We start from the raw sequence: 104563 nt of genomic DNA on the forward strand, positions 1-104563 counted from the left end.
GTTAGTACAATCAGGTTTTCCAAAGAAGGCGATAGTTCTTCGTCGGCTTCAGGTACTTCTCCGTGGTGATGAATATTGCCACCGGCACGAAGCATATTGTCTTCAATAAAACTAGCCAATCGCTGAAATAAGTCCTCAGGACGCTCATCTGGTTCCAAAAAGATGCTATTAAAATCAAGAAAGTGTCCACCAGTAGACTGAAATCCGTAGTGTAGACGAATTGACTGCCAAATAGAATTAATGGATGTCCCAAGCATAAGGTCCAAATGTGTGCACTTTTGGGCTGCTGTTCGTCGGTTAGCTTCGGCAACCGCCTCGCCATCGTCAACAATGCCACGTAAAGGATTGGCGTTGGTTTTCTTCAGCCATGTAAATCCATCTACAAGGAACGCTGCGAAGTTTTGATCAAGGGACAAGGTATATTGTAAGTTTTGTCTCCATGCTTCAAATGATGTTATTGTTTCAACTTTTGAGAGTGACCATTGTTTTGGAGCACGTGTGCCTGCCATTTTGTAAAGATCAGATAAGTCCAACAATAGAAAATGTTGTCGTGTTAGTCAGAATAAATGACAAATTTTCCTGCTCACCTTTTGCTTCTAGAGTGGAATAATGTTCAAATTGTTGAGTTATTTGAGATGTGGGTTTCTTAAACCGCTAGTAAGCAGAGAAAACATAACACATGTGATCGTTAATGAGGCACATTTAATAATGATCGTGAGGCGGTAAACAGTAAAGGGAAATAACCCATCAATCATACATGTATAATCATGACACATGGAGTAAGGGAGATAATACAGATTAATACATGTGACAATCAATACAATACATTGGCGTTGTTATGTTTCAATCAATCAACGTTTCCAACTGAGTGCAGAACAAACCACAAGCCGAGAGTGGTTATGGCCTCCAAATGCAAATTGGTTTAGGTATTTTGTCTTATGAAAAGTCTGACTGTATGTCGTGAAAATTCCCAAATGAAAACACACTTAAAAGAAAACCACACACATTTCTATCTCTGATATGATCTTTTTACTACGATTTTCATTATGAAAGATAAAATTTCGTATCAGGCCAAAACAGAGTGACTTACGTGGGGGTGGGGTGGGGGGGGGGGTGATTTCTAATTAAGATGTAGTATGGTTCCAAATGGGATTATTAGAAAATATTCCAAATATTTCTTTTGAATCAATATTTTGCGTGTTTGTTTTTGCTTGTATCTGCCTAGTGTGTGGCTACGAGATTTGTCCAATAAAGTGTCAATAGTAATAAACACTGGTTCATAAGATAAAATGTTCTTTTTTCAAGTATCAACTTTTTATCTTGTTTTAAGTTTTTAATTTAAAAAAAAAAAGGAAATATTCCATTCATTATGGACCCCATTTTCGACAATTAACATTTTTGCTTGTTTTGGTTTTGTTTGTTTGTCTGTTTCCATCGGTTTTTCCGTAGTTTTTTTAAATCATGACAAAATATCGTGATTAAACGTTTGATCAATAAAGTCATATTAACAACCAAACATAAATAGGCCATTCGGACTTTAATTCGTGATATCTATAAATAGTGATAAGCAATCAACAACACAAATATTGCTAAATATTTACAACGATTTTTGAGAAGCTATTTTTAGTTTTAAACAATTCTAAGTTATTAAGTACTGATAAATAAACTTTTCAAATTATCTAAACTAAAACATTGACTTGGTACAAAGACATTATGAATACCCCCGGTATAACAATGACAGACAGACAGACATGCTATTGTCTTTTCATTTCAAATTTTTTGCTTTTACTTGCATTTATGTAAAATTTATTTTTCATTGCCAATAAAGCAAAAAATAATAAAAATTAATCGAATGAAACTTACTAGATATGAGCAGCACGACAGCTGCAAATTTAATGCAGGACCTGATTACCTTTCCGGGACACCTAACATTCGCAGGAAACGCGGTATAATTGCATATGAATTAGCTATAAACTCGAATCAAAAAGACAATAATGCGATACATATTGAATTTAAGACAACTTAAAAACAACGTTTTATATGTTTATGAAGTGAGTTTTATTTCTAATCAAAATATAATCCACCAAAAGCAATGACTGACTTCGTAAATAGTTGTAATCATGAGATCACTGTGTGTTGCTTGAACGAAAAAAAAATCGTATCAAATAAGACGGTTATTATGATAAATTTAAAGATAAAGCAAACTTAATAAGAGGGAAGTACTTGATAAAAATCAATACTTGTTTTATCATTTAGTTCAATGTAACAAGGTGAATTCGAATTCATTTGTGTTTTTTTTTATTTGTAATACATTATGTCTTTACTCTATTAGAAAGTTAATATAAACATCTATAAAATTTATCGTTATTGTTTCTTTCTTTTTTTGGAAAAAAAATATAGATTAAACAGATCGCAATTTAAAAAAATCCCTTTTTGTGCCCAATAAGGACAATATCAGATTTTTGTAAATTTCATTATCTGATATTTTGTTTACTCCATTAACCAGACTCTGGTCAAGGGAATACAATGCTTGTAATTCTAGTCTCTGTGAGTATTTATTTTGAGTCGGAAATCTTTAAGCATGTTATTTGTCTGTAAAATGTGTACGTTGAATTAAAATAACAAAAAAATATATGTTGAGATGTTATTTCTTTTCTATGAAGTCGAAATTTCCATTTTTGTTACATTTTGGACACTATAACAGCCTACTGAAATATGCAAAGGATCGTATCAACCAATAAATCAGAAACGAACAATTAAAACGATGGCATGCGATGTTACAAGATTTCAGCATATATTGATAAACATTCCGACAAATTGAAATGTGTAATATGATGTCAATTATATAAACAACTTAAAGTCATATGAAACTTCAAATGAAAACTAATTATTGCATATGTTTTATTTCATAACTTAATGGTTAGTTCGCATTATTAAACTTATGTTCATATACTATTTTTAAAGAAAATTCTATAATTTGTAAAATTTTTACGAAATTTACTTATTGTAAGTTGACGTATGCTTCAAGTAAACAATTCACTGATATGTTTTCCGAATGCAGTGTACTCAGCGTGACCTTTCTTGTAAACTCATAAATAAACTATTATCTTATTGTTATTCACGTGGTCAATGTCCATGCTTGTCTATTGATTGTTTACTATAAAGTTTACAATCGGTAACCTATGGGCTTCAAAACACGACAATTATTAAGCAGCCATATTTTCACATCATAACTTGCCGATGGAATTGTTTTGCGTAAACAATGATTGAATCGTGCACGGAAGACTAAGTTAATGATATGAAGAATTGAATAAACTTTATTTTTTCGCAAGTCACTCGTTTCATGTGACTTTCAGACAATACACAAATAATACAATTGTATTGTACAAATAATACGTTGTGAAACATAACGAAAGTAGTAATTTATAAATAGATATGGATGAATCTGACAGATACCATATATATATATATATATATATATATATATATATATATATATATATATATATATATATATATATATATATATATATATATATATATATATATATATATATGGTATATAAATACATTGTAGTGGAAATAACTACTTTTGGAGTGTCAAAAGTTCTTTGAAAGTACTTGATAGATTGCATGATCATATCGTTGATTTCAAATATTTTCAAAGTTTAGATTTTTCTACTCTATATGTACCTACTTGTATCCTAATTATGATAATCTCATTAAGAAAGCATTCACACACCTAATGAAATGACATCTAAAAAGTCTAAACGAAAAGTACGTGCTCAAACTCACTTAGGTCAATTTCTAGTTACAACAAACAATAGGTATATGTTAATTTGGTTTGATACGATAATTGTATTTGAATTTTTATTCCGTTTATCGTTAAGCTATCGGAATTCCCATTGGAACTTACTGTGCACCACTTATTGCAGACATGTTTCTGTATTGGTATGGGTTACTAACATTTGCAAAACAACATCTGATACAAAAATTTAATAACACTTTCTGATATATGGATAAATTTTGGCACTCAATAATGACGTCTTCTGTATGTACACGAACGATATTTATCCTGCTGAACTAACTTTAAATAAAGCTATTATTAACAACGGAGACTGCCCTTTCTTGGATCTTCACATCTATATCATTTAACGGGAAGCTTAAAAGACCAAAATTTACGATAAAACAGATGATTTTACATTTCCATATTTTTAAGTAGTGACGTTCCCTTGTCACCATCTTGTTTTACATATCTTAACTTATATGATTCGCTCGTGTATGTAATAACGTATGTGGTTTTAGAGAAGGAAACCAATGTATTATTAAAAATTATTACATGTACACTAGGGTTTTCGATATCACAAACTAGTCAAAACATTTACTAAATTTCATCACCAGATCATCTAAAACCAGTTGTTGGTATGATACGTGTTATGTTCTTCTCTTGTATTTTATGATGGTAAGATACTCAACCCATAACGAGAGGGATTATACTTGGTATTCATTTCATGCAGACATAATCTTTCAATCAATTTAATTGAGGTCTGGAACTGGTATGTTAGTAACTGATAGTAGTCCTTAATTTGTTAATTTATGTATTATTGTCATTTTGTTTAGTTTCTTTTGTTACATATCCTGACATCGGACTGATAATTCTTTTAAAATGAGTTTTACTGTGGGTATTGCTGGCTTTTTTTCTACATTGGCTCAAAAGTTAGGGTGAGGGTTGATATATCAAAAACATGTTTAACATTTTATTTATTTCCTTTTGTTACATCTTCTGACATCGGACTCGGACTTCTCTTGAACTGCATTTTATGTGCGTTTTGTTTTGCGTTTACCTTTCTACATTGTCTAGAGGTATAGGGGGAGGGGGAATCTCATAAACATGTTTAACCCTGCCGCAATTTTGCGCCTGTCCCAAGTCAGGAGCCTCTGGCCTTTGTTAGTCTTGTATGATTTTTAATTTTAGTTTCTTGTGTATAATTCGGAGTTTAGTATGACGTCCATTATCAGTGTACTAGTATACATATTTTTAAGGGGCAAGCTGAAGGACACCTACGGGTGCGGGAGTTTCTCGCTACATTGAAGACCCGTTGGTGGCCTTCGGCTGTTGTCTGCTTTAAGGTCGGGTTGTTGTCTCTTTGACACATTCCCAATTCCCTTCTCAATTTTATTTGTATCTTAGTTTCTTATATATATTTCGGAGTTTACTATGACTTCCATTAACACTGACCTAGTAAATATTTGTGTTAAGGAGAAAGCTGAAGCACGCCTCCTGGTGCGGGATATTCTCTCTGCATTAAAGACCCATTGTTAGCCTTCGACTGTTTTGCGCTCTTTAGACGGGTTGTTGTCTTTTCGACACATTCCCTTTTTTCATTCTTAATTCTTCATTTATTAAAAAAAAAGTTGTTGACATGATACCTGTTTTATGTAGACGAAACGCAAAAGCGCGTCTGGCATATTAAATTATAATCCTGGTACCTTTGATAACTATTTACACCACTGGGTCGATGCCACTGCTGCTGGACGTTTCGTCCCCGAGGGTATCACCAGCCAAGTATTCAAAACTTCGGTGTTGACATGAATGTCAATAATGTGGTAATTTTTATAAATTTCCTGATTACAAAACTTTGAAATTTTTGATGAACTATGGATTTTCATATCCCAAGCATAGATTACCTAAACCGTATTTGGCACAACTTTTTTGAATTTTGGATGCTCAATGCTCTTCAACTTTGTACTTGTTTTGCTTTATAAATATTTTGATAATTGCGTCACTGATGAGTCTTATGTAGACGAAACGCGCGTCTGGCGTACTAAATAATAACCCTGGTACCTTTGATAACTATTTACACCACTGGGTCGATGCCACTGCTGGTGGACGTGTCTTTCCCGAAGGTATCACCAGCCTAGTATTCAGCACTTCGGTGTAACATGAATATCAATAATGTGGTCATTTTTATAATTTTCCTGTTTACAAAACTTTGAAAATTTCGAAAAACTAAGGATTTGCTCATCTCAGACATTGATTAATTTAGCCGTATTTGGCACAACTTTTTTGAATTTTGGATCCTCAATGCTCTTTAACTTTGTACTTGTTTGGCTTTATAAATATTTTGATATGAGCGTCACAGATGAGTCTTATATAGACGAAACGCGAGTCTGGCGTAGTAAATTATTATCTTGGTTACTTTGATAACTATTTCTTCTGTTACCTATTCATCAGAATCGGAATTCGTTTAAGCTAAGTTTCACTGTGCGTATTGCCGTGTGTTTGTGCCTGTCACAAGTCAGAAGCATTTAGACTGCATTAATGTCTATTTCTTAAATTTTGGTTCATTTATTTGTTTCGAAGTTGAATGTGGTGTACATTTTCACTGTACACATTTGTTCAGGTGCCAATCATCTGAAATATGATTTTCACGCTGTGTGAAAGACACATTGGCCTTGTGTTGGTTTCTGGTTTCTGCTCTATGGTCTACTTGTTGTCTCTTTGACACATTTCCAATTTCAACTTAAACTATTTTAATGAACAAACGAATCTTTTTGTATAGTACAGTAAAATCATAGGGTGTAAAACTTCAAATTTGAGAGTGTGTTTTTTTTTTTTAGATCTGTAATATATAGATATTGTATGTATATCTTAATGATTTAATTCTTATATCTACAGATGAGTTGCGTCTTTCTGAACGTAATATCTGCATTTTGGTTTTTTGATAATGGTAAGTAAGAATAACCTTCTAAGTAGATCGTAAAACACTTAATTTACAGGAATTACAATAACAATTATTTGCTTTGTTAACTCAGTTTTTAGAATTCATTTCAATATAAAAATCAGAAATGTATGGTTGCCATACTGGGCACTAACCACAGAGCGGAAGGTATGTGAGTATGAGCATTTTAACCATATCCGTTTGTTTCTGTTTATGGTAGAAAGCTTTTAAAGAGAGACAAAAAATATCAAAAGAATATTTAATCTCATGTCGAGAATATTATACTAACAACGCCACGGCTAACAAATAAGAAGACAAAGAACAACTCTTCTAAAGACTGAGCGACATGATTACAACCAGGTGCTCTCATATACTCCGAAAGAGTAAGCAGATTATGCTCCAAATGTGGCATCCGTCATGTTGCTTTAAGATGAACACTTATTGAGTATCATGAAAAGATTAAGGTATCTTTTAAGAGTTGTGTGTGTAGCTCAATTTGAAGCGCTGTTGACGTTTTGGAGGACATGTTTTGCTACATTTTATTTATTTGTTTATCTATTTGCCAAAATGTTATTGAATAGTGATTAAAACATGAATGAACTGAGGGTTGACCTGGTAAATTAAGCCATTTATGGAGCAAACCTGAATTGGAAAGCTTCCGAATTGCATCTTGGTGGAGTCTTGAAACACATAAACAAGCAGATATATCGCTTCGAATGTGCCCAAACTATAACTCTCAAAGCACTTTCTATTTGTATTGGAGTTTCTGTAGATTTGATTAAAATTTATTCCGAGTTAATATGGGGACGAAGTCCCCTATTACAGTAGAAAATTCAATAAAAAGAAAAAAAAAAAAAAAATCGGGAAAATTTCCCGAATTTTTCATTGTACTAATGAACTCAAAATCGTTCAATTTTTTTTTTGTCGCGTTTTTTAATTTCCGGATCTGCGCAGAACACATAACTCTACTTCCTTCTTCCGGTCTTGTTGTCGTGAGACTTTGATTAGTCTAGTAAAATATAGGAACTCAAGGAACACAATACCAATATTTCATTTTTAATCATTCTTTGTCTTTGGTATGAATAAACGTTACCTGATGCCTTGCGTTTCTTTGTTTACTTTGAACATGACGTCATAACTTAAATAACGTCACAAGTAAAATCCCTAACAACAGAACCAAAATCGGAAACGTTACGGTATTTCCGTTTCTTTTTTTTAACAAATATTTAAGTTACAAAAAAAATAATTTAAACAAACTTCGTCCCCATTCACAGGTAATGCCTGCCTCATATTATTTTTGGTATAGTGAATCTCAAAATTGAATTTTTTGTTTAAGGTATACGTATCTCTACTGAAGATCCATCAGAAATATCTACAGGTAAGTGATATCATGATTTTCATATCGATATTAAAATGTATCTATTTCCATTCTATACATGTATCCATCTACCAAAGTTTTTACTGTAAAATCTAATTAGTGTCACCGGAAGGAAACCATTTGTAGAATGTTATCCGCTTCTGCTTTTTGTTAGATAATTTCGCTCTTTGTTTGACACTTTTGTTTTTGTCCGTTGCTTTCGGTCTGTTTTGTTTTTTGTCCGATAACTTTGCTTTCGTCCGACATTTTTGCTTTTCGTCCAACAGTTTTGCTTTCTGTCTGTTGGGTTTGGTCCGTTTTGCTTTTTGTCCGATTATTTTGATTAGTTGATTAGCTTTCAATTAAAACAGGTTGAATTAATAAAATGATTTAAAAAATTAGATTAAATAAGCTTGTTTTGAGGGGAAACAACACTGTAAACATCCTGTTTTTGGCAGTGAAAATTAAAAATATATTTGCAGTCACTGTAGCTTTTTTCAGGAAACCGTACCCTGAAGCGTAATTTGTTAAAAAGGTCAGGTAAAACCTATGAATTTTATACAGTTTGGATTATGGGAAATGTGCCTATATCATGTCTATGGGTATGCATATGACCTGATTTCAGGTTTATTATGGTCAAATTAGGCAATTCCCCCCATTTTCTCTGTATAGAACTTTTTTTATTATATTAAAGTACACTATATTTGTATTTCATTATTATTAAGAGAACATTCTGATTCCAATGACAACTAGTTTGATGCAAATATCTTTATTGACCATTCCACCTCTAAGTGACTCTTAGGCATCCATAAACATATGACGTCATAGAAAGAAAAAAACACTGTTGATTGTACCCTATCAATTTTCATATCACTGACCGTATTTCGCCTTGTTATGACGTTGACAATGCGTTTCCGTAGAGTTTAAGTTATGACGTCAATAAAAGTACAGTTCCTCAGACTTTTCACGTCATTCACTACAAAAAGATGGTTTAACCCTAAATATTTGATTTGGAATACCTGTAGGAGTTGCAGTATATAAAGAATAACCAACATTCTCTCGGCAAAGTTTGGTTTTCTACCTGTATCTAAGCCTTGTACAAATAAATTTTTATTTTCCGAAACAATGTATAATGCTTATTCCACATGTATGTGTTTCCTAGAATAAGTTCAGCGAAATAATTTTTAAGTTCATAATTGCAACACATCATTAAAAATCCGGTAATGACATGCTTTATAACAAACCTTTCTTAAATTGTCTGTTCATTGATTGTAAAATTAAAAAGAAATTAGGATTGCATCTTCCTCAGGCAAAGCTAATCTTCTTTATGCATTTCCCTTTTGAATGGTTTTACACTTATAACTTTTAGGGTCCTATATCGCTTGCTGTTCGGTGTGAGCCTAGGCTCCGTGTCGAAGACCGTTCCTAGACCCTAAATAGTTTACTTTTTTAAATTGTGACTTGGATGGAGAGTTGTCTCATTGGCACTCATACCACATATTCCGATATCTATTTGACTATCTTTAGGTACTTTTTGGTTATGTAGCTCTTCAAATGTTTCGGTTGTTATGCATCCTCAATTTTCAAAATCCGTCTTTGAGCTTTTCTGATGCAGGTTAATCCAAAAATGTGCGTAGGATGCACGAATTCAACAAAGTATTGTTTTCATTTTTCCTTTGTTTTTTGATAATGTTGCCCATCATAGTGATGTTATTAGTAATTATAATTTAGATTGTTGACTACATTCCGTATAGTTATCAAAAGTACCAGGATTATAATTTTATACGCCAGACGCGCGTTTCGTCTACATAAGACTCATCAGTGACGCTCGGATCAAAACAGTTAAAAAGCCAAACAAATACAAAGTTGAAGAGCATTGAGGACCCAAAATTCCAAAAAGTTGTGCCAAATACGGCTAAGGTAATCTACTCCTGGGGTAAGAAAATCCTTAGTTTTTCGAAAAATTCAAAGTTTTGTAAACAGAAATTTATAAAAATGACCACATAATTGATATTCATGTCAACACCGAAGTGCTGACTACCGGGCTGGTGATACCCTCGGGGACGAAACGTCCACCAGCAGTGGCATCGACCCAGTGGTGTAAATAGTTATCAAAAGTACCGAATTCATGTCCTATCTTAACGGTAAAGCAAATATGTCCATTATTATTTGATTTGCCCATGTTTGTTATGTAATTTAAAATTTTAATTAAATCAATTTAGCAATGCACAACTAATATATCATTTAAGCACGGGGGCTATGGTAGCCGAGTGGTATAAGTAGTCCTGCTAATGTATCACTAACCTAGCTGTGAGTACTGAGGATGTGAGTTCGAATCGTATAAAAAGTTATCAAACACTGTAGTAAGATCTTTGAATATTTCATTTCTCGATACTTAGATTAATATTGTTTTTCAAGGGGCATTAGCTGTCAACTTCATGTTCACTGATTTGACTCAAATTCTCATATTCAAATTATAACATGCTAAAACGTATATTCAAATTACAAAAAGTCTAAAATAAACAATAAACAATACATAGACACGATGACATGTATCAACATTTTAATTTTGTCTAGATGCAATCTTACATTCGAGGTGTCCTCCGAAGACTACCGACAGTCATATAACCCGATATAAACATAAAATCAAATATAAAAAGATAGAGACAATTGGATTTTGCAAAGTCTGTTTGATTTCCTATTGTAGGTAAAAAGGTATGTTTATCATCGTGCGTGCCTGTATCTTGTGGATCGAATCAGTCAACCAAATGGTTCACCTTTTTTTCACTTATAATGTTGACATTCTTTTCTATAGCTGAATACATGTGCAATCCATGTACAACTTAAGGGTTAAATCAAAGTTCACACGAATTAGGATTCACTGAGGTCGAATAATTCACTTACAAATGAATAATTCATCAGCGATGTTTCTTAGCTTATTTGGACAGACCAAATTTGACGCTAAATGCGAATTATTATTCCACTTGTCATTTTCATTATAATAGAACAGAAGAAAAAAAAAAATAATATTTAATAGTTTTTGTCATTTCTCCTAGCTAACACCAATTCATGAGATTAGTATTTTTTGATACATTGTATTAAAGTCTAAGAAAATATCATATATTTGTAAGATTGCGATGTCAGGAATTGGTAACTATTTTTCGTTTGATGTTAATTGTTGTTTGTCGGTCCTCCTCTTCATTATTTTCCTAAGTGCTGTCTGATTTCTGAATATCAATTATATGATATCCCATCTGTATTATAACTATGTTCTTGTTCTCTTTCTCTGCGAAAAACAAATTTTGAAATTTATTTTTAGATTCTGAGACTACGACTTACGAAATTACGACGTTAGGGTATGTTACAGTTGGACAATATGGTATGTACAGTTTAATTATAGCGCTTTTCGACTCTCTTCTTTCTTTTTTTTTATTCCGTAAAGTTTAATTATCTATTTATGGTCACATTATTTTAAAGAACACTATTGTTTCAGAACCTACTAAAATACTATAAAAATCTATTTAAATATTGCATGTTACTATCATAATTTGCATTGCCTTATTTTCAATATGATGTATCGTGTTTTAAAACGAAAGCAAACTTTTCAACGTAAATCTCACGTCAAAAAATTCACATGAATTTCAACTCAAACAAGACATGGAAAATTTTATGTGAATTTCACGTGAATTATGATTCACATGAATCTGAAGTAAAACAAATTCATGTGTATTTCATTTGAACGTTTCAGAAAAAAGCTTTGTGCTTTTCATGATTTTGATTAGATTTTACAATTTAGAGTTTTTTTTAACTACAGTTAAATTCATGTGAATTTCACTTTAAGATAAGTCACGTGAATTTCACTTTAAAAAAAGTCACGTGAATTTCACTTTAAAAAAGTCATGTGATTTTCACGTGAAATTCCCATGAGTTTCACATGTAATTCATGTGAAACTCACATGAACTGATTGCACGTATTAGCTTGTTTGAGGTGACATTCGCATAAATTTCACGTAAGATTCACATTAATTCATGAGTATGAAATCTCGCTATGTATGTACAACAGAAGATTAGAAATAGAGGAACGTGTTTCATTTGACTTGAGAAGACAGGATCTTACAACAGAAATCTACTGAAACTATCTTACAAAATATCACAAGATTATATATAATTAATCGTTTTGCGATTTACAGAATCAGTATATTCTACTGATAAAACTCTATTTTGAATAAACTAACAGATATAAAATGATAAACAATTAAATGTGTTAGTCCAGATGTATGGATATATAAAAAAGAAGATGTGGTATGATTGCCAATGAGACAACTATCCACAAGAGACCAAAATGACACAGACATTAACAACTATAGGACACAGTAAGGCCTTCAACAATGAGCAAAACCCATACCGCAAAGTCAGAAATAAAATGACCCGACATGACAATGTAAAACAATTCAAACGAGTAAACTAACGTCCTTATTTGTACGACAACCACTGAATTACAGGCTCCTGGTTATTTAGATATAAGCACACGACATGCAAAACAAATTGGAAATAAAAAATTAAGACACAATTACAAACATCGAATGGGTGAATAATTTTAACGATTTTAGTTATATATATGTCTTTAATATATACTTCATCTCTATATAAATCCACAAATAGGAGTTCATTTGAATAAGGAAAGTTAAAAACATTTAATGGATTTCCGTAAGTTTAGAGGTTTTAGATACTTAAGTTTTAAATTGCTTTGTTCTGCTATTTTACCATTTAACCAGTAACTTATCAAACCAAGTCACATGGTAATTTGTTGATACAGGTCATATTCCGATACGCTTAACCGGGGGAAACCGAGGATCACTTATGCTTTACATTAACGGAAGATGGGGATATGTCTGTTACAACTCTAATCAATATGCATACCAGTTCAACTCAGTCTGTCGCTATCTTGGATACTCATCGTACGTATTGATACTTTTAGACTGCTTATACAACAGGCATTTGTCTTATAGATCTAACGATCATGATTATAAGAATTTTTATCAGATACATTTATACGCAAGAGCTAATATTAATCAATAGCAATTTATGTGAAAGTATATTCGTATACGTGTTTTTCAACTTGTATTATTTCTGTCCCATATTGCCAAACAATATTTTCCAAGTTTAAATCTAAAAATTAAAAAAAAAGCGAATGTGATATGATTGCCAATTAGACAACTCTTAACAAAAGACCAAAATGACACAGAAATTAACAACTATTAATTACCGTACAGCCTTTAACAAAGTCCAAACCGCATAGTCTGCCATTACAGACTCTGAAATGACAAATGTAAAACAAATAAAACAAGAAAACTAACGGCCTAATTTATGTACAAAATAATAAATGCAAAACAAATATGTAACACAGCAGAAAACGATTACCATTGAATTACAGCCTCCTGTCTTTGGACAGGCGCATTCAAAAAGTGACGGTGTTAAAGTTGGTTGAACGCACGCCTACCCTCCCCTAACCTGGTTTAGTGGTGTAACAGTACAACATAAAAAACAAACTATACAAATCAGTTAGTACTCACAGTAACAGACAGCTAGTTCAATGCTAACAGCAATAACTAATAAACTAATAATCAAAATCATTCATGTAAGACTGCAATTTATCAATCAGTACACATCCAGCATCCAATATAGTCCATTCTTTTTTAGAGCATATAGCGTATCCCAATACTATAAAAGTCAACCAGCTATAGTTAAAGATTTTCTTTGTCCTGGATATTTCAATAGTAATGGCGTAGACGATTGTACTGGACGCAACTTCGGAAGCAACACTTACTGCAGTTACAAGTTATATATTGAATGTGGTATGTTAGTGAAATATTTAATGTACTGTTTGTTTCGGTGGTTTCATAAATTTAAATTGAAGTAAAATAACGTGCCTTTTAACGCAAATTGCATAAACTTCATTACATGTTTTGTCTATAGAATGATTATGTGTCATTATGTGTTTCCTTGTTTACATAGGTATTTGTTTTTATAGTTATAGTAAGATTATATCACAATGTTGACTGGTGTACATGTACCAGTATGTATTGCAAGTAGTGAGACTTTAATAAAATATTGAATCTGAATCTGTACCCTAATTTTGGACACCTTTACCTATTATGTCTGTTTTGTATTGTAAGAGATTAATTTACCTATACAAGCAGGTTTACATCACCATTTTTGTCGGAATATGGCTGTACCAATCATTAACATTACAGTCGTTTTCTATTCGCTCAGGTGGTTGGTATAGTCAAACATTTGATTTTGTCAGGTTTAAAGGACTTCCACTTTTTGTTTTTTTATTTTCTTATATCAGAAAATGCCTCTACCAAGACAGGAATATGGCAGGTGCATTGCGTTCGTCTAATATGTTTAAATTTTTTAGTATGCAACGTTATAAAGAGCATTCCATTTTGAATTGGTCTTAGAGTATTTTTGTTATTTTACTTTTTCCTTTGCGATTAAAATTGTGTCATCTGTATTAATCCATCGTGTTTGCATTTTATTAAATTTTTCTTTCTAGAAACAACGAATATTTATTATCTAGAAATATCATGTGATTTGCATTTACAGATTAAGATAATTTAAATGACTTTTATTTTAGTAAGTGAATTTTTTATTCATGAAAAAGAAGGTTAATTTTTTTTGCTCGATAGTTTATCTATAAGTCGAAATACATTATCGACAGTTGCTGATTATAAACCATATCATATAGAACATGTTTCGACATAGCACAGTTTCTCGTTTCGATGAAAATGGTAAAATAAAAATGATAACGATTATCTTTTCTTTTAAAACTAGAGGCTCTTAAGAGCCTGTGTCGCTCACCTTGGTCTATGTGCATATTAATCAAAGGACAGAAGGATTCATGACAAAATTGTGTTTTGGTGATGGTGATTTGTATGTAGATCCTTCTTAACTGAACATTCTTGCTTCTTACAATTATCTCAATTTATAATGAACTTGGCCCATTAGTTACAGAGGAAAATATTTTGTTAAAATTTACCAAAATTTACAAAATTAAAAAAAATATTAAAAATTAACTATAAAGGGCAATAACTCTTTAAGGGGTCTACTGACCTTTTTGGTCATGTTGACTTATTTGTGGATCTTACTTTGCTGAACATTATTGCTGTTTACAGTTTATCTCTATCAATAAAATATTCAAGATAATAACCAAAAACAGCAAAATTTCCTTAACAAAAATTTCCAATTCAGGGGCAGCAACCCAACAACCAGTTGTTGGATTTTAGGGCAGATATATCTTGACTTGCAAAACAAATTAACCCCATGTCTGAATTGCTCTTAATGCTTTGGTTTCAGAGTTATAAGCCAAAATCTACATTTTACCCATATGTTCTATTTTTAGCCATTGCGGCCATCTTGTTTGGTTTGCAGGGTCACCGCACACATTTTTTAAACTAGATACCTCAATGATGATTATGACCAAGTATGGTTAAATTTGGACCAGTAGTTTTAGAGGAGAAGATTTTTGTAAAAGATTGGTAAAAATTAGGAAAAATTGGTAAAAAATGACTATAAAGTGCAATAACTCCTTAAGGGGCAACTAACCATTTTAGTCATATTAACTTATTTGTAGAACTTACTTTGCTGAACATTATTGCTGTTTGCAGTTTATCTCTATCTATAATAATATTCAAGATTGTAGCCAATAAACGGTATAATTTCCTCAAAATTGAAAATTCAGGGGCAGCAACCCAACAACCAGTTGTCAGATTCGTCTGAAAATTACAGGGCAGATAGATCTTTACCTGATAAACAATTTTTACCCCCATGTCAGATTTGCTCTAAATGCTTTGGTTTCAGAGTTATAAGCTAAAATCACATTTTACCCCTATGTTCTATTTTTAGCCATGGCGGCCATCTTGATTGATTGGCCGGGTCACGCCACACGTTTTTTAAAACTAAATACTCCAATGGTGATTGTGGCCTAGTTTGGTTTAATTTGGCACAGTAGTTTCAGAGGAGAAGATTTTTGTAAAAGCTAACGACGGACGACGACGACGGACGCAAAGTGATGAGAAAAGCTCACTTGGCCCTTTGGGCCAGGTGAGCTAATAAATTTTTGTATAAGATAACATGTTGATATTCCTACTATTATAATTAAATTAAAGAAATCAGGTGTATGCTTTGACTTTGGTTTTAAACTATACATAATGCAAACAATACTTAACTAAACATATTTGCTTCCAATAGATAAAGCACATTTCGAGTGTCCGGTTTCTGATAAAATTAAAAGGAAACAAAAACAAAATCTGAACATATCGACATCAAGTTTAGTATGCAAATAATGTCCGTGTCCTCTTATTTTCTATGTCAGACTCCAGCTCAATAACCACTGAGGAATCAGTCACAACGTCTTTCTATTCCGGTAAGTATTTCAATATAAGGTAATTGTTTTTTCTTTACTTGTTATATCTAGGTTTAATAATTGTCCTGCAAAAGTAGGAGTAATAAAATATTCTTCAACATTATTATACATTTAGATAAATTTATATCGAAAACTGTGTTAAGAAATTGATCATATAGCATTCCAAAAATATGTCAGTGTGGTTCACGAGTTGTGGAACAATAGTCACAACATCAAAAGATGTGTTTGGTCTATATTATCGCCTCTAATTAATCTATTCAATGTGTAATAAAGGATCGGCATAGCTTAACGTATTTATATACTTGTCTTAGATGCATGATTTTTCTATTAGTTGTAAGTGGCTTTGAACTAGTTGTCTCTCAGATCTGTTCCTAGTATCTTTTTGTTATCGGGATGAACAAGTACCCGGCCACGTCCGCTTGTATTTTTTGTCCATCTGATTTTTATAGTTCGTTCTTATGTTGCACTGTTATACCAATGTCCCATGTTAGTGTAAGGGTTGAGATCCCACTTACATGTTAAACCCCGCCACATTATGTTTGTATGTGCCTGTCCCAAGTCAGGAGCCTGTAATTCAGTGGTTGTCTATTGTTTATGTGTTACATATTTTTTTCGTTGAATTTTTTATATAAATAAGGCTGTTACTCTTCTCGTTTAAATTGTTTTACATTGTCATTTCGGGGCCTTTTATGGCTGACTATGCGGTATTGGATTTGCTCATTGTTAAAGGTCGTACGGTGACCTATAATTGTTAATTTCTGTGTCATTTTGGTCTCGTGTGGACTGTTGTTTCATTGGCAATCATACCACATCTTTTTTTTTTATATTTGTACCTACTTCACCTGTTTATGGAATTTACCTTTCCCAACTCATACGAGTTTCAGAAGCTTGCAGCTAGTTCCCAGACTTTTTTTATACGCAATCAGTGTCTGAGCAGAAAGTTGATGAACCAGCGTTATATGAAAGAACGCCTCGTTCTTTTTCAATGTTCGTCGGAAGATACCAAGACCTTGTTGATCAATATTTCGTATCAATTTTACAAAAAATACACGATGGCCTAGAAGTTTAGATTCTAGTCACTGACATTGGTTATCATCTTAATTACGTGTTATAGAGTTCTTTAATTTGTCTTTATAAACTATTACTTTTTCTGTTTCGTCCATGTCTAGGTAACACCCATTTCACGCGGCTCGGTACATAAACATCCCGTCGTTGTGTTATTGTGCTATGCTAAATTTTTATATTCCTGTCTTCTGTTTACCTATGTCCTTTCACTTTTCTTTGTTAACATGTATTCAGGTTTTTTTTTACAGAGATTATTACACTGACTGCCGTTTTTCACAATTTTACCTATTATTTCTGTCTGTTTTGTTCAATGTTGTCAACTTAATTGAATTTTATGTGACTGCCATACTATTGAGCAGTTTAGCAAGCTTAAAAAAATGCCAGTAAGGATTTTTTGTTATTTTACTCTTAACGGGTGCTGTTTAAATAGCATTTATAGTAAAGGCGTCCTTGGAACGTGATTCCTTATCGTAAGATAAGCATAACAAATAGCAGATTCATAGACATTGTGCCTGCTTGAATAACCCTTAATTCGCCATTTCAGAATCTAATGCATTCTGGGTAAAATTTTCAAAAGTGTTCACAAAAACGTCCTGATTGGTTGAAAATGTCATAAACAATGGAAATTTAACCAATGACATGACATTATTTTCAATTTTGGCTACGAACAATGAAATTGCCCATGATGCTTTAGATTTTGATACGGTCCATTGGCACCTCTATTTATAAACTATTGGTACACAATTCCTTTAATTTATGACATGACCGAGTGTAAAACATCTATCTGAAGCCGATTCAAAAGACCAGACTGTTTAAAAAAAACCAACATAATCACAAACAATGTACAAAAATGCCCCAAAAAGAGCAGTAAAAGACATTGTAGATATAAACGTTGAAATATATTTTGTAATCAAATCTTTAAGTTTTGAATATATCAGAACAACACATGTATTTACAATCTTTATGTTTTATTTTGTTTTTCAGTAGATACTAGTGGCTCATATACAAGTAAGTTTATACTTGCATATCGAAGTCAAATCTAGCGTTTAGAAAATGTCTTGTAAGTTCATGTAAGCGTGGTCAGCAATTAATACCTAAGTGTACACATTTTCATGATGCATGCAAAAAAAAAAAAATCTTCTTTTTTTTATTTTTTTTATTTGTCTGTACTCAAGCCAAATGATTTCATATCGAAATGTATAAAGAAAAGAAACTGTCTTTTTCATGCCCTGTACAAAAGTTTGATTCGTGTCAAAGAAGGCATATATCATACGTTTAATTACCATAATATTAATTTTTTAGATGTAAGGCTAGTTGGTGGTAATTATTATTGGGAAGGACGTGTTGAGATATACCATAATGGAGCCTGGGGAACTATTTGTGATGACGACTTTGACAAAAACGAAGCTAAAGTAATATGTGCAATGTTGGGGTACAACAGATATGGGTAATTCAGTTCAGCTTCTCATAAATGTTTTATTAACTACGATTCAAACTCCATTAAACACATGCACAGTCGGGTATAATTGGTTTGTTGTTACCCTTTTTCAATATGATGTACTACGCTCTTTAGCATGTCTAGGTTGCACTTTGTAAATACAGCTGTTTCTCAAAACACGCCTCTTTTGAGGAGATCTTGAATATTCATAGAAACTTAATTTTGTCTACATACTGGTTTCCAATCATGCTCTCTGTGTTCCATCTCACAGAGACATAACTTGGGAATGTTACCAGTAAATAAAAAGGGTCGGTTGAAAACAAAACTTTACTACAAAAGAGATGATTTCAGCTTTCCAATTGTGAACTTTTCATTTCTAAGTAGCAACATTTCAGCAGCACCTGCATACGAGGTATATATCTCCCAATTGATACGATATTCCCGTGCTTGCATTTCCTATCATGGTTTTCTTGATGGAGGGTTGCTGCTCACAAGGAAGCTATTAAACCAAGAGTTCCAAATAGTGAAGTTGAAATCATCCTTCGTAAATTTTACGGACGCCATTACGAGTTGGTTGACCGTTATGGAATAACCGTTTCACAAATGATATCGGATATGTTCCTTACGTCGTGACTACAATCCCCTTCCCTTTCATGAATGTGACCTACCGAATTAGAGTATTTACGGGATTTGTTATCACATAAGCAACACGACAGGTACCACATGTGGAGCAGGATCTGCTAACCCTTCCGGAGCACCTGAGATAACCCCTAGTTTTTTGTGGGTTTCGTGTTGTTTATTCTTTAGTTTTCTATGTTGTGTCATGTGTACTATTGTTTTTCTGTTTGTCTTTTTCATTTTTAGCCATGGCGTTGTCAGTTTGTTTTAGATTTGTGAGTTTGATTGTCCCTTTGGTATCTTTCGTCCCTCTTTTGTTTACATTTTTTGAATCTGTGGTAACCTTTCATTCGAGGTAGGGGTAGTTAAGAAAATTAGTGTTAGTTTAAACTCTGGGCATACCAGCGTTGAAAATATGCCGCACAGCCCTGTATTTTGACCTTTGAAAAAAATTGTGGTGCATATGAACTTTCAATTCTAGGATAAGATTTTTGCCAAAACTTCATAGTAAAAATGGTACAGTTTTAGCCGTAAAAGGAGTTCCTAAGGGAAACTGCATTGTCAATATTTACAGAAATACAACATTTAAGACCCATAGTTGATTTCATAGTTTTGATGGTTTTTGTATTAAAAAATGTTAAAATCACGCTAAGCAAATTTCAAATGTTTCTGTTATATTATAAACAATATTATACTATTCACTCGAAGATAAGCTTTACAAGCAAACTATGCAGGCGTTGCATAGCATAATACAACCAAAATGCTTAACTAGAACAGCCAACTATGTATGAGGAGTTGAAACCTCTGACTTAGCAGAAATATTATAATATATTTTGTTCAACATCAGTTCGATAGATTCATTATTTGTGAGATGTTGTATTGTTCGTGGTCGTGAGAAATAATATTATATGTTTTGTTCAAACATATAATCGATAGATTCATAATTATTTGTGAGATGTTGTATTGTTCGTGGTCGTGATAAATTTCAAAATGCAAGTTTTTATGTTCATGGAGGAGAAGAAATAACAAGAATTTTGTCAATCAACGTTTGTTGAAACCACGAAAATTGATAGAGATAAACACAATAATGCATCCTCACTTAAAATCATAAATAATTTGCTATCACATAAGCAACACGACGGGTGCCACATGTGGAGCAGGATCTGCTTACCCTTCCGGAGCACCTGAGATCATCCCTAGTTTTTTGGTGGGGTTCGTGTTTCTTTTTGTGGGGTGGGGGGGGGGTCGTGTTGTTTATTCTTTAGTTTTCTATGTTGTGTCATGTGTGCTGTTGTTTGTTTGTCTTTTTCATTTTTAGCCATGGCGTTGTCAGTTTGTTTTAGATTTATGAGTTTGACTGTCCCTTTGGTATCTTTCGTCCCTCCTTTTTACACACTTAAAGTAATGCTTTTATGCAAGAAAGTTATATTTTTGGTTATATAGCCGCAACATGTCATGCATTGTATTATTCCTCAGTATAACAGCAGTATATTCTAAAGAAATGTGTTTAGTCGTATTGCTTATACTTTATAACATATTATACGACGGTTTTTTTAAATGACGGATTTGCTAAAGTCGTTGGTACTAAGTACTTTTAATATTGATCATATCGATGCCGTTTTAACTGACTATGAGGTACGTGTTTTGCTGATGTGTGCAGGTCGAATGGTGACCTTCAGTAACTTAAATCTTCGTCATTTTTTCTCTGCTGAAAGTTTGTCTCTTATGCTATTATACAAGCTATTATCTTCTTATGTTTTTATATATAGCTTTAATAAGTCATTTAAAATCTGTCCATGACATTTAAAATGTATGTTACTCGCACTACTAGTATTTTAATGACGGCTGTTTTAAAGGACGTTTCCTGTTGATTTATACTACTTGTTAGGATTCTGGATACAAGGTGATAATCAAATGGAAATACACTTCTAATAAATATGTTGAAGGCAAGTATTTTTTGGATGGTTGAATTGGTTTAGGAACAACTGTTGTATTTGTTAGTTAAGATGTTGACGCTAGTGAAAAACGTCTTGACGTATCACTTTTGTAATTTCGCGATGTTCTGAATTGATAAGCAATATTCAATAAAATCACCACCAATTAGAATTATCAGATTATCTTTCATTATTATTTGAACAATTTTAGAAGCGTAACAGCATATGGAAATGCGGCATTTGGTGAGGGGTATGGATCAATTATGTTAGATGACTTAAACTGTAATGGATATGAGAACGACATATCTCAGTGTTCACCAAGAAGATGGAACCACCATAATTGTAGACATAGTGAAGACGCAAGTGTTTCTTGTCGTTAGTACATATACATTAGACGTTATGTTATTTTATTGATCAATATTTTAAACTATATTTCTAATCCTGTGAATGATTCAAGCGCACAAGTCAGTGAACTTGTAAGTTGTTTTCTTGTGTTTTTTCTGAACACGTTTTTTTTTTTAAATTTATGTAAATAGCTTAATTTTTTTAGTGTTTGTTTTATTTGTTGATAACTATACTTATGCAAATTTCATACTCCTAGTTGTTGAAAGCATTCTGTAATAGACAGCTATCTATTTATCTATAGTGGACAACAAAGTATATGTTTTTCTTTCATTCAAACGTCAACGAACCTGGCTCGGTGCTATTTTAGTAAACCTTAGCAAAAGAGCAAGTGTGATATTTTTCTATCAATTTGCGTCCGTCGTTTGTCGGCTGTCATCAGTTGTTGTTGTTGACATACTTGCCTATTATCACAAACATTATAACAGATAGACAGATTTTCAGATACGTTGATATGATCAAAATTATCAGTCGACACCTTATTGAAGTTATTGGCTATTAAAGACTTGTATCTAGAGAACTATAATCGATGCATTGAATTTAAAACTGTCAAATGAAAATATAGGCACACTTTGATTTAATTTGTAACTTAAATAGCACATATCATGTAAAATTACGTTAAGCGATTTTTTGTTTAATTGCAGGTTATCCTAAATCAGGAGGTAGTAAGTACATACAATCTTATGGATGTGTTTTAAACTTGTATGTATATTTGTTTAAACGTCATGTCAACAATGGACTCGCATGCAAGTTACTTCAAAATCTTTTTCAATGACAACTGTATTTGTAAAACATGCTAGTGTAATTGTTTCATGTGAATCTTTATTTATTGTTGCTTTTAATTGTTTCAAAACTAAAAATTGAAGTTTAAGTGATGTAAGACGTATTCTTGAAATGTTAATATTAATTTTTGTTTGTACTTTTACCTGAACTTGTCTTAAAGTTTGATATTAAACTATGCAAACTTGTATACGTTTAAAATCCACATAAGGAGAATGAAAAACAATAAAATCACACACTAATTTTGCTTAATCTCTTGTGCACATTAATTGGTTATATTCATTACATTTTTAAATAAAACTGTTAGATTTCAGACAAACCTATTGTCAAATTTAAGAAACATTTATCTTTTAATTTGAAAGTTATCATGTTTTAAATTCTTGTCTTTCATTGTCTTTCATTTTTTGTCTCTAGAATGTCTATACGCCATTTTGTGTTTCCTTTTTTTCTTGTTTACATAGTTGGTTTTTTTTGTTTTTTTTTTATAGTTATTAAGATTATAAAACAGTGTTAAAAGATGTACCCAATTTTAAACACTTTTATTTATGTATTCATGTTATTATGTCTGTTTTGTTTTATGAGAGATTAAGCCACCTATAAAAGTAGGTTTACGACACCATTTTTGTCGGACTATGTCTGAACCAATTTAGTACTATGACAATCGTTTTCTATTCGTTCGGGTGGTTTATATATTCAAAAGTTTGAGTACATGTATGTCAGGTTTCATGGACTTACCCTATTTTGAACTTATTTTGGAGTTCGATGTTTTTGTGTTTTATTTTTTGTGCTTTTTTATTTTTTTATATAAGAAAATGCCAATACCATGTCCGTAATATGACATTTGTATTGCGTTCGTCTGATGTGTTTAAGCTTTTGATTTTGCCATTTCATTAATGAGTTTCCCTTTTTTGAATTGGTTTAAGAGTTTGATATTTTTGTTATTTTACTTTCACCTTGGCGATTGAAATCATGTGATCTGTATTATTCCATCGTATTTGCATTTTATCAAATTTCACTTTCTTATTATAATAAAGCATATTTATCTAGAAATATAATGTAATTTGCATTTACAGTGTCAGATAACATAAATAACTTTTATATCCATGATATCAGTAAATGAAGTTTTTTTTCATAAAAAAGGACAGTTTGTATTTGTTGGTCGATAGTTGATCTTTAAGTCGAAATACATTATGGACAGTTATTAATATCATATAGAATATATTTCGATAGTGGAGGTTCTCGTTTTGATGAAAATGATAACGATTATCTTTTCTTTTAAGATAAATGTTTAAATAAAAATACATGTTAAATATTCTGTGATCATAGTTAAATTAATTAAACAAAACTGAATGCTTTGACTTCGGTTTCAAACTGGAATGCAACAAATACGTTGATAAAAATATTTGGCTTCCAAGAGATAAGCATACTGGCAACTGATAAGTTGAAGGGAAACAAAAACTAAATCTAAACATATCGACATCCAGTTCAGTATGCATTTATTTCAATTTCCTCTTTACTTTGTATTTCAGACTCGATAACCACTGACTCAGTTACCACGGAGGAATCAGTCACTACGCGCCTCTATTCCGGTATGAATTTCGTTATAAGTTTTTTATTCACTCGTTATTTAAAAAAAATATTTTCCTTTAAAAGAAAAATAGATATTGACATTCTAATATATTTAGATGAATACATGAAAACTGTTTAAATAATGAAATGATGAGATGGCATCCAAAGTATGTCGGTCGGGGAGGGAAAACTCTTAACATCAAAAGATGCGATCGCTCAACATTATCTCCTCTAAAAATCTGGATTCAGTGTAAAACGAAGGATAAACAGTGCTTCACGTTGTAATATACAAACTTCATATTAAATTATAACTTATACCGTTAAGTCTACTTTTGATAATATCCATTTGATGTGGCTCGGTACTTAAACATCTCGACATGGGTTAATGTGCCAGGGTAAATTCTTATACACTTGCCTTTCGATTTTTCTTGTGTACTTTGTCTATATGCCTTTTTGTTTTTTTGTTGTTGACATATATATGTGTTTGGTTATATAGGGATTAAGATTATAAAACAATGTTCACTGCCGTGCCCGTATTTTTGACAATGTTACATATTATGTCTGTTTGTTATGTTCACATATTGTTTGAATATAATAGAACTTATGTGACTGTCATACTGGTGCAAAGTTTAGCTAGATATTAAACCAGATTCCATCTACCATTTTTAACATAAGAAAATGCCTGTACCAAATCAGGAAAATGACAGTTGGTATTCATTTGTTTGATGTGGTTTAGCAAAGATCTTATTCGATTTAGGACTTTTCGTTGAAGTTTTCCCCGGAGTTTGGTATTTTTTAATTTTGCTTTTTAAAGGTGACATTTACAAAAGTACCTTAGTTAAGGCTTCATTCAAACGTGATTCCCAATCACAAGCTAGGCATAACACATATCAAATTTATAGATATTGTACGTACTTGGATTACCCTTAATTGTCACCTTTTATAAACAATTGGCACATTAAAAGTCCTTACAATCATGATACGACGAAGTGTAAAACGTTAAGCTGAAACAGATTCAAAAACGTGCTGAAACAAGACTGTTTTAAAGAAATAACACCAAAGTACAAACGTTGAAAAAAATGCTCCAAATAGAGCATTAAAATATATTCAAACGGTGGAATATTTTTGTTATCAAATCCTTAAGTTTTTAAAATGTGTGTGGTTCATAAATTTTTCTTGTTTCTTGTTTTTCATATAGGTTGGTTTTCTCGTTAAAATGGTTTGACACCAGTAATTTTTGGCCCTTTATAGCTTGCTGTTCGGTGTCAGTTAACGCGTCGTGTTGAAAACCGTACTTTGACCGTAATGGTTTACTTTAACTTATGACTTCGATGGAGAGTTTACTCATTGGCACACAAACCACATTTTCTTATATCTATGTATTTACAATCGCTGTTTTATTTTATTTTGTTTTTCAGAAGAAACTAGTGGTGCATATACAAGTAAGTTTAAACTTACATATCGAAGTTAAATCTAACGTTTAGAGAATGTCTTCAAAATCGTTAGAGCGTGTTTACCAATTAATGTCTAAGCATGACCATTTTCATTTTGCATTAATAACACTCCTTAGAATAGTTTTTTTTTAATTTTCTTGACTAAAGTCACATTTTTTGATATTGAAATATACAAGAGAAAAGAAATTATATTTTTATACCCTTGTACAATGGTGTATAAACAATGAAAAGAGAATATATAATATATTTTAATACTATTATATATTAATTTTGCAGATGTAAGGCTAGTTGGAGGTAATTATAATTGGGAAGGACGTGTTGAGATATACCATAATGGAGCCTGGGGAACTATTTGTGATGACGGCTTTGACACAAACGAAGCTAAAGTAATATGTGCAATGTTGGGATACAATAGATATGGGTAATTCAGTCCACCTTCTCATAAATTAACTACCGTTCCAATAGATATAAGAAGATGTAGCATGTGTGCCAATGAGACAACTCTCCATCCAAGTCATAATTTGCAAAAATAAACCATTATAGATTTTCGACACGAAGCCTTCAAGTTGGCTCACACCGAACAGCAAGCTATAAAGGGCCTCATTAACCACATGTACAGTCGTGTATGATTGATTTGTTGTAACCCTTTATCAGTACGGTGTTCTAAATACGATCTTAAATCATTTTGAAGATCATAGTTGATCACAAAGTTCTGGTAGTATTTCATTTAAAAAAAATTGTAAAAATCACACTAAGCAAATGTTAAATGTTTTTGTTATGTGATAAACCATATGATAGTATTCACTCAAGGATAAGATTTACTTAGCCCAATATATAGGCGTTGCATAGCATAATACAACGAAAATGCTTAACTAGAATAGCCAACTATGTATGAGGAGTTGAAACCTCTGACTTAGCAGAAATATTAGAATATATGTAGTTCAGCATCAGTTCGATAGATTCATAATTATTTGTGTGATGTTATTTTGTTCGTGGTCGTGATCAATTTCAAAATGCAAGTTTGTATCTTCATGGAGGGGAAGAAATAACAAGACAAGAAACACGAATTTGACAATCAACATTTATTGAACCACGAAAATTGATAGCGATAAACAAAATAATGCATCCTCATTTAAATAAACTACACACTTAAAGTAATGCTTTTACGCTAGATTAGATAGTTATATACATGGTTATATAGCGCAACATGGCATGAATTGAAGTATTATTTCTCAGTAAAACAGCAGTACATTCTAAAGAAATGTTGTTAGTCGTATTGCTTATACATATTATACAAGGGCTTTTTTAAATGACGGATTTGCTCAAGTAGTTGGTACTAAGTACTTTTAATTTTGATCATATCGGTGCCGTTTTGACTGACTATGATGTACGTGTTTTGCTGATCAAAAGGAAATTCATTTTTCATATAGATGTTAATTTTTTTTCTGGATGGTTGTATTGATTTAGGAACAACTGTTGTATTTATTCGTTAATGTTTTGACGCTATAACCTTTGTAATGTCGCGATGCTCTGAATTGATTAGCAATATGCAATCAAATCACTACTAACTAGAATTATCAGATTATCTTGTTTTAACATTTTAATTATTTAAGAAGCGTAACAGCATATGGAAATGCGGCATTTGGTGAGGGGTATGGATCAATTATGTTGGATGACTTAAACTGTAACGGATATGAAAGTGACATATCTCAGTGTTCACCAAGAAGATGGAACCACCATAATTGTGGTCATAGTGAAGACGCAAGTGTTTCCTGTCGTAAGTAAATTTGATTTAGACGTGTAAATTTTGTTTGGTTCACTGTTTATATCTGAAACTATATGTTGAATATTGTCAAAGATTCACATGTCAGTAGTCAATGACGTGGTAAGTCGTCACCTGCTGTAACGCATTTTCATTTAGATTAATATATGTTGAAGACAGATCCTTTTTTATATATTTATTAATAATTCTTAATGCCTTTCTACACTATTGTTATGATACATCTTTGTCGAGCCGTCGACTTTAGTTGAGACATAGCGATCCTTATTCCGCCGCCGTCGTCATCGCACATGGGACCCCTCTGCCGCGTTTTGTAAAAAACACACCATGAAATACAACCTCAATAGGTCACTATTATTAGTAAACGTGATTCCATAAACCCCAAATGAAATCTACTGACCCCATACAGATCTATAAAAGGTCACCACAAGACGGTGTTTATATATAATTTGTCCGAGTTGTGATAGTATATGTCCGATATATCCCTTCGAAAATTAATGTAGCAGTTTTTACCAATGTGTACAGTTCAATAAAATTGAGAATGAAAATGGTGAATGTGTCAAAGACACAACAACCCGACCATATAACAGACAACAGCAGAGGGTCACCACTAGGTCTTCAATGCAGCGAGAAATTCCCTCACCCGGAGGTGTCCTTTAGCTTAAGTTCACTTTATTAGTGTATGTTATATGTAAGTGATGCCCCATTCATAGACGAATATTGCAGTTTCAATCAAATGTTGTTCAAATAGACTTCATCGGTGTATGTTATATGTCAGGTACAAGACATGCGCCTTCAATATTAACGAGTGTAGCAGATTTTATCAAAAATGCAAAATATATTATTCAAAGTGTCCGAAATACAGTGAGCATACATCTATCAATTAGAAACATAATTTCAAAATACAGATAGAATCTATCGAGGATTATGCAAGGCGATGGGTGAAACGCTTAAAGAAAGACCAAGATACTATAGTAATGCTGTGAAGTTGTTGATACAAATCAGAATTAGACAAACTAAATGGGTCTTTCATCTTGACTACATATTTATACGTTTGGAGAACGTGTTTTACAACAAAGTATCGGCACTCTTCTCTTTTCCAACTTATTTCTGTATTCCTATGAGGCTTTCTTCAGATGGGAGTTTCTAAAGAAAAAAAGAACATAAGTTAGCAGTACCATTTAAAGGAGATGGGGCATTAAGGCCTGGATTTGGCTCCAAACAATTAAATGTTGGATATCTATATATTTCAAATTGGCACATACTGTTTAGAACATGCATAGGTTCAAGAAATATAAAAGAAAAAAATAAAGATTTTTACCTGATGACGTCACAATTACGTCATAATATGTACTATTTTCAAAAAACCGATGAAAAATACAGATTTTATGCAGTTTCCATCTTTATTTCTGTTATGGAAACATCATGCGCATGCAAGAAACAACAAAATAATTTAACAGAAGCTTTATTATTACTGTTGACATGATCCCACCAAATATAATGTTGTTTCTTGGGTGCGCACATACTTTTTCAATCTAAAATATACATACAATTTGATGAAAAACTAGGAAAATCACGAAATTTTACAAAATATGCAAAGTACATCATGATTTGTTGCCATGGAAACTTGTTCAATATCAAATTTGTTTTGTTTCTCTGAGTACCTTGTTCTGTAGTACGGTTTTCAGTTATTTAAGAATACATATGATAACTTTTAAAATTGCTGTAATTTTTGGGCCAAATAAGGGCCTTATTTCCCCTACTCCTTTACTATCAACTATATAGATGATCTTCTCTCACTAAATAATTCAACATTTGGTTACGATGTTGAACGCATATATCCTATCGAATTTTGAGATACATGATACTACAGATACAGTACTAGTAAAGTCTGCCTTATATTTTCTTGCATCTTGAAATTGACAATAAGGTTCAAAATATCCGTTTCACAGATTATAGCGGATATGTTTTTTTAAAATGTCGTAACTACAATTCCGTTCCATTTCACAAATTAGACTTGTTACCTGGTTGGTACTAACATGAGAGCAGGACATATTTTCCTTTCCGGGGCACCTGAGATATCCCAAAGTTTTTGGTGGGGTTCGTGTTGCTTAGTCTTGAGTTTCTATTTTGTGTTTTTGAATTATTGTTTGACTGTTTGTCCTTTTATTTCTAAGCCGTGGCTTATATTTTATGTTTGATTAATGAGTTTTGATGCCCTTCTAGAATCTTTTATCAATTTATACGATACAAATGGAAACTATTCCGATTTTAATGACATCACGAAATCAAAAATGAAATCTGTGTTTGTATTTATTGGCAAGGTTCCAGTAGGCCATGTATATATTTTATATTCTGTTTCTGCGACTTCAATATAAAACCTGAAAAAGATTCAATATAAAGAGTTTATAAAATCAATATAAATACCGAGATTAAATGTGATTGGCCGTACAGGCGTTAAGTCTGAAAACCAGATTTTAAAGAAGAAAGTTGCATGTGAACTTTGTTCTTTTTTTAATTTTTTTTTTAAATTGTCGAAGTTTGTCCTATAAAAAGTTAATACTTTTTTTCGTTGTAACTAAAGGTAAAACATGTCGTAAATAAATGCTCACACATTCTTTGTCTAATTGCAGGTTACCCTAAATCAGGAGGTAGTAAGTATATTACATCTTATAAACATATTTAAACTTGTATGCAAATATGTACACCATTACTAAGAATCATTCTTGTTCCCGTAAATATTTACATTACAAATTTAAAAAGGTGACGTAATAACGATAGAAAGACTGTTGTTTGACGTTAGAAGATTATTCGGAGACAGGTCTTTATTGTCATCATTCGAAGACAAAATTCAATCAAATGTCAAAAGTGTAGATACATTTATTGCAATCTGGTAGTGACCAAATGAAAACTTATCCATCTCGTTCATTCATCAAATATGTGTAAACACAACAATAATAATGTCAACATTATGACAATCGCATGCACGTTACTACATTCTTTTTAGAATGAAAACTGGTAAATGTGCTGGTTTAATGTGTTATATTAACGATTATTGCATATGAATTTCTGCTTCTTTTGTACTGCTTTAAATTGTTTCAAAATTAGAGAAAGAACTTTAAGTGATGCAAATGTTCTTGAAACTTCAATATTACTTTTTGCTTGAAATTGTCTTAAATTTTGATATTAATTATGCCAACTTTAATACTTTTACCATCACCATAAGTAGAATTAAGCTTAAAGAACTAACATAATTAATTTTTTTTTCATGTGTGAAAAAGAGTTTTATTTGATCGGCTTGTATTTAAAAGAATTAGATTCACCATGCAACTTTTTCGTCGGTTATAAAGTTTTTGATTCGTTCGTCTGTTTCTGTTAGTATGTCCGTTCATGCTCACAAAGATTCCATAATTATACTATGCAAATGAGCTAAATTTACAGAAGATAATCGCCACCATGTACATAATAAAAAGGCCTATTAGCAGATCAACTGGAGCTTTATTTTTCATATATTGTTTACTTTTTGTACCCCCTGTAACATGATATATGATTGGATGAAATGTATAAACTTATTTGCTTAATGTTGTCAATACTTACAAGATCAGAATAGCTCTTGATGTTGGTAAGCCACTGCTGTATGTAGTAAAACACTAATATATAGACACGTTGATATTGGACTTAGACTATTTACAAGTATCTCGTGTTTACAATTGTGTTATAATTGTAGGAAATGAAGTGACAACTGTCTCATACCTTGACAGAGCTACAACTGCTGACGTACTTGGAAGACATGGTAAAATAGTTTATACACTTTTTTTTATTTTATTATCAGAGGAAAATCTTTAAATTCATATAATCGTTTAGTTTGTGACGTTTTAAAAAAAAACAAACTATGAACAGACAATAAAATCAACAGTTTTAAACAGCGCCAAATATATTTGAAGAGCAAACAATGACAAGACAGACAACAATCTGAAGTAAACCATGGATTGGAATCAACAAACTAAATACCGTTGTTAATATTATGTCTCTGCATTTTATAGACGACATTTATGGCCACTTTATTTATAAACAAACGGTATATAAATTTACGTGTAAATGTGATTGAATTATGTATATCAGGCCTTTTTAATTGATATTAAAATGGACATATATCAGAGAACGTAACAGTAACTGAATGATTACGTCATTACTCAGTATTGACAACAAACTTGACACGCATTGATAATAAGAATGGACATCTGTTATAGAAACTTTCGGAAACACATTTGATTTTAAAAATAATTGTTTTAAACAACCATGCTCACAGTTTTTTTACCATCAAATCTTATACTCTTCGGCATAAAGATTGATGCGTCAATAAGAAAGCAATCATTTTTCGATCAACCACATCTTATTACATTTTAATTCTCAACATGATGCTTTATTTTACAGTACATAAAATAAGCGAATAAAAAATTGAAGTAAAGAAAATCATTTTTTTACATATATGGTCCTTGATCATATTATGTTGTTTGAGTAAATTATATACTTAAATAAAACATTTCTACCTTGTTTGAGTAAACGACAAGTATATTTGATTAACAGGTCATCTGTCATTCCGCTTAACAAATGGAAATTATGGATTCTTAGAAATCTACTATAAAGGACGATGGGGTTATGTTTGTTACAACTATAATCAGCAAAGAGACGAGTTTCATTCTGCTTGTCGATATCTGGGGTATTCATCGTACGTATATTTACTTTTCAACGATATTAGGGAAAATGAGAAGGATTTCCTACCCTTGAAATATATAACATTAGCTGTAGCTAACAACAACCTTTAGAAATTTTGTTTCCCAAACGCTCTACAACTTCATACGTTATGTGGTCGTTTACGTTGTTTTAAATCGAGTTTCTTTGATGATTATGTTGTAAACAAAACGAGCGTTTGGCATACAAACATTAAAACACGGCCGTTACTGGTATCTAAAATGAGTTTATTTATATAAACCTTATGTATATTGGTCTCGAGAGGAGAGTTGTATCACTGATAATCATAATACATAATTATTTTTTATACTTTTTGTCAGAAATAAAACCCATCAATACAAACACAAATCAATTTAACTCATATCGACTGCATTATTTTAACACGAAAACTGAACACAACATAATCACCTTTATTTCATCACTGTGCATTCATTACTATTAGCTCCATTGTAATCCATTTAATGTTCGACGTTCTGTAAAATGTTTTGATATTTACAGTGCTTACAGAGTTTATAGAAAATATGACCCTTCCAATTATGCTATAGTGACAGATTTCCATTGTCCTAATACTTACTACTACTACTCTTCCTCCAATGGTATAGATGACTGTACTGGTAGTAGATTGGGGTATTCTAATTACTGCAATGATAAACTCTACATTGAATGTGGTACGTATAGCTTTTCAGCATAAACACGAAGTAATTAATGGATTGTAAGTCATTTATGCTTTGTGAATTTCTGAGAATTTTTAAAACCCTATCTTTGAGCAATTTATTTTGCAGTTAATGAATTTGTTTATTTCATTCGAATTTAATTTATTCTTTAAAACATTGTATTATTCATAAAAATACATATGCAGATTTAACATTGTTGTGAGCAATCATGAATATCATGTATGTTTTCAACCTTGTATGGATCTGTCGTAGAGCTGTTATGTGTTTAGACGTACTTATATAATCATTTATGTGGCAACATCGTACAATCATTTCGGATAGATAATTTGGCTGATCTGCAATCTAACTGAGGAAAATTTACACTAATTAGCCACTGGAAGCTGAGGTTTTAGTTCAGTCCACTTGGTTGAGTGATTTTAAGAGCTGAAAACAATGCAGACAGTGTTGTCTTGATATATCCCAATAACATCAGTTTGAAAGCCAACAAGAGAAGAACAAACATTTGCTTTTAGCATATCTTCTAATGTCGGCGAGGAAAGAACCAAAAATTGCATATTTAACTCTTTTGTTCTGATATTTAGAGTAACCATGAAAACAAATGTGTTTTCTGTCTTGTAACACCTTCACTGTTGATGCAATACATGAGTCTGTTGTAGAGTTGTCATTTGTTTAGAACTACTTATTATGACTGTGACAGCATCTGACGTTTCTTTGAAATAGGTAATTTAGCTAATCTGAAATGATTTCCATTTATATACCGAATATATCATGTACTATGTCACAACTCCAGATTCAACTGAAAAGCAGGAAAGGAAACACAGCGCCACCAATATCGGAATGGTTCTTCAGTCTATATGACAGAGTGGTCTTTTGCGCTGGACACAGTGCAGTTGGTGTTGTCTCGATATCCCAATAGCATGAGTTCTATCCTAGCAAAGGAATAACTAATGTTTGCTTACACAAATATGCAGATTAAACAGTGTTGTCCTGATATTTAGACTATATTATATGAATGTCTAAAATGTAACTCGAACACACTAATGAGTGTTATAAAAATAGCTGTTAGTTTCTATATTTTCGCGCAATATTTTGCTTAACAAATAAGCTTCATCAGGCGCGTGCAACCACGAAGATTAAATGGAAAATTGTAAAGATTGTGTTTTAGCTTATTGTTTATGACCTTTGAATCTCATTGTACATTGATTTTAATATAAAGCAAAACAGCAAAATAGCAAAACAAAATCCGCCTTTGTGTAATTCGATATAATAATCGATGTTTGACATATTTCAAGGTGACATGTAGCCATTTCTTTTGGACGGACCTTGTTGCTCATTTTTATATTTACTGTTATATTCAAATAAATTACTAAAACAACACCAGCTAACCATAAATTAACAAATAATTCCTGGGTGATTCAATTTATCTTGATTTTACTAAGGGTTGGCCTTTTATGTCAATAAAGTACCCCCGAGTGACAACCGATTTAAACTCCCAGTGAATAATTTCTATTCTAATACAACATAGACAGCAAATCTTTTGAATCGAAGCGCTTTATGTGAATGGAAATGCTTGTTGTTCCCGAAATTAAATACACTATGTTTTTTGACGGAAGCGACGAGAAAATAGGATAAGTAACATTCCGAAATGATACACAATAACAATATAAGACAGAATCGGATGAAGTTTTTTTTAACTACGTTAAATTTATCCAAATTGTTCTCATCGTTTTTTATGTATTAACATTCGGTGTTTAAAGATTCCTTTTGATTATTTTCCCTTAAAATCTTTTAATTCTCACAACACATGACGTGAGGTTAATCATTCATAAAAAGCATTCGATCGGAGTAGGATTGTACTGTTTATTCGTCTGTTTCAAATTTGTTCTCCTCACAGTTGGTCAGTCAACTTCATTCCACTTCCAGCCATGCTTTCGATGTTGTTCATCACCGGGGTTTACAATTCATCGAAAAGGGCGGTAAATTAAAATGAGGCACTTTGACGAGGTGAGCAAAAAGACACAACTTCTGCATAACGAAGACAACGCTTCAGCGATAAAAAAAATATTTGCTTATCTCCCAATTGATTATTAACATTTATTGTTAAAAATCAATACTATACATTTTGAAAGAATAGTTTGAGACCGTGTTTAAACTCATCTGACAACCATTGACAGAGAATTGTAACAATTTCGGTGCTGACGGTAACTGGTCCTCAGCATCTTCAAATCTCGTACGAAAACGGACGCCGTAAAAAGTAAATTTCTCAAAAATTTAGTTAATTTTAGATACTGACCAATTGAAATATTAAAGTATTTTTGGTAATCACTTTTCTTGTCAAAAGATAGATTTAAATGTTCTCACGTTAAGAAGATAAATGAAATATACTGACAAAAAATGACAGTGACTGGTCTTCGACCAGTAACAGTAAAAAAAAAATCATGACGTTGATTATCAGGTGACTTGCTAAGATTCAAATTTTGCCACGGATGTGTACTCGCATTTGAAGAACGTCATATTAAAAATCCCATTAATATTATTTTCAACTTTTCTTTAACTTGTAGAATTGGACGCTACAACTGTTGGATATGAAGTTACAACTTCTTACGTGATTGGGACTCATGGTAGGACCATTAAAATATTAATCTTTATTATTATTACTTCTAACACACGAATCCAATCCGAATGTAACGATTGGCTCGAGATTATTTGTCTCTCTGCATTTGAATGCAATTTAATACAGGAATCGTATAATTTGAACAGTAAAATTGTAACTTGCAGTTGTATTGCAGTGTATTTTATTATATTGTTGTAACTGTAAATTGGGACAGAGTCAACATCTCATGTATGCCGAAAGAAAAGGATTTGTACAATATTTATTTGTTTTTACATCAACATTTGCATTTAAGGTAGCACAATAAAGATTTTTCTACTTCCAATCACTAACCTTTAAAATGCTGTAACTTTTTTATGAATGCATAAAAAATAATAAAAGAGGTATATGTAGATAGATATAATGCAATATTTTTATTTTGCAATTATTATGTAATTATTGGTAAAATCACTTGAATGAATTAAGCTCTATCATCTTTTTAACAATACAGAAATTTTAACGAAAATTAATCAACACATCATGGGCTTAAAAGGGTATCTCAAATTATCTCTATGGTATTTCATTCTCTCATAAATCTCTAATAAGGGGAAACATTCTAACCCCATAAAAGTAGATAATGTTTAACTAGGTGTACAATTTGTTCTATACATTCTATCTGAAATCTGAGAATCCTTTAGTAGATAATGGACATAGGAACAAATATAATAAAATCAATCCCCTAGGAATACCTATACAGAAACCAATTTCAATTGAAAGTGGTTGGAAATTGGTGTCAAATGTTCGGACTCCTTGGTATTTTTCCATCAATACAGGGTAAATTATTTTGGCCCATAACATTTTTCTTTGTATAAATTACTTCAACAGCTCATAACAGGCCATTTTCCTAAATTTAAGCAATTTCTTAATTTATGTTCGTTCCATTTGAGACCAAAATAATACCAATGCAAATGTAAGGTAAAAGTCCAAGTCAGCCTTTCCCCACTTTTTTTTAAAACTCAAATATCTCAAAAAGGAGGTCCATGACCTATCAATATTTTTAGCTTATTCCTAAACTGGTGCTCTTTCAAAATGTAGTATCAATTTCAATTTCTTATTTTTTAAAATTTCACCTAAGTACATCCTTAAATATAATCATTGTAAACACAATCAACATAACTGTTCTGTAAAGTATTCAATCACGGACTAATAGTAAGCTTTTATATTTAATGTCAAATATTAGTTGCATCTATGAGCTTGAGTGTCCATCTAGTACCTGTCGCCCCTATTTCACAAAACAAAAGTGCACTGATTTATTTTCAAATATTAAATGCACCAAATTGTCTTTTTCCTTTTTTGTGTGTGTCATAAATAACATTAATATTATGTGGTTTTAGGTCATATTCCTGTACGCTTAACATTTGGTAGTCAAGGATTCCTGCAGATCAACGTCAATGGACGCTGGGGTTATGTATGCCATAACTCTAGGCAATCTACATATCAGTTTCATTCTGTTTGCAGATCTCTTGGATATTCATCGTATGTTTTCTTCTTTAGAACATACATGTATAAGGCAGTTTTAACGATCAATCTACATTTGTAATAACCTACATTTACAAAACATTTTATTCCTAATAAGATTTAACCTTTCATCTTTTATCTAATTCAATATGCGATTGATCACTTTGCATTTATGTAGGTTCAGTTTAATGCAGTATAAAATCTCTTAAAATATGTGAGAACTGTTCCAGAACTGTTGACAAAATGTTGTTAGCTCACCGGGGTCCAATGGGCCCCATTTGAGTTTATGCTATTACTTGGCGTCCGTTGTTGTCCATCGTCTGTCGTTGTAAACTATTTCAAAATCTTCTCCTTTGAAACCACGGGGCCAAATACCGTCAACTTTAACTACATGTTCCTTAGGATATCTAGTTTATATAAATTGTATCCAAAGTTATGATCCATCGACAAACATGACTGTCATGGCTACAAATAGAACATAGGGGTCAAATGCAGCTTTTGGCTTATATCTCACAAACTAAAGCATTTAAAGCAAATGTGACATGGGGTAAAAATGTTGTAAAGTTCAAGATCTATCAGCCTTAAAATTTTCAGATCAACGGTACAACCCATTGTTAGGTTGCTGCCGAAAAATATTGGGTATTTTAAGGACATTTTGCAGTTTTTGGTTTTTATCTTGAATATCATTGATACACTGTAAACAGGAAAATGTTCAAGAAAGAAAGGTCTAAAAAAAATGTATATGACAAAAAATGTCAATTGACCTCTTGGGGAGTTATTGCACTTAATGGACAATTTTACACGAGCTGTTTATGTTTTAGCTTTTATAATTTAAAAATCTTCTCTAATGAATCTAGTATTTTTTATTTTATTTTATATCCTTGTACGTCAAGAAACCTAGACACTATGGCTAAAACGGAACATATGGGTAAAATGCATTTATTTGCTTTTGAAGAAAATATGACAGATGCAATTCACATTTGAATGGGATTTTTAAGCCACTCGTCAATATATATTGAAAAGCAAAATTAATTGATGAAATATTTAACCAAAAAAGTAAAATGTGAACAATTCCGGCTCTTGAGAGCCTCTTGTTGTGAAAGATCAGTTTGTCAGTTTCTACGAAAGATTATTACTGATTTCAGTGGAATCAAGTCAACCCAAGTGTTTCAGTATTTAAACCGGTTATATCTCATAATAAGACTAGATGAAGTGTAATGTCACATTGATAAAGTTTTGTTCAAAGGACAAATATTTGTATATGTAAGAAAATGGTAACCGTTTTTCTTCCTAATTATGGTCGAGCGTCATCTTAAAAAAGTGTAAAGTGGTCAAGGCTCAAATGATCCCTTTATCGGTCTGAATAAAAAATCGTGTCATTGTTGTGAAGTGATTGACTTTATCTTTTTTTTTAATTCAAAAGTTTAAATCGTTTATTTCAAAGTGTTTTACAACTCATTTTTTTCACTGTCAAAACTTTAGTCCAGCTCTTTGCATCAAAATTTTATACATTATGTGATGTACTTGAAATAAACTTAATGTTCCAATAAAATACCTGTTATGTATATGAAAAAAGTTTGTTGTTTTAAAAGCATCCAAATAGTCATGTACTTATTTAATATTATGCTAATGTGTTATGACCCATGTGTAAATAGAGGTACTTAAGGGGGTTTGCTTCTCTATTTCAAAATAACAAACTTTTTTAAAAAGACTTATAAAATTATAGTATGTAAATAAAGGGACTAAAAAGCAGAATAAAATTAAGGGTCCGTGTGCTTGTTTTCGAGATATAAGCCATTTTTTTTAGCGGGAAATTGTTCTCTTTAGATTATTCCTACATTTAACAATGGCATCTTTTCTTTCATAAACAATGAATAAATAACAAGGATTATGTAAGATTTTTAATTATGGCTTTTAAATCAAAATGTAATAAAATTATAAAAAGAAAAGTAAGGGTTAGTTGACAAAATTTTTAGATGGCACTATATGGATAAAACCAGAGGATTTCGAATATCTTGCAAAAATTCTAAATCAAGAGGAGCGAACATCCTTTAATGTGACTCTTAGAAAAATGTCTTATTAGATTTCTTAGCATACGAATAGTTGTATTGATATTTGTTTTAATGACTTTCAGTGCTCGTTACGTATATGGTAGTTACGAGGGTTCCCATACTGCACTAGTGACAGATTTACAATGTCCTGGTAGTTATTATTATTATTATTCCTCGTCCAATGGTATTGATGACTGCGTGGGTGACAGATTAGGATACAACACTTACTGTAACGACAAACTCTATATTGAATGTGGTACGTATACACCTCTCTTGAACAAGGTACATTATTTTCGTAGACTTGATTCATTTTTATATACTAGACTGTTATTGGAGATCTAGAACTGAATACCTATATTTTTTCTCTTCGATAAACTGCGGATTTATCAATTTTCTTTGGTTTAGTTTTTGATTTTGTTTTATTTATAGTGGATTGGTAGACAAATTATTGCAACTTATATTAATCCCTTTCCACTTTGCGGATGCAAGTGTTGCCTTGTAGTGGCATTAACCTGCTCTTTTTGAAATCTACAAGGGTGTCTTTAACATGTAGGAGATATGGCTCTCTCTTAACATAGATCAGCCATTTATCGTCCGCTTCCGACGGACTATCATGGTTTTCGCAAGACCATACTCTCAAATGCTTTCAAGGGAAAGACGAATATTCAGTCCCTGAAATTTTCGTCCCGAAACGGGAATCAAACCAGGAACCTTTGTGTTTGTGGTCTGATGCACTTACAACTACACCACGGCTCTCATTATCACTTATTACTATATCACGTCTCTGTTTAATTTTGTTTTACAATCGTACACGACGGTTATGACGAATCCATTATATTTAGTCAAATATATATTTTATTTGATTAAACTCATATACAGCTTGTATCGTCATACATAGCTTGACATGAGTCTCATTAGCTTGATGTTCATCGAATCATTCTAACTAGGCCAACTGAATTATCAGATTTTTTTTTAAAGGACATTCAATGACTCTAAAACTATCAATTTGTTGTTTGTTTTTCAGTTTAATTTTGTTATTGTATTTAATTCATATTTCATTTAGTTCTCTCTTTGTATACATAGAATTGCATGAACGGTTCTTCAGTGAAAAAACAATCGCAAGCGCTTTTATGGTGCAATATTGTTTGTTCTGCAGTATGGGTTGGAATTGATGGAAAGGCATACTATAAATTATGATAATAGTTCAATTCATGAGTATTTTCACCTCTGGAAAACATAAAACTATACCCGTAAAGACTTAAAGTTTACAAATGGTTAGATTGAAAACATGTTATGGAATTTTCAATCAGCGAATCAAATGAATGTCCTTGTCAGAAATATCAAACATAGATGGTATCAAATATGTTAAATACAATCAATTTAGCTAGTTAAATTTTCAATAAATGTTTACAAAATGTTTACTCTGATTCTTTGAATAAACATAAAATTTTGAAAAAAAAGAAACGAACCACACACTTAATCATGTTAATAGGAAACTTCCATTGAATTTATTGATATTTGACACACACTTCTTTTAATCATTGAGAAGATAAATAATTCCTAAATAATTGAACGTTATGCGTACATACAGCTGACTTTTACAGAGTTATCTCCCTGTAGTGTACCATCTTACATTTCTGTTTTCTGTTCCAGATTCATTAACAACCCAGGAAACAGCTACAGTACCCTTTCAGACGGGTAGGTTTATCAACTAAAAACAAACTTAAAATATTACAGTTATACATGGACATGAAATATCATTGATGTGGTCATTTTCTTTAACTTATATAACTTTGAAAACTCACTACAAACACTAGGATTAATTCCGTTGGTAAGCAGTTATTTAACACAACTTTTTGGAATTTAGAATTCAAATGTTGTGAACCTCGTAATTGAGTTGACACTTGAACGATTTTGAAACGAGCGCAAGTTATGAGTCACATGAAGACAAATATATTGTCTGCCATACGAACTCCTATGAGTTATGTTTCTTTTAACAATTGGATATGTTAATAAAAAATGATATATATCAATTTTGATTGGCACAAAACTGTTTTTTTTGATAAAAAAAAATATGATAATAATTATGATGGAAACTACTATATTATTATTAGGGTATTGTATATCATTAAGATTAGTAATATCATTTACATGTTTTAGTGTAACATGTTTGTACTAAATCGACCTATTATCAAACTTAAACCTTTAGCTTTAATTTATCTTAATTAGGATGTCAGTCAGCGACTTCTTCTCCGGCTGATGTTATTTTCGTTGTCGATGAATCCGGAAGTGTAGGCAGTAATAATTTTGACAAAACAAGAGCATCCATTGTTGACACTATCCGTCATCTTGATATCAGAAATGATTTTATACGAATCGGAGTAATGACCTTTGACGATAATAGCCGAACAGTTTTTAATCTAAACAATTACCCAGGTGATCCTAACAGCATGGTGAGTCGCGTTATGTCAATGCCATACTCCTCGGGAGGAACCAATATTGCAGATGCACTTTCCCATTCATGCAGTAATATGTTTACCAGCTTCAACGGAGACAGGTCAAACGCCACAAATTACCTTGTGTTGTTAACAGATGGACAATCACGGGCCCAACAAGAGGCTGACCGATGTAAAGCCTCGGGAACTAAAATTATAAGTGTTGGAATCGGTGATAGTATTAATGAACAAGTGTTAAGAAATCTTGCCTACAATTACGACTATTATCTTAGTACAAACTATTCCGATATTGCTGGTTTCCTACCCAAACTGGTAACCACAGCTGTTAATTGTGGTGGTTTAGGTACATATCAGTATTTGATTTTCTTCAAATGTTTTATTTACACTTTACATGTACTAAGTATATGACGAAACACATGCAATGAATTTATCCATTCTTTTATATTTTTGTGTTGATAGTGCCTGTACGCTATGAAACAGAGAAGCAAGACTCACTGTCAATAATAACGTTTCCTCATAAACACTCTGATTTAATGATTTGCTAGAAATAAGATAAAAGTCAAAGGACGTAGACGTTATTCAATCTGCTGTAAAATAAAGAAAAAAAAGAATGCGGATGTTGGATTATATAATATGGTATCATATCGTAATCACAGAAATGAGAATAAGACATTTAACTTACATATTGTGTTATCTCCCCTTGGTATTTGTCGCCTTTTTATTTAAAATATGAGATCAAGAAACCAAAAATAAAGAAGAAAAATTCCACTCAAACGTAAGGCTAACTTCATCGTACAAATGAACTGTATTTATATGAAGTATTAAATATTTAGCAGCTACTGTCTGGAAAATAATTATACACATGTTATTATTAATTTATAAAAATATAACCAATAAAATGAGTCTACATAATTATTATTGTTTTCACCAGAATCAACCAATGCCAAACATATCACTGTAAACTGTCAGCATAGTAGCTGGTATGTTAAGGTCCACCTACCACCAATGGAACAGCAGTATTCCGATTTTAAAGAGACTGATATCTACCTAGGCTCTCACAGTTGTACTGGAACTAGATCTGGTGATTATCTTATTTTCAATGAAGATTATACAACGTGCGGAACAAATAAAATTGTAAGTAAAAATGATTTTTCTATTCGAAATGAACATTTTCTTGATTTTTTGTGTTACCGAACATTCAGAAATAAAAAAAGCGGGCATTTGTCTTATTATTTCATATAATTTATATTTAACGAATCAGATAGCAAAAAGGGTGATTATTCAGTTATCAAATGATTCTTATTTGTAAAGAAATATACCAGTAAAGAAACAAACCTATTACAAAAGCAATTATTTTCCCTTACTACAGTGCAATTTGAATGTCGAACTATGCATATTTTAATTTTTGGTGAAGTTATAGATACCTTTTTTATGAATCTAGAAACGGTCGGATCGTTTGCCAAATTGTGTAACTATCCTGATTTTCTAACAGTATATACAACCTGTAGGCGTCCTATATCATGATTGTAACGCTATCGATGAAGATGCTTCTATAACAAATGAATGATGAAATACACATATATAAAATTTCATTTGTAAGTTCAATTTGAGTCATACAAAGATCTTGTTCCATAGAGATTGAGCGATTGACTATTTGTGTTGTACGTCACTTTCAATAAAATCATGGTTGTCATGTTGTTCGGGTGTTTTTTTTTTGTGTTTTTTTCTGAAGAAATACTAAGAGGATCATTGTTCTTTATATATATAAGGAAATGTGTCACAATTTATAAAAATAAACCATTTACGTCAAAGTACGAACAGCAACTTATATAAAGGGCCTCAAAAATTATTAGTGTGAAACCATTCAATTAGCATTTTAATAAATTCGACAAGTAATATAAAAAAGAAGATGTGGTATGATTGCCAATGAGACAACTGTCCACAAGAAACCAAAATGACACAGACATTAACAACTATAGGCCACCGTACGGCCTTCAACAATGAGCAAAGCCCATACCAAATAGTCATCTCTTTTAAGTATTTAATAAAATGCTAAAATTAGAAACTTTATGTTATTACCTGCATTGCTGATTTGATAAAGAATACTTTAGTGTTTGTGCATTTCTTTTTAGGCAAAATAAGTTATAAATCCAAAACATAAAAGACTTTTTTAAGAGCTGATATAACAAAAAAAAAAGTTATTTCAAAAAGTTGGTATGAATCACAACGATTTATTTTGTCACACGAAAAAAATAAATATTTAAAAGTAACTCTTATTGGTACAAAAGTTCAAAATAGAGACCTTTATTCAACAATATTTTTTTTATCGTGCAAATGGTCATTTTGATGAGACTTTTAGATAATATGTAATCAATTTAGAAATAATGATTAGTTCTTTTACGAAGCTTTTTGTATTTCACAGGCATCTACAAATGGGGTTATCTATACAAACACGCTTGTTTACGCCGTGCACGATCCAAACCAACCCTACATTGTCCATGAGTACAGGTTCCAGGTGAGTGTCGAATGTGACATGTCAAAGCAGGAGTCAGGAGAAAATAACATCAACAACATCCATGGTAATTTAGAACAACAGACAATTTCTGGTGTAGGACATTTTGTAGTTCAACTGAAGTTCTTCAGTGATTCAAACTTCCAGCACGAATTCAATGGATTCCCTCCGTCCTACATGGTTGGTCAGAACGTGTACGTTAAAGCAACTACTCCAATCCATGACTATAATGTGAAAATGCGGTTATCAGATTGCTACACAAAGCCAAGTAAATCAGCAAGTGATTCGTACATCTACTATCTAATACAAAATGGGTAAGATTCATTACAGGGAATTTTTAATCAGAGATTTATAACATCTACTATCTAATTCAAAATGGGTAAGATTCATTTATACATGAATATTGTAATCTGACATTGGTTAAAATGATAACATTTACTATTTAAACTCATTAAACACAAATGGGTAAGATTCATTTTTTAAGGAGTGTGCGCGATTTATATCATGAACTATTGAACATGTTGAAATAGTTACTATTTAATCAGAAACTGGAATTGGTAATAGTTATTCCATAAATTCTTTCTAGTAATTGGAATAGATACAATCTCTGATAAAATCCTACTGGAACATGATTTTGAACATTGCTAGGGATTCATAAATAGTGCCATTTAAACAAGAAACCACTTTTCGTCTTTTCATAATTTTATTACATATAATTTGAAAAAAAAAAAAAACATATTTGAAAATCAAATCAAACCTTTGTTATTATTTTTAGTTTTGAAAAGAAAAAAGGTGCCAGTGTAAAATGTACGACAAATCTAGAGAGACTCACGTCCCGCCAAGTTTTGTCAAGAGCTAATATCTCCAAAATAAGCGCATGGACATTTCAATTTTTTCTGCTGTTTAAGTTCCATTATACTTACATTTTCAATTTATTACAGTATTTTCAAATAGTTTGTAAATTTAAACAGAGCAGCAAACATCTTAAACGTAGAAATACAACTCTAAAAATCATTTAAACTTTTAATTCGTTCATGTCTTTTGACAGCAATTATTAAATATAAGAAGATGTTGTATGAGTGCCAATGATACAACTATCCAACCAAGTCACAATTTGTAAAAGAAAAACCATTATAGGTCAAAGTACGGCCTGCATGCGTGCCTTACAAAATGTATTTGTAAATGAATAACAATCTACCATAGTATATGGGTTTTGACAGATGTCCTGCGGCACCAAGTGCGTTTATAACTACCAAGTCTACACACGAGACGAGATTCCACTTCCAGGATTTCGAGTACGCCTTCCATCCTGATTCGATGTATGTTCATTGCAATGCCACGTTTTGTCACAGCAATGACTACTCCCGTGACTGTGAGCCTCGTTGTAGCAACAGAAAGCGAGTTGGGGGAAAAGATCAAGAAGATGAACCTATTGAAGGTGTTGGACCAATTGGTTATGCTGAAGATGAAGCTACAGTTCTGTTTCAAAAAGGCAAGTTGGTTAAGGAAATTTGAAAACATTAAAAAGGGCAAGGTAATCTATTAACTTTGGTACCGATGTTTAAATTTATTCAACTGATTTAGACAACAAATCAAGTTTACGAACAAACAATGTTAGCGTGTAACGAACAAAATGTTGTATCAGTTTATTATAAAGTAAAAAAAATCATTAATGATAGAGGAAAAATAAATCATTAATGATAGATGGAAAAAAAATATCACTTTTTTACTTTTGATCCTCCGAAACAAAGGACAACATTGGCTGTGTGAGGTAAAAACTTAGTTTTTTTTAATTTCCTAATGTATTCATCGAGATAATTAAGTTTTAATTCATATATCGAGGGTTAAGTGCCAGAAGGTGCTATTTCGATTTTTTGCATATTTTGAGTTAATTGTTTAAAAACAATTGAAATATGTTATATTTTATTAACAAAAATAATTAAAACAATCCTATTGATAATAAAAAAAATATAATAGAAAACCACAGGGTGTTATCTAAAATATACATTAAATTGAGTGCAAGAAGGTGCCATCTGGAAATAATTAGTGCTAGATGGTGTTATATTTCAGATAACACCTTACTGCACTACACATGTAAAATTATAGTCAGAGATAACCCCTGTTGATATCCAAAACATATTATTCTGACAGTTTCAGAAATATGATACATCACTATAGATAAGATGTAGCTTTCTCACACTAATATTTACCATTATTCACAATAAATGATAGCAGAAACAACACTGGTACTTTCATAAAACAATTTTCCTAAGAGATTTTTGAGGTTATTTAGAAGAAGATTTAACTGTTTGAGGTAAGTTTTAATTAAAACAGAAATATACTATTTTTCCAGCATTTTATCTGCAATTACTAATCTTCAAATTGATAAAAAATGATCAATAATAAAAAAGATAAAAACAGTGTACCTTATAACAAAATATATTTTGTAATTTCATTTTATTTAAATTAATTTTTTTCACTAATTTTTAGATGAAAATCTGTATTATTTATTTTCACATATTAATTTGATAATTCAGTTAAACCATGAAATGTAATTCAAGCATTTGGTATTAATAGATATCATCAATATTAATTATTCGGTTGCAGATGAGTTCGGACGAACAATGGAGCGATTGGTCTGAAGCTAATTATATAGATTGGGAAGATCTACAAAAAGTTTACATCGCAGAAAGGATCCCAGAGTCAGATATGAACGAAGTTATAGCAGATCATACAGACCATGACGATTCTTCCTCAACAGAAGAAACATCAGAGTGGTCATCTGATGATGGTAGATGGGATATGAATGTACATCAATACCACCAATACTTTCGAAATGAACCCTGTCGTCGTATAGGCACTATTTTAAGGTCAGAGGAATGGAATGACACAGATGTGTTGAACATTCAAAATATTGAGATGATAGCTAGGGAGCCAATATTTCCGCGGACAAGTTCCCCAGAAGTTGAATATGCAGCCTTGTCAATGGAAGACAAAATTGTAGAAGAAAACCTCATTGAATGTCCCGATGAGAATGAGACCGCTATTGAATATTCTTCTGAGGAAATAATATCCTCTTCTGACGAATATGTTCCAACTAAGAGTGACATTAGTAGTTCAGATTCGAGTTCCTGTATCAATGTGTCTGAGTCATCAGATGGTTTTGAAGTTGTCAATTCTAAAAAACGCAGGAGATGTAAGAAGAAACCAAAATATCTATTCCAAAGTAAAACTTGTAAACCAATAAAACAATTGGATAAATCAAAATTATCTGGACAAAAAGAAGACATTTTCATAGAGATGAAAATTGCAGAGCAAGAAAGTCTTTCTGAGTATAGAAAACGACATGATATAAACAGAAATCACTCAAAGAGACTGGATGTTTTATTGAAAAGCAACGCATTATGTCGCCAGCATGTGCCTGCTGTAGGTAATTGCTTCTTTGAAGCCGTGTCAAGACAAACAACAGAGAAAATTGATGCTATAACACTTAGACAATTACTGTGTAATCACATAGAAGAAAATGCTAACTATTATGATGAATTTTTAAATTCCGCCGAAGACAACCTGTGTAATGAGATAGAACTTTTGCGCCAGGAAGATAGTTGGCAAAATAATTTATCAGATACCATGCCATTGGCAATAGCTAACCTTTTGGCAGTTACAGTTAAGATATACAGCAGCAACCCTGATCAACTAGTTGTTGTAATCACTCCTTCTTTAACAGAGACATATGAGAAACAAGAAATTACTCTTGCATACCTTTGTGTTCCGGGACATGAACACTATGACTCAGTAAAAAAACGTGTAAAGGGGTTACAATTGGAATCTGAAAATGAACTGGAAATTTGCGATGATCTTGACTGTCAACCAAGCACCGCAGACATAACCATTGAATATTCGAATGAAAATACTTCTGGTACACCATCAAAAGTACAAAATCCTTTACGTGATGATGAAATTATTACACCAAGAAAGCAGGCAAAATATCAGTCTCCAAAGAAAAGGAGACTAACAAGAAAGAAAATAGCTAATCCTGAAAGTTGGAAGAAAAATATTCGCAAGATAAAATGTCAGAGTGGTATGGAGTATGTTAGTGATCTATTAATTTATTAATAGTCGTGTCCATTACCAATCCCAGCAAAACGTATTAATACCTTTGTCAATAAATGATTTATATATTGCTTCCTGTACAGACTTTTTTAAAAACAAATATATTGCGTAACTTATACATTTATTTTGTAGTTATTTTCATCGTCACCTGATTTGACCTTTCTTATGTAAAATAATTACTGTTAGAAAGGTGTATGTCTGTTATAAGTTGAGGTTATAAGATTATAATGATGTGTGGTAATCAAGTAGAAGTATTCGATGTCCAGTGATGTAAAAATGATTAAGCTGCACCTGGTGTTTCGGATATCATTTAGGTCATTTTTGACCAAGGCCGTAAATCCTCATCAGGTACCCTAGCCTTGTATCATAATAAATACGATTTAATTACAATTTGATTAGTTCTTGCTCTGGTAACATATCAAATGTAGTGTTATTTTTAGGGCACTTTATTAATAGTCGTGTCCATTACCAATCCCAGCAAAACGTATTAATACCTTTGTCAATAAATGATTTATATATTGCTTCCTGTACAGACTTTTTTAAAAACAAATATATTGCGTAACTTATACATTTATTTTGTAGTTATTTTCATCGTCACCTGATTTGACCTTTCTTATGTAAAATAATTACTGTTAGAAAGGTGTATGTCTGTTATAAGTTGAGGTTATAAGATTATAATGATGTGTGGTAATCAAGTAGAAGTATTCGATGTCCAGTGATGTAAAAATGATTAAGCTGCACCTGGTGTTTCGGATATCATTTAGGTCATTTTTGACCAAGGCCGTAAATCCTCATCAGGTACCCTAGCCTTGTATCATAATAAATACGATTTAATTACAATTTGATTAGTTCTTGCTCTGGTAACATATCAAATGTAGTGTTAATTTATTAATAGTCGTGTCCATTACCAATCCCAGCAAAACGTATTAATACCTTTGTCAATAAATGATTTATATATTGCTTCCTGTACAGACTTTTTTAAAAACAAATATATTGCGTAACTTATACATTTATTTTGTAGTTATTTTCATCGTCACCTGATTTGACCTTTCTTATGTAAAATAATTACTGTTAGAAAGGTGTATGTCTGTTATAAGTTGAGGTTATAAGATTATAATGATGTGTGGTAATCAAGTAGAAGTATTCGATGTCCAGTGATGTAAAAATGATTAAGCTGCACCTGGTGTTTCGGATATCATTTAGGTCATTTTTGACCAAGGCCGTAAATCCTCATCAGGTACCCTAGCCTTGTATCATAATAAATACTATTTAATTACAATTTGATTAGTTCTTGCTCTGGTAACATATCAAATGTAGTGTTATTTTTAGGGCACGACACCTGGTGAATCTGCAATATCATTATTATTCTAATGTCCATTCATATCTAATAACTATTTAATTGTTTACAGTGATTATAATTTTGCCGAGGTCAAATACTCTTTCACGTTCTTATGTTTACGATAAGCAATCATAGGTGGTCTTGGAAATAAATTCTTAGCAGTTATATCATTTTCTATTAACTGCCAATGTTTTCTTATTCGTCTTCCCAATTGTTTGAATAGTGGATTAAATTTAGTTGCTAGAACTAGTGGTGGACAGTTTTGTTTATTTCTTTTTTTATAACATAATGTATTCAATCTGTTTTTTCTCAATGCTTTATCTATTAGTGGATTAATTTCATTTTCCGAGTATCCTCTTCGTGTAAGTTTATTAATAGTCGTGTCCTTTTATTAATAGTCGTGCCCTAAAAATAACACTACATTTGATATGTTACCAGAGCAAGAACTAATCAAATTGTAATTAAATCGTATTTATTATGATACAAGGCTAGGGTACCTGATGAGGATTTACGGCCTTGGTCAAAAATGACCTAAATGATATCCGAAACACCAGGTGCAGCTTAATCATTTTTACATCACTGGACATCGAATACTTCTACTTGATTACCACACATCATTATAATCTTATAACCTCAACTTATAACAGACATACACCTTTCTAACAGTAATTATTTTACATAAGAAAGGTCAAATCAGGTGACGATGAAAATAACTACAAAATAAATGTATAAGTTACGCAATATATTTGTTTTTAAAAAAGTCTGTACAGGAAGAATATATAAATCATTTATTGACAAAGGTATTAATACGTTTTGCTGGGATTGGTAATGGACACGACTATTAATAAATTGGTGCCCTAAAAATAACACTACATTTGATATGTTACCAGAGCAAGAACTAATCAAATTGTAATTAAATCGTATTTATTATGATACAAGGCTAGGGTACCTGATGAGGATTTACGGCCTTGGTCAAAAATGACCTAAATGATATCCGAAACACCAGGTGCAGCTTAATCATTTTTACATCACTGGACATCGAATACTTCTACTTGATTACCACACATCATTATAATCTTATAACCTCAACTTATAACAGACATACACCTTTCTAACAGTAATTATTTTACATAAGAAAGGTCAAATCAGGTGACGATGAAAATAACTACAAAATAAATGTATAAGTTACGCAATATATTTGTTTTTAAAAAAGTCTGTACAGGAAGCAATATATAAATCATTTATTGACAAAGGTATTAATACGTTTTGCTGGGATTGGTAATGGACACGACTATTAATAAATAAAAAGTTAGTGATACAGGAAAAACTGTAAAAGCGAGATCAATAAAAAAGCATGCCTGCAGTAAATGTAGATTTAGGTGTGCAGATAAACTGAGTGAAGATGAAAGACTCGCATTATTCAATAACTATTGGAATCTAGAATCCTATGAACGACAGCGGGATTATATTAGTTCTCGTGTATTGGAACGGAATTCAATCGGATCACCTAGCAAGAAACGGAAGCAGGTAGCTAGAACATTTACATTTATTGTAGAAGGACAAAGTGTGCGAGTCTGCAAAATGTTTTTTACAGCCACATTAGGAATCAGTAGGAAAACCATTGAAACAGCCTTAAAAAAGAAGCAAAACAATTCCAGTCCTATTTCCGATAAAAGAGGAAAACACAGTGCGCATAACAGAACCCCAACAGAGGACCTTAATATAAAACGTGCACATATCGAGGCCTTTCCTGTGGTGGAATCTCACTATACCAGAAAAGATACCAATCGCAAATACCTTGACTCTGATTTAACGATAAGAAAAATGTATGACCTGTATAAGGATGAATGCCATGATCAACAGAAAAGGTGTATTAAAGAACATGTTTACAGGAACATATTTTGTTCAGAATATAATATGTCATTCCATAAGCCAAAGAAAGACCAATGCCTGATTTGCCATAATTACAATACAATGATTGAAACAGGTAATACCGATGAGGCAGTAAAACGAATTTACACAGAGCATCAACAACGTAAAGTTCGTGGAAGGGAGGAGAAGCAGATCGATAAAGAAATTGCCAAAAAAGACAAATCGTACCAAGCAGTAACATTTGACTTAGAAGCTGTGTTGCCTACTCCCTGTTCTTTGGTGAGTCAGGTATATTACAAACGGAAACTAAGCTGCTACAATCTGTCGTTTTATTCATTAGGGGATAACAAAGGGACTTGCTATTTATGGAATGAAACGGAAGGAGAACGCGGTTCCTGTGAAGTGGCTTCATGTCTTCATAAGTACATCACATCCCTGCCCCCATATGTTCGTCACATATCATTTTATTCTGACAACTGTATGGGACAAAACAGAAACAAATTCGTAGCAGCAGCTTTACTATATTCCGTTAAAGTAAACAAACATATAAATATAATTGACCAGAAATATTTGGAAACTGGCCACACTCACATGGAGTGCGATTCAATGCACGCTGCGATTGAACATGCTAAACGGAAAACAAATATTTATATTCCTAGTCAATGGGATACCGTTATTCATATGGCACGCAGAAATAATCCTTATGTGGTTATACCTTTAAAGTATTGGGACATTCTTGATTTCAAGAGTTTACAAAAGGAAAATTATAAAAATATGGAGCAAAATAAAAAGGGAGAGAAGGTCAGATGGAGAGAAATAAAACAGCTACAGTTCCGGAAAGAAACACCAAATATTATCTATTACAAGTATAGCTTCCGTGAAGAGTTCAACGAAATCGCATGCAAAGTTGTAACAAGGGGTCGACAAAAATTGGTAGACAATCTTGCAGTTTCTTCTAAGTATAAAGAAAGGCTACCTATTACAGAAGCAAAAAAGGCTGACCTTCTGTCCCTTTGTCAGAGCGGCATTATACCGGCGGACTGTGTCCAATTTTATAAGAGTTTACCTACTAAAAAAGGGAAGAAAGACAGATTACCCGAGCCTGATGTTGAGGAACAAGATCAAGACTCGGATTAAGATAAATTTAAAGACAAAACTACAATGTCATTCAATAAATGTGAGCCCAGATAGTCTTTTTATTGTTTTATTGTATCTGAATTCTGTGATCAAGGTGCTATATAAAGAAATAGTTTACATAACTTAGCATTTTTTCCTGCCAAAAGGTGCTATCTGAAGATAGCACCTTTTTATTCAAATTTTGCCATGAAAAAAATTGTGCCAAATGGTGCTATCTTAAAATTAGGTCAATTACGACTTTAATTAAAACATAAAAAGCATTTGCATTATCTGACACAACAAAGTATTCATTGAACTATATTTATATTCTATTAAACAAAATAAAAAGTCAATGACTGATTTATGATGAACAGTCAAAACTTTAAACTCAATTTTCTCAAAACTTCAAGTTTGTGAGATAGCCCCTTCTGGCACTTAACCCTCGATATGTTAAAATTATAGATAATTTAGTAATTATTTACTTTACATTTGTTCATAAGGTGTTTGTTATACTAACGGACTTTAAAACAAAAATTGCATTGGTTTCAAATATCGTTCATTGTAGTTAAGCACATTAAAAAGTAAAATCACAAAATAGTGAACTCCGAGGAAATTTCAAAACGGAAAGTCCCAAATCAAATGGCAAAAACAAAAGATAAAACACATTAAAAGTATAGACAACAGCTGTCATATTCCTGACTTGGAACAGGCATTTTCTCATGTAGAAAATAGTGGATTGAGCCTGGTTTAATACCGCTTAGCCTCTCAATTGTATGATAGTCGTATCACATTCCATTATATTGATTACGATGCGTGAGATAAACAGACATAATAGGTAAAATTGTCAAAATATGGGTACAGCAGTCATCATCGTGTCACATTCTTAATCAGAACAAAAAGAAACAAAAACTTAACGAAGAAGCGCAAAGAAGCATATATCAAATTTAACAACCATGTTCATTGCTTACTTATTTTTTTATTTTTATTTCTGTTAAAACGTGATTTTTTTTACATTAGAATTACCACGAGAGATATTCCAATATCGGAACAAATATATTTTTGAAGACTGAAATCAATAAATACTTTCATAATACCACAGGTACAGAGGCGATAAATGCAGGAAAGAAACCGGAAGTAAAAAACAAGGGGAACAAACCTGTGTACGTCGTTGGAGTCGTCGTTGTAGCTGTGTCAATGATGGTGGTTGTTTTGGTTGTGATGTCGATATACTTCAGATCGAAAAGTCGTGAAAATGGACAAGCTAAAATTGTGTAAACAAATAATTTGCGGCTCGTGAATTCAAATCATTGAAATTGAATATTTAGAACATTGCTTTTATATATATAGATATATGTACAAAAAAAGTTTCTTTTTAAGCGGTGTACAGAATTATATATTAAAAATTAAATACACAGAAAGAGTTTTAAAAGCAGCATTGTCTAGCGCTTTCATCGATCTTGAGACTTTTCATGACGATGAACGTCGTTATGGGGAACACATTAGTATTATGACGTAACGTCATTGTTCGTAACATATTAGTAGTATGATGCGACGTTATTGTTCATGTAACTACTAAGCACTAAGCTTGGCGTCAAACTCTTTTATGAATTTTCTCTCTAGTTCTTTACGGTATTTTTCTGTTGGTTCCGTACATTTGAAAAACGGGAAAAATTTGAATTTTCCTCCCGCACAAATGTCTAAATGTTCGCTCAACGGAATTTATCTGTACTCGGGTTGCCGTATTTGCTGTTTATGGATCCTGACCCGTTCACACACACTTTTTCCTGTTTGACCTATGTAATTTTCTTTACAGTTGACACATGTTATACAATAGAGTAAATTTTCTGATTTGCAAGTCCTGTTTGCGTTTACTGTAAATTTCTTACCGTTTTTGAAATATTTCGTACTACTGATTTCTAAGTAATTATAATTGTCTCTGGAACAAACTCCACAGCGTGAATCGCCACAAATTTGTACGGATGATATGTTTTCAACTATATCAAATCGCGCTTTTGTAATTTGGCGTTTCAAGTTTTTCGGTTGTCTTGTACTATAAATGATCGATTCTTCTTTTACCAAATTTTTCATTATTTCACTTTGATGTAAAATCGGAAAATTCGATTTTATAAACCTGAAAGCATTTGGTAATGACGGATCATGAGTAGTCACAAACGGGAGGACATCATCATCGGTTGTCTGTTCCTTCGGTGTTCGAAGTTGATTTGTAGACATTTTATTTGTCCTCTCAATACTGTCATCTATAAGTTTTAATGGATATTTCTGTTGTAAGAGATACATCTTCATTTCTTCTAATCTTCTTTTGCGAAGAGTTTTATCCAATACAATTGAACATACTCGTCTTGCCATACAATATGGAATGTTTCTTTTGTATGTGATGGATGGCATGATTCAAAATTTAAATACTGGTGTGTATCTGTCTTCTTGTAATAAATATCCGTAATGTTTTTTTTGTTGGAGAGTTTAATCAAAATGTCTAGAAATGGGAGTTCCAAGTTACTACTTTCAATAGTGAATTTTATTGACGGATGCAATGAGTTAAGAATTTCATGTCGTCTGATGATTTATTCCATAATATAAAACAATCGTCTAGAATATATATATATATATATATATATATATATATATATATATATATATATATATATACGTGTTTTGTAAATATGATGAAGATTTTTAATTGGTAAAAGTTCGTAATAAAGTCATCATTTTTTTTTTATATTTTTGTTATACATGTTATAACAACATCCATGAGTTATGAAAAAGATGAACTGCACAAAAATAATATGAACAGCTGATCATTTCTATTGTACATGATTACACGTTAATAAATAAACACAAATTGTATAGTAGTGTGGTTAATATAGAAATAAAATTATTTGACAGACCAATAAATTAAATGTAAAAAGTCAACCTGTCGAAGTTGTTTCCTTAGTTGTTGTTCTAACCTAGGAGTAGAGACCGCATGTTTTATGCATGACTCTCATTGGGGTATACTCGTGGTTACTAGTCAAAGGGAAGCTATACGGAAAAATTAGTATTTTATAATGTTATGTATTTGATATCGGCACCATACAAAACGATTAAAAAAGAAAAAGACATCGAAGAATTTTGATATTGTAAAACAGATAGAAATACAAAAAAGTTGTAACTAAGATCCCGCTCTCAAAACTCATGTCGACTTGAACATTCATAAAATATTTGCCAAAACATGTTAGACAATCAATCAAACAAAACTCATAGCAAGGGAATCAGTTTGATGTTTCCGATCAAAAGCTACTTCTACTGTTCTTATTGTCTGTTGCACCAACCACTAGGTTAGCTTTAACTCCAGGAATCTGCTAAATAATTCATTAAAAGGAAGAAAACTGAATAGACCCTAAAAAAACACGCAAAAACAAACCCACAAAAACACGTGATGTTTCATCTTGGAAATCAACTTACTCGAAGGTTTTCGCTTTTTTAGGTTTATTTTGTCATATAGGTCTTCAACTGTTTCGATACTTATACAACCTCGGATTTCAAATTTTGGGCTTTACGCGTTCCTGATGAAGGTAAACCAAAATCAGCGCGTCGGACGCATGAAATAAACAAACATGTTGTTTGCACTCATTTATAATGAATCTGTCATATATCATTTAACTTTTTTTCACGTTTGATTCTTTAATCCTCTCAAAGATGAATTACATACGAATGGTTCGAACTCTAGAAATATTTACGATGACATGTTTTATTCTAGGTACAAGGTTTGAACTTCGTACTGTTAATATCTCCGTAATAATAACATTATAAATATTATTATCTTAACACTATAACATAGTTCGTGCACTGTATATTAGATTTGAACAAATGGAATTAAAATAGAACTGATGAGCATTACGCTTTATTTTATTTATCTTGAATTGATTTTCATATAAAATGTTATTGGACATTTTGTTTGTAATATTTCTATTCATTCTGGGCGCCGTCATCGGCGGATAAAACATTTCCGTTTGGTTTTTCGTTTGTTTGTTTGTTTGTTTGTGTGTTTCCATCAGGGTTGTTAATATTCTGTCGAAGTTCAATTTGTAGATACTCAAACGATAATAATCATTGTACAACACAAACATGCAACTTTAAAACGGTTATTAGAAGTCATTGCTAGTTTAATACAATTCTTATCCATTAGTTCTGCTAAATATATTTTTGCAGATGACTTAAGGTGGTACCCAACACTTTCCCTAAAATTAATTTGGCTCGTTTAATTTTCATAAAATTTTGACAATGTATTTACTTTGACCCTTCAACAAAAATATAAAAAAAATAAAAATTTTGAACCAACCGTTTTGTCAGAAAAAATACACTGGTTAGATAGCAGTTTGACAAACGCCAATTTTGATCATTGAGAAGCTTAATATGCCTTTTACAACACAATGTAATTAACACGTTTAGTTGACTTTACAGAGTTATCTCCCTGTAGTGTTAGGTACAACCTTAACTTAAACATTGACTTTGTACAAACAAAGACATTTGAATGATCACCATAAAGTCAACAGTGCACCAATTCACAAATAGCGTTCATTTTTTTTTATGTCATTTTCTTTTATTTGCTTTAAAGTAGACTCAACCAGGCCCCCGACAAATTTTAACAAGACTCATAAACCAATTTATCATGAGAACACAATGGATGCTTAACTTTTCAGGCGACCTGAGATCATCGCTGGTTTTTATAGGGTTCGTTAATGTTTTGTTTTGTAGACAATCGTCGTTTTTGTGCATTTTATTGATTCTGTTAGTTTATCTTCGTGTTATGTTCATCCATTCGGAAGTTTCAGCCTCTTTATCAGGTAATTGCCCTTTACTATAATGGAAAGAAAACGTCAGAAAAATCTGTGATAATTACCGAAAAACCGAGAAACCGACGTAGCCTTATTTCAATGCAAGGAAAATGTCAGAGAAATCGAGGTTATTGTCTTGTTACAATGTGGGAAAAGTCGTGGTAGTTGTCTCAATATTTCTATATAAAGATATGTGAGAGATATCCGGAAGTCAACTTTAGAAGTCAGTCAAAGTAATATATAGGTGGGAACAAAATTTATAAATATAATTATTCAAGAATTAGCTATCAATCAAACACTAACATGCCATAGATAATAAATAAAGGACAGATTAAACAATGTTTTTTTTTATGTCTTGAAAGAGCTTTATTACTAAACGTTATAACAATTTGTAATTATTTTTTTTTATGCAGATCTCTGTGTATTGTATACTATTAAAAACAAACCGTATCAAATAATACACTTATTTATGATTAATTTAAAGATAAATAAAAGTTAGAGGGAAATACTTGATAATGTAAAGATTATGCATAAATATCTTTATTTGGAAGTAGCTACCCCTGATAGTGGCTCTACGTTAATCAGTACTTGTTTTATCATTTGTTAAATATAACAAGGTTAAATTGATATTCTTTTTTTTTCATTTAGAAAACACTTATAAAAAATTTTACATAAAAAAAAATTAATATAAATATCTATAATACTTTTAGAACTATTTATGACTTTTGTTTGAACCTATAAATAAAATAAATCAAAACAAACTTTCAAACTTTTCCCTTTTGGTGCCCCATAAGGACAATCTTGAGATTTTTTGAAAAGTCGTCAACTGATAGTTCGTTGAACCTATTTACCCGAAACTGTGCAAAGGAATATAATGATTTTAATTCTAGTCTCTGTGAGTATTTACTTTGTATCGATTATATCATTCAATCTTGTGGGTATTCGTTTGTAAAAATTGTACATTGAATTATTCTTAATATTTATGTAAAATGTTGGACGCATTTTATATTGAAATCGATTTGTTTCTTTTCCCTTTTTGATGAAATTTGGTCACTTTAGCTGAGTAGCTGATATATATTGTATGACTGCATTTTAAATATGAATTTCCCAGCATATCTCAATCAATCAACCAATAAATACTCAAGCAAACAAGCATATGTCATGACATTTATAAGTCGAGTCATATTATTGGTTTTAAAACGCTAAACAGTCTTAATCATTATGACTATAGTTACAAAACAATACTGACCAATATGAAAGAATTCCAATTATGCTTTTCTGCTGAACAAGCGAATAGTTTTGTATAGTTTAGTGTTAAAAAAAGTAAATTTACAAAAATACCGAGCTCCGATGAAATTCAAAACGGAAAGTCCCTAATCAAATGGCAAAATCAAAAAAATCAAACACACCAAATAAATGGATAAAAACTGTCATATAGCATATAGACAATAAACCTTCAAACTGAACAATGTTCGGATGAGCTCTCATATATACTATTGAACGTAAGCATTTCATAATGATTCTGATTCTTATATTTACAGATTAGTTGCGTCTTTCCGAACGGAATATCTGCATTTTGGTTTAATAATGGTATGTTAATATTACACTCTCAGAAAGTCGGGGTGAAATCAATTATTAATACTTAGCAATTATAAAAGTCCCTTATTATTTGATTACCTAGTTTTGGTTCCTTTTATTTGATTTGAAAATAAGGCATTCCGCCAATTAGTATACATTTCAAACTTTAATTAGTTTCTGATTGAATTTGTCCAGTTTATATAAAAGTGAATTCCTTTAAAGAAGCGTTTAGTACTAACGTCAATTTCTCTTAACACCTGCTACAATGTAGCACATGTCGATCCATCCAGAGCATTGATAAAGGTTATAACCTTTCGACCAATCATCTACTGCGATCATCTGCAACCTCATGTTGATATTTTATTTTCAAACAATAGATCAGATTGCATTAAATTACAACATAAATGATCTCCAACTTTGTACTTGTTTTAGCTTTTTTAATATTTTGATCTGAGCGTCACTGATGCGTCTTATGTAGACGAAACAGGCGTCTGACGTATCAAATTATAGGCCAGGTACCTTTAATACAAATGTACCTAATTAGAGATATATAAATAAACACCAAGTCCTAAAAATTGAGAAATGGTTCATCTTCTTTTAGACTTCCGAATTTTGGCGAATATTCAAAATTCTTCTTGGAGATCATTCATCAATAGTCCTGTAATTATTCCATAATCAGGAGGATATAACACAATAGAGTATTACAATATCCCTGCAGAGGGATGAAGTAAGGGGTTTCAATCAACCAAAGAGCACAGTCGTATGCGGTATTAATTGATAAGATGATAAACAGTAATTAGATACTATCTAGTACTATAGGCTCAGATTATCGAGCATTGGCACTTTTAAAGTAAATTCCCTTTCATACAGCATGCAATCATCAGTTACAGTCTTGGGGAATCTTTTGGCTATACTTTAGTTAAGAAATAATTGATGCAAGCTATTCTTCACTGTAGTTTTAACATGGATAGGTATTATATTCGTGATAATTTTTGCCCGAGCGATAGTAAGGGCTAAAATAACACGAATGTAATGCCTACCCATGTTTAAATTACAATAAAGTATAGCTTGCATCAATTATTTCGATTCTGATAAGGACAATTAATGTAGTTTCTATGTCCGATGAGTATAAGGGTAAAGCGATTGAATAGGGTCTTCCATGAACCCCCTTTATGCTTGTATAGAAGCAACCAGCTAGCACTGAGAGGAGGAGGGGGGAGTTTTTGAACAGCCAGCATGAACGGTTGTCGTAATTAGGTCAAATATGTCAATTTTGGACTGCAACACATTACAGTCATAATAAATGAATAAGTAAAAGCATGTACATCATGTTAGAGTTTGGAAGTGTTTTAAGTTAATGGAATATATTAAATACATGTCAATTTGATAGAATTGATCATTCTGCAGTAGTCAATATACGCATGCGCTGAATTTAGAGCATAGGTTTATTCATACAGCCAGAGAAGCACGTCATATTAGAATTACTCACCTTATTTCTTTAAATATCCACATGATTTTGAATACTGACTTACGTGAACAAGCTAGTTGTACATTTTTTTATTTTAAAAATAAACCGAGGGTAAATCAAGTAAATTTATCCAAAGCGAACCCCACTCGAAAAGAAATTAAGAATCGCACCACGGCGTCGTCTATCAACATAAAAAGAAATAGATTAACCTCATGATTGTGTCAATGCAACTATTATTACTGCTAAATCACTTCCAGTTTTATGGGAGTTTCTATACTGTCGATTGAAATTATTGTTGTTTAACAGTGGATCTTAAAATTTTCAATCATTTTGTTCAAGGTCCCACAACAGAAGTTCCGTCGAACACATCTACGCGTAAGTAAAACAATTTTTAATATAGATATCAAAAAGAAAATTTCCATTGTATATTATCTAACAAAGTTGTAAGTGTGACATCTTATAAAAATTAGTGGCAAAGTGATCGTTTTATTCTATTGTAAGTATTGTATACATATATATGACATGATTTACAACATACGCTTATAAGATAGTCCGAGAAATTATGAAGAAAGTGTTGTTCTAACTTCTTAGGCACTCAAAGTCAAAGGCTTATAAAAAGCGAAATAGGTAAAGAAATGTATGACAAAAAGAGACCAAGACGAATAACTAAATCTAGCTAAAATAACCTGAGCGATTTTGAACATAAATTTCTTAAAAATTTACTATATATGGATTTCGATAAAGTTTGTAGGCCCCTTTTGATCATTTAGATCTTCACGTGATCGGTATATTGTACTTATGCCTCGTTGGCTTTTCCAATTTGTTTGCTTTTAAGCGTACCTGGTGACGGTAAATCCAGAAATGCCCTTCCTATACGGATGGAAATAAAATATTCATTTTTCTATAACTGGGTCGCATACGCTGAACGTGGACTACTAATCCAAAGTCCAAATAATCATGACGTCTTGGAATAAAATTGAGAAAGGTAAAGGGAAATGTGTCAAAGCGACAACAACCCAACCATAGAGCAGACAATAACCGAAGGCCCCCAATGGGTATTTAATGTAGTGAGAAACTCCCGCACCTGTAGGCGTCTTTCAGCTGGCACCTTAAAAAATATGTATGCTAGTACAGTGATAATGGACGTCATACTAAAGTCCGAATTATACACTTGAAACTAAAACTAAAATTCATACAAGACTAACAAAGGCCAGAGGCTCCTGACTTGGTTAAGGTTAAACATGTTTATGAGATCTCAACCCTCCCCCTATACCTCTAGCCAATGTAGAAAAGTAAACGTATAACAATACGCACATTAAAATTAAGTTTAAGAGAAGTCCGATGTCAGAAGATGTAACAAAAGAAAATAGATAAAATGACAATAATACATAAATAACAATAGACTATTAGCAGTCAACTGATATGCCAGCTGCAGACCTCAATTAAACTGATTGAAAGATTATGTTTTCATCACATAAATATCAGGCACAATCCAGGGATGATTCCACTATATAGTTTAGGCGGCTCTTAAATCGGCCAGCGGCCCCCCAAAAAAGATGAAAATGAATTCCCAATTCAGGAAAATAAAATAAAAATCGTTATTTCCGGAAAAGTTTCTGTCATCGATTAAGGCAACTATAATTTTTCATAGTTTTTTGTCAAAAGGTTTTAAAATCCGGATAAGAATGCTGTTTACTATCGCATTTTATTAACAACGATTTAATTGTGTCAAAATGTGGCAAACAATTTTATCAGCCGAATTCAATTGAATAATATGTTATAGGAGTATTCGATCTTGTAAAAGCAGATCGCCCAGCAGGGTGATAAAAATGGGGTTTAAAGCAGACCTCAGCAGAGAGAAAATTCAAATTTTGATATAACATTAATGGATAAAGTTTAAAGGGCGACGATCTCGTAAAAGCAGATCGCCCAGCAGAGCTGGTTATATAATATGATGAAAGCTTATTTTGTTAAAGAGAAATTATTTCCTCAAAAGACAAAAGTTTGAGCGTTTTTTGAAAATAATGTTGATGATAGACCATTCATGAAATACGATGTCATCATTATGGAACTATTTCAAAAGTTTTGCAGATGATTCAAATAATTTTAAAGAGCACTGGTTCAATGCTTTAAATATCTTATCAATTAATTATATGAACTGTTATATGAACTATTGTAATTGCTTTTCTGAATTCGACAATTGACCAGTTCAATTTGAAATCCATTTGAATCAAGGTAAATTTATAGAGATGATCTGCTGTTGAAAAAATACCCGATGAATGATTTTTTCAGTGGCTATGTTAGCTGAAATTTATGTTTTTGTAATAGGCCTAGGTAGCTATAGCTAAGATGATAGACTAGTGTATCATGTTCTATGCTATTCATGTAATAACAGTAGCCCATCCAGAATTATTTGAAATGTTACAACTTACATGAACATCAGTGTACAGGTTCAACTTAATAACATACATTTTCCTTTTTTACAGAAAAATAATGTTATTTCGTCTTAGATTTTATGCTTAAAAAATTCCCAATTAGAATAAAAATTCTTAATTTGATGTTCAAGGGACCCATTTGAAAACACCTGGAACCCCCCTGCAATCCCTCCCGTCAGGGGTTTAGTATCATACTATCAATATATATAAAAAGAACATAACCTAAGTAATGCCAATAACTGTTTTTTTTTAAATAAATGTGTTTAGTTCCTATGCAAAAAAGACCCTATAACTGAATCAATATTAAAGCCAAAATAATCAATCTTCAATGTCCTGACAACAGTATCGTAACTTTATACCTTCTTAATAAGTCTGTTTAAAGGTTTTGTAAGCTTTTGAGGTGAATACTGACATTTTTGTGCTTTGTAAAGAATATTACCAAAAAAAGATTTGATGTGTTTTATACTGTCGATTGAAATTATTGTTGTTTATCACTGGATCTAAAAATTTTCAATTATTTTGTTCAAGGTTTTACAACAGAAGTTCCGTCGAACGCATCTACACGTAAGTAAAACAATTTTAAATATAGATATCAAAAAGATAACTTCCATTGTATATTATCTAACAAAGTTGTTAGTATGACATCTTATAAAAATTAGTGTCATAGTGATTGTTTTATTCTATTGTAAGTATTATATACATATATATGATTAAACTTTAGCACCACGTTTGAAAATATTATTGAAAATTCGTCTTCTATTCAATTAATTACAAATGTTTAAAGTCTAATTGTTATCCAGTCTTGCAATTGAAACACGTGGTGAAAATACAATTACATGTGCCAAATTATGAACATAAGACTGAAGCAACAAAGGTACATTACTTCATTACACATAAGTCGACGCCATTGCAAACTCGAACGACGATAAGACGAACAAGTATAACAAAACACTTTTTAGAAAACTAAAAATTCTGCATCACGAACTCAGAAAACAACCGGCGCAGGATGAAAATCTTAGGTTTTCCGAAAGAGTTGGCATATGCTGGTTCACATAGTTTGAGACTAAACTTTCAATGGTAATTGTAAGCTCACTGCAGATACGCAATGCCATGTTGAGCTAAATCGAAATATTGTTTTTAGCAATTAGACTTGTTGGAGGCAGGTATCTATGGGAAGGTAGAGTAGAGATTGAACACAATGGCCAGTGGGGTACAATATGTGATGATATGTTTGACATAAATGATACTACAGTTGTGTGTAGAATGTTGGGATATAATGATACTGATGGGTAATTACAATTTCTACAAGATTAACAAGTGTTTATCATTACAGAAAACGTTCGATGTTCAGTTCAGGTGTATAATCAACGTTTATATAAATACATTAAAGAAGCTAATTTGTCCTTATTCCTAATTCAAATACAATTCAAGCGTTTACACTTCGCTTACAATATCTGACAACAATCCTTTGTAATTCATTTTCTAGTAATTGTTACATCAGGTCATGAGATTTCATCCTTCATATTATTGAGGTGTGTTCCAATACGACAGAACCTAAGGATTCTTATATTTTTATATACTGCAGCTGTGTTATTTAAGCAGTCAAATTGCATTGACCGTATATTCATATGTGAAATACAGTCACTGACCGTATATCACCTTGTTTATGACGTTGACAATGTGTTTCCGTAGAGTTTTATTTATGACGTCAATAAAACATACAGGTTCGCGGAAATTTTACGTCTCCCGCTCACAATTAAGAAATGATGGTTTTTACCTTAAATACTTCATTTAGAACAGTTATAAGAGTTGCAGTATATAAAGAATAACCATACATTGTCTCGAAATATCAATGTTATTTGTACTCGGATTGACACAGGTAGGACTACTCGGCACAGCCTCGCTTTCTACCTGTTTCTAATCCGTGTACAAATAACATTGATATTTCGAGACAATGTATGGTTATTCTATATATACGCAGTATTTGTGTATGCTATATTATTTCACAGATCAATAGTATACTATCGTTCGGCTCATTTTGGACGCGGTTATGGTCCAATTCTTATAGATGATCTAGACTGTTCTGGAGAAGAAGATGACGTATCAGAGTGTAACCGAACACCTTGGTTCAAAAGCAACTGTGATCATGGCGAAGATGTCAGTGTGAAGTGTGGTATGTTGCATATATAAATGTACGTTGTTTTGTTTTTTCACGTAAGCGCCAAAGTGATAGAAGTTTGTTTTATTCATGTGTTATCATATTGTTCTATCTATAGCTGATTAAAACACGTACGAACCATAAAAATGTTCATATGTTTAATCGGATAATTGTTTCGTGAATTATGAATTAATAATAAGATGTGGTATGGTTGCAGAGGAGACAACTATACGTATAAGATCAAAGGACAAGAATGTAAACAACTTAATGACAAAGTATGGACTTTAAAAATATATAATAAATAAATTACTTCTAAAAAAAATATCAAATATAAATATGAAGACTGAGATCACTCTGATATCTTATAATTTTAAAATTAATTTTTGTAGTTTAATAAGTAATGAAACACATTTTGGCTATGGTTAAATGTTTATGTAACTAAGTCTCAAATGTATTTTGCATTTTTTTTTTTAATTTCTGAAGATCATATGCAAGATGTGTTTGTTCGGTTGGTGAATGGTCAAAGTTCTTTAGAAGGTAGAGTAGAAATAAATGTAAATGGAAGCTGGGGTACTATTTGTGATGATTTGTTTGGAGTACCAGAAGCAGCTGTTATTTGTGGCATGCTTGGATATTCTAAAGCTGGGTAAGATTAAAAAATCATTAGATATTGTGTATTTCTTCAATGACGAATATTGAACAAAAAAAATATCTGTTACTCCCTTTCTTTTATTTGGAGTTAAGGAAATATCATTTCGTCCGTTTGCTATTACGTTTAGTCTGCTTGTCCTTTCGCCATTTAAGGTAGATAGGGTGTTTTCCTCCATCTTGGATTTTTAAATACTAATAAAAATCAGTCTAGATCTTTAATAGAATGTGCAAATTTTGAGAGAAGTTGGTAATTCAACTGTAAGAATTTTCATTTCAATATAGAAGGTTATCAAGGGTAAGAACTGTTCTAGGACGTTTAAACAGTTCTATGACAGATTATTCTAACAGTTCTAATTAGAGGTTAGAAGTAATCTCCACTGTAATTTTAATTGGAATTAGTTTTTTCTGTGTTTACAAATGAACCATTACACTTATTTACATTTCGGTCTTTTAAATTACATAGTGCATTATCAGATTATAAAGTATTGACTTTCCTTTTTGATTTGTTGGTTTGATGTCTAGATCAATCCCTTATTCCAAAGCTCATTTTGGCAGCGGCTATGGACAGCCGATTGTGCTTGATGACTTACAATGTATTGGTACAGAAACGAGCATATTAGATTGTCAGTCTTCAGGTTTATTTCATGATAATTGTGGACACACGGAAGATGCTGGCGTTGCTTGCAAAGGTAAAGCTTCAACTGGTGAAAGTTTTTTTCTTATCCATATTGATGGATGATGTCAAGTTAGGTACGATTAAGTTAAACTCGAAACTACTTACATGCTGGAAATTGTAAGGGATAAAAGAAAAGAAATTCGAGTTATAGGACAGTCAGATTAAAAGAATATCACGGCCAGTGTCCACGTTTCGGAACCATGATCCGAGAACGCTTCAATGTTACTTTAGTTTTGACAGGCAGGATTAGTTATGTTAAATGCAAAATAAAATTTGTTTAAAATTTAGTATATTTTGAACTTGACGAATTGCATAAAACGGCTATGGGGGCGAAAAGTTGACAATGTTGTCTTAATCAAACAGCATAACAAATGTGGCTTTTTAAAATTTTTTAACAACAGCTCTGAAACATGTGAAAGGGATGCAATTTAAATCGGTATTTAAAACGTAGAAGTATTCATCGTGTTTGCAATTAAATTTTGGGTAACCTACTCTCACTTGTATGACGGTCGTATACAATTTCATTATACTGACAACGATGTGTGAACTGAACAGACACAATAAATACACATGTTATTACTATTCTACTCATTTAAAATCAAGTTTCGCATAATTATACCTATATATATATATATATCCCTGATATAACAATTGGATCGATTAAAACAAATAAAATGTATTATTGGACGTTTGTTGCAAACATTTTCTTTTCAATTTCAAAAGTTGAAGGGGAAAAGTTACATACATCGACATCTAGTATAGTATGAATTTTATTTTAGTGTCTCCTCTTCTTTATATTTTAGACTTGATAACCACTGAGGAATCAGTCACAAAGCCTTCCTATTCAGGTATGCATTTCGTTATAAGATAAAATTGTTTCTTCACTCGTTATGTCAAGATTTGAAATTGTCCTTTTTAAAGAAGAAGATATATGATTCTAGAACATTATAATACATTTAGGTTAATAAAGATGGACAACTGTGCATGCGTTAATTAATTAATAATAAATCATCCAAAATCTGTCATCCGGGATGGTCAGTCATAACGTTTACACATAAGTTCGATCACTATTACCCCCCTCCCCCCTAAAACTTCTATTCAATGTAAAATGATGGATAAGCAGTAATTTACTGGTGCCATTTCAAAAGTTTTCTAAATTGTGTGTCAGTTGGTTCCTTGCGTGGAGTTGTTTCAATCGCAATTATACCACAACTTCTTTTTTAACTAAAGGTGTCCTTAAAACGTGATTCCCAGTCATAAGCTATGCATAATGCATAGCTGGTGATTTTTAGATATTATACGTACTTGTCTTAAACTTTAGTGTCACTGTATTCATAAACTATCGGCACATTTGAAGTCTTTAAATTCAATATAAGACCTGGTGTAAAAGGTTATGCTGGACAAAATTTATAATATAAATACTAAAACAAGACTGTTCAAATTTCAAAACCCAACACAAACCTTAAAAAAATCTTTTTTACTAATTGCTTCTTTTTTAACAGAAACTATTGAAAATGTTCTATGCCATGATATATTTTCTGTTAATTTGATTCTTGAATAACAACTCTTTGTCCGTACAATATGATGTAGTTTAAACAGTAAAGACAATATATTCTTCTCCAATAGACCATACATCAAATCGGACAATATATTCTTCTCCAATATGATGTAGCTTAGGCAGTAAGGCAATATATTCTTCTCCAATATGATGTAGCTTAAGCAGTAAGGCAATATATTCTTCTCCAATATGACGTAGCTTAGACAGTTAAGGCAATATATTCCTCTCCTTAGATCGTACAATGTTTTTTTTTGTAATGTGTTTATTGGCAAAATACTACATAGATAAATAATCATAGTAAGTGAGCCCATAGTACATCAGCAAAATCGAGACAAATACATAAGGTTGACATTGTGAATCATTCAATAAACGTATAATATAAATAATAATAATGTTAAAAACAGAAAAATAAAATCTAAAATCAATAAATATATTTTTTGTTTAAGATAATTTTTTAAGGCTGCAATATTTACTAATATCAAGACTTTTCACATACGAATTAACTGATGAGATTACTCCTTGAAATATAAGAAAGTTGGTAGATAGTCTATCAATATTATATGTTTTTTTTTTAATTCCTGCCAATTCATTAAATGTCCATCATTATCAATTAAAATATTTATTAGCCAGACTCCCTTTTCAGTCCATTTTTTATACAGAGGGATTTGATTACCAATCTTAATTTGTTTATTATTCCAAAGATTTGATGTGATAAAATCATATTCGTTCTTAATAGCTTCTTTAGTTTGGAGTTCAGTCCAAGCATTAAAAACCTCCTGCCAAAAAGGATCAAAAAGGATTACTTACTTGTGTTCTTGCATCTACCAAGAATAATTCATTTAATTATTTTTTTTTCAGAACAAGTTAGTAACTTACAGTAATTATTAGTCTGTTTATTAATTCGTCTTATCCATTGTTATCCAAGTTAGTTTTAAATCTTTGATATATTGGTTTAGATTTAACATGTTAAGTCCACCCACTTCACATATTTGAGCAATTGTTTCTCTTTGAATTTTGTCTGGTTTACCATTCCAAATAAAATCAAATAAATTTTTAATACATTCATTTAGTAATCCATTGTTAAGATTGGGTAAAGTTAAAAATAAGTGATTGAGCTTTGAAATTATAAGACTTTTAATTATAGTAATTTTTCCATTTGGTAATAAGCATTTGTTCGACCAACTTTTCATTGTTCTTTCTATCTCTTTAAGTTTGGGTTCATAATTTAGTGTTTCCATTCTTTGTTAGTCGACAGAATATTTAATACCCAAGAGCGTAAGTCTGTTGAAACCCAGCTTCAATCCCCACTTTACACACATCGTATCTTGACTATATTTTTCCCCAATCCAGACTACCTTTGTTTTCTCTAATTTCATCTTGAGACAAGACCATTCAGCATATAATTCTAAAACACAAAGAGATCGTACAATATGATGTAGTTTAGACAGTAAAAGCAATATATTATTCTCCAATATACCGTATAATATGATGTAGCTTAGACAGTAAAGGCAATATATTCTTCTCCAATATACCGTTCAATATGATGTAGCTTGGGCAGTAGAGACAATATATTATTCTCCAATAAACCGTACAATATGATGTAGCTTAGGCAGTAAAGGCAATATATTCTCCAATAGACATAGTCTGTACCATATTAGGCTCTAAATTGCTCCAAGTACATATTCAACAGGTGAACATGACTTTACGTGCAGTTATATTATAATTTGTACGTAAAATGTATGACATAAAAGTGTTTTTTAAGAGTTATTTGCTGTCAAATTCATTTTCACGGATTTGAGTCAAATTCTCATATTTGATTTATAACATGCTAAAATGTATATCATAATCCAAGTCTGAAATAACAGTTAACAATGCATGTATTCGATAATATATATCCGAGTATATTGTATTTTCAACATAAACACAAAATATAAATAGATAGTTACCTCGTACAATTGGAATTTTCTGGGTCTGTTTGATTTCATGTTTTAGGTTTTAACAATGAGTTAAATATCGTTTTTTCCTGTAGAAGAATGAATTTTGTAGATCGAATCAGTTAACGAAATGGTTTACCTTTGTTATACTGTTATCATTGTAATTCTTTTCCGTTTAAGGAGGCTCGCGGGTACAAAAAAATCAGCAAATAATTAAACATTTTTATTTCATTACAAATTTTATTTATTACACTATTAGTTGTTACTTTATGATATAGTACAACAATCAACCAAAAAAATCAATTCGTTTTGGCCCAGATGACTTTAAATATGTTTATATCATTGAAAAAGTTCCAAATTATCTCCCTTTGGTGAAAAAATGCCATTGTTTTGCATTAAAATATCTTTTTTTAACTCATCGGTGACCTATATTTTTTTATTATTTTTTTTCAAATAAGCTGTACTTAAACTTAACTATTGTAAAATTTAAGCGGTTTCTGTAATTTAGTTCTTTTTTTTATTTCGATATTACCTTTTTTCTCCTATTAGTTCAACAGAAATAAATTACCTAAACAAAACTGCATGCTTCTTTTGAAGGCAGATTGTGAGCTTAAATGAACAGTGACCCCATAGTAAATAATTTGCGACTGTTTTCCTCTTTTCAGTCGGGTATTTATGCCTTAAATGTGGTTGTACGTTCTTCGTTTGTAAATATTCCTTACGTGTACGGCCATTATAATCTATTAAATGTTTACATTAAGTCTTTAAAGACGAACACGATCATATAAATCATAAGTACTTTAAGAGAAAGCACCCTGATTGAAGCCATTTGTTGACATGTTGTTTTACTTAACATTCAGTGTTCCTTAAATTTATGGTCTGTTCGTCATTGTATTTTTGTTAATGTAGTTGTCTTGGGCTGCTTAATTTAAGATATATATTTCCCTTTGGTAGAATATATCGTATTGAAGATTTCATTTTTGGTTGTATTATAAAATTTTCACAAAGATGTCATAGTGTGTAGGAAAACACAAACATTGTACCATAAACTAGTTAACATGAAGCTAATATGTTATAGGTAATATTATCTAAATGTAGCGTCAAAGAGACAGGAAACATACATCATCATTTGCTTTCAGAAAAAATTATTTTTATATTACCTGTATGTAAATTTGATACTAGCTCCTGTCTTACCCTTAGATCCAAGTATGCTTTTTTTCTTCTAAAAACATGAAAACCCCATCTCGTATCTTTTTCCATTTGACGACATGTAGGTTTATATGATTCAATATTCAAAATAAGTTTGAATAAAGTATAATCGAAAGCTTTTTTTGTAATATTTTATATTATAATTCGTTGTCATTTTATTGATTGATAAAACTGCACATTGGTTCTTTATCAAATAATATTTATATAGGGAATCGGTTGTTGAGAGGTCGTAGTAGTGCTTTTACAGTATCACTAGCATGTCGACTCTTCAGTTCATGAGTTCAAACTTTGAATGTGACAGGCACCCTTTACCACGATCTCCAAAGGCACTCCGACTTTTCTCTGTCAATACAATCTGGCAGGCAGGATAAAGATAAGAGAGGTGGAAGAAACGTTAAACAACATACATCATCAAAACATATATTTATATTGATTAACCGAAAGCTTAATTTGTATAGATTACCAAGTTGCAGAATACACATTTGAAAGATATTTTCGTCAGAGAAAGAAAGTACATTTATAAGAATTATCAATAAAGTTGTATAAAAAACAATGAATGTATGACATAATTAAGGTCTTTCATTTTTTAAAAGGGAAAGACCTTACTGTATTTCTTCTGTTTATTATTATTCTTTTTCTGCCAAACATTGACAAATTTATCCGCGTTAACCGTAAGACGTGTCGCTTTCATGTTCACACTTTGTATCGGTGTCATGAATACCTATCCGGAACTCACCCTGTGAGTCGAAATATTTTGTTGGTTCGGAGTAATCCCTCCGAAACCCAAAAACCTTGTTATCGTTCCAACACCGTAACAGTAATAGGTAGAAAAAAACGAAGGATGAAATTTGTTCAGGACCAGACCCTGGTTCTTCATTACATTTGGATCGAAAAGATTCAACGACTCATTGGTAAGGTTATGCCCCTATTAAAATTAACCGGTGTCGGTTGGCCACCAAAACTCAGAAACCGTAAGTCGTAGACAAGTAGGATCTTCACCATTCATCATCAATTCATGTGACTTTGAAAAATATCTCAAGGTCAAATGTGTATGTTGACCTTGACCTTTGACCTAACACCTTGTTAGCGGATAATCTAAGCAACCTGAATACTTTCAGAAGTGTTGTATAGTGGAAAATGTTTGGGTCATTAGTGCGCAACTTTGTTACAGTTTGACCGAAGAGATTTGACCTTTCTGTAAGGGGGCATAACTCTTGTTTTAGGTTTCTGAAAAGGCAAAATCAGCTTTTACTATATGACCAAAGGTCCTAGACCCATGGGGTCTTCAGCAATGACACTGGGGACCAATGACCTTGACAAAGGTCAAAAGGTCAAAGGTCAAGGTCATGTCCCATATAGCGAATTATGTGTTTTTGACCTTATTTAAAGGATTTTCAGTGTGTTTTAAAGCTTTTCAATACATTCTATGTCTATTGGAACATGTATTTTACATTACAAAAGGAAAGACCTCTCAATTGTTCAAGAACAATTGACATTTTAATTTTATAAACATTTGTTTGGTAAATCATATCTATATTCCTTTTCAGATATGACTTCGTACACAAGCACTCGTAAGTATGTTTGAGTCTTCTTCTGTTTGAATAATAATTTAACTAGAACACACCCGCGAAATCGTGGGCATTTACAGCTTGTGAACTGTTGTAGTATGATTTTTTATAAAAGAAATTATGTATGGAGAATTTCATAAAAAGGTATCAAAAGCCCTCTCCCTTTTCCCAACGTCCGATATTTGTTTCCTTTCTATTAAATTCAAGTATTTTGGTGTTTCTGGCCTCAGACAACAATTATTCTTCTCCTTTGCTACAATGGATCTTTTGATAAAAGTCAAATGAAATTAAAAATTTGCACCGCTTCAAACATGAAATAAATGTAACTGCTTATATATAGACCATTATTAGTCTAATAAAATATGTTTCTAGGACAATCAATCAGCGCTTTTTTCTTTTGAGAACCTTATTAACATGCCAATGGTATGATATGAATCTTGTATAAATGATTAAGACCGACTTAGGCTGAGGGGTGGTCGGAGGGATCCTGATCCCGAAATCCCGGTCTCAATAACACGAAATCCCGAGATGCAGAATTTAAAGAAAATTATATCCCGAAATCCAAAAAATTGAAAAATATATTCCCGGATCCCGTAAGGATCAATTGCAATCTCCAAATCCCGAACTTAAACCACCTGATCCCGACATCCGAAGTCCTGCCTCCCTCTAATCTCTACTCTACATTCATTTTTGCCAAACCACTACTTTCACTTTCAACAATAAGTTTTGATGACCCATTTATGGCCATTATGTTTTCTAGTTTGTGCATCCGTGCGCTCGTTCGTTCGTCCGTCCGTCCGGCTGTCCCGCTTCAGGTAAAAGTTTTTGGTCGAGATAGTTTTTGATGAAGTTGAAGTTCAATCAACTCGAAACTTAGTAAATATAGTGCCGATGTGGCATCTGTGTACTATGGTACTATGGACGCATTCTTGTTTCAACATGTTTTACTTATTTTAATATACAACTGTTATGACCCCTTAAAAAGTAAACATTTCAAAGAAAACAGCAGACAGAATACAGATAGTCTCTATATATTAAAGTAGTATAATCGTAGTTAACATGTAGATAAACGCGAAAAATAATTGTCCTCTTAAGTAGGTACAGTAGTTGTGGTTCTTGCGATCTAAACACCATGATATGGAGAACGCTGTGATTGGCTTACTTATTTTTCATTTTTGTTATCTATCATACGATTGGTTATACTTGTGCATGTTTCAAACCGGAAGTCTTATCTGAGACTAAAATTCAGTCTAATGACGGAATCAATATCCGGAGTCCTTTTTTGTCGTTTTTCTCCTAAAATAACTCAATCTGAATAATCATAAGAATGGATGACAAATGCGACTATGCATGTTACCTATAGAACACATAGGCATTGAGATTAATTTATCGTGGAAGGAAGAGAAGCGACACAAAAAATGAGGTCTTCTTGTTTAATAGTATAGATAATTTTTTCTTTTAATATTCTAGTGTACGCATACTCTTATAACTATTATCTTATATTGTAACTAGAAATAATAACAACAAGAAGCAAGCCATAGTTTTAACCTTTATAATATACCGAAAGTTTCATTGTTGAATGTATATGTGTATAATCTAAATTTACTAATCCAACACTACCACATATATATTGGTTTTCCCGTTTGAATGGTTGTACACTGGTAATTTTTAGGGCCCTTAATAACTTTCTGTTCTGTGTAAACCAAGGCTTCGTATTGAAGACGTACTTTGACTTATAATGTTTTTCCGTCCATTGAGCTTCTTCTGAAAACTAAAGTGCTTGCGCATATGACATCTATTCATTGAGCTACATTGTAATGAGCGGATGTCAATACGCAATATACGTATAAATTATCTTACACATTTAGATAATTCGTAATTCTGTTTATAACTTTAGAGGTTCAACTAACTATAAAACCAGGTTTAACCCTACACTTTTGTTGATATTGACGGGGGTGCCTAGGCGAAATATGACAGGTTTTTTTTTCATTGATTCTGCTGATCGTTTCCGTTTCAATTTGTCAGTGTTAGGGACGACATCAAAATATCGATGTAGGTTAAAAAAACTTAAATCAAATAGTTTGGGGTGGGGGTGGGGGGGGGGGGGTCAAAATTGCTGCAAGTTTTGTTAATTCAAAATCGATTTTACATATATCCATATAGGTAAATAATTTTTTCACAAATTATGTTAAGAGATGGGGTTGGGGGTCAGTGAAAAACTATGTGAATTTTTTTATCCTACATTGAACTTTTGATGTCGTCCCTTATGGACTACCCTTTTTTGAATTTGCTGTATTGTTCGATATTTTTCTTGTTCTTTTTTGTCAGGAGAAATTATAAGTTGTATCGTTGATATATCTTAAATGGTGGGTTATTATGCTTTCGTTAAGTATCTTTGAATTATGTCCAGTATTGAGAAATGTGTATGTGTACTGATCTTGTATGACGGATTGGGCGGATAATTTAAAAAAATATTTTGTATCAACTGAAGTCAAAGACCTACTTCATTAAAACCTGAAACAAATACATAACTACATTGTCTGTTCTAAATAAATGGAAGAACTGATGTGTATAGGGAATACAATGTTTTTGTATTCATATAGTCAAAATGAGACTAAAGAGTTCGATTTTTAATCCGTTTTTATCAACATTTGAAAAAATGCGCTTAGTTCCTCTTCCATATGAGTTTTCCAATCAGTAGTGTCTGTATCGGTGTTACACATGTGCTCATAGAACGGAGGAAATATCACAGAGAAGAAGAAGATTGCCTAGAAGACTGATGATGTAGTGTGTGACAACTTATTAAACACATTTCTTATTTTAATAATACGTGAAAGTGTTTAAGTGGTGCGACTTGACCGTGAGCGGAGTTGTCTGGCAGTACGTCGATTGAGCATGCGCGAAAGTGTATACAACACTGATCAAAAAAGGTCTCTAACTTTGGATATATTCTTTAAAGAAAATGGCGTTTTTATGTGAAAATAAGATTGTTTCAAACAAAAAAGACACATTTAGGAAGTACAAAAACTACATTTATACGTTATATCACAAATATTTCCAACTTTTTATATTTCATAGGAGTAGCGGCTGAATGATTCGGTCTCTTCGTTTAGTAGTATAATAGAAGACTAGACCCTAGGCATTTAAGAAAACGTTCAGTTTCAAAGTTGATTTATCATAATATGCATGTGTGTTCATTTCAGCGGTCAGACTTGTTGGTGGTTATTTTAATTGGGAAGGGCGTGTAGAGGTTTACCACGAAGGTCAGTGGGGAACTATCTGTGATGACCAGTTCGATCGACAAGACGCTCAAGTTATTTGTTCTATGTTAGGATACAGCAGATATGGGTAAATTGTTTAGCTACGTCATTTTAACGTTCATTTTACAAATATAGTCAGTCACTTAATTTAAACTTTAAAATTGAATGAAACAACACACAATTTACATCACCATGATTACGTAATTCGATATAGATTTTGACATTTTGAACGTAATGGAAAAGCCTTGAATTTTTTTTCACTGAAAATATCTAATTGCGCTCATGACACATCTTTTTCCAATTTCTATCAAAAATATCGTTTTCTGAAAAACGAATGAAAATAAGCCTCTTGGAAAATTTATTCTTCAGCAATGAGGTTATAAAGACATTGATTTTATTTTAAGAAGCAATCCAGTTTCATATCACATAGGATGAATCTCTTCTGGTATAATTGTTTTATTCCAGACTATTTTATATTGTTAAATTCGTTAAGTTGAGTTACCATTGATATGTTCATAATTATAAATTAACTGTTTACAAAACTTTGAATTTTTGAAATACTTAGGCTTTTCGACCTCAGGATTGATTACCTTGGCTGTATTCGGCAAAACTTTTAGGAATTTTGGTCCACAATGCTCTTCAACTTCGTACTTTATTTGGCTATTTTAACATTTTTTTATTCGAGCGTCACTGATGAGTCTGTTGTAAACTAAACGCGCGTCTGGCGCAAATAAAGAATTTCAATCCTGGTATCTATGATGAGTTTGTTTAGTTCCTCGAGGTCATTTTCCAGTTGTGATGACTGTAATCACTAACATTTGATAGGAAATAAAGCAAAACTATTTTTTGCAACTTTGGTAAAAAAACGCGTCGGTTGTGTCCTCGATTTTTATTAAAACATAATGTTATCTGTTTCAATAAATAAATAGTTTGGAGTATAGTTGAATAGTATTCAAATGTAAAGACTGTGTTGAGCAGTATGTGAAACATATTATTTTATTGCTTACACATGTACCTGTGTAAAATTAATAACACACCTTGACTTTTCTTGTCAGTGTACACCAAATGATTTTCGTCAAAATTACGCTTAAAAATACTATTTATGAAACTTACTTCGCGCGTGTGTTCTCCAAGAACATATAACATTTCTGCACAACGCTTCGTAAATAACCTTTTATGCGATCGAACGGAAATCAGATTCAAGTTGCGAATAGTTGAGTAAGTTCATTTACTACCGATATTCCTGTTGCGAATCTCTTGATATTTTATATTGTCATAAAATACCAGGAACTACAAAACACTTTTTTAGGTCAAATTTTACGCCGTTGAAATCTGTTGATGAACAATTATGCCTGTTCATTAGGCAAACAAGTACAAGTAACAATATCGTGGAGGTATTAATGCTGATTCTTAAAGGTAGTAATGGAAGTATAGAAGAAAGTGAATAATTAGTTTAGACATTTAAATTCGTTTGTTGGATTGCTTTTGTAAGAACATGTTTATGTTAATATACCAATGGCAATGATTTGCTGAACTTGTGTAGTTAAATATAGGTTCCACAACTGCAACAAGTGTGTTACGATATTTCCCTACTGGAGACAGTTAAATTTTAATATTTGTTAAAAAGCGCGAGGCTTTTTCGGGCTTAACCGTTATAAACGTTATAGTGGTGGAATCTGTTTCTCTGATGATTTTTGTCCTTCCTTTTCAAAGATTTGAAGAAAGTTGTGTACTTTTTATGTAACGTCACTAGGCATAGTCGCCTTTTTTTGTGATGTCACAATTGAAAAATTAAAAAGAAAACAAGATTAACGTCACAGTTAAATTACGACCAATCATTTGATGAGAACATATTTTTCACTTGTGAGGAGAAAAATATCCTCACACCGCACAAGAAATGTGAAAATGCGGAAAAATTAGAGAATATCTTAATCTTAGACGAAACGCGCGTCTGGCGTACTAAATTATAATCCTGGTACCTTTGATAACTATTTATTATATTTCCAAGTAAGATCATTCGATCCACTCAATATAAAGAATATTTCTAGCAATTATTTATCATTTAAGAAATTCAGATTCCTTCCTCGTTATATACTTTCAAATGTCTTGGCAAGCCATTCATTAATTGGTCCATTATATACAGTTGGGTGCAGACCAAGCATTACATGTAGACGGGCCGAAAAAGTTAACGCGGCGTTTACTCGCGTGCACTTCACGTAAACGCCGCGTTAACTGTGCGTTAACTCCGAAATTGCAGAAGACATTAAAAGTAAACGGGCGTTTACTTTCGCGTTTACCTCCGCGTTAACGCAAAAACGGCGCGTCTTCTAATTTTGTAAAGAGTAAACGGGCGTTTACTTTCCCGTTTACCTTCGCGTTAACGTGGAAAAATGCGCGTCTTCTATTTTCGTAATAAGTAAACGCGCGTTTACTGTTTGTAGTAAACACCCGTTAACGCAGATTATCATCGTAACCTGGATACATTGACATAAAATATGAAATGATAAGGAACATCAAAATTAATTGACCAACTGGTCATTTCCGCTTGACATATTGACGATTACAGTTATTTAAAAATGTTATCACACATTTGTATTTAATTGAACAATAATTATAGTAAATTTCTTGTTCTTCGCAAATAATAGTTTAAGTATGTTTATTCAAATAAATGTAATTTAATCCTCACCAAAATCAAATTTCAGTAGTTTTCTAACCTCAGACTAATCGAATTATAACCAAAACAGACCATATTAGCACTATATATAGCTGCATAGTAAATTAGTTATATATCCATGTAAAGATAGCAATATTTGACCATTTAAATTGACGAGATGGTACAAATGTACATACTTATATTACACTTTATTGATATCCCTTTCAATACACTGTACAATTTACGTTTTTTTCATCATTTGTCATAACAGAATCTTATCATGTTAATCCAAGGCAAACAAGGTGAATTTCGATTAAAAATAATGTATTAAATGCACCGAGTTATAGTTAGGAATTCGAAGAGACAAATTATAAATGGCGAACGAAACAACGTAAACCATGATGTTTACATCCCATCATGTAAAAATATTCTCCCTATGTCTCAGATAACCTTTCTTTCCGTATCGATATTTGCACCTGTAACTTTTGAAAAGAAAATATAGAAAATCTGCAAATCAGTAAAGTTAATGGACTTAATGAAAGTGATTTTGTGTAATTTAATATTTTGAATTAAAAGAGTTTTTGAATTGTTCTGGTTTGAAACACATACTTTATTATATACGTAAAATATTAAGACTAAGGGTCGTTTTTATAAAAAAAAATGTGCAAATGAACTTGAAGTTTATTTCTAAATTTACTCAATCAGTTAACGCGAAAAGTAAACGTGCGTTTACTTTCAAGTGCACGTAAAAATACACTTGTGAAATCTGTAGTAAACGCCCGTTTACTTTTAAGTCAAGTAAAAATAAATTTGAAGAATTCTGAAGTAAACGCCCGTTTACTACTGACTAAACGGACACATAGTAAACGCCCGTTTACTAGGGTAGACATTAGAAATTTCCATTTCGACCACGTTAACGTAATTATAGTAAACGTGCGTTTACTAGTAAACGGGAGATTTGAAGTTAACTAACGAAATATGTGCACGCGGCGTTAACTTGCGTTTACTTTATGTAATGCTTGGTCTGCACCCAACTGTAAGAACGCTTAGTTTATTTTAAAGTTGACGAGTTAAAGAGGTACAGTAGTAAGTAACCATCTCATTGAAAGATGCGCTACAGTAGTTAATTGTCAGTTCTTGTAAGAAAAATTTCAAAACACGACAGAAAAAAAACCCATTGACCTAATCATTCTAATTTCAAGTCATCGCGATGATCTTTTTTACATTAAAGAAAGTAACATAAATTCTAAATTTCATAGTCACCAAACACTTAGACCTTATGTTTGTAATCATACACAGTAGACTAAATATACATCACAGAACAAAAATAAAGTTATTGAATGAACTCTACTAGTATATATATACGGTGATATAAATGATATATAATATAAGTTGAATTATATTTAATATATTTTAGTCCATCATAACTGCGCTGAATTGAACGTAGCCATTGTTTACATTCACGATTGTTTATTGCGCAGGTCCGTTACGTCATATGGTAGCGCAAGATTTGGAGGAGGTTCTGGGTCCATAATGTTAGATAATTTAGAGTGTTCAGGATATGAGACTGATATAGCTCAGTGTAAATCTAACGGATGGTACCAAAATGACTGTACACACATTGAAGATGCTAGTATTTCCTGTGGTTAGTATCTAACTTATGCATGTACATATAAAACAATATACTGATGATATAGGCTATATTGACAGCAAATACTTATGATTCAGATAACGAACATTTTGAAAATTACACTTTCACTTAACAGTTTTACAATGGTTGCCTTTCTTTTAAAAATGACTACAGATAGTTTAAAATGATCAGTTTAGGTTATGCGTTATTCTGTCTATAAAAGTATTTTTGTTTTGAACTATTTGACAGTACCATACATTGTAAAGTTTTCAAATGAAACGTTTAAGTTCAAAGGATTAGGTATCATGCAAATGTTTATGACCAATTTGATCTGGGGTTTTAATGCGTTAAGACCGTGGGACCAAAAATGGAAGAGAAAATATATATGTAAACAATTCTGAATTGAAAACAACGTTCAAACCTTTGATTGCTTTGTATAAAAACCGCATGTATTTATATATATTCTGTATGAAAGAAATTGAATGATTTACTGCTTAGAAAAAAGTAAAATCACAAAAATACTAAACTCCGAGGGAAAGTAAATGTCTAATTTTTACTGGCTATAAATAAAAAGAACAATTAGACCTCGATGTCAATTTGACTCTATGTAAATATGTACACCAAATAAACATAAACCCCTAAAAATCTTGGAATTCATCACTATAGTAGTAAAAATCCTCATATATTTTAATTTCATAATTACAACATACTTAATTATAGGGATCTCACCGTGCAATCATTGTTCTTTTTGTGATAATATGTATAAACGATATTTCATTCTTTATTATATAGCATATCCAACATCATGTAAGTATTTAACATGTTTTTACTTGTGTATCCTTATGATAACCTTTTATTGTCAACCAATGGCGAAATTCAGAAATTTAGATGTCGACGAATGTCACAAATGTTGAAATAAACTACTAAACTTCTTATTGTCTACCGAAAAAAATAAGTATGAACTATGTAATTAATACTTCATTCTTATTAGTAAGTGAGAGAATGATATTTTATTCTCAATTTAAATTGAAATGTTGTTATTCAAATAACTGCTATCCATCAAAGATTTGCATTAAAAGTCAATGTTTTCTACTGAAGATATAAAACGACGAATGAATGTTTGAATAGCTGTCTTTATTTGAGTATGAAAAAACATGATTATTGACAAACAACTGCATAGAATCTGCTTATGTGTGTTAATCTATCATAAATTACGTTGTGCATTAATATTGTTAAATGCATGTGTAATGTCTTTGTAAGAGGTAATCATGGCAAACAAAAATTTTCTCGTTTCTATAATCCCTATTCTCTTTCCTTATATTACTGATTTGTTCATAGTTATGAGTAACTCGAATCGATTCTTCTGCAAAACACGAAAACAACACTTCATTAATTCCATGCGTCCGAAACTCTTTTCCAGATTTAGATTTACGATCATCAGGAACGAATATTCGAAAGCCGAGCATGTATAAGAACAGAAACAGTTTAAAAGCTATATGACCAAAAAAGGACAAATGAATAATAGCCAAATCCATCTTAAGGTGGTACCTAACACTACAGGGAGATAACTCTGTAAAGTCAGCTTAACGTTTTAATTACGTTGTGTTGTAAAAGGAATATTAAGCTTCTCAATGATCAAAATTGGTGTTTGTCAAATTGCTATATAACCAGTGTAATTTTTCTGGCAAAACAGTTGGTTCAAAAATCTTTAAATTTTTATATTTTTGTTAAAGTGTCAAAGTAAATACTTTGACAAAATTTTATGAAAATTAAAAGAGCCAAATTAATGTTAGTGAAAGTGTTGGGTGACACCTTAAGTGAACTTTGAGTGCATGATTTGAAACTATAGTTTCTTTATGAATAAATTTTTCTGGTCATCACATTTATGTCATCTGACTATTCATCTGTTCATGAAACTGACATTTGTTTTCGAATTGTTTGATGTGTTTGAGCATTTGCTTTTTTCATTTGAAAAAGGACTTTCCTGTATGATGTATGTTTGTTTTGTGCACACATCGTTGTCAATATAATGGCATTTAATGCGACTGTCATACAAGTGAGATGTTAAGCTAGTTTTAAAACCAGGTTTAATCCACCATTTACTACATAGAAAAATGCCTGTACCAGGTCAGGACAGTCGTTCAATCATTTGATGTGTTTCAGCTTTTGATTTTTCCATTTGACAAAGGACTTTCCATTATGAATTTTCTTGGAGTTCGAAATTTTCGCTATTTTACTTTTTTATTTCAGACTCGTTAACTACGGAGGAGTCGGTTACAAAACCTCTCTATTCAGGTATGCTTTTCGTTATAAGTTAATATATGTTTTTTTTAAGATTTGTAATTGTTCTTCAATAGGACAAGATATTTTATTCTTGGTAATTCTCATACATTTAGGTGAATAGGGCAAGACTATATGTACATGTTTATATATATATGCTGTTTCATTGCCAATCATACCACATCTTCGTATTTTTAAATTTGCTTTTCAAACGTTATGTTTTATTTTGTTTTTCAGTAGAAACTAGTGCTTCATATACAAGTAAGTTTTGAATTGACTATTCCATTAAAATGTAGCGTTTATGAAGTGTCTTAATATTCTTTTATGCATGTTCCACAATAAATGCCTTAATATGTTAATTGTCATTATGCATGAAACAAATTCTCCTTGGAATTAATATTCTTGTATTTGTTTTTACTTATGTCTAGGGATTTCATTTTGCAAATATACACAGGAAAAGATATTATCTGTTCATTTTTTTCTACATTAGTTTTTTTTTGTTTAGAATAATATATATCATACATTTTATTACTATTATATTAATTTGGCAGATGTTAGGCTAGTTGGTGGTAATTATTATTGGGAAGGACGTGTTGAAATATACCACAATGGAGCATGGGGAACTATTTGTGATGACGACTTCGACACAAACGATGCTAAAGTAATATGTGAAATGTTGGGATACAACAGATATGGGTAATTCAGTCCAGCTTCTCATGAACTTAAAATCAATGTAACTTCAATTGAAAACTAACATCCCATCTCCACTGACGGGTATGATTGATTTGTTGTAACCCTTGTTTGGTAAATTGCTCTGAATACGAATTTAAGAATGTTTGCTACTCTGTTTAAAAAAACAAGCTTATTTAAAGACTGTTATCAATTGATTATAAATTAATAGAGGAACTTAAAGGCAGAAAATAATTAAGGGTTCGTGTGGGTTTTTTTTTTCGAATCATTAACAATTGGAAATTTGACGAGAAATTATTCTCTCTAGCCTTTTCATACAGTTAACAGTGGCACCTTTCGTTCTTTTAAAAATTATGAAAAAATAACAAGGATGTTATATGATTATCTGATATGTTTTTTTTTAAACCATGTGTAATGGAATTAGAATTAAAAAAGTAGGAGCTAGTGGGAAATTATTTTAATGACATTACATTGATCAAACCAGAGAATTCCGAACATCTTGCAAAAATTCAATAACGAGAGGAACGAACATCCTTAAGCCATTTTGATCTCATAGTTCTGATGATAGTTAAATAAGAAACAAATTTTAGATGTTTTTTTGTTTTCTGAGAAGCAGTATGCATATGCTAGTACTAACGTTCATACAACACAAGTATTTGAAGTAACATTTATTTGTTCAGTCGAGAGTAAGTTTTATCAAGCCGAATATCAAGCCGATGAAGAGCAAAATTACAAACAAAAAAAGCAGCTAACTTTGTCGAAGGGAATTAACCTCTATTATGGCAGTAACAACCACTTCCAGAATTTGTTATGCGTTTACAAAATTAATTGAGGACTATTTTTACACTGAGGCAATAATTGTAAACGATTTTCTGACACATTACAACAGATTAAATTAATAATGAGATGTGACATGGTTAGGACAGATAATGTATACAATACAATCATATACTTTCGTACTATTTTGAAAGAAAAAAGTCATAACATAATCTTATTTTGAATTCCAATAAGATGGATTCTTAATTATTTATGTGATGTAATTTCTTTCCTGGTCGTAGGTTAACATCTAAATGCAATTTTTTATCTCCAAGGATGGGAACAAATAACAAGATAGTGGACACGAATTGAATTCATCAATGTTTGTTGAACCACTAAATATGATTACGATAAACAAAATAATGCATCCTCATTAAAATAGCATAACACTGGTATGAGTGCCAATGAGACAACTCTCCATCAAAGTCACAATTTGTAAAAGTAAACCATTATAGGTCAAAGTACGGTCTTCAACACGGAGCCCTGGCTCACACCGATCAGCAAGTTTTAAAGGGTCCCAAAAATGACTAGTGTAAAGCCATTCAAACGAGAAAACCAACGGTTTCATCTATAGAAAAATACAACGAGAAGCAAGGAACACCTATGTACCACATCAACATCAGATTCCTAACTTAGGACATGTGCAAAAACACGCAGCGGGTTTAAACGTTTTAATAGGTACCAACCTTCACCCTTATCTAAAACAATAGTGTAACGTATCATCAAAGAAAGACACACTATAAAATATCAATTGAAGAAATGGCTTAACATTTGTCATTTCGGGTCTTTTATAGCTAACTGTGCGTTTGGGGCCCTGATCATTGTTGAAAGCCGTACGGTAATCTATAGTTGTTAATTTCTGTGTCATTTGGTCTCTTGTGAATAGTTGTCTCATTGGCAATCATATCACATCTCTTTTTATGTTAACTCAATCAAAAGACGTAACACAAGTAAACGTACACTGAACGAATAAATTTGATCTATGATACAATGTAAATACAAATAAAATTCGGGTTGAATACATAAAGGTAACAGTAGTATACAGCTCTGAGAAGTTAGACAATGTCTAAAACAACTAAAATAACCGTGAAAAAAAAGTCGCCATATTCAATTATATACATAGGTAACTTTACGCTAGATAGTTATATACTTAGTTGTATAATTCAACATGGTTCTTCACGAACCCCATTTCAAGGCATGGATTGAAGTCATATGTTACCCAAAAAAACCCGTACATTTTGACTCAAAGTCATCCGTCATATTGCTTTTACATTGTAATATATTATACAAGGGCTTTTTTTAGATGGCGATGTAAGTGACGGATTTGCTCAAGTTGTTGGTTATTTTACTCTTATTCCTATCGGAGCCTATTCCATTTATTCTGCGGTTTGAGTTTTACTAATGTTTGAAGGTCGAATGATAACCTTTAGTTGAGTAAATCTTCGTCATTTGTTCTCTGGTGAAAAGTTGTCTCATTTGCTAGCATACCTCGCTTTGCTATTTTTATATGTACAGGTCAGTCAAAGTCTATCCATGATACTTAGTATGATTCTTACTCACACTATTTAAGGAATAGCAGTTTTAAAGGGCGTTTAATGTTGATTTGAACTACTGTTAAGGTTTCTACAAGGTAATAATAAAAAGGTATACACTTCGCAACATGCCCCTCAAATTTATTCCTGTATGGTTGTATTTATTTAGGAACAACAACTGATAGTGCAATGGTTGAGTAAAGGTTTTGACGATGGTGACTAAAAGCTAAACGCAAGTAGTTTATTGATGTGAAATTCTTAGGATTGGTCATGGGGTATTGCTGTTGTAATTTCGCGATGTTCTGAATTGATTAGCAATGCTCAATCAAATCACCACTAATAAGATTAATCAAAATATCTTTCATTAAAATTTAAATCATTCTAGAAGCGTAACAGCATATGGGAATGCGGCATTTGGTGAAGGGTATGGATCAATTATGTTGGATGACTTAAAATGCAATGGATATGAGAGCGATATATCGCATTGTTCATCAAATGGATGGAACAACCATAATTGTGGTCATAGTGAAGACGCAAGTGTTTCCTGTCGTAAGTTCATCAAATTAGACATGTACCTTTTGTTTATCTACTGATTGATATAACAAACTAAATGTTTAATGTTGTCAAAGATTTATGTGTCATACTCTTATGTTATTTTTGAACACTTTTTTAATGAAAATTTATGTAAATGGCAAATCTTTTTTAGTGTCTGTTATTTTAGTTGATAACTCGTTATTGAGAGCATCCTGTCATAGACATCAATCTATTATGGACAACAAAGTATACGTTGACAACAAGATGTGCGATGATTATTTTTGTCATTGACGTAAACTTCATATTTTTTTTTCATTCAAACGTCAACGACCCCGGTCTTGCTGCTAGTTTAGTTCACCTGGTCAAAAGAGGAAGTTTAATATTTGTTTCTGGGCCGAAGTCTGTTGTTGTAGTTTAAATACGTGTCTAGTATCACAAAAATATAAAAGATAAACGGCTCTCCAAACAAGTTGAAATGATCAAAATCATCAGTCGACACCTTATTGAAGTTATTGTAAATTAAATACGATTTTTCTAAAATTTCTGAGTTTTTTACTTTTATCTTAAAAACTATAATAGATAAATATACACTTTAATTGAATTACATTGGTCGTAATAATGAATTCACTGGTACGCTGTTCGTCCGGTTTGATATTTTCTTTAAAAAGATGATTGACTTTAAAAAGACAAGAGACATCTTCCATCATTTGCATGCTTTTGACTAATTGTGGTATTACCTATTATACATGTAGCTGTTTGTTTTTTCTCACACATCGCTGTCAAAGGAATGATATTTTATGTGACTGTCATACAAGTGAGAGCTTAATCTAACAATGAAACCAGGTGTTATCAGCCGTTGTCGACAGCAGAAAATGTCTGTAATAAGTCAGTCACATAACATTTTGTTTTAAATCGTGTGAGATTTTGATTTTGTCATTTGTTAAGCTACTTTCTGTCTTGATTTTTTTTTTGAATTTCGGTAGTATTGTTATTTTACTTTATATTGATCGTGCTATATACAACTATTTGTTTTGTAAACAAATATCTCGTCGACTTCAAAATGAAGCTCAATGAATTAGTATATAGGTGTAAATAAACTCATCATACATACCAGGGTCACAATATTGTATGACACACGCTATATTTTCTGTACAAAAGTATGTTTTTAGATACAAAGGATTTTCTTATCCCAGCCATAGATTACTTAAGCCGTATTTTGGCACTACTTTTCGGAATTTTGGATCTTCAATGCTGTTCACCTATGTATTTGTTTGGCTTGATAACTATTTTGATCTGAACGTCACTGATGAATATTATGTAGACGAAACGCGCGTCTGGCGTATTAAATGATAAGCCTGATATCTTTGAAAACTATTTCATCTGTTTACCAGTTCTTATTCAAAAGAACACCTTTTTGCATGTGTACGTTTATTTTGTTCTTTCTCTACTTTTTTAAAAACTTTTTGGAAGTTGCTGAAGTTACTTCATTTTTGAATAGGAGCGACAAAGTCATGGCTAAAATTGAAAAAAATCAAACAGACAAATAATAGTACACAAGACACAACATAAAAAACTAATGACTAAGCAACACGAACCCCACCATAACCTAGGGGTGATCTCAGGTGCTTCTATTGAAAATATTTCATTATATCATCTATTACTTAAATAAGTCATTTTTTAAAAATACCTACACCAATTCTATTCTAATTGCAGGTTACCCTAAATCAGGAGGCAGTAAGTACATTACATTTATTAGTAACATTTAAACTTGTATGAAAATGTGTTTGCCATTACTATGAATCACTCAAGTACCCGTAAAAATCAATCTTAAATGGTCAAAATTAAAAAGTAATTGTTGCTTGATGTCCAAAGTTTTTTGAAACAGATATAAGGTCATTTGGAGACAGAATTTAATTGAATATCAAAAGTTTAAAAACATTTAATGCAAATGCAAATGCATCGCTCCAATTCATTCATTTAATATTTCCAAACACAACAGTCATGTTATTCACATCATTTCGACAACGAACTCGCATACACGTAAATGCAAAATAATTTTTCAAGAAAAACCTAAACTGTAAAACCAGCCATGCAGTGTAATGTTTTGTAAAAAATGGATTGATACATGTAACTATTGTCTTTTTTATGTGGTTTTAAGTCTGTAAATATGAAAAGTTGAATGTCTCAGTGTGTCAAGCAGTTGCAATTTAACCGTTTATGTTCTTTTGCTTGATGCAGATTTGAATTTAAGCATGAAACTATATCAACTTTGATACTTCCTTCATCCCTATAATTATACCCCCGCTTTAAAAAAGGGGGGTATACTGTTTTACCTCTGTCTGTCCTTCCGTCAGTCCGTCAGTCCGTCAGTCCGTCCGTCCCTCCCATGAATATTTTTCGTCGCATTTTTCTCAGGAACTACAATACAAGGATTTCTGAAATTTGGTTTCAGGGTTTATCTAAAGTCAGCTATACCGTGTGATGCGTTTTCAGATTGATCACTTGATAACTTCCTGTTTACCGAACACTTGTATGATTTTACACATGATAGCCAAGTTGAAAATTTTCGTCCCATTTTTCTCAGGAACTACAATACAAGGATTTTTGAAATTTGGTTTCAGGATTTATATAAGTCAGCTATACCGTGTGATGCGTTTTCAGATTCATCACTCGACAACTTCCTGTTTACCGAACACGTGCATATTTTTACACTATTAATATTATCCACTTGCGGCGGGGGTATAATCAGTGAGCAGTAGCTCGCAGTTTCACTTGTTAAAATTAAAATAAAGTATCCACACAACATTTTAATTATTAATGCATGTTAACGGTGTCTATTCATACGTTTTGACTCATTGTCAAATTAGACGAATCAATATTTAAAAGAATTATCATAACATGCATATAAGCTATAACTCACACGGGATAACCAAAATATTCAGCATAATTTAAATTTACTATTATGGAATTGGATGACATGTTCAAACTAACAGAATAGCTCTAGCTACTTTTAAGTAACACAACGGCCTTATTTTGTATAATATATATATATATATATATATATATATATATATATATATATATATATATATATATATATATATATATATATATATGAATTTAGGTTAGACAGATTTCATTGTACACACTATTTGTAATGACCTCTTTGTTTTAAATTTGTGATATGATTGTAGGAACAGAAGTTACAACTGCTCAATACTTTGACAGATATACAACTGCTAATGTACTTGGGAGATATGGTATAAAAGTTTTTACTTTTTTTCATCTTAATATAAAAAATGAAAATTGTAAGAGGCACAGGTCCCTTCTTTATGTTACACCGTCAACACTTTCATATAATCTCGAACAGCAAACGGATTCTTAAAAAAGACAAACAGATATGTTCTGGCTCTGATATTTTAAGGACGATATTGATGGCATGGTAAATGGTAGACAAATTTGTTTGTAAATGTGATGTTATACGATTCTGCTACCCTTTTAACAGGTATTTCAATTATGGCAATCTCAGACAACGTAACAAACAGATAATGGCAAAACGTTGCATTCACAAAAATAAATGAGAACAAGCCTGTCACACATTGATACAACAAATGAGCATCTTGTATGGAAACTAACGGACTCAAACTTGATATTTGATAAATTTGAATTAATCAACTGTGATCACTATTTCACACTCGAATAAGATAATCCTCGCGATATAGCCGTTTGGGCTGATGCGAGGTTATTAATCCTGAATAACATTGTTTGTGTTTTTTTTTTAAATATCTGTGTTTTGAGTTCATTCGAATCAAAATTAAAGCAGCTTACACACACCCGATTGCATAAACTTATTTCATTTGCCATATTATTAAGTTGTTGTTAGTGTACCTATTTATTGTATAAAAACCACACTGTTTCTGATGGTTTAACGTGTTTGAATAAAAAAAAAACTTTTTGTTTTGATCAACAGGTCATTTATCATTCCGTCTAACAAACGATAGCGAAGGATATCTACAGATTTACTACAATGGACAATGGGGTTATGTCTGTCACAACTATAATCAATATGCAACCCATTTTCATTCTGCTTGTCGATATCTGGGATATTCCTCGTACGTCTTTTTAACAATATTATTAAAGTTTTAAGCGGTATAATTGACATAATTGATGCAATAATAAAAACTTGAATCTTGTCTAGTTTAGAGGTTCATATAAGCCTTTGGCATCACTTTGCGATCGCCGTCGTCTATCGTCTGTGGTCCGTTGTCCATACGTCATTGTAAACATTTTTAAAAATGTTCTCACTGCAGCTTCTTTAATAAATGTTACCACATATGTTTCTTATAGTATCTAGGTTGAAAATTCTATATGGAGATTTTATCCATCAACTATCATGGCTGATAATACTAAAATAAATTCATTTGGAACAATATGCATATATTTTCTAGATGGTGCATAATTTTGCACCAAATGTTACTTTTATTTTGGTCAGTAGTTTTCATTTACCAATAGAATATCCAGGAGGATACAATTCAGGGCAAAAAAATCTTGTGGGAATAGATGTACATATCCTTTTCTATTGCTTCATCACTTCAAACAGATTTTTTTAACCAGTATATTGGTTATTGTCTTGTTATATCAGGATCAATTTTTAGATAAACACCAATTTACATTTAAGTATTGATTTGATATAATGTTTGTTACATCATTGGTAATATAGATATTAAAAGTGAAGCACTAATCAACTATATAATTAATTTATTTAGTCTCCTCTACAAGGTTATCACCAGCCCAGTAGTCAGCACTTCTATATTTACATAAATATCCAGTGATACTGTCTTAATTTTAAATTAACTGTTAACAAAAACTGAATTTTTTCATAATACTAGGATATTCTATCCAAGTACTTTACTAAATTAAATGTATTTTGGAAAAGTTGGTCTCCTATGCTCTCCAATTTCGTTCTTTATTTGGCCTTTGTAGCTTTTTTTAGCGCCACTTATGACATTTTTTGGTAAAAACGCCCGTCTGAAGTGCAGAATGTGAATACTTGTATCTATGATAACTTTTTTTATTTAGTTTCTAAAGCATTTGGTCTCTAAGGGATAGATATGTAACTAATAATGAGAACATATTTTCTTATCTTATCATTAACCATTTATTAACTGCATAGGAATCCAGTTTTGTATATGTTTTCCATATTGTTACAGTGCTTACAGCGTTTATGGGCGATATGACCGTTCCCATACTGCTATAGTAACAGATTTTAACTGTCCTAGTAGTTACTACTATTATTCTTCCAATGGTATTGATGACTGTACTGGTAACAGATTAGGATATACCAACTACTGCAATGACAAGCTCTACATTGAATGCAGTAAGTATAGATTTGCAGCATATGCTTACGGAAGTTAATGGATGGTTATTAAGAGCATGATTTTGTTAGTTGCTTCGAATTTTTTAACCCCAATGGTTAATGGCATCCGATACAGTTTTAACCCCATCTTGATTTTTTACAAATATATGAATACAAGTAATTTTTCACCTTGTAAATTCAAATATGTAATAAAAAGCATACTTTCATGTGCTAAATGTAGAATTAAATGGGGGTAAGAGTTTTAGACATTTCATTAAAATTTCGGTTTCTTTGAAATTTCTATTCTTTGGACAGAAATGTTTTTTTTTGTTTGTTTCAAAACATAAAACTGGAAGTATTGTCTTGATTTTTGTATCAGTTTTTTGGAAATGATTTTTTTATTAAATGTACATGATTTTAGAAAGATATCGGCCTTTTTTTTTTGCTACATATGTATCTAATATAAAAAAAAAAGAAGCATGAGCGATTTCTTCAAAAATATTTGAATAAATTATCTTTATAGAGAATCAATAGAAATGCATTTTTAATCATTTGCTTTTCCTATTTTTGTTAATTTTCCGAAATACATATTTAATAACTTGTAGATTTTGATGCTTCAGCTGGTTTTTTATTCACTGCAGATTTATCTTATTTAAAAAAAGAAGCATTGGGAATTTCTTCAAAAGTATTGGAATGCATAATCTTCATAGAGTATTAAGTCAAATGCATTTTTTTCTCATCTGCTTTTCGTATCTTTTAATTTTCGGAAATACATATTCAATAACTTGTAGATTTGGATGCTTCTACTGTTGGATATGAAGTTACAACTGCAGATAAACTTGGTAGTCATGGTAAGACAATTACACTATTGTTATATATCCTGATTTGTATGTCTATCTTACGTTTTGTAAAAATATAATCGGGATGCTAAGACTAGCCCTATATTTTTTTTGTCTCTTCATATTATTATCACTGGTCAATTTTATATAACTTGCATTGTATTCCCTTTAAAGTGTTGTGACTAGAAATTTAAATAAAGTTTTCATCTCTTCTATACCAAAAGAAACGAAATTGTACAAACAAAATTAATATTTTAAATATTTATTATAAGAAGAATGTTCGAGAGAAAAACAAGTATAATTCATAGACGTTCTGTAGAGTTACAAACTAGAGGCAATCGCAGTTCAAATATGTTGAAGACTCATAAGTCAAGTGTGATATATTTCATGTTTCAGACCTCTGAAAAGAGAGTGTATGGGTACCTCGACAGGAAAAACATATCCTGCTAAATAAAAAGAAGATGTGGTGTGACTTCAAGTGAGACTGCTATCCACAAAAATTAAAATGAAATAAATACAAGCAATTTTATGCAACGTTACTGACGTCAACAATGAGAAAAACTCCATGACGTATAGCAGGCTATTATAGGTCCCGACGTGAAGAAATGTGAAACAATTCAAACGAGAATACGAGCAGCCTAATTTTTAAGAATGTTTAAAGAAAAACAAAAAAGACAGGCATAAGTAAATGACAACCACTGAATTTTAAGCTCCCGACTGGTACACACAGAATGTGGTTGGGTTAAACATGTGTACGCATTAGCCATGCAAATACACACATAAACAGTGTGTCTTTGTTCGCTAAACATGAGTACCATATACTTGTTATCTACAAAAACGTATTCTAAATGTAAACTGCGCCTTGTGTATACATGTACGCTCATATAACGGATCAGAAGTGTTCAAATCAAATATTGAAAATCAAGCAAAATTTTTTTATTAAAGGCGTCAAAAAATTAACTTTAGAATAGAATGATTCATTATTTCTGTTTGGATTAATATTTGTTAGAAGTAATAAAATACCTGTACTGTAAAGTTATAGATTTAAATCTAACATAAAGCTATGAGACTTAATGTCAAACAACAACAGCACACTGAATCATGTTGTTTTAAATATGAAATACACCAGATTGTCTTTTTTCCTTATTTGAGTGTGTCGTAAATAGAACTAATATTATGTGGTTTTAGGTCATATTCCCGTACGTTTAACATATGGTGGTGCAGGATATCTGCAGATATACTATAATGGACGTTGGGGTTATGTCTGTCACAATTCAAGTCAATCCAAATACCAGTTAAATTCTGTTTGCCGATATCTTGGATATTCATAGTATGTTTTTTTTTTTATTTAGTGCATTTAACCAAACTTCACCACAATTATCATTGAGGTATCTATTTTAAAAATGTGTCCGGTAACCCGGTCAACCAACCAGGATGGCTGCAATGGCTAAAAATAGAACATAAGGGTTACATGTAGTTTTTGGCCTTTATAGCTGAAACCGCAGCATTAAAAGGCGATCTGACTGGGGGTAAAATTGCTTATCTGTCCTGATATTTTCAGACGAATCGGACAACCCGTTGTTGGGTTGCTGCCCCATAATTGGTAATTTTAAGGAAATTTTCCAGTTTTTAGTTATTATCTTGAATATCATTATAGATAGAGATAAACTGTAATCAGCAACAATGTTCAGCAAAGTAAGATCTACAAATAAGTAAACATGATCAAAATGGCCAATTGATCCCATATAGGAGTTATTGTCCTTTATAGTAAATTTTAACAATTTTTTGTATTTTTTTGTAATCTTACAAACATCTTCTCCTCTGAAACTGTTCAGACAAAATTAACCAAACTTGGTCACAATCATTATTAGGGTGTTTAAAATGTGTCTGATTAACCCACCTGCCAACCAACATGGCCGACATATATAGTAAAAGGGGTAAAATACAGTTTATGGCTTCTATCTCTAAAACTAGACCATTAAAAGCAAACTTGACTGAGATACAAATGTTAATCAGGATAAGATATATTTGTCCTGAAATTGTCAGAGGAATGAAAATAATTGTTGCTAGGTTGCTGCACCTGAATTAGTAATTTAAAGGAAATTTTGTTGTTTTTGGCTATTATTTTGAATATAATTATAGATACAAATAATTTGTAACAGCAATAATGTTCGGCAAAGTAAGATCTACAAAATGCATCAATTGTTAATAAAAAAAACCTCATATGAGACTGGCTCCTTTGAGCCTCTAGTTGTTCAATGTAAAAAAATTATTCGATCTCTTTACATCAAAATTGTATGCATTATGTGAGGTACTTGATATTAACTAAAATTTCAAAGAAAATGCCTGCTTTGTATATGAAAAGTTAATTTATATTCTATTTGGTGTTTTTAAAAGCATCTGAATAGTCATGTACTTATGGAATATTATGCTAATGTATTATGATTCATGTGCAAATGAATGTAGGCTATGATAAAATACGAGTTCAAGAAAATAATGTCTATCAGATTTCTAAACATCCGCATACGATTAGTTGTATTGATATTTGTTTTAATTACTTCCAGTGCTCGTAACGTATATGGTAGATACGACAGTTCCCATACTGCTATAGTGACAGATTTACAATGTCCTGGGAGTTATTATTATTATTCCTCCTCCAATGGTATTGGTGACTGCACAGGTGACAGATTAGGATACAACACTTATTGTAACGACAAACTCTATATAGAATGTGGTACGTACACAGCTCTTTTGAACAAGGTACATTATTTTCGTAGACTTGATTCATTTTCATACACTAGACTGTTGTTGAAGATCTAGAACTGATTACCTATTTTACCCTTCGATATATTGTTGATTTAATAATTTTTTTTGGTACCAATTTTCATTTGCGAATGTTTAATTTGTTTTACAATAATACACCATTGTTATAATGAATCCATTGTATTTAGTTATATGGATGTTTTATTCTATTAAACTCATATCAAACTTGTATCGTCATACATAACTTAACATGACTCTCACAAGCTTGATGTTCATTGAATCATTCTAACTAGACCTACTGAATTATCAGATTTTTAAAAAGGACATTAAACGATTCTTAAACTATCAATTGGTTGGCTTCTTTTTCAGTTTAATTTTGTTATTGTATTTAATTCCTATTTCATTTAGTTCACTTTTTGTATAAGTTGAATGGCATCAGTGAAGAAAAATTGCAAGCGCTTTTATGGTGCCATCTATTTTTTGTTCCTATTTAATTATAGTTCTAAAGTATGATTTGGAAAAGATGGAAATGCATACTATAAATTATGATAATAGTACAATTCATGAGTATTTTAACCTCTGGAAAACATAAAACTATACCCATACAGACTTTAAATTAACAAATGGTTGGATTTAAAATATGCAATGGAATTTTCAATTGGCGAAACAAATGAATCAAGTAATGTTCATGTCAGAAATATTAAACATAGGTAATACCAAACATTTTGAATACCATTAATTTGGCTCGTTTAATTTTATCTAAATTTTGACAAAATATTAACTTTGCCTTTTTGACAAAACTATAAAAAAAAAAAAACACGAACCATAAAATTAATCGGAAACTTTCATTGAATTTATAACAGTTTGACACACACTTATTTTAATCATTGCGAAGCTTTATAATTCCTACATAGAGTGATGCGTATCTTCAGCTGATTTTAACAGAGTTATCTCCTTGTAGTGTACCACCTTACATTTCTGTTTTCTGTTTCAGATTCTGTAACAACTGAGCAAACAGCCACAGTACCCTTTAAGACGGGTAGGTTTATCAAACAAAAAACAAACTTAAATTATTCTGACAATTTTATAAATACATGAAATATCGTTGATATGGTCATTTTCTGTTACGTATGTAACTTTGAAAACTCACTAATAACACTAGGATTATGTTCCCTACAATGTAGCTAAGAAGTTACCTAATACAACTTTTTAGAATTTTGAATTGAATATTTCAAATCTCGTAATTGATTTGGCCATTGGTTCATTTTGATACGAGCGCAGATTATGAGTTGTATGGTGACAAATATATCGTCTGACATACAAAGTCATACGCTTGGTATGTTTTATACCTTTTCAACAGTTGGATATGTTAATAACAAATTATAATTATCAATTTTGATTGGCACTGAACTGGTTTTTATTTAATTAAAAAAAAATATGATAATAATTATGATGGACACTACAATTGTTATTAGGGTATTGCATTTCATTATGATAATTATTATCATTTGCATTCTTTAGTATTTCCGGTTTCTAATAACTCAATTATCAAACTTAAACTTTAGCTTTGATTTATCTTAATTAGGATGTCAGTCAGTTACGTCTTCTCCGGCTGATGTTATTTTCGTTGTGGATGAATCCGGAAGTGTAGGCAGTGATAACTTTGACAGAACAAGAGCATCCATTGTTGACACTATCCGTCATCTTGATATCAGAAATGATTTTATACGAATCGGAGTCATGACCTTTGACGATAATAGCCGAACAGTTTTTAATCTTAACAATTACCCAGGTGATTCTAACAGCATGGTGAATCGCGTTATGTCAATGCCATACTCCTCTGGTGGAACCGATATTGCAGATGCACTTTCCCATGCATGTAGTAATATGTTTACCAGCTTCAACGGAGACCGGTCAAACGCCACAAATTACCTTGTGTTGTTAACAGATGGACAATCACGGGCCCAACAAGAGGCTGACCGATGTAAAGCCTCGGGAACTAAAATTATAAGTGTTGGAATCGGTGATAGTATTGATGAACAAGTGTTAAGAAATCTTGCCTACAATTACGACTATTATCTAAGTACAAACTATTCCGATATTGCTGGTTTCCTGCCCAAACTGGTAACCACAGCTGTTAATTGTGGTGGTTTAGGTACATATCAGTATTTGATTTTTAATGAATGTTTAATTAAAACTCTGTACACATGTAATGCAAAAATCAATAGTTTTTATATTTGTGTTGAAAAGATGTTTAATGATATACAATAGAGAACAAAGTGCCAATCAAACGTTTCATAATTCAAAGCTATGATTTTCATGATTTACTAGAGAATTATACAAAAGACTTACACTTTAAAGCTATTTAATCTACTTTAAAATAAATCAAATTTCTATTCTTGTAAACGTAAAGAAACTTCTGATAAATGTGGCTTCACATTTATCGAATATGAGTTAAATATCCATGTTTTAAAAATGTATATCGCCTCTAACATGACAAAATGTTTAAGTGTAGAACATTTAGAATGTCCATGGATTTTTTCTGCAATTAAAATCGATTTTGTTAAGATTCAAAATGGTACAAACAAAGAAAAACTATGTTGTGTTTTTGTCTCTATGCACTTGTTTGGGCAATACTTATTTCACGTAATAATCAAATGCTTAATTTCCAATTTAAAAAAGTACCACACAGACTTATTAAAAGCACAGTACTAATAAAATCGGAATGTTTGATTATATAATATGGTACCCTATCGTAATCACAGAAATGAGAATAAGACATTTAATTTACATGTTGTGTTATCCCACTTGGTATTTGTCGCATTTTTATTTAAAACATGATATCTAGAAACCCAAAATAAGGATGAAAAATTTCCCTCAAACGTAAAGTCAACTTCGTCGTACAAATGAAAACTATTGATATGATGTATTTAATATTTAGCAGCCTCTGTTTGAAAACAAAATACAGATTTTATTTATTTATACAAATATAACTAAAGAAATAAGTCTACATATTTATTATCGTTTTCATCAGAATCAACCAATGCCAAACACATCACTGTAAACTGTCAGCACAGTAGCTGGTATGTCAAGGTCCATCTTCCGCCAATGGAACAACAGTATTCCGACTTTAAAGAGACTGATATCTATCTTGGGTCCCACAGTTGTACAGGAACTAGATTCGGTGATTACCTCATTTTCAATGAAGATTATACAACATGCGGAACAAATAAAATTGTAAGTAGTGCGTTGATAAACATGACGTTTTAATTCGGAACAACCATATCCTAACTTGTTTGTGTTATCGAACATTCAGATGATTAATAAGCGGGCATTTGTCTCATTGGATCATACACTATATCTTTTATATATCAGATAGCAAAAAGGGTAATAATTCAGTTGTTAAATGGGCGTATTTCGTTGAGAAATTTACCAGTTAAGAAACAAGCATATTACAAAAGCAATTGTTATCCCTTTTTTAAAATCAAAATTAAATGAATATTTTTATTTTTTGACATAAGTTTGATAAACATTTTTTTTTCTGAATCTAGATACAGGAGGATCGTTTGCCAAATTGTTTAACTGGTCTGGTTTATATATATATATATATATATTACCTGTAGGCGCCCCATATATTGATCGGTACGCTATCGATGTAGATGCTTTTGTAACAAATGAATGGTTGTACACACATATATAGCATTTTATTTGTCATTTAAAGTCATACAAGGATCTTGTTGACTAGATTTTTGTCCAATATAAATTGAGCAATTGTTTCATTTTTTGTGTGTGTGGAACGCCATCATCAGTTAAAACATGGTTGTCATAATCAAAAAGAAAATGTGGTATGATTGCCAATGAGACAACTCTAGAAATTAACAAATATTAGTCACCGCACGGCCTTCAACAATGAACAAAGCCCATACAGTATAGTCAGTTATAAAAGGCCCCGACATGACAAATGTAAGACAATTTCAACGAGAAAACTAATTTATGTACACAAAATTTACATGTTTGTTTGTTTGTTTTTTTTTTTGTTTTTTTTGTTGTTTTTTTTTTTGGGGGGGGGGGTATATAGAAGAAATCTTAAATGAATCATTGTTCTTTAGAAGGAATGTTCCATAGACAATAACGTGATTAAAGAATTGGTTTTTAATGATTTGGTTCAAGCAATTAAATTATTTATAAAAAAAAGATATGTCTTTGATTTTTTATCCACACATATTACCCTTGAAAGGACTAGACGTTTTAGATATCTGTTTGTTTGTGTGACAAAATAAATCGTTGTGATGCATACCAAGTTGTTTAAGTAACATTGTTTGTTTTTGTTTGTTTTATCAGCTTTTATAAAAACAAATGTGTTTTACACTTTATAATCTATTTGGCCTGAAAAAAAGTGCACAAACACTTTTAAAAGTCTTCTTACCAATTCAGCAATGAGGGTAATAACTAAAAGTTTCTAATTTTAACATTTTAATAAATTCGACAAGTAACTATTTTTGTACAAAAGTTCAAAATAATGACCTTTTTTAACAATATTTTTGTGTTATTTTCATAATGCAAATGGTCATTTTGATAAGACTTTAATATAATTTGTAATCAATTTAGAAAAAAAATATAATGTTCCTCTAACAAACTTGTTGTATTTCCCAGGCATCTTCAAATGGGGTTATCTATGCAAACACACTTGTTTACGCTGTGCACGATCCAAACCAGCCCTACATTGTCCATGAGTACAGGTTCCGGGTGAGTGTCGAATGTGACATGTCAAAGCAGGAATCAGGAGAAAATAACATCAACAACAACCATGGCAATTTAGAACAACAGACAATTTCTGGTGTAGGACATTTTGTCGTTCAACTGAAGTTCTTCAGTGATTCAAACTTCCAACACGAATTCAAAGGATTCCCACCGTCCTACATGGTTGGTCAGAATGTGTACGTCAAGGCAACTACACCAATCCATGATTATAATGTGAAAATGAGGTTATCAGATTGCTACACAAAGCCAAGTAAATCAGCAAGTGATTCGTACATCTACTATCTAATACAAAATGGGTAAGATTCATTACAGGGACTTTTTAATCAGAAATTGGAAAGATTTATAACATCTACTATCTAATTCAAAATGGGTAAGATTCATTACATTAATTTTTAAATCAGAAATTGGTTAAAATTATAACAATGACTATTTAAACTCATTTAATAAACACAAATGGGTAAGATTTATTTCATGAACTGTTTATTTAGTAATGGGTAAGATTCATTACATGGACTTTTCTTCGGAGTGTGTGCGATTTATATCATTAACTATTGAACATGTTAAATAAGTTACTATTTAATCAGAAACTGGAATTGGTAATAGTTATTGCATAAACTGTTTACTAGTAATTGGAATGGATACAATCTATGAAAACATCCTATAGCTACTGAAACATGTTTTTAAACATTGCCAGGTACAATGTATTCATAATCCTCGAGTTTTACCTATGAAGTGTCATTTAAACATCTTTTCATAATTTTATTACATATTATTTTAAAAATAACATGGTTGAAAATCCAATTAAATCCTTGTTATAATTTCTTAGTTTTTAAGAGATAAAAAGTGCCAATGTAAAACGTACAACAAATCTAGAGAGACTCACGTCCCGCCAAATTTTGTCACGGGCTCATATCTCTAAACTAAGTACAAGGACATTTCATTTTTTTTTCTGCTGTTTACGTTCCATTATTCTTACAATTTCAATTTATTACAGTATTTTCAAATAGTTTGTAAACTTAAACAGGATAGCAAACATCTTAAACGTAGAAATGCCACTCTGAAAATTATTTAAACTTTAATTCGTTTATGTCTTTTAACAACAATTTTTAGATAAAAGAAGATGTGGTATGAATGCCAATGAGACCACTCCATCTAAGTCACAATTTGTAAAAGAAAAAACATTAAAGGTCAAAGTACGGCATGCATGTATGCCTTACAAAATGTATTTGTAAATAAATAAACAATCTACCATAATATATGTGCTTTGACAGATGTCCTGCGGCACCTAGTGCGTTTGTCACCACTAAGTCTACACATGAAACGAGATTCCACTTCCAGGATTTCGAGTACGCCTTTCATCCTGATTCAATGTATGTTCATTGCAATGCCACGTTTTGTCAAAGCAATGATTACTCACGTGACTGTGAGCCTCGTTGTAGTAACAGGAAGCGAGTCGGGAGTATAGATCAAGATGATGAACCTATTGAAGGCGTTGGACCAATTGGTTATGCTGAAGATGAAGCTACAGTTTTTTTTCAAAAAGGCAAGTTGGTTAAGGAAATTTGAAAATATTAAAAAGGGCAAGGTAAACTATCAACTAAGAAACAGATGTTTAAATTTCTTAAATTGATTAAGAAAAAAATCAAAGTGACAAATAAAAAACGTCTTACGAACAAAGAACTTGGTTCATAGAAAAAATAAACATCAATAAAGTAACGATTCGGGGATAAAGTCATTTATTTTAAATGAATTTTTTTTTTAAATTTCGTTCGTCTTAAACGCATTCTTGATTTACCTTCATTGGGGTTTTCAGACCTAAACATTAAAAACCATGGATGATTATACGCATTCAAAGTTATTACCCATATAACTTAATTCAGATACTGTAATAGCGTAGCGAAATTGTCCAAGGACGTAGAAACTTTTTGATAATTTCCTTATGTATCCATGGGGATGTTAAGTTTAAATTGATGTGTTAAAATTATAAATAATTCAGAAGTCATTTAGATCCCATTTTGTCCAAAAGGTTTTTATTAAAATAACAAACTTGCATTGGTTTGAAATATCATTCTTCGCAAATTAGCACATTAAAAAGTAAAATCACAAAATTACTGAACTCCGAGGAAACTTCAAAACGGAAAGTCCCTTATCAAATGGCAAAATCAAAAGATAAAACGCATTAAACGAATGGACAACAACTGTCATATTCCTGATTTGGAATAGGCATTTTCTCTTGTAGGAAATAGTAGATTGAACCTAGTTTAATAGCACTAAACCTCTCACTTGTATGACAGTCGTATCACATTCCATTATAATGACAACGATGCGTGATCAAAACAGACATAATAGGGAAAAATTTGTCAAAATACGGGAACAGCAGTCATCACCGTGTCACATTCTCAATTAGAACAAAAACAAGCTAATATTTAACAAAATAGCACAAAGAATATATCAAATCTAACAACCATGTTCATTGCTTTTTTTTTGTACCGGTATTTCATTTATGTTAATAAAGCACAGCGTGATTTTTTTTACATTATAATTATCACGATAATTATTCCAATATCGGAACAAACATATATTGTTGAAGACTGAAATCAATGCATATGTTTTCTTTCAAAATATTACAGGTTCAGAGGCGTTAAATGCAGGAAAGAAACCGGAAGTAGAAAACAAGGGAAACAAGCCTTTGTACATCGTTGGAGTCGTCGTTGTAGCAGTGGCAATGGTTGCCATTTTGGTTGTGATGTCGATATATTTCAGATCAAAGAGGCGACAAAATGGACAGTCTAAAATTGTGTAAATAAATATCTTGTGACTCATGACCTCTATTGTTTTAACTGAAATATGAACAAAAATTGCTATATGAATAATTGTATTTTATATCTGATGATGATGTTTAATTTGTGTTTGAAGTTCTTAATAAAATAGGTTTTGTTACTTTTGTCTCGATGTATATATATTTGAAGAATATATACTTAAACTGAAATGTTTTGACAAAATATAATATAAAGTCGTTAAAACATTCTTTAAAAGGATATCTCTAAATTCGAAATATTTGCATCTAGTATTATTGGGTGTCATTAATTAACAAAACTTTGAATTCTTGAATAAAACTAAGGCTTTTCTACCTTAGGAATAGATTACCTTTAAGTTAGCTGTATTTGGCAAAACTTTTAGGAATTTTTGGTCCTCAATGCTCTTCAACTTTGTACTTTATTTGGCCTTTTATAACATTTTTGATTCGAGCGTCACTGATGAGTCTTTTGTAGACGAAACGCGCGTCTGGTGTAAATATTAAATTTTATTCCTGGTATCTATGATGAGTTATTTACAGTTATGGAATTGTATTGCCATAAAGAAAAAACATGCATGTCTTTTTCAGTGGCTTTTAAAAAAACTACCGTCATTCATTCTTTTGTGGTAAAATAAAAATACAATTGTCAATAGTTTAAAAGGAATTGTTCATCCTTTCGACGCACCAGGTCTTACTCAATTTGGCTTCGTTGTGGTTTTTTTATTATATAATTATTTTTTTATATAGTGTTTGATATGATTGATATTGTGTCATCTCGACTCTCTCATAAAAAGAAGAACCGAAAGAATGATAATGCCCTCTGATCTACATGAAACCCTAAATAAAGATAGTATATGGGATAAATGTGCGAAGACAACGTCAGCAACACCATGATTTATTAAACAAAATTAAGGCTTCTTTAGGAAAATGATTTTGGTTTAAACAGCGTTAACAGAAGTTCAGTTTGTGTGATGCTCTTACGTTTTTTTTTTACATAGAAGCGCACACGATTAACGCTTTTACAAGAATAAAAAATTTCAAAAAATGCATTTAACTCTTATAATGTATTTAATAAGGAAATTTGATAGGATTCCAATAAAGACAACTCTCCACAAGAGACCAAAACGACACAGAAATAAACAACTGTATGTCACCATAGGCCATTCCGCATAATCAACTATAAAAAGCTCCGAAAAAACAAATTGAAAACAATTTAACGGGAGACTAAAAGTCTAAGTTATTTACAAAATAATGATCGAAAAACAAATATGAAGCGCAGCAATAAAAGACAACCACTGATTTACAGGCTCTTGGATTCGGACAGTAGTATACAGAATGTGACGTGTTTAAAAATAGTTTGATGGCACCTTCCCTCCCAAACCTTGGGACAGTGATGTACATGTAACAGTAAATCATGAGAAACAACTATAAAAATCAACTGATAAAATCTTAACTCATATACAAATAGATATCTATCTAACAAAAACAAGAAGTGGATGTGGACTGGTACTTATACATCCCCACAACAACAATATGAAGGCTCTCACAGTTTCAAAGCCAATAGCAACTAACAAAAAATCATTTGTATTTCATCTTAAAACTATACGTCAATTTTATATTGGTATAATAGTACTTTTTCTTTAATTAATTATCCCTTTATATTATTAACTTTGTATTTACATTGTATCATAGATCAAATTTAATCGTTCAGTGTATGTTAATTTGTGTTACTAAGTTTTTTTATTGAGTTAAGTCACCTTTAAGTGCAATTGTGTTACTTGAAAAGCACGATTGTGATATTAATTTTTTGAAATACTAAGGCTTTTCTACCATAGGCATAGATTACCTTAGCTGTATTTGGCAAAACTTTTAGGAATTTTGGTGCTCAATGCTCTTCAACCTCGTACTTTATTTGGCCTTTTTAACTTTTTTGGATTCGAGCGTCACTGATGAGTCTTTTGTAGACGAAACGCGCGTTTGGCGTATATACTAAATTTAGTCCTGGTATCTATGATGAGTTTATATACACCGATTAGTTATGC

The 104563-nt window shown here is 31.6% G+C and overlaps 2 protein-coding genes across 2 annotated transcripts; both read left to right on the forward strand.

Annotated features, from left to right (window-relative positions):
- Nucleotides 1–2485: 2485 nt before the first annotated feature.
- LOC143052563 (scavenger receptor cysteine-rich domain-containing protein DMBT1-like) lies at nucleotides 2486–102570 on the forward strand. The gene is made up of 31 exons (XM_076225618.1): nucleotides 2486–2547; nucleotides 6680–6731; nucleotides 8059–8100; nucleotides 11399–11458; nucleotides 12896–13037; nucleotides 13780–13934; nucleotides 16457–16507; nucleotides 18557–18580; nucleotides 18875–19019; nucleotides 21774–21937; nucleotides 22609–22629; nucleotides 24274–24333; nucleotides 25732–25755; nucleotides 26044–26188; nucleotides 27381–27544; nucleotides 30181–30201; nucleotides 31275–31340; nucleotides 32135–32276; nucleotides 32798–32967; nucleotides 35535–35594; nucleotides 36958–37099; nucleotides 39216–39388; nucleotides 92153–92212; nucleotides 93389–93530; nucleotides 94765–94934; nucleotides 95958–96002; nucleotides 96549–97118; nucleotides 97998–98200; nucleotides 99617–100020; nucleotides 100996–101267; nucleotides 102355–102570. Exons 1-31 carry the CDS (start codon nucleotides 2527–2529, stop codon nucleotides 102525–102527), a joined length of 4083 nt encoding a protein of 1360 aa, XP_076081733.1. The 5' UTR covers nucleotides 2486–2526; the 3' UTR covers nucleotides 102528–102570.
- Nucleotides 50890–52989, forward strand: LOC143052564 (uncharacterized). Its single transcript, XM_076225619.1, has one exon. It carries the CDS (start codon nucleotides 51134–51136, stop codon nucleotides 52559–52561), a length of 1428 nt encoding a protein of 475 aa, XP_076081734.1. The 5' UTR covers nucleotides 50890–51133; the 3' UTR covers nucleotides 52562–52989.
- Nucleotides 102571–104563: the final 1993 nt, after the last annotated feature.

The sequence above is a fragment of the Mytilus galloprovincialis genome, chromosome 11 (genome assembly GCF_965363235.1).
Source record: "Mytilus galloprovincialis chromosome 11, xbMytGall1.hap1.1, whole genome shotgun sequence".
In the NCBI taxonomy this organism is placed as follows: domain Eukaryota; kingdom Metazoa; phylum Mollusca; class Bivalvia; order Mytilida; family Mytilidae; genus Mytilus; species Mytilus galloprovincialis.

What these genes read in the sequence shown, in the direction of transcription:
- LOC143052564 (XM_076225619.1), top strand. Translation starts at nt 51,134, where the DNA reads ATGTTTTTTACAGCCACATTAGGAATCAGTAGGAAAACCATTGAAACA.
- LOC143052563 (XM_076225618.1), top strand. Translation starts at nt 2,527, where the DNA reads ATGCTTGTAATTCTAGTCTCT. An exon ending in CACTACGCGCCTCTATTCCG is followed by an intron (nt 24,334 to 25,731) that starts GTATGAATTTCG and finishes TTTGTTTTTCAG; the next exon opens with AAGAAACTAGTGGTGCATAT. An exon ending in AGATAAACTTGGTAGTCATG is followed by an intron (nt 92,213 to 93,388) that starts GTAAGACAATTA and finishes ATGTGGTTTTAG; the next exon opens with GTCATATTCCCGTACGTTTA.